Raw genomic sequence first — 121,896 nt, 5'->3', positions numbered from 1 at the left:
TGCTCTGGGCCTAAGGCAGCTGATGGAGCGTTTTCGGCTGCAGCTTGGGAAGGATGACCTTCGGAAGGAGCAATTTCGCTTAAGGCACTCCTGGGCAGCCCAGCGTGTCCCCAGCAAGCCATTAATCACGGCCGAGTGCTGGATTTGCGAGGCTGGGGTTTAATGGTGTTCCGGCATCCCGTCCAAGGCCCGAGTCAGCACTTTTCCCCGCAGTGTCTTCGTGAGGGGCCGTGACTGCCTTTTGCAGCTGAGGCTCCAAAGGGGTGGTAAATCTGGAGAGAGATCAACAAGGGCTCTTGAAGGGCCGCATTTGCACATCCCCAGGAGCACTTGCCATCTTGGGACGGAACCCCCCTCCTGCGTACTAGAAAGAAGAAGAGGAACTAAGTTTTTATACCCCACTTTTTGCCTTTCTCTTTCTCTCCTTGCAAGGTAGGTGGGGGCTGAGAGGGCTCTAAGAGAACTACTTGGACAGAAGAGCTCTCAGAGAACTGTGACTGGCCCAAGGTTACCTAGCTGGCTGGCACGTGAAGGATGAGGAGTGGGGAATCAACCCCGGTTGTCCAGAGTAGAAGAAGGAAAAGAGCTGTGTTTTCATACTGCCCTTTTCAGGAGAAGAAGAGTTGGTTTTTATACCCCGCTTTTCACTCTGTGAAGGAGCCCCAAAGCGGTTTACAAATACTTTCCCCTTTCTCTCCCCCCAAACAGATACCCTGTGAGGCAGGTGGAACTGAGAGAGCTCTAAGAGAACTGCTCTCAGAGAAGTGTGACTGGGCTAAGGTCATCCAGCTGGCTGCATGTTGAAGAGGAGCAGAGAATCCAACCCCATTCCCCAGATTAGAGAAAAATAACCCCTTGTCTACTGACAGGAAGTTCTGACCATAGAATTTCTGATGATTCCTAGAGCTACCCAAAAGTGGCTGGACTGCTCTAGCTGTCACCAGAACCTCTATGGTAAGATTCCCATAGAGTTTCTGGGGATTCCTAGGACTACCCACATTACTTCTGTATGTTAATAATAATAGTGCAGTCTTTATGACAGTCCTGTAAGGGAAACTTTGGTTTCAAATGCAGATTGGATTGAAGCACCAGGCTGCTTAAAACAAAGAGTTTTATGATGAAGAGGAACTTTGCACAGAAAGAGAGAGGAGAGAAACCTAACTAACTGTTCTCACTGTTGTCCGTGGTCATTCCATCTGTTTGTTCTGTTCAGGAGGCAAGCAGGGAGGAAGAGCGCTTGAAAGAGCAGGAAGTCCCCCCTGGAGCCAATCAGGACCCTGGCGGAGAAATCTGAACATTATCAGGCATTTCTTAATTCAACTATGCTAAACCCTCTGCTTTTCCAGTGCCCCCCTGCAGGACACTCCCCATATTCTGTCCGGTCATGCACCGCAGACTGCTTGTGGGAGGCTCCTGAGAGAATTTGTAGCAGGTGGGTGATCCGGATTTCCCAACTGAAGATTAGTTCGCTAATATGACTCCAATTCACGACACCCAATCGATCAGAAGGGTCTCAGGGATTCTGTGGAGGATATTTCAAAGGATTCGTTTCTTGATCCCCCCTTCGTTTCTTGATCTTGTGAAAACCCAAACAGAAGAGAAACAGTCGGTGGGACGCCGCTGTTTCCCACCCGGGGCTTTGCTGTTTTGGAACCTTATCGAGTCCTCCCTTCCCGTATCCTATAAATTACGGTCTCCACGATGTGAGCTCTGTCGGTTTTTGTGGCTTATTTTTAGAAGCAGGCCGTGAAGAGACTGAATTTGCTCCAGGGCCTGTAGCTCTGAGGCATGGGGATGCAGCCGCCCGTGATAGATTTTCATTCCAAATGAAAGCATTTGTTCAATGGGTTTTCCATATCATGCCCTTGGTAGGCTGTGAGCCTCCCGAATCAAATTAACACTCCGGCAGGAAAGGGGGCATGCGAGGCTAAGAACTGGGGAAGATTTGCTTCATTCATGCTCGGTGTTTCTCACCAGCGGAAATCTTCAACGGCTTAGGCTGTCCCCTCCCCTCCATTGATCCTCACAAGAACCCTGCAAGGTAGGTTCGGATGAGAGGGCGTGACTGGGTCCAAGGTCCTCCAGAGAAACGTTGACAGTCCGGCTACCAGATGTAAATCAAAAGGGTGGATTTTGCTTCCATCCAGTTATGTCCAAACACGGCCCGGTTATAGAACTCGTTTTCACGGCAATCTCCTCAGTGACATAACTATAAAACAGAAAGCCAGCCTACCTGTGATAGCTCACAATAGAACTGAACGTGTAACGTACGGTAAGGATTATTATGCAATTAGTTACAACCGTGAGGAAAAGACGGGGGCATCTCCATTCCTTTCTGGGACTTGCTGGGCTTCTCTGTAGCTCCAGAGAGGAGACGGGAGAGGCAGGCTGGGTGAACCTTGCAGTCATGGGCTGAAACGTTTCCCTTTATCGGGGAAGACAACAGAAGGAGCCCCGGGAGGGCCACGTCCACCATGCTAATTGTTTTCCCGCTGAAAAGGAGAGGGGGAAAGTCTCTGTATTGTCCTTGTTCGTTTGGCGGTGCCGGAGAGATTGAAATGGAAGAGCCACTTCAAAGGACAGATAATAAAATGCTCTTGGCAGCTTTCGGGGCCTCTGAACCTTGCCAAGGTTATGAATAAAGATAGCCAGATTTACATATTTATTAGATGCATATTTTTTTTTGTTTTGCATGGATGCAGGCACGCTAGGTATCTAAAATGACTCCGGGCTGGGGAAGGTCATTTGAAAGGGGGGAAGGTGGGGAGTATCGGAATCGCCCTTTCAGATTGGTCCACGGTGTATCTAGTCTTATTTCTCTCCCCCCTCCAGCGTTGTGTCGTGGTTAAAGAGCAGCGGAGTCTAGCTTGGAGAAGCGGGTTTGATTCCCCACTCCTCCATGCATCAGTCACAGTTCTCTTAGGGCTCTTCTCGCAGAGCAGTTCTCTCAGATCCACCTGCCTCGCAGGGTGCCTGTTGTGGGGAGAGGAAGGGAAAGGGGTTTGTAAGCTGCCTTGAGACTCCTTTGGGTAGTGAAAGGCAGAGTATAAAAAAATGAATGCGTCTCTTTTTCTTACAACAAAATACTTTTTGGAGACCAGGGTACCTGGATGGGGACCACCTGAACACACTCAGCAGCCTTCTGCGGAGTCAGACTCTTGGCCTTAGACACACACACACGATATCAACATAACATGTGGTCGTGACCCAGACAAATTAATCCTGCTCCAGAGTGCAGTGTTGCTTGGAAGGTCAAGAATCCTGCAAAGATACCTTCTCAAGAACTTGGCTACATGGTTTCTCCTGATCTTCTGCCTCTTCCTCTTCCCCCTCCTTCTTCTACCACACAATTCCGTGCAGAATTGCCCCCTTTGGCTCCCCTGTGCTCTGTCCATGGTCCTGACACCTTCTTCATGGCCAAATGTGAAGCTGCCTTGAACTGAATTTGACCTTTGGTCTATCAAGACTCCAAAAACCTACAGGGCTGTCATGTTGGCTGTGACTCGACAGGGGGGGACAAAAGGAAAAACAAAAGAATACAAACATATGACGAAAGGGTATAAATCCATGTAGACTGTCTACAGATTCCTCCGAGGGACACACAGATCTCTGAATCTCACCCCCCAGCTATTCTTTTTAGCAGAATTGTTGTTGAAAGAAATCGGAGCTGTAAATTCCGGTGAACATGATGCTCGTGCACACAGACAAGAGAATGATCGATGCCTTTCCCTTTGGGTGGAACAAAACGACCCAGATTAGCTTGGAAAAGAGGCCATTCAGGTAGCATCTCCTTGGCCTGTCAGAGAGACACGGATGACCCTTGAAATGAGCGCTCAGTTCTTCTCGGCAAAACAAGGGTGACGGAGACAGGAAATTTTTGATATTTCTGCCGTTTCATGCTCTTTAAAGACGCGATCGTGGAAATGACAGAATATCGCACTGTCCATAAAAGGGTACTGCTTAGCTAGACTGTCCATACTCAGGCGATTCCAAAATCAAATGCTGGGGCGACGCTCAACAGAATTCGGAGCTAAGACTAACCGACCGTAGCAAATTAGACGAAGGGAGAAAACTGTGCTTCCTTTGCATAAGCTATTTGCTTTATGATGTTTATGGCATTGGTCGAAGAGAGATGCAATGACACGCAGAAGTTACAGGCCCTGGATTATGCACCCATGTGGTTTCTGATGCTCATAGAGTCCGAGAAACATAGAGTTGGAAAGGGACTCCAGGTTCATCTAGTCCAACCCCTGCAGAATGCAGGAAATTCACAACTACCTGCCCACCCACGGTGACCCTAATTCCATGCCTAGATGATACCCCCTCCACTCAAAAAACCCAGAATCCCTGGCCAGTCTGCCCTGGAAGAAATTTGCTTCCTGATCCCTGGGCATGCAAGAAAGGGCCACAAGAGCCAAGCTCAAACACAATCCGTTTTGCCCACAATCTACCTAAATTCACAGACATAGGCCATCTAAAAATCAAAGCCATGCATGTCCTTTCTTATTGGGTTTATGAGCTTTTCAGTGCTCCATCTGGCTGAATGAGGAAGGGAGAAGAAGAGTTATTTTGTCCTCAGCATTTTGACTACCCAAAGGAGTCTACAACCCTCAAAGTGGCAGCCTTACCCGGAAGAGACACAGCCATGGTCTCCGCCTCCATGTCCGGGCTTGGAGGAAATTATTGTAGTGAAAGTGAGTTAATGCATGACATCCATGCGGTATGCATGCGCACACCCTTTTATTGCTACTTAAGTTCATGTTTGGGAGGGGGGAAATGACGAGCAGCAAGCTTAATTAAATTCCGCTTCCCCGCTCTCCGATAATGTACATCCCTCCACAGACTTCAGTTAACAGAAAAAATGATGGCTTATCAGGTTCATAACAGCCATAATTCATCATGAACACATTTCTCCCCAATCCTCTATGTCCTTTTTCTTTTTTCTTTTAGACAAGACGGCAATCTTAAGACCTTGTAATGGAGTGACTCTCCCTAGAATGACTCTAGAAAAGAGCAGCGTCTTAAAAACTAGCAAACATTTTGGTACTCACTCAGCCGTGGCTCCTGAAAGCTCTTCCGTCATCATGAATTTGGTTAGTCTTTTAGGTGCACCTGGACTCCTGCTCTTTTCTAAGGCTACAGACCAACTTTCATGGCTACCTATCTTGATCCATTCGAATGGCCCAGAGAATTATTGACTTCCAGCTGATTTCCAACAAATTTATCTAATTCAAAATTGCCTGCGAAAAATCAGACCGGCTCCTTGAATGTCACTTCCCCGGCTGTGGTTGCTCTGGCTTTCAGAATTTTAGGGTGGGGGTGGGGGGAGGAAACCCAAATAACTTGGTAAACGGGTCCTTAACATTATTCCATAACAATAACTGTATTTGGTAGTAAGAATAAATGTTTTTTGACTTGTCCAAAAGGACTGGTTGGCCAGTATGAGGGACAGGATGTTGGACTGGATGGACCACTGGCTTGATCCAGCAGGGCTCTTCTGATGTTCTTATGAAGGCCTCGGCCTCTCTGCCCTGTTGTTGACTCTCCAGAATAACCATTTGGCCACTGTCTGAGACAGGATGTTGGAATGGATGGACCCTCCATCAAGGCTCTTCTTCTTATGTTCTTATGAAGGCCTCTTCCTCTCTGCCTTCTTGTTGACCATCCAACAGAACTGCTTGGCCACTGTGTGAGGCAGGATGCTGGACTAGATGGACCTTCACTGGTCTGATCCAGTAGGGCTCTTCTGATGTTCTCATGAAGGCCTCAGCCTCTCTGCCCTGGACGAACCCAACAGGGCTTTTCCTGTGTTCTTACATCCTCATGAGTTCCTTGCAGAGGTAAGATTCAAGTTGGCCACATCCTGGTTAGCAGATGACTCTCTGGTCACCTTCCCAGACTGTAACATGCCGAACAAGTGCGGTCCAGAGGGGAGCCATAAATGAAGGCATCTATTTATGCAGAGCGAGGGCTGTTTAATTCACGAGCAAAGAAAGCGGGGAGATATAAAAGGAGTTATTTAAGGGAGTTATTTAATCAGCTGGAATCTCAGACATTGTTTTTGAGGCAGAGGCTATATATAGTGCTAGGCACTCTTAGCTCTATTTAAAAATACCGTTTGAACTTGGAGCTACTGGAGGGAGGGACGGATCCCTGCGCGTCTCATGAAAGAGGCAGACGGGTTTGGTGATTTGAAAAGTAAACTGCTTTGAGTTAGGAGGGGATGTCTTTTTTTTCAGCCCTTGCATAGGTTTGGGGAGCAGGTGGACAGGATCCACTCCCCAGGCCATGAACCGGGGCTACTCCCAAGGAGTCAGGCACTGCTGTAGAGTTCTTAAGCCAGCAGAAGATGCTCGTGATTCAAGTACCTGACAATTACCTTGAAAAGCCCTAGAGGGTCTGGGACCTTTCTACCTGGCAGATCATCTCTTTCAAAATTATCCCCTTCCCCAAAACTTGTGCTCTTCAACCTGCTTGTAGGGCCTGGCCCCCAGGATGTTCTCCCAGGATCTACCAGGACAAGGGCCTTTTTTGTGGTGACCTCATTCTGGTGAAACCAGCTGTCAGACGGTCCACGGGCCCTGCAGCACTAATCCAAATTTTGCAGGGTCTGCAAAGATCTTCCATTTCAATCTTCATTCGTCGGGTCTGATTATACGGGCTGCCTTTCAGTTCTGTTTGTTTCATGGTTCCAATTGATGTCCGATTTCTTTGAGCTGTCGTCCAATGGCTTGAGACCACTGGCTGGCGAGAGGCGGCATATAAATTTAATAATAATAAAGAAGTCCAACCGATATCATTCCATCATCTGAGGCAGGTAACAAGCCAGATGGCTCAGAAAACCACAGGCCAGGGTATTTTTGGTACCCTTTTTTACTACTCAAAGAAGTCTCAAAAGAGGCTTACAATCTCCTTCCCTTCCTTTCCCCCAACAGACACCCTGCAAGGTAGGTGGGGCTGAGAGAGCTCGGAGAGAACTGTGACTGGCCCAAGGTCACCCTGCTGGCTGCAGGTGGAGGAGGAGCGGGGAATCAAACCTGATTCTCCAGAATAGAGGCTGCCACTCTTGACCACAACACTCCTTTCTCCACTCTCCAGTTTTCACACCCGCACATAGTAATGGGGGAGACCACAGCAGGAATGAACTCAGGAATGAACTGGGTGACCAGCAACACATCCTGAAATAACTGGAGAGAGGAGCGGCCTTTAAATACAGCCTGAGAAGGGAGAGTGGGGCTGAGAAGGCCAGGAGGAAGTGAATCAGGGTGTGCGCCTTCCGTATCCTGATCCTGCCTGGAGGTCAGCCCTGAGTGGAACAATACAGAAGTTGTCCCTTCCCCAGAGTGAATTTCCTGCTCTATTTCGCACGGAAAACCGAATCAGCTGCAAGGTGGGCAAAGAAATTTCCCATTGCGTGTTGGTGTTTTGTACAAGGGGCAAATACTGCTTGCTTTTGATTCTCACGCCCGTCTGCTTCCTTTTTAAAACGCTGGCTCTCAGAACGGAAGCCTTGCTATTTCCCAAAATACGTGACGTTTCAAGGAAGGCTTGGAAACAGTCCAGGAATTATAAGTCTTTTTTTCAAGGGAAGAGAACTCGGAAGCAACATCGGTCCCACTTTTAACCACTCCACCGAGAACCCCAGAAGCAGTCGCTTGCAGGGGCTCATGGGAACTGTAGTCCATGGACATCTGGAGGGCCGCAAGCTGACTACCCCTGGTCCAGATTCTAGTCCAGCTTGAACCCCACTGTCCGACTCCATTTCTGGCTCTCGGGACCACGGCAAGTGTGAGCACTCGTAGATGGCCACAAGCCACATACGCAACTTTCGGGTTTGCAAACCGTCTCGGCTTGGCTGGGATTAATTGTGCGTCGGCCTCCAGCGCTTCCTTTCCAGATGTCGAGAGAACGCGAACCAAATATGCTGGCGACGAGGCTCCTGGAGCAATCTCTCCCACCAGCCAAGGCAGGGGGAGGGGAGGGGCCTCCGATCAGCCTGAGACATCCCCAGTCAAGACGGGGAAATTCGAACCATTTGCGGAGGGAATGGGCCAGCGACTCGAGGATGGAGAAAGGAAATTGCCGGAAGCAGCTAGGGCCTGGCCGTGCTTGACAGATGGCCGCTGGGTAGCCTGGGGCCTCGGGATCGGAGCCAAGGGGGAGCATCAGAATTGGCAGGGAGATTCCAGGGACCACCAGTCCATCCACGGAAACATTGGTGCATTGACAACGTACAGCAGAAAGGGACTGTTGAAATTCTTCCAAGGGATTAGTGTCATCTGATTAACTCACTGACTTTTCCACGGGACGGGAGGGGGGGGGGGAGCTCGCCCTCCCTTGTCCGCTTCCATGTCCAGAAATCTGTTTACACGTAACACCAAAGTAATCCAATTTGGCCCGCAACGCAGCTTGCTGTTCCATCTGCAGACTCATCGCCGCATGGCTGGGCCCCGGGTTGGGTTGCCAAGCACCTGGAGATCTCCTGGAATGACAGCTGACCTCCAGGTCAACTATATATGACCGATAAATGTTTAACACATTTTAAAAATATGTTAAAATGTAATTCACCCCCAGCCATTCAGGAAGCCCTTCCAGGGCCGCCAAGAAACCCCAGGGTTTCAGGAAACCTTTGGTGGGAAAGCTTGCTCTAGGGTATTGTACCCCACACAGATTTGGGGACATTCTGTTCAGACCAGAGAGCTTTTGATTTGGGACCATCTTTTCAGAGAGATCTTGAGCTTGCTGATTATTATTGCTATGGGCTAACTGTTATCGGAAGCCACCTTGAATCACAAGAGAAGGGCAGGATATATTAACAAATGCAAACAGACAGACCTCTGTGACCTGCAGTTTTGGGTGTCAGAAGCAGGACATGGCCGCTGCTCAGAACCCTGCAGGGCGGGCCAGAAGCCGGGGAAATGTTTTAATAAATGCATCTAATATCAACCCCTCTGTCGATCCAGGTGTTCTTCGAAGGGTGCGCTCAGAATGAAACTCGGTTGGTCTTCACGGTGCTGACAGACTCCCAAGTTTGTTCTCCCGCTTTTCCTGGCAGGCTTGTCTTTTCCGGTGAGTCTCGTGCAAATGGGGATTTATCGTTCGAAGCGCGTCTCTGTTGTCACCCCCAAACCTCGGGGCCGGTCTGCTTGAGGCTGTCAGGAAGGTCCCCCACCCACACTAAGGTCATTCTGCAGGGGCTGCAAAACAGGAAGCTCCTGGAGGGTATTTTGGGAGGGGATCCGGACCATAATAGAAGTCACAATCCTCCCCAGGGGCGCCTGATATTAGAACAGGACTGAAGATCGACCCAGTGATGAATTCTGCCCTTTAGTTTCCTATTAAGAGGGCAGACGTCTGGCTATGGGGTATTATGTATTTGACATTTTATTGACTGAGTGCATGGCACACGGGGGTCATGTCGCTGGGAGATACCCTCCCTCGTTTCCGCCCCGGCGGAGGCGGGATTCGAACCCGCGTCCTCGGCGCCGCCGCATCGCTCCCTCCGCCCGGCCCCCGAGCGCCGCGCGCCCCGCTTGGCTCCAGGCCCGCCGCGGCAGCAGGAGGCGGAGGCGGGCGGAGGCGGAGGCGGAGGCGGCCGGGGCGGCCGGGAGAGGGAGCGCGCGGGCGGCGCGAGGCGGGCAGGAGGGAGCCGGACGGAGGCCATGGCAGCGCTCGCAGCAGCGGCAGGAGGCGGCGGCGGCGGCCGAGGAGGAGGCGGCGGAGGCGGCCAAGAGCAGCAGCAGCCGCCGCGGAGGAGGAACAGGAGCAGGAGCAGGAGCAGCGCTTGAGAGCGGCCCCGGCCGGGGAGCCGCCGCCGCCGCCGCTGCTGCAGCTCCGGCGGTGGAGGAGGCCGGGCGGGCGGCATGCAGGACAAGAAGCCGGGCGAGCGGGAGGCGGACGAGGCGCCGCCGGGCGTCCCGAAGCGCGGCCGGCGGGGCTCGTGCTTCTCCAGCATCCAGATCTTCCTGGTCTCCGAGTGCGCCCTCATGCTGGCGCAGGGCACCGTGGGCGCCTACCTGGTGAGTCCGCGGTCGGGGGAGCTGCACCGGTGCGATGGGCACTTCGGCCCCTCTGCCTTCACGCCGAGGGGGCGGCCTCTGCGCCCGGGAGGCTCTGCCCGGGCGGCTGCGGGAGGGCCGGTCGAGCAAAAGGGACCCGGGGCCGGACGGAGAAGCGCGGCGCGCCAGTCCCTCTGCAGCGGCTCAACTGGCGGCCACCTGGCGTGTGTGAATGGGGGTGCCTGCGAGAGCTAGGAAGGCCTAGGGGGACGGCCAGCCTCTGGCACAGTCACTCGTGCTTCACCTTCCTCCTCTGGGATGAGTCAGAGAGGCTGGCCCGCCTTGCAGGGGTGTCAGGAAGGAGAGGGGCTTGGGTCAGGAGAAGGTGCCGTCCTCACCCTCCTGGAGTGACCTGCGGCCTTCCCTTGCCACCTTCTCCCCATTTCTTTTGCCCCCGCCCTTCAGATAAGTAGGGTGGCCAACGGGCCCGGACGTCCTCCCCCTTTGGTCCCACGACTTTGAATATCAACTCGACCAGCAGAGAAACCACCAAGGGACGCTTTCCCATCCTGCGTGCCAGTGTGCAGCATCGCCTGGTGAACACCCGCCCGCCAGCTGCTGCGGGAAGAGTAGAGGCCCCGTGGGACGGTCGGCCACCGAATCCCCAGCCCCTCCGAGCCGGCTCCCAAACGTCGAGGACGTGGGTGCCACTCTGGCGGGGCGACTTCCACTTGGGGCGACTTCCGCTCTGGGCTTGGCCCAGCGAAGTGCCCTGAGGCATCATGGGGCATGTGCCCCTTCCGTCCCCTCCGAGCCCTGCAGTCCAGGGGCAGAGGGCCCTGCTTCCTGGGGTCAGCTAAAGGCGTGATGCTGTCAGACGCTCCAAGAGAAGCACAGGCAGGCCCATGCTGAGCCTTGGGGGGGGGGCGCTCTCCTCCTGGCTGGCTGGCTGGCCGGCCTCTCTGGGGACCAACCTCCAGTTTGGGCTGGTGTGACGTGTGTGTCTTAACACCCTTGAAACAGTTGGGAGTGACTCAGCGTTTGTCCCTTTCTTTCCTGGTGCAGAGAGAGGACACCTGGGGGGGGGGGCAGGCCGAGGAGGCTGCCTTCTGGAATTTGGGGGGGGGGGCCTGGCTTGGTGGGCGGTGACCAGAGGCCTTGCTCTGGATCCCGGTGCATGGGCTGGAAGAGGGGAGGGAGGACGGTGTGGCTTTCCCGGAACTTAGTGCCAGCTCTCCAGGCTGAGCGTGCCGTGGAGAAACGCTGTAGAAGCCACCAGTTTGGGCTCGAGAGTGGTGCGTGGGCCGACTTTAGAATCGGGGCCTGCCTTGATTGCGGATCTGGGAAGCCAAGCCGGGCTGGCCCTGGCCTGTGCGTGGAAGGCAGACCTCGAAGGTGGTGACGCGGGGGCAGCTGTGACTAACCACATGTGAAGTTTCTTGCCCCACGGACAATCTTAGGATCTTCTGCTACGCTACACCCCTGGCCGTACGATCTAGAATAACAATCCTTCTTCTCCGGCTGCATCTGGCTCTTGTCCCTCTGCGTCCACCGCTTGGGTCTTTGGCCTTCTTGCAAAAGCCACCATAGGGCTCGGGACGGAGGTGTTCTGGCTCTCTGGCTCCCGGTCAGGGTCAGGGGCAGCAGCTGACCTCGGGCAGCCCTGGCGTGGCCTGGCACATTGTTAGAAGCAGCAGACCGGTCTGCTGGGTGCTGTCAGGCGGATCAAAGCCCCACATCGGAAGGAGTCGGAAATCTCGAAGGAGGTCTTTCCGGCTCCTTCCGATTTGTCGCTGTGATCTGCTCGATGGTGGCTGATGGGTCAGAATGGACATGGTCAAGGGACCCCTGCAGGGGCATGAGGCTTGCTCTGTTCAGACTCAGGGGGATGGAGGCTACTGCTGCTGTGGCCGGGGTCCCCAGGGTGCCATTGGCTCCAGCACACTTATGCAGACCGGTTGAGGAGTCCCCCTCAGTATTAAACTCTCCATTTTCAATCCACTCAGTTGCAGCTGGGGAGAGTACAAAGAGCTCCGTCACATCTCCCCAGAAAGCATGATGCTCATGTTCCGGTGACAGATGGAGGATAGTTTGGCTGGCTGCCCCACAATTGCATCCGGGACCCGGTCTTTGGCCCCGCTTCAACAGCGGGTCTGCACAACTGCCACAGCCTGTTCACATCCTGTTAGCCGTCTCCCATAGTTACATTGCGCGTTGAATCCTGCAGGCCCCTCACTGGCGTTTATCAGGTTATGGGTTTATTAGGTTATGTTAATGAGGTTATGGGTATCGGATGGGACTGAGTCCATCCATGTTTGTGCGGAGTTTCTGTGTGTGCGACTGAATGGCTTCCTGTCCGGTTGTGGGGCCTTGCGAGAGCCGATTTCCCTTGGCCCAGTCCGTCCCTGGCTGGAAGCATGGCACTTGCTCACTCTCTTGGGAAGGGCTGTCTTTTCACCCTGGGTGACAAAAGCATTCCCGACCAGAACGTTTGTTTCCCCTGCTTGATTAATTTGTGCATCTTAAGCCTGAGAGCCAGCGTGTTGTTTTTGATTAAAGAGCATCGGATTCCGATTGTGGAGAACTGGGCTCCATTTCCCACTCTTCCACATGCAGCCGGCTGGGTGGCCTGGGGCTAGCCCCAGTTTTCTCAGAGCTGTTCTCACAGAGCAGTTCTCACAGAGCTCTCCCAGGGTGTCTGTTGCGGGGAGAGGAAAGGAAGTTGGTTGTACGCTGCTTTGAGACTCCTTTGGGTAGTGACAAGCGGGGTATAAAGTGCCCCAGCTCTCTTTCTCTAAAGCGCTGTCAAATTGTTTCCGACTGGCTGTAACCTTAGGGATGAATGAAGAATTGAAGAAATGTATTTATTGAGGATAACTTTAATTCACTTGCCTCTGCTCGGGGTCAAGCAGCATGCGATAAGAGAAGCCCCCCTGGAACAGCAAGCCGTCAAACGCGATGGATTCTCTGCCCACGGCAGATTAACACGGAAGGAGGCAGAACAGATGGTATCAAAAGCTCTTGCCCCACTGGCAACTGACCCTCCCCTGGCATAGCAGATAGTGAGTGGGGGTGCCACCCTCCAGGTAGGGCCAGGAGACCTTCTGGAATGGCAGCTGATCAGTTCTCTTGGAGAAAGCAGCATAGAATCAGGATCAGGAATCCTTGACTGGCAAATCAAAACCAAGGCAATAAAATTAGGATAAAATGAAGGAATGACAGGTGGTCTCGAAATCTTTGCCCCGATGGCAATTGTGGTGGTCTCTAATATGGAGATCTGGGTTTGATTCCCTGCTCTTCCTCCACATGCAGCCAGCTGGGGGACCTTGGGCCAGTCACAGTTCTCTTAGAGCAGTTCTTACAGAGCAGTTCTCTTGGGACTCTCTCAGCACCACCTACCTCACAGGGAGTCTGTCATGGGGAGGGGAAGGGAAAGGGGATTGCTAGCTGTGTTGGGACTCCTTTGAGTAGTGAAAAGCAGGGTATAAAAAAAAAACTAGCTCTTTTCCTTGAGAGATAGTATGGTATCGGAGTTAAAGAGCGGTGCATTCTGATTCGGAGAGCCAGGTTTGATCCTCCCCTCTCCTCCACGTGCAGCCAGCTGGGTGACTTTGGGCCAGTCACAGTTCTCTCAGAGCTCTTCTTACATAGCAGTTCTCTCAGAGCTCTCTCACCCTCACCTACCTCATAGGTGGGGAGGAGTATGTGGAGAGAGGAATGAAAAGGGGTGTGTAAGCCATTATGGGGGGTGAAAAATGGGGCCTAAAAATACCCACTCTTCTTCTAAGAGCCTTGGAGAGCTCCAAGAGAACTACTACTGATTTCCTGACAACAGAGACCCATCCCCCCCAGAAAGGATCTCCTTTAACGAATGACTTGGCAGCATTATGTCCCACTGGGATCCTTCCCTTTCCAAACCCCGCCCTTTCCAGGTTTTGCACCCTTACATCTCCAGGAACATCCCTACCCAGAGTTGGCAATGCTAGGCAGCTGTCATTTGGACTAAGAGCTTGCTTACAAGGCCCGTTTTACTGCTGGCCGTATAATCCCTAATCTGGCCACGTGCCGTGCGATTCTGTCAAAGCCGGGTGTGCAAGAAAAGACCTTTTTTTGCAAAATGGGTTTTCAGGGCAAGCTGCTGCATGCGCCCGCACGTGAGCCTTCGCCCCTGGCTTTCCACACGGATAATTTTTACCCTTTCCCATGTTCCGTAGCTCCTGCAAGCTGCAGAGGAGGAACAGTGCGTAGCAGAGCGACTAGTGCGCACGCATGAGATCCGAGGTTTGATATCTGGCAAGCGTAAATTCTCGGTTTCGGATGGCGACGTTCCCGGGTTTATCCAATCTCTGGCAACATCCCTGGGCCAGGCCTCCACTGCAGGCAGCATGTGCCGTGGGGGTTGCTATAAGCAAAGTTACTCCATCTACCCCATGTCCCTGTGGAGCGAGTTTGCCCGTGCCCACGGAAAATAGCCAATGAGGCAAAGTCGTGGGTGATACAACCAAGTTGTGTGCTGCTTCTTTTATCGTCATGGGCCAGAGTGGAGGAGAGGGGCCATGGCTCAGTGGCAGAGCCTCTGCTTCCCATGCAGAAGGTCCCTGGCTCAATCCCTGGCCACATCTCCAGTTGAAAGGAGGAGAAGGAGAAGAAGAGCTGGTTTTCCATACCCTGGTTCTCATTACCTGAAGGAGTCCCAAAGAGACCGATTAACACCTTTCCCTTCCTCTCCTTTCCTGTGAGGTAGCTAGGGCAGAGAGATATCTGAGAGAACTGCTCTGTAATAACAGTTATAAGAGAGCTGGCCCAAGGTCACCCAGCTGGCTGCATGTGGAGGCGGGAATGACACTCAGTTCTCCGGATTAGGGCCTGCCACTCTTGGGCCACTGTACCACGCTGTGATTGACAGTCTGAGTAGACAACATGGACTTTGATGGTCCAAAATGTCTGATTCAATACTGTCAAGGGCTGTGGCTCAGTGGCAGAAGGTCCCAGGTTCAGTCCCCAGCATCCCGCTAAAACAACCAGGCAGGAGGGGATGGGAAAGAATTGAGACCCGCAAGAGTGTCTCCTAACCTGAGTAGACAATTATTGTAAGTTATATTATTGTTGATTTAGGATACCATATATATTATCTAAAATGTAGAAAGGAATCTCCAGTAGATGTTGGAAGTGTAGAGAAGAAAAAGGAACTTTGTATCACTCCTGGTGGACATGTCAAAAAGCAAAGAGGTTTTGGCAGAAGATGCATGTTGAGATCTGAAATATTTTAAAGATACCATGTTATTTAAATCAGAATCTTTATATTCTGGGTTCTCTAGACAGAGATAAGGATTAGGTATTTGACTACAGCTGCAAAAAATTATTTGGGCAAAAAAAAAAAAAAAAAGGAAATCTACAGAGATACCTATCATTTTCGAATGGCAAAGTATTAGAAACAGCCCAGATGCCAAAACTTGACAAAATACATAAAAGATAAACCCATAGAGGATTTAAAAATTTAACAACAATCATGGTCTAATTATATTAGTAAAAAGTGACTGTAGGTTATTGTATTAATTTATTTATTCATTAATGTAATTTATATACCGCCCCTCACTGTCATGTTTCTGGGCAATGTACATAGAACAGGAGAACACGTAGATTTAGAACATTTATAATGATTAAAGAGAAAAGACTAGCAACGTATCGGTTATCTACGAAAGAGGATATAATAAAAAGAACTAAGGATTCTTCGGTGCAAACAGCCAGAAGTCCTTTTAAGTCGGCTTTTTGGCTTTGCATGGTTAATGCATGAGTTAAAATAATAGTCATTTAAAATTAAAGATCAACAAAAGTTTTATTTGAGGTATGAGGACTTCCTCAGAGATCTGTTCCCACAGAAGCTCGTACCTTAAAAAAATCTCTGCGGGAGAGACAGAGCGATACTCAAACAGACATATTTCCCCTTGTGTTATGTGGGATGCCGTGTTTCTGGCCCTGCTTTCACACTGAGCTGGTTGTATATCACAATGGCGAGGTGAACTCAATATTTCCATACTCATCTTCCAGCTGCACTCCACCCACTTCTCTCCCGTGGAACCTACTAGTAATTACAAACCTGACCTAGCCAGCGTACTCCCCTGGCAACTGCCGAGTTTACGTGGGGAGGGGAGGGGAGGGGGGGGAGAGGGAGGAGATTGTGTTGTGAAGCCGGTCTCTAGCAATCCTCTCTCTTCCTCTGCATCCTTCTCGGATCGCTTTCGGAATGAAATTTGCTACCCACAAATGACGTTTGTGGCAGCGCTCGGCTGATGCATTTAAATTCTGCGGGCGCGCTGTTGATCCCAAAGGGCAAATTTGGTTTTGTGTTGAATAAATAGTCATTATTGTTTTTTTATCGTCTCCTGTTTATGGAGCGGTTGAGCTGTGGGTGGGGGGGAAGGGTTTACAATCCGAGCTTCATACGGCCCCAGGACAGCTCTAAAAAGTTGGTGGCTACATTTCCCCCCCCCCACCCGCACAAGGTGATTTAATTGAGCTGCCTCTGTTTTTTTTCTAAACAGGTTACAGGGCAGTGTTTACATAGGTGACAGATTTGTTTTTGGTTCACTTCTTGCCTGTTGCCAGAATGTCCCTTCTCACTCCCACTAGCTGAGCTTCGGTGCTGTTATGGAATACTCACAAATATTCTAGCTGCTCAGTGGTGGGTGGGGGGATACCTGGAATAAAATGCCCTCTGGCAGGACCACTTCTCTGGATAAAGTAATAGGCCAGTAGCTGGGCAAACGAGTTGACTGTTGGCCAAAGCTAAGACTAGGGCCTAGAGCAGGGGTGGCCAAACTCCCAGCAGGCCTATGGCTGAGGCCAGTAAAATATCAAAATAGCAACGTCTCCCTCCTGTATTGCACCACTACCCTGGGTTATGGTTCATGGGCAAAATTCAAAATTGGCAGTCTTCAAGCAGCGGCTGGACAGATCCTTCTCCTGGGTGCTTGAGGCTGATCCTGCATTGAGCAGGGGGTGAAACTAGATGGCCTTGATGGCCCCGTCCCACTCTAGGATTCTATGGATCTAATTGCTTTAAACTGTGATTTTAATGTGGTGTTGGTTATGTTTTTCCCCATCCTGAGTCTGCTCTAGAGGAGAGGGCAGTTTATAAATCTCAATAAATAGATTCGAGGGGTTAGCTTTTGTACCCACGCACCGTATCTGTTGAATAACATTTGGTATCTGTTGGATAACACTTAAAGGTGCTGTTGGTTCTCCTGCTTCAGACCCACATGACAACCCCCCGGAATCGAGCTTCTAAATCTTGTCTGGCCGTGTGTGTGTGTGTTTGCAGTTAAAGGTATACATTATTTCTGGCTTTGTATCTGTTTGCAATCATAAATGCTGGCCTACCTCGCAGGGAGGATTTGTTCCTTCTTTGCACCTTTTTATCGTCTCCCTTTCTCGCTTGGTCTTGAGGCAGATTTGGCAGAGCGAGTGCGTGCTGTCGACAGATGGGCCGTTCAGTGAACAATGCCGCACGATCAGGGCCTCGCCAGTATGAAATGAACATCTGTGCCACGCTTTAAGCCTTGGAGGGAAAGCGCTACATTTATTTACAAGTATCGACGGCCCGCTTTTCTGGCCGCCCTCAAAGCAAGTTTCCAAAGAGACCGATAAAGCTGCGGACATGAAAATTATTAACAGCTGAAAAATCCGTTTGAGTGCAGAGCCATTTCCAGAGTCGCTTCTAAAGAATCTGACCAGACAAATCTGTAATTTTTACTTCTTCTTTGGTCTGTCAAATGACAAAAGACGCTTTAGTTGATTAACCTGACGGATCGACAAACCCATCAAGTTAATCCCAACTTATTTCCATAGTGCTGTCAAATGCTCCATGTGGATGTTGCCTTGAGACTGTTGATGGAGTCCAGCCATCCAGAAAGCTTTGGAGTGGTGAGATTTTTACTTGAACCCCAGAGAAATGAGACTGAAAATCAGGACGTGTTTCTCCCTCCCTCCCTCCCTCCCTCCCTCCCTTCTTCCTGTGCCTGTTCCTTCCTTCCTTCCTTCCTTCCTCCCTCCCTCCCTCCCTCTCCCTCCCTCCCTCCCTCCCTCCCTCCCTCCCCCCCCTCCTTCCTTCCTTCCTTCCTTCCTTCCTTCCTTCCTTCCTTCCTTCCTTCCTTCCTCCCCTCCCTCCCTCCCTCCCTCCCTCCCTCCCTCCCTCCCTCCCTTCTTCCTTTGCCTGTTCCTTCCTTCCTTCCTCCCTCCCTCCCTCCCTCCCTCCCCTCTCCTTCCTTCCTTCCTTCCTCCCTCCCTCCCCCCCTCCCTCCTTCCTTCCTTCCTTCCTCCCCTCCCTCCCTCCCTCCCTTCTTCCTGTGCCTGTTCCTTCCTTCCTCCCTCCCTCCCTCCCTCCCTCCCTCCCTCCCCCCCCTCCTTCCTTCCTTCCTTCCTTCCTTCCTTCCTTCCTCCCCTCCCTCCCTCCCTCCCTCCCTCCCTCCCTCCCTCCCTCCCCCCTCCCTCCTTCCTTCCTTCCTTCCTCCCCTCCCTCCCTCCCTCCCTCCCTCCCTTCTTCCTGTGCCTGTTCCTTCCTTCCTTCCTCCCTCCCTCCCTCCTCCCCCCTTCCTTCCTTCCTTCCTTCCTTCCTTCCTTCCTTCCTTCCTTCCTTCCTTCCTTCCTTCCTTCCTTCCTTCCTTCCCTCCCTCCCTCCTTCCTTCCTTCCATTTGTTATTAAATTTATAGACCATCCCTCTCTGCAAACAGGCTCGGGGTCGTTTATGATATTGTCAAATTCAAATGCAATCGAAACAAGAAATACACCACAAGGCCCTGTTTTTTCCTTGCTTCATCCCTCCCTCCCAGCTTATCTTGCCCCCAGATGCTTTTCAAGGTGAGAGCCATTCCGATGCAGTTTCTCCTGGCCTGCCTCTGAACAGAGAACCCGGACTTCCTTGGTTGCTCTCGTATCCAAGTCCTCCTCAGCAGGGCCGACCCTGCTGACCTTCCAAGCTCTGAGGAGACCCGACTAGGCCGTGCATTGGGGTCAGGGTGATAAAAGCAGATTTTCCACATGTATTCAACCCCCCCTCCCCCCCTGCCATCAATGGATTTTAGATGTGGTCCTTAAATTTCCCCCAAAACTTCTCACCCCCACGCCGAAACCTCAGTCTTCTTCACAGCTGCAACAACCAGTTGCGCTTGGGTCTGACGGTCTCGCAAGCGAGAAACCCGATTTAATTTTCTCCCCTCGGTCTTTAGACACCGCGAGAGAGGGAGAGCGCTCTAGTCCAGGCTGACCTAGTTGCAAGGAGCCAACATCTGCCGGAGTTGGAGAGGAGGGGGGGGATCAATTCGGATAAAGGCTGTCTGTAAGGGGGAGAGTTCCTCCTTTGCTGTGAGGTGCCAGAGAATGTTTGGACGGAGGGTTCTTGAGAGATTTCTTGCTGTTTGCTGCTGCGACAAGAAGGTGAATGTTCCTCGGTGTAGATTCAAATGAGTAGCCGTGTTGGTCTGAAGGAGTGCAATAAAATCAGAGTCCAGTAGCGCCTTTAAGACCAACAAAGATTTATTCAAGGTGTGAGCTTTCGAGTGCTTGCACTCGAAAGCTCCCACCTTGAATAAATCTTTGTTGGTCTTAAAGGTGCCACTGGAGGCTGATTTTATTGTTCCTAGGTGTGCGTGACCTGGGTGGCCCAGGCTAACCCAATCCAGATCTGGGGAATGAAGCAGGGACTTAGGAGACCTCCAAGGAAGGCCAGGGGGCTAGGCAGGGGCAGCCGATGGCAAGCCACTTGTGGTCATCTGTATTTATTAATTATTATTAGACTTAATGATTGCCACTCCCAAGCCAGCCGGCTCGCGCTGGTTCCCTACAAGATAATAAAACCACAATAATATCACAAAGAATCAGTGAAAACCCGACACTCCCCCCGTTTGGCTCCACCAATTCAGTTGGCTCCACATCTCAAGGTAGGTTTAGATGTTTAAAGAATTTTTGATGTTTAGGATTAGAACATTTGGAGGAAGGGCCGTGTAGATCTTCTTTTCCTAGACGCCTGGCAGATGAGCTTTGTCTTGCAGGCCCTGCGGAAGCGTGGCAGCTCCAGCAGGGCCCTCTGCTCTTCCGGGAGCTTATTCCACCAGGCTGAGAAGGCCCTGGACTTTGTTGAGGCCAGCATATCTCTCCTAGGTTAAGTGACCTGCTTTCTGTGCACTTTATGAAATCCCCAGACGATTATGAGCATTTTGCCAATGTGATCCTACAAATACTACCATGACAGTCTATTGGAAGAGCAACCACTGATGAAGATAAAACAGAAAGCGGGTCACTTAACCTAGGATCCCGTTTTGGTTGACTCTTTATGTTTGATCATATGTTTGACCATTTAGACCAGGGGTAGTCAAACTGCGGCCCTCCAGATGTCCATGGACTACAATTCCCAGGAGCCCCTGCCAGCATTCGCTGGCAGGGGCTCCTGGGAATTGTAGTCCATGGACATCTGGAGGGCCGCAGTTTGACTACCCCTGATTTTGACCTTTTCACTTATAGACATAGAGAAGATTACTGTATCATTGTGCCTCGTTATTTCCTTTTTTCTTCTGAGTCCACATTGAGGAATCAACGGTTCAATACTTGATTGGTGGCTTAATTGTCTTAGCAGCACCCCCTCAGAGGAGACTTTATTTATTTATTTATTTATCCATCCATCCATCCATCCATCCATCCATCCATCCATCCATCCATCCATCCATCCATCCATCCATCCATCCATCCATCCATCCATCCATCCATCCATCCATCCATTTATATACCGCCCTCCCCTTTGGAGAATTCTGGGGCAAACTACAGATCTGAGAATCCCGGTGGTTCTCCGCACTGTATTTGTGGCTTGGCACTTACCCACCTTCCTTATTCAGGCCTCGCACGCAGTGCTCGATCCATCAAGTCATTCCAATCAGGGAGCTCCTGAACATTTCAGAAATGCAGAGCTCGAATCTTCTCGTCTGGTCGTGTTACCTGTGCGAACGTGTTGGAGGGAGATGATTTGTGGCATTTTTTTAACAGGCTGCCAGGTAGAGGTGTGCCTGGGCATGCGAAGGGAGGGGAGCGAGGGAGAGTCACTTGCATAACTCTTTAAGCAAATAAATTTGGCTCCGGGGAGTTTGGATGCCTCGTCCCCAAGGGGGCCGGCGCTCACCCGCACGCAAAAAACAAAGGCGGTCGGAGTGATCTTTTGTTACGTCTGACAATTAAAGCGTCTGGAACACCCAGGGTACAAATTGAAACTCGTTTTATTAGCTTCGCAAATGGAACCTTAATGTGTTTCTGAGATTTATTTTGCAAATTATTCGGTATGCGGGAACTGAAATAAAGCATTCTGGCAGAGTTTCCTTGCCTCTCCCGGTTGCTGTTTCATGGCTGGCAATAACTGACCAAGTAGTCCTTGATTTCTTACTGCATTATTCACTAAAATAAATTTTCTTAGTTGCTTTATGGTTCTTTCTTACCCTAGAGAGGGACTTGAAACGGGGATCAGTGTGCCGCCACTGGCCGAGGGAAGGAACTACAGGTCGACCAGCCAGTCTAGGAATTGGGTCACAGCTGATTGGCCATGGCAAAGCAGGTGGTCCATCCCGCCTCCTTTAAAATGCTTCTGAGTCAGGACGGTTTGGACCCATTGCTTGTTCTTGGCCCCGGGGCATTTTTAAACTGGAAAGAGTCTCTGTTATTTTCTCAGCTGAGGTCTAGGTGGGACCCATCACCTTTGGTTGAATAGCAAGTCAGTTTTGGTTTAGGGGCTTTTCGCACACCTTCAAAATCGCACAATGGTTGCCAATTGAAAACGCTACTGATTTGCCATTATGCACAACGTCGTTGACAATCTGCCACACACCTGAAACCGATCCGCAAAAAGCGCTTCCTTGTAGCGCTTTCAGGGAAATCCCCAAAAGTGGATTCACCCTCCGGAAAGCGCTACACTCCTGCAACCAATCTGCAACACTAGCGGGAAAGTTCTGTGCGTTACCATTGTTGCGGTTTCTACAAAGTCCCTCCCCCTGGCTCTCTCCTCTGATCTTCCGGCGAAGCGATCGCCATTTTTTTTTCTCCGAGCGAGCGAAGTTCAACCCACCAGCAAGCCTGTTTAGAGGCTTCCCCGGCTTCAGTCCCTCCCCAGAGCTGTTTATTCACTAAGCACAAACAACAGACAAGCCCGTTTGCTGATGTATTTTCCCTTTATTTTTTACACTGTTTTCGGCCGAAAATCAGGCCCGTGAGGGGGGGGGTTCACTTGGGGGGAGCGTGGCAACGATGAAACGACAGCTCAAACACACCTGCCAGCTGATGGGTCTCTCCGTTGCAACGAATCAACACATATTCGTTGCAATGGGTGTGTGTGTGTGTTTTTTTTTAAGCCTTTCTTAAAGGGAAAGGGGCTGTTTGGGAGCATGCTCATTGGCTGCTTGACGGCCAGGGGTGGGACGAGCTTGGCAATAGCGCTTCCTGTCTAGCGATTTTTGCTGAGACCGGAAGCTTGTGGGAAACGATAGAAACGCAACTGGATTCCACTACAAAGTCAGGTATGCATAACGACGAATTGCACTATTTTAAATGGCGATTTTTCGTTCAGCAAACAATTTGCTACAAGGATCCCGGTGCGGAAAGCCCCTTAATTTCTGCGAAAGAACACTTGCATAGTTTTATGGCTGGGGGTCACCCCAACACGAGGAACTGTATTGAAGGGTTGCGGCATTAGGAAGGTTGAGGACCACCGGCAGGGATCTTTCGTGACCCTCCGAAAAGACACAAGCACTAATAAAAACGGCTGCAAAGCGAAGGACGGATGCGATCCGAGGAAGATGAGACGGACCTCCTGTGACAGGCACGTTTGTAAAGGGCAGCGCTGAGGGTATTTCTCTAATGATCATAACCGGTGTTGAAGTGGGAAAGTGACGGCGGCTCTAATTGCTGCCACCGTCCCTTCCCACTTGCGATCCTCGGGCGACACATCTAGTTTCTCAAGCCCCGCATCTCGCTCCGTAAATCCCCTTTGGTGACAGGGAGGATATTTGGGGAAGATGCTGCAGTCAGCAGCTTTTCGCCCACCGGGAGGTTTTGGTGGGGGTGTGGAGCGCCGTTGTCTTGTGACACGGGAGGTCAACATTTGTGCTGGTGGCAAGGAGATGCCTAAATGTCTCGGCAGGAACCCTGCTGCCAGAGAGAGCGTGCGCAGCAGGCGTTTGCATCAGAACGATGCTCAGCTTACAAATTAAAGTTTAGAGGAGAGTCCGAGCCGGTCAGATCTCGGAAGCTAATCAGGGCCGACTCTGGCTAGCACTTGGGTGGGAGACCTCTGAGGATTTGGGTGGGAGCTCCTTCAAGGAGAGAGCGTGGCGTAATGTTTAAGAGCGGAGACTTCTGATCTGGCCAGGCAGGTTTGATTCCTTGCTCCTCCACATGTAGCCAGCTGGGTGACCTTGGGCTCATCACAGCCGTGATCGTGCTGTTCTCCCAAGGTCACCCAGCAAGTAAGAAATTAATCAAAAGTCGAGATTACGACTGGATTTTTTTCTTTGTGCAATAGAGAGATGTGGGTTTTGGAACCGAGCAAAGAAGAGATCTCTGGAAGGTTATTGTGCAAGAAGGGAATTTTGATACAGCCTCATTTTTTTGTGTACTGCATCTGTATTTTGTGAGCGTCTGAATGGCCGGGTTTCATGGTAGGACATAAAAAGAAACCCTGGAGACGCTGAAATGAGATCCCTTTACAATTTTTGCCTCCCCTTTATATAGTCTTTCATCTGTAATCTATCTTCCACTCTTCCTCAGTTAGACCTTTATAGGGTCTTTTGGGGGGATGGATGGATGGGGGAATCTCGGGTAAAAGTGTTATTAGCATCCTTGAGCTGCCAAGAAGTGTCTCTGGACAGGTCAGGGCATAGATGGGTTTTTGGGGGGAGGAGAGTAAGTTGAAAGATACCCCTGTGATAAAGTGTTGGGCTACAAGATTGGGGGGCAGGGCTTTGGTATCCCACAAACGGCGACACAGATTTAATGTTCACTATTATTGGAGTCATTAGGAGAAGCTAATGTTTTGGGGAAACTCTTTTTATCTTGTTGGGCACCTGAAAAACAAAGACCCCCTGAGAACAGAGGTTATCCTAAGATCAAACCTCCCCGGGAATTATTGCTAGTTACAGACATTTCAGATATAAGCTCAGAGTACTAATCTCGTCTGGCTCCATCCTGCTAGGAAAAAAGTTGTGAGAATTGCGTTGTCATGGAAAAGGTGCCAGAACTGCATTGCCATGTAAGAGCTGGGAGAATTGCATTGCCATGTAACATGTATGCGAAAGCAACATACATTAATACTCCATTTGTTTGAATTTTTATTTTAAAAAAATGTTTTCAGTTTTTTTATGTCAAATTATTTTGTGCCAAATGATTTAATTTCAAATGGTTTAATGTCAAATTAAAGATCGTGACAAGATGGAACAGTTGGTTTCTAAAGTTTCGAAATCATCTGAAAGATAACAGAGATATCTCGATGCAACGCCGGAGTGCTTAGCCCTATGGAGTAAGCTCACAAGGGTTGTGAACTTCTCATGCCTGGCCTCCTCGATATTTACAGCTCATGTCTTTATGTCCTTTAAATTTCCCGGCCAATGATTATTTCCGTAACAGACTTCCATTGCGTTTTTCATTGCAGATCTCAAAGATTTCCCCCATGGCTGCAGCTTATGATGTTTTCATATCAAAAACCGCAGCAATTCCCAAAGAAAGCAAGCAAGAAACCCATGGGGCTATAAAGAGTAACTTTAAAAGGATTCTAGCCATGGAAGCTAATTCTAGAATAGGGGTCTCTAACATGATGCCCAAGGGTAGACTTTGCCCTGTTGTTCCTGAGGATCCGATAACACTCTGGAAAAATATTTCAGGGGGCTGCAACAGGAAGGGAGGGGGGAGTTCCTGCTCTGTGTGGTTGGCATAGATTTGGATCAGTGCCTTTCCAGTTGTGATGTAGTGCTAGTAATCAAGGCAGTGTAATTTTTGCGTCTTTTGGACAGTCTTGTTTCCTCAGTGTTTTCCCTACAAATGATGTTTTATTCTTTCTGCTGCCCGGTAACCATTTCTGTCCCATCAGCATTTTGATGTAGCCCTGGTGCTACTGGAGACAGACCTTGTCAGGACCTTTTAGAATCTATTTAATATCTCTTGCATTTATGGAGTCACATCAGCCAAGGTTCTGATAACCCCCAGCCCTTGGCTACTTTTATTTTCCTCTTGACGGCTGTCTCTTCCATTGAAGTCTTTATTGTTCCAGTTGTAAAGGGGACTTAATTGAGTATTGATTTCTGTTTAATGACTTGACTGTCCATCCATCCATCCATCCATCCACCCTTCAACACTCCACTTCTCTTTTTGTTTACAACATTATTAATTTAATTTATCCTCATAACAACCCTGTGAGGTAGGTTAGGCCGAGGGAGACAAAGTGACTGGCCTAAGTCACCCTGCAAGCTTCCATAGCAAAACCAGGATTCAAACCTGGATCTTCCAGTTCTAAGACTGACACATTATCTACTGTACCACCCTGATTCCAAATGTTGCAGAGTTCTGATTGTCTGGATCAGGGCCCACCACCTTTTTCCAGCCCTCGGGCATCTTTGGAATTGTGACACAGCATGGTGGGTGCAGGAGCAACATGGCTGCCATAGAAGGCGGGGCCAATCACAAAATGGCGGCCATAGAAGATGGGGTCAGTCACAAAATGGCTGCCACATCTTAACTTCAGTCACACAGTGAAGGGGATTTTATTGTGTTTTAACTATTTATGTTGTAAACCGCCCTGAGACCTATTGGGAGAAGGGCGGTCTAAAAATTAAATAATAATAATAATAATAATAATACTTGTGCTGTGGTGCTGGCTGTCCCCATAGTGATGTTTATACAGTCTGCACTGCCAACCAAAATCCTTGCTAGGCGAGATCTCCACCTGACTCTGTCCATTTTCTAAAAACATTTGGAGGGTACCTGAAAAATTGCCCATGGGCACCTTTTTGGAGACTCCAGCGCTAGAAAATTAATTGAGGAATCATGAAGGTCTCCATGAATTCAGACAGGTTGCCCCAAGGATGTTTCTATTATCGGGAGAGAAGATTCTGTAATGTGATGCGGGTCTGGTTCAGTAACCCGTGTTGGTCTCTTTCCTTGCAGGTGAGCGTCCTGACCACGCTGGAGCGAAGGTTCAACCTCCAGAGCGCTGACGTGGGCGTGATCGCCAGCAGCTTTGAGATCGGGAACTTGGCCCTCATCCTGTTTGTCAGCTACTTTGGTGCTCGGGGACACAGACCGCGCTTGATCGGATGCGGCGGGATCGTCATGGCCCTGGGGGCGCTTCTTTCGGCTCTCCCCGAATTCCTCACCCACCAGTACGAATACGAATCCGGAGAGATTCGGTGGGGGGCCGAAGGGAGGGACGTGTGCGTGGTCAACGGGACGACCAGCGACGAGGGACCAGACCCAGAGCTGATCTGTAGGAACCGGACGGCCACAAACATGATGTACTTGCTTCTGATTGGAGCACAGGTCCTCCTAGGGATTGGTGCTACCCCTGTGCAACCTCTTGGAGTGTCCTACATCGATGACCATGTGAGGAGGAAAGATTCTTCCCTGTACATAGGTAAGTGGTAGGGTTGTCTGTTCAGCGTTGGCAAATAGGGGCAGAGTTTGAGAACTGGGCCCAGGGAGGGTGGTGTTGGGAGAGGATGCAAAGCTAGCCATGGAACTACCTCGAAGGAGGACGATTGGATTAATCCTTCCGGCACGGCTTCCATCTCACTGTAGTGCTTTGGTAAGGGTGGATATGGAATGTAAACATTGGAAAATCCTGCTTCGGTTTCCACATATTGATGTCACCCCACATTTGAATCTGCTTTATATAATTCGGCAGTCCAGCCCACAGAGCCGGACTAGGAATGGACACAATGAATTACAAGCACAAAGCAACTGTTCATGCTCAAGAAAACGCCCAGTTTGTAGCATTGACTTGGGCCGGTTATGCACGCTAGTTGCTTTGTGCTTGTAACCCATTATATTTCTGCAGGCGGTGATAAGTTTTCGGGGAGGAGAAACTCCTCTGTTGTTCTGGTCGTCTCAGAAAAACAATAGGAGGCAGGGAAATTTGATTCCTTCTAAAGCTTCACCTCATGTGCAAGGTTCCCCCCCCCCAGTTCATTTGCTTTGGCTTTGATGTGGTTGAGAAGGACTACTCCCCCCTACTTTGCTGCAGGCAACTGGTGCTTTCATGTCCCTCAGGTCGTTCCCCCTGGCTTTCCTGCAACCTTTTCAAAACCCACAGTGGGGAGGGGTCATGGCTTATTGATAGAGCATCTATTTGGCATGCAGAGGATCACAGGTTCAGTCCCCGGCATCTCCACTTAAAGGGTCCAGGTGGAAGTTGAGGGGATAGATCCTTGTCTGAGATCTGGAGAGTCTGAGTAGTCAGTCTGAGTAGACAATATGGATCTTGATAGCCTCATAGTTGATTCAGTATCAGGGAGTTGCATGAAATTTCAGGTGAAACCCAGGCCCCACCTGGAGGCGGGCAACTCGTCTCTGTTAAAGGCCCATAAATATGTGCAGTGCAGGATCCTCTGTGCCAATTTAATTCTTTAATAGCGTGTTTCCCTTTTTGAAGCTGCGGCTCAAGGGCCGTCCTGTTCTGAAGATGCAGGACGGCCCTTAATCAGAAAAAAAAAAGATTTATTGGACCTTGAGCATTCAAAAGAAAATGCCAAGCATGTTTAATGCCCTCCTGGTCATCTCTTGCCTTCATTCCTGACCAGGAAAACTGATGCTGTCAGATCTCGAGCTAAGCAGGGTCAGCCCCAGTCAGCTCTTGGCAGGGCAGCCTCCGAGGAACGCAAGGGCCGGGTAGTGCAGAGTCCCTCCGATCATCTCTTGCCTGGCAGCCCGACCATCTGAGTCTCTCCTGGCTACATAACACATAAACAGTCTTTCATTCATATGTAGGTGGGAGCATTCCTTGGGCTTATGATCTGGCCGTTTTAATGTAGAAGTCGGATGTGCCACCTGTCCAGAGTCTTGCCAGAGGACGCTCACGTGATTCTCGATCACCAGCTGCTGCAGCCTGTCAGGTGTAAAAACACACCAGCCAGGAAGCAAAAATAAGTCAGTGCTTGAGTGCACGGTTGCAGGTAGCACCAGTGGGTACGCCGTAGAGTCTGAGAGGAAGGGGGCAGCCGTGTGGCTCTGTTCTTGCAGGAAGCCCACCCTTCTTTAACAGGATGTCGGGAGAATCAACCATATCCCCATGCGCCTGACTTTCTCTGCCAATTAATTTTGGGCTCCATCCCTGCCCTCCATTGTACAACAAACCGTTCCCTGTTCATTGGTAGAAAAGTCTACGTGTCACGGCCCATTGTCCCCAAACTAGATTATTTCCCAACAAAGGCCAGCGTGTTTATTACCGAAGAAAAATAGCGTTTTGAAAGGGGCTGGCTCTTACAGATGTCCGTGGCAGAGGAAAGGGAGCGGCACGGGAATGAGAGGGTATTATGGATCGCCCCTTTGTCTCTCTGCCGCTTTGTAATTGGAATGGCAGCGAGGAGATAAGCGTTCTGTTTATTCACGGTGGCTGGCATTCGCGAAAGCTGGCGATCTGTTAATAATCCTTTCGGGCTGACGGCGGTAATGAGGCAGCGGTTAATTAGGGAGATGTTTCCCCCGTCAACGTACGAAGGCTCCGAAATTTTGGCGGTACGGAATGCGGCCGGCCGGCCTCGGTGCATCATGGGGACCCATGCTCTCTGCTGCACATGCCCACCCTTACACGGGGGCTCTCTGATTGTGGGAGCGGAATGGAACGTCTGCAGGGGGGATTTCTCTTCTGGCTTTTTTAGCCTAGGCAGAAACGTGGCACAGATGAGAGGTCTCCTTCCCAAAGCTTGGCTATTTGTATTTGCGGCAGGCGGAGAAGGGTTCTGCTTCTCTGCCAGAAGACGTAGCCCACCAGGAAAGGATGCCTCAATCGGTAGCCCCCCCCCCCAGCCCCTGGTTGCTACGATACCTCTTGTTCCAAAATACCGCCGGCTCAAAGGGTGACTTGGCGATTCTAGTTCCCGACCAGGACTATTTCTGTCCTGAACTTTCTGCTCCATGATCTCATCCCGGGTGGAACAACAGAAGGCCCGAAATAGCCTGGCGGGGTTGGCTGCCTTTTGTAGCTGTCTGAGAGGGGCATGCCATGCTGGTGGATGGGTGCAGATGGGTGCCTTGAACCGATCCCGGCCACGTTGCCAACAGATCTCGCAAGAATGGGGTTTTAAGAGCTGAGCAGCCGACTCCCAATTTGATTCATAGATCCGGGAGAGCGTTGGGGGGGGGGGGCGGGAGAGAGCACGGTGCCCCAGATTTTCCTCCCCCATCTTTAGAACGGCAGCAGTTTCAGGGGCGTGAGAATATATCCCGGGTGCTGAATTTTGCAGGGTTCAGGATGGGGAAAGGGGAGGGTTTCTGGAAGAGCCTCCAGAATGCACGCCCTGTACATGCCTGTTTCTGTCACCATAGCAACCCTTGCTAGGAACAGGAGGAAGAATTTGGGAGGAAAATAAAATCTCAGGGTCCCTGTGTACGCCCAGAGAACGTTCGGAATTCAAGCGTGGCTAAGCGTCCCATCTGCTTCCCTTGCAAACGGAAGGCAATGGATTCTCTGCAGCAGGCGTTCGTGTGAGCTACCTAGGAACATCAGAGGAGCCCTGCTGGATCAGACCAGTGAGGGTCCATCTAGCCCAGCATCCTTCTCACACAGGGGCCAGCCAGTTCCTCTGCAGGGCCAACAACAGGGCAGAGAGGCCGAGGCCTTCATAAGAACATCAGGAGAGCCCTGCTGGGTCAGACCATTGAGGGTCCCTCTAGTCCAGCAACTGAGCCACTAAGGTCTTCCCCATCCCCTCCTGCCTGGTCCTTTTAACTGGAGATGCTCCCAGGGATTGAACTGCATGCCAAGCAGAGGCTCTGCCCCTGAGGTCTTTCCCCTCACCTCCTGCCTGGTCCTTTTAGCTGGCAACGTTGCTGGAGATTGAACCTGGGACCTCCTGCATGCCAGACAGATGCTCTGCCGTTGAGTCACAGACCCTTCTCCCCGATGGAGGTCCCTCAGTAGTTTCTGGTGGAACCCCTCCACACCCACCCAACCCCACAAAATCTATGTCGTCAGGGCAGCTCAGTTGTTGTCCCCCATTCTCCCGATCCATTGTCCAGCCCTTGATGTGGGAGACAGAGACTGTGAAGAAATGCATTCTTGGGGTGTTTGTGTGTGTCGCTCGCTGGATCGCTTGGTTCTCAGCGCAAAGGTGAAAAGGGCACTTGCTCAGTTAGCTGAAGGCAGCTGGATGATCTCTCCAGATGGGCGCTCTGTTCTTCTTCGCTCAGCCAGGGCACCCACCCGGCTCCTCCGGCCAGGGGCTGCTGGAGAAGTCATTGCGGAAGAAGCAGATTGCAAAGGTGGGAATCTAACCCGAAAATCTAGCCCTTTTTCAAACAAGGGCAAAAATGTTTTTCCGAGTTCTCAGAAACTAAGGGATACATTTTTTCGGTAGTAGAAATGAGGGAGACGCGTTGGTCTTATGGACTTTGACATTTTGGGATAACAAAGTTTCCATCCAGGGGCATCTTGAAGACCAACTGAGTTTTATTCAAGGTGTAAGCTTTCATGCGCATGCGCACTTCCTCAGAGACCATGTGCATGCACAAGGAAGCTTCTACTCCATTCCGTGGAGATAGATCACAATGGGTCGCTGCGTTTGGCCGTCCGTAGTGGTAGAAAAGAGTGAGAGTCCAGGAGCACCTGGAAGACCCACAAAAGCTCCCCCGCGGGCCCAAATTTGGGTCATCTTTCAGGTCCTGCTGGACTCTCTTTTCTACAGACAGACAAACATGGCCATCCTTCTTGATCTGTCTCCATGAAATTAGAGTCCAAGAGAGGAGGCAAAAGAGGGTCAGAATAGCAGCCTGGGAACTGATTCTCTTTCAAAGAGCCAGATGATTCCTGCGCAGCATGCAGATGAAGGACGTTCCTTGTGGAATTTATGGTCATATTTAACTCACTGCAGGGGGTGTCACGGCCCCTGGCTCCAATCCCTTTCCTGTGAACATGGTGGGCTGCAGATCCAGCTCCGTGGGGCAGGGCGTTCGACACCCCATCTGCTTCCCGGCCTCCAAAAGCAATTAGCAAAACGTCCTCCAGAGAAGGGACTGCTGGAACACGTCAGCGATGACAATGTGGCACACGGTTTCTTTTTTCCTCTTTTGTATTTAATAAACGCGATAGCTTTAAACGGCCCCCATCTCCTTGCCACACAGCCGGTCCGCGGGGTCCAAGGCCATCACGCCCACCTTGCAAAGTGGCTATTTTCTCCACGGGGACTGACCTCTTTCACCTGGAGGTCACCTGCTATGAGAGGTGATCTGGGAGGTTGAGATCCCTCGTAGAGTTGGTCGTGGAAAGTGGCGTCAACTCAGAGCTGACCTACGCTGAACCGGGGCCCATTCTGCACACAATAGATAATGCACTTTCAATGCCGTTTAGAAGTAGATTTTCCTGTTCGTCAATGGAAAATCCAGCTGCCGAAGCACATTGAAAGCGCATTATCCTACATATGTGTGGAATGGGCCAAGATTTGACCTTGCTTAGCTTCCAAGTGCCAGTGAGATTGGGATAGGCTGGGCTCAAATGATGGGCGGAAAGGGCATCCAATCGCAGCCAACTTATCCTGACCTCAGATATTCAAGAGTTGGCAAGAGTTGAACAGAGGTGGTTGGCCATTGCTGGCCTCTGTAAAGCAACCCCAGACTAAATTGGTGGTTTTCTTGGTACTTGTCCAAATACCAACCAGAGGTGGTCTTGTTTCGCTACCAAGATGAGACAGGGCTAACCTGGTCCATCCAGGGCAGGACCAAAGCCATGCAGAGATGGTTGGCCCTTGCTGGCCTCTGCCGGCCTAAACTTCCTGCGTGGTCTCCCCTCCAAGAGCTCCCCTCCAGGTCCAATTCGGCTTGGCTTTTGAGATCGCCAGCCCAGCAACAGAGTTTCTAGGATGAAAACCCTAACAAAATAACTCAAGCCGGGGTAGAAGCCCTATCCCGTTGGCCGCGTGAATAGGGGAAAAGCTGAGACGACGTTTTTATTGCCTGCAATCAAGGCGTGCTTTGCAGAAATGTTGTTGGCCTTTGATAAAGAGCCTGTTATTGCCACCTTGGCTCATCGCCCTGGCAGCTCATCCTCTGTCCTTTGTTCTCAAACAATAGGCTTGTTGTCCGTTCTTCACGGCCCTCCCACCTGGGAGATCCAAGTCCCTGACTCTTAATAGGGTCATGGCTAAAGTCTCATCCAGCATGGCCTCCTGGCCTCAAGGAAACCACAACAGTTGCTTTTGAAGGCCCTTTTATGGCTTCAGTTTGTGCTGGGCTTTCTCCCCTTCCTTTGTCATGCCTCTCCTCTGTATGGTTATGAACTCAACCTGTCCCATTGATATTTCCCATGCCTTTCCCATGCCTCTCCACAGTCTCAATGTGAGGTCTTTCCCATCATCTCCAACTTGGTCCTTTTAACTGGAGAGGTTGGGGATTGAACCTGGGACCTTCTGCATGCCAAGCAAATGCTCTGCCATTGAGCCATCTCCACTTGAAAGGATCAGGTAGGAGGCAAGGTGGAAGACTTCTGAGGTCATGGGGAGCTGATCTTGATGGACCAGGGGTCTGATTCAGCGGAAGGCAGCTTCATATTTTAATATCTGTGTTCAGTTCTCTGGCATTCACCGCCTCCTTCTCCAGCGTATGCAATCGTGTGGGTGTCCAGCTTTCTGTACCGTATGATTATGATGATTCATGAAGAACCTTTCCAGATAGGCACTTCCCTTCTGTTACGGTATCTTGAGGCAGAACTGGAACAATTTGCTCCTCAGAATGTCCCCGTGTGAATTTCGACATCCAGGGTGGCCCTGGTATGCTCAAATATTTGCCAAGAATTTCCCACGTTGCTCCTTGCAAGAGCTCTCAAGGTGGTGTACCTCTTCAAGAATAAAAAGAGTCATTAAAAATAGAAGCATCATCTATTAACGTATTGCCAAAAAAAATAGTGAAATCTGCCATGGTGGTTAAGACAAAGGAGGTGGTAACAGGATGCTGAACTGGGTGGGTTTCTAAATGTCAGAGCTAGCAATCAGGTTCGCTTTCCCCACACCTCCTCCCCATCAGCCAGCTGGGTGACCTTGGGCCAGTCCCAGTTCTCTCAGAGCTCTCAACGCCGCCTCTCTCACAGCTTCCCTGTTGTGGGGAGAGGAAGGGAAGGCGATTGGAAGCCACTTTGAGTGGGGATGCCAGCCTCCAAGTGGGACCTGCAGATCCTCTGGAATTGCAGCTTTTCTCCAGAATTCAGAGATCAGCTCCCCTGATATCTGATGGGCCCATCTTTCTTTTCATCTTGGACTCCTCGCGTGTCACTTCCAATGTCCTTGACTTAAAAGCATCCGCAAGGCAGCGATAAGGCCCATCCAGCATGGACGTCATACTGATTATTGTGGATTTAAAAAAAAATTATTTAACGGAGAAATTAAATGCAAACAAGCCCGGCCTGCACTAGCAAACATTGCTTGTAATTAGCATGCGCTGCAATTAGCCCGCAATCAAAGACCACCTGTACCTTATTAGCAGTCGGCGAACAGCACATGGCCTTCTTCATGCAATCCGTCCATGCTCAGAAAGAATAATCCAGCTGCTAGAGAACTTGCAGGAGATTTATGAGGCTGTGGCGGTGGGGTAAGCATTGGTTTATTTATTTTTCATATGGAAGAGTTATGTACAGGAAGAACATCATAACAGAGCATATGCAATCAAGTAAGTACAGCAATTGGAGACCAATTGGACATTGAAGTGTGGACTTAGAGTTTATGAATAGTGGTAGCTGCAGAGTGATTCTCTCCAAGCCCTGTCCTCCCAGTTTGTGACCCAGGCACTGATCTTACATCCCTGGGAATTTCCCAAGCTGGATCTGACATCCTATCTCAAAGTCTTGGGGTCACAGGCTGCAGGAATGGGTACCCTCAGTGTCTAAAGGAGGGAAGGTTAAATAGGGCTTGGGAAAAATGGGAGATAGCCCACTCCCCCAAGCTTCTTCTCTGCAGTAGAGGCAGTGGCAGAAAGATTGGTTTGGTAGACGTCAGAGTCTTTTGCTGGTGCTAGTCAGGAAATGCACAACTGGCCTGGCTAGATATAATCTGGGCTTTGAATTAGTCACAGTTCTGTAGGGCCATAGAAACCTCTAAAGAATATGCTCTGAGGATCGGTAGATGCTCAAAAAAATACCTCCTGCAGTTGCTCAGGTGAGCCAGGTGCCATTGAGAGCTTCTGTCCTGACATTTGGATAATGCTGATGAAGAAAGTCCTGAAACAGGCTTTGTTATCCCGGAATCCTGTTCTGCTTGCATTATAGAGCATTTCTCCTTTGGCTTCCAAGAACTGGACCATAAACAGGACTTAGAATTCTATTGATATATTATTGTATATATATCTATGTGCACACAAACTATATTTTTCTTGCTGTTGTCTTCTCAGTATGCTCCTATTGCTTTAGGCTCTTGGTGTGATCCAGCAGGGCTCTTCCGATGTTCTTTTACCACTATCTTAACCTTCTTGCAAGGGGTCAAAAACTAAATGAAGTAAACAAAGGACTATCCTTGTGGCCCTTGCACTGCCAGTCCTTCCTGTGATTTTGCGCAGGATGTGCTCTTACTTGCTGCAGTTCTAGCTTCTGGGACTTTCACATTCCCCCTTTCCTCTCTAAAAAACAGACACGAGCTGACAAAAGGCAGAGCTTTGCTGCTCAGTGTACATTGCAATAGATATTCCCAAGTGTTCCCCTGTGACAGGTCCAAGCTGTGTCTGTAGATTATGAGCCCCATCTCCTGCCAGTCCTTTGAAGGGCCAGAGCTGGTGTGGCAGCTCCCCGGCCAAATCCGCAGGAAACAGAGTGACTTCACTCGGTAACAAGCCGGTGATAAAAATCCATATTGGATTAAATTTTAAGCATTTTTTTTTGTAAAGCAATTATGGAAATCATGAGTCACGGTTATAAAACTGGGACACGTATTAATAGCACCCCTGTCGTCTCTGAAGGGTGGAGAGAAGATGGCACCTCTTTGCTTTCCCTCTCTGCTTTCCCATGTGCCAAGAAGAATGATGTGGGTGTCTTTAAAGGGGCTTTGGTGTATTGCATTTAGAGTGGTGGGAGTGAAAATGAATTCCTGAGCTTGTGCATAGATAGGGGTAAGGCGTTAAGGGTGAGGTGGCTCAAGAGAGTCGCTTCCTTGTCAACGCTGCACTGAGAGCTAGCACAATGCGAATGAAAATTCTGCCTTTAAGACTGACAAAGATTTATTCAAGACCAACAAAGATTTATTCACAGGAAAGCTCAGGCCTTGAATAAATATTTGCTAGTCTTAAAGGTGCCCATTGGACTCAAATTTTGTTGTGCTACTTCAGGCCAACCTGGCTACCCACTTGGTTCTAGTGTAGGAACAGGCAGGATCGGGAAGCAGATAAACCTCAGTCATAATGACCTCTTCAGGACCATGGACAGCTCCAATCAGAAATAAAAATTACTCCAATTAAATCAGGCCAAGTAGTCTCTTAAGGACATTGGACAGCTCCAAGCAGTAACAGGCGTTGTTCCGATGATGTAGCGCTTTCAGATTGTGCCTGCTCCAATGAGGAACAAACAGACTTGGTGATTGGTCCAATTTCCTCTCCTGAATGATCTGTGCTTTTCGTCCAGAGATGGGAGTTTAGTCAGGGAGTCTTCTTTGACCTTGATGGCCAAGGCAGGTCCAAACCTGTCAGGTATCAGAAGCTAAGCAGGGTCGGCACTGTTTAGTATTTGGATGGGGGACCACCAGGGAATTCTAAGGTTACTGTGCAGGGCAGGCAATGGTAAAGCACCGCTGAATGCCTCTTGAAAACCTTGTGGGTCACTTTGGTCTACAGAGCAGAGCTGTGCAGTTGTTGTGTATTGATTCCTTCTGATCCTGGGGCATCTTTTGTTCCTGTGTAAACAGATGGCGTAATTTTATGTGTGTTTACTCAGAGTTTCGCTGCAATTTGATGACACTTTTCACCACCAAAGTGGCCATTCTCTAAGAGGTGCCCGTGGGAATGTTCTCCTCACATTATATGTCAGAGTTGATAAGGTTATCAGTCCTCTGGGTTCAACTCCAGTTCGAAAAACATAGTGGAAGGAATAAAAATGTCAAGATTAGTGACTAATGGCTGATGCATTCCCAGGTGTCGAACAGAGTAATTCAAAGAGACCTGTTACTAACCCCATCCATCTCCACCCAAACATAGAAGAAGAATAAGAGTTAGTTTTTATACCCTGCTTTCACTGCCAGAAGGAGTGTCAAAGCAGCTTACAATCACCTTCCCTTCCTCTCCCCACAACAGACGCCCTGTGAAATCGATGAAGCTGAGAGAGCCCTGATATTACTGAAGAAGAAGAGTTGGTTCTTAGATGCCGCTTTTCTCAGAACAGAACTATCAGGGTTGTAATGAGCCCAAGCTCACCCAGTTGGCTCCATGTGGAGGAGCGGGGAATCAAACCCAGCTCACCAGATTAGAAGCTGCCGCTCTTAACCACGTCACCACGCTGGCTTCCCTGCAAGTGACAGGCCTTTCTGAGTTAGGTCTCCTCTCCTAAGACCTTAGATCCTACTTTTCCATTCTGAATCACATAAACTACTATTCATTATGCTCCATTACAATCCACTTTACCATTCTAGTATCCCAAATGAAATAAAATGAAGAGTAATGTGGGGACTCTTGTCCCAATGTTTCTCTGCCCCTCCGTTCAACTTTCTGTGGATTGTTCACGGCAAGTTGTCAGGCTCCTTCTCTCGTATTTGGCGCATGGTTTGAGCTTGCTGGCATAATGGGATCGTCGCAACCCACTCCGTTTCAGGACACGCCGCCTGATGCTCGCGCCCTGAGGTCCTCATTAAAGTCAATGAGGGACGTGTAACTAAAACTCGGTGTGAGTAATTTGTGTGTGTGTGTGTGTGTGTGTGGGGATGCTCATTGTTAATGCTGCCTCCTTTGAAACCGTTCTTGTGGAAAGAGCTAACCTCCTTGGCATCAGGGTCATTGCTCAGGGCTTGTGTGTGTGGTTCTGGGGTAGATTCAGGTTTGTGGGCATACCTGTGAAGGATGCATATTTAGCAGGCCAACACAAATGGCACAAATTGCGCACAGTGGTTTGTGAGTTTTCTGTGACACGGGGTTAGTTTTGGCAGTCTTTGAGAGCCAGCATAGTGTCATGGTTCAGAATGGTGGATTCGAATCTGGAGGGCTGGCTTTGATTCCTTGCTCCTTTTCCATGTTCCGCCAATCACAGTTGGGCCAATCACAGTTCTCTCAGAGCTCTCTTAGTCCCCCGTCCCTCACCGGGTGCTTGTTGTGGGGAGAGAGAGGGAGGGCGATTGTAAGCTACTTTAAGATTCCTTCAGGTAGTAAAAAGCAGGGTATAAGAAACCTTCCAGTGTGGTGTCGTGGTTAAGGACGGCGGCCTGTAATCTGGAGAACTGGGTTTAATTCCACACTCCTCCACGGGTAGTCAGGTGTCTGGAGGGTGTGGAAAGCTGGCGCCAGCAGACTCGGCTGAAGTTAAATCCTGCTCAGATGGATGGCCTCAAGATGGGCCATGAACCAAGGCTCTGACTGACATCTGCTTCCACGGTCAAGAACCTGCATGAGATGCCTCCTTAGTTATTGAAGACCCAAATCTCCACTGGAAACTCTCCCAGCTTCTCTGGTGACTCTTCAACATCTGTCCAAAAAGACGGGCAACTGAGCAGTTCCTCTTTGCGGCGGCCGTTAAAAATAGAAGCGGGCCACATTCCTCTCAGACGTCAACGGGCTGAAACCGCAGCAGTGCGTGAGACCCAGTCGACGTGCCAATTCGGATCCTTCACGGAGGAGTTCTTGCCTTGACATCCAGACATGCATCGGTAAATGGGAAATTGCCTGCGGATGACAGCTTCAGGGACCTTGTGGGGGGGGGGGTTATTTGCATGGCAATCAGCTCCCTTCCAGTCCCTGGCCAAAAACTCTGCATGGGAAAGGAGAGAATTCAAAAGCCTGAGCGACAGGGACAGTTTGCGACGGCCACCTGAAAGCTTGACTGCCCATTTCCCGCCCAGCCTTACTGTTGAAGGGGCAAACACCTCCAGAGAAATGTTGATAGATTCAGGTGGGTCACCGTGTTGGACTGGAGCAGCAGAACAAAGTTCGAATCCAGGGACCAACCAGTTGTACGTTTTCGTGTGCAGGCATGCTTCTTCAGATACAATGAAATGGTTTTGCTGGGCCATACATATAGCTAGAGGGTGAGCAGTTAAATTAGCATACAGAGTAAAACAAGGTGTTTAATGGATGAGCAGGGGCTCATGGGAATTGTATTCCATGGACATCTGGAGAGCCAGAGTTTGGCCACCCTGGAGCACCCCGTCTCATGCAAGCACTGGCCTACAGTCAGCGGAGATTTGGTGGCATCTCCCACCCCCAGTTTGTCTCTGATGTGTAAAACGATGTGATGGAGAACGAGCACCCAGGAGAGAGAGAGAGAGAAAGAGAGAGGATCAAGGGAAATTAAATCTGACAGTGTGAGTTCTTCCCTGTCAGGCCACCTTTTTTGACAGTTCTGTGGCTCATCTCCTTTTCTTACCCAGTGACCCAGAGCTCCGTAACCAGTGGGGATCACCGACCGTAACTAACCTCGGATTATCAGTTTGATTTAGGTCAGCGATCATCAAATGTTTATCTCTGTACTGTTTTCCCCCACCTGAAGTCCTGTCCTTGCCTATGAATGGCCCTTTCAGGGAGAACAAAGGAAGCTTATCCCCACTTGGTTGGGCATGCAAAAGGTCCCCAGTTCCGTCCCCGGCAGCATCTCCAGTTAAAAGGACCAGGCAGGAAGGGGTGGGGAAGACCTCAGTGGCAGAGCCTCTGCACGCCATGCAGAAGGTGCCAGGTTCAATCCCCGGTATCTCCTACAATAGATGGATAGACCAACGGTGTGATGTTTAAGGCAGCTTCAGGCAGGAGGGGACTGGGAAGACCTCAGTGGCAAAGCATCTGCTTGGCATGCAGAAGGTCCCCAGTTCAATTCCCACCATCTCTAGGGCTGATGCCAGTCTGAGTAGAAAATCCTGACCTTGATGGATGCAAAAGGGTAAATTCAGTATGGCAACTTTGTGTTGTCCAGAAACTTTAGGTAGAATCTGGGGTTTCCAGATCCCCTATACCAGGGGTGGGCAAACTGTGGCCCCCCAGATGTCTATGGACTGCAAGTCCCATGAGCCCCTGCCAGTGAATGCTTGTAGTCCATGGACACTGGGAGGGCCAAAGTTTGCCCACCCATGCCCTATGGAGTTGCCCATCGGTCACTTTTTTGCTGGTAAGCCTATTAAATTATTGGCAGTTTGGTCAACCTTAGCAGTGCATCAGGTAGGAAAAGCCAGTGTAAGATGTAGCTTTCTGTTTAAAAACCACCCAGAGCTGCAAAGAAATGGGTGGTATAGAAATCTAAATAAATAAATAAATAAATAAATAAAATAATAAAACTTTCCAGGGCTACTTACATGATTTCTTGCTCAGTCATGGTCAGTGCACATTGTAAAGACTATGAAGTCCATGTTGCAATGCAAACATATGTGAAATTGTGACTGGATACTATAGGAAATTAAGAGCCTCTTGTGGCGCAGAGTGGTAAGGCAGCCGTCTGAAAGCTTTGCCCATGAGGCTGGGAGTTCAATCCCAGCAGCCAGCTCAAGGTCGACTCAGCCTTCCATCCTTCCGAGGTCGGTAAAATGAGTACCCAGCTTGCTGCTGGGGGGTAAACGGTCATGACTGGGGAAGGCACTGGCAAACCACCCCGTATTGAGTCTGCCATGAAAACGCTGGAGGGCGTCACCCCAAGGGTCAGACATGACTCAGTGCTTGCACAGGGGATACCTTTACCTTTTTTACTATAGGAAATTATAGTAACCTGTGGCAAGGATGCAAAGTTTTTCAGGAACTCGCCAGCCTGCTTAGCTTCTTAGCTCTGACAGGATCTGGCTTGCCCGGGCTATCCATAGATAGGGTAAGCTGCTTTTACTGGAAACACACCAGTCCAAAATCTCTCTGGGGTTTTGAAATTAGTTGTAGAATTTTTTTGAATCTGGGTCAGTCTCTGAAGAACTGGGTCATCGCCTTCAGTTTCCTGGGAGCATCAGTTTATTTGCAGCGAATTCACACCAGGATTTTTATTGCGGGTTTTGAATGAGCCCTGGGCCCGTAACCGACCTCCCGGTCTGTTCTGTCAATAGAAGACAGACTTGAACAAGGGGGGGACCTTTCTGAAACTCTCGCTGGAGAGGAGGATTTAAGCAAATAAATAGTTTGAGAGCCCTTTAGTTGGCCAAGTGTTTGTCACGTCTCGGTGTGGTGGTTACCGCAGCAACCGCAGTGTGCTAATAGCGACTCCCTTGTAGCAATCTCCATCTATTTGAGTGCCTTCGCAACCATTGCTCCGTGACATTTGGAGCTGAAGTTCTAGCAAGCGGCATGTTGTTTTTAAAAGGAAATGGTTAATCATGGGTTTCATGCTCTCCGCCATTCTGTGACCCTCTGACCCTGAGAGCAGTGTTTCTCTCTGACTTTGGATGACTACCTGAAGAGTGGGCATGCATGCATTTTTTCCACCCCGTTTCCATTGTAATCCAGTGACCAGTGTACGATCCACACATGTGTTGGCAGAGTTTAAATATGCAAGAGATGCAAAGCACCAGGATGCTTAAATAGTTTTGTTTATAAGAGAAACAACTTTGTATAGAAAGAGAGGAGAGAGGGAGTCCTAACTAACTGCTGGCAGGGGCTCTTGGGAATTGTAGTCCATGGACATCTGGAGGGCCGCAGTTGGACTACTCATGATTTACCGTTTCCATTGTGACGAAAGAGAGTAGGCCTGTAGAACAACAGAGGGAGTGGGCTACAGTGATGTCTAGTGATGTCAAAGGCCATCCAAACTTCTGGGAAAGGCCGTTGGCCCCCTGGGAAGTTCTCGCATAGCCCCTGTTCTAAGAACATCTATCCCCAATGTATATGGTCTTCATCATAGAGGCAGGGCGAAATCCTAGAGTGTCACCATCAATGCCGTTCCCCTTGTTGTTGTTGTTTTTTCCCTCCAGCTCCTCAGATTACAAAGGGGAGGGGTAACTGAGATTGGGGGTGGTGGGAAATTTCCCACTGCTGGTGAGCAGATGGCAAGCCCAAGTCTCTTGCTGAACGAGAAAGAAAACAGGAATAGGAGAAATGGGACGGCCACTTGAATTTCAGAAGGCATCTACCACCTGCTCAGTGCTCTGTGGAAAAAAATGAGATGGCAGCTTGAGGATTCATCCGAGTTCTCCGATCCTCTTCGCAGTGCACAGCTACCCCCTCTCCTTAAAGGCCGGCTTGTCGGTTTTGTTGCCGCTACTCATTGGATCCTCCTCAGGGGCTGCTCCTTTGCCATTTCGAGTAGGGTCTCCTGGTTTCTAGCGGGCACCAGTAGAGGGTTGCCAAACCCAGATTGAGAAATGCCTAGAGATTCGGGGATCGAACCTGGTGAAGACTGAGACCTCAGTGGAATACTCCTCCCGCATATCAATAATAATGATAATAATGATGATAGTAATAATAAATTTTATTTCTAACTCGCCCTTCCCCGAAGTCTCAGGGTGGGTAGCAACTAATATAAACACACTGATAATATAACAACAATTTGAAATATTCTGCCTACAATTAGTTCAGACTTCCAATGACTCTTGTCTTTGTGTAACTTGTCCACATTTTAGCTTCTGGAGCAGGGGTGGCCAAACGGTGGCTCTCCAGATGTCCATGGACAAGGGCTCATGGGAATTGTAGTCCATGGACATCTGGAGAGCCAGTTTCTGTCGAGATTATTGGGATTCACAGACACTGTAATCTGCCTGATTCAACAGCATATGAAGGATATCCTCCAGGGGGCATCAGAGGAGACGTGTATTTAGCATAGTTAGATCAGTGATTTGTGTTCCAAATATTCTCAGCCAGTGTCCTGATTGGCTTAACTGAAGACTTCCTGCTCCTTTGAGCACACTTCTTCCCTGCTTGACTTCAGATGAAGAAGTCCAGCTGGTCAAGGCCATACAGCCCACCTTCCAAGTGGCCATTTTCTCTGTTGCCTGGAGATGAGTTCTAATTCCGTGTGGTCCCATCTGGAGTCTGGCATCCCTACCTCCGGCCCTGGAGCGATGCCACCCTCTCTTCTCCACTGTCCCCGCAAAGAGGCATGTGCCTCGTTGGGACTGAACATCGGGGGTATGTGTGTGCATGCTTTCTTTCCCCGAGCACTGCCCTGGCACCGTGCCCATGTAATTAAGTCGAAGGGAAGGAGCTGCACGTGCCAGCTTTTGTCTGGGCCATAATGGAGCATCGCAGAATGTGCAGGTTAATTATCATCTTTTCGGAAAGCTAAATAATGGATAACGGCACGCGGGGCGTCGGTGCGCTACTCTGTAATCAGTTTATTAGGAGGCCGATGAAGAAAGCACAGCAGGGTGGCATTATGCCTAACGAAGCCCCCAGAAATTAAATTGTACACCATTTATGCATCATTTGCCAGGCCAACAGTGTCTCCGAAAATCCCGCCTTCTCTTGTTCGTCTCTTCTTCCGTTCCGCCCCCCGCCCCCCCCCTAAAAGCCGCTTACCCAAAGGAAAGCTAATTGGAAAACACTGGCAACCATATATTAAGCTAAAGGGTTCGCTATTAAATCATTGTCACTTCTCAGGCTGGCCTTCATTTCTTTCTTTCGCGGTCTGTCCGTTTGCGTCTTGCTGATTCGGGGGGCCTTGGAGAGAGACGCCAGCAGAAAGAAAACTACCGGATTGGCGGGGGGGGGCATACATGGAGAGCAGGTTGTTAAATCATTCCAGAGATGATGGATTTTTTTAAAAACTGCTTTAGTAATAAACGCAGCCGCAGTGGGACGCGAAAATGAATTTGCTGCCGCCGCGTTGGGCTACGTGGCTTTTTCTTAGCAGCTAAACCAGAACTATCTTTCCTGTTCACCTACGTGGAATGGGGGGGGGGCACCTGTTAATGAGAAGGGGCCACAGCAGAAAAGCCATGCAAGAGGCCTGTCTTTACCAGTCCCATGTGATGTCTGTTTTAACGCTGGCTGCGTTTGCCATGCACACAGGTGCAACTTCCAGTGACCAGAACCGGCCTGTAGTGGCTTCTGACCAATGTCAGTTCTTACAGTTGGATTGTTGCCTGGCTAGTAGGGTTGCCAATCTCCAGGGGGATCCTGGAGTCCACCACCACCCCCAGAATTATGACCGATCTTCGAATGGCAGAGGGTCAGTTCCTCTGGAAGAAACGTCAGCTCTGGAGGGGCGATTCTTCTTCTTCTTCTTCTTCTTCTCCTTCTCCTTCTCCTTCTCCTTCTCCTTCTCCTTCTCCTTCTCCTTCTCCTTCTCCTTCTCCTTCTCCTTCTCCTTCTCCTTCTCCTTCTCCTTCTCCTTCTCCTTCTCCTTCTCCTTCTCCTTCTCCCCAAAGGTGGCTATGATGGACACATGGCCATCCACAGAGACACACATATCTGTACGAGACAATGCCCTTGTACTCCTGCATACACACTATACTGGACAAGGTGGCCATTTGTAATAGGAAAATTACCCTGTCTATTAGCCTTCTGAAGAGCCTCTTGTGGCGCAGAGTGAAAGCTTTGCCCGTGAGGCTAGGAGTTCAATCCCAGCAGCCGGCTCAAGGTTGACTCAGCCTTCCATCCTTCCAAGGTTGGTAAAATGAGTACCCAGCGTGCTGGGGGGTAAACGGTCATGACTGGGGAAGGAAATGGCAAAACCACCCCGTATTGAGTCTGCCATGAAAATGCTAGAGGGCGTCACCCCAAGGGTCAGACATGACTCAGTGCTTGCACAGGGGATACCTTTACCTTTACCTATTAGCCTTCTCTCTCTCTTCTTTCAACTGCAGCCTGAATTTGCACTGGATCTTCTTGCATAAATGCAAGTTTTTACCCTTTCCAAGATACCTCTTGGGAGATTTATTTACTGCAGTCGGTCTCACGCTGCTATGACAAGGCAACACTCCCGTATATTAGCCAAATATCCTGATACCTTGTTCTCAGACACAGTGCAGCACACCTGCGATCTTGTTACGATAAAGTGCCAGGTGCTCAACGGGCCCCTGCAGCATGGCAAACAGGTGCTCTCTGATTTCCTTATTTCCCCCAGACCCCAATCCAGCATTCTAACCTCTTACAACACCTGGCCTTCCCCTTTAAATAGTAGTAGTAGTAGTAGTAGTAGTAGTAGTAGCAGCAGCAGCAGCAGCAGCAGCAGCAGTAGCAGTAGAATGAATAACGTAGACTTTAAAATTCAACTCGACAAAAGGTAAAACAAACAACAGCATCAATCTGAATAAGCCATCTCCTATTCCAACAGGTAGAAAAGGGGGGTGGGGAATGCAATATTCAATGAGGCTTAATTGGGTGGATTCCAGAGGTCTCAGCTGCCTCCTGTTGCTGTTTTCTATTCCAAACAAACTGCAGTGTGGATTCTATAAAGGAAGAAAAATCATGTCATTTTTATGCTATGGTCCATAGTGGAGACTCTGGAGGGACTGATGAGCATTTGGGCAGGTCTATTGAGAATTTTGGGAGGACTGATAAGCATTTGGCCAGGTCTGTTGAGAATTCAGCGTTATCACAGAGAAATAGACACGCACACTCACAGGTCTCCAGACCTTCCTTTGCACTGAATCCTTTTATGCCTGTGTCCTGATGGCCTCAAAACGAGCTACCTTGCCAGGTTGCCTAGAGGCAACTGGCCGGAGGCACCAACCACGTGGTCCTTCATAAACCCAGCATCTGCATGCATACATGTGTGCAGGAGCATGATACCATCCAGCAAATTATTCCTGGCAGCTCAGTGTATTAACAGGCGCTTAATACCACTCTCGGTCACAACTCTTGCTTTCCAGGTGCAATCCCGTTTCAATTATTCATGGGCGCTCTTTCGTGGAAGTGGCCGAAAATTACTATTATCTGGCAGCCTTGGGTTTTTCTGCCTGCCCTCCTCCCCACACCACCAGGGTCCCGTTTGGTACAAGCGCCTGGTTGGGAGCACTTTGATCCCCGCCAGAAGAAAAGCCAAACATTAAAGCCAATCGCCCCGGCCTTGCCTCTCATTAATTAACAGCTGCAGGCCCTTTCAACATCTGTCAGGGTTGCTTTAACATTCCCTTTACTCTGAGAAAGCCGAATAAATCAAAATGAGCCATTGCTATGGCAATACCTGAATTGGAGGAGGGGAGGGGGAAGAGGGGGAAATTTTGTGCATTTTAATAGCAGCCCAACGAAAAACTCTTAAATCAAGGAGGCCGAGCCGCCTCACAGTAAAACGTCCAGAGAGATGATGTATGTTTCTCTGGTTTGGTTTGGCTGGGGAGCAAGAGAAATTGAGCAAACGGGTTTGAAGAGGGAAATCTGCTTTGTCGTGTTCCGTTCTGCATTGCCTGCTCTGCCCGGGATTGCTCATCAGATCTCAGAAGTAAAGTAGGGACAACTGCAGCTAGTATTTGGATGGGAGACCTCCAAGGATTGGGATGGTGCTCCCTCCAGGGAACATGACATGACATGGAGGCAGGGAAGCCACCTGCAAATGTGGCCTGAGTCACATCAGGATCGCCTGACTCCACTCCACACACGCTATATGATAAATAAATAGTCTCTGTGCCCTGTGGTTGTCTCTCCAGAGGAACTGGCTGGCCACTATGGGAGGCAGGATGCTGGATTAGGTGGACCCATGGTTTTCTGGGATGCAGTGATGGGGAAACAGCCTTGCTGGTCAGGTCTGCTCCCAGCAAGAAGGAACAGTGCCCGATGCTTGTAGGCGGCAGGAATCTGTTCCCACCGAAGCCCACCCGCTCTTCTGTGGCACGGCACGGGGGGCATCCCGGTTATACATCTCACTAATCCCTCTGGGCAGGAGACCCACCCCCTGGCCAGATCCACAGTGGCCGGGAGGAAATGTGGGGCAAGCAGGCTTTGGGGATTAAGTGGTGTGGGCGAGGGGTGGCCGTTCCCTCTACCTGGAGGCTGGGTTTTCTGAAAATTGAAGGCTTCTCCCGCTAGGCCTGGGGAGGGGGACATTCTGCGTGTCTGTGCAAAGGGTCGTCAATTTGCAGCTGACTTATGCTGACCCCCTCGTGAGATTTTCAAGGCAAGAGATGTTCAGAGGCTGTTTGCCCTTGCCTGCCTCTGCATAGGAACCCTGGCTTTCCTAGCGGTCTCCCATCTAAGCCCTACCCAGGGCTGGTTGAGATTGAGACCGCCTGGGCCACCTGGGCCAGGGAGGCGTGTCATCTGCCGCTCTTTCTGTTTTCATCTTTAGCCCTGTTCACAAGTTGCCACAAATGCAGGCCTCATCTGCTTCATTCTCACAATTCTCACACTGCAGTCGATACATGTACATCCCAACATGCGATGCAAGCCCCACATTCTTCCGGGGCCTGGGGCCTGGCTTCATTTGTAAAGCGAACACGTGTTGGTGCTTTCTTTTGACAAGACAAATGTGCGCTTGGTTTGGGGAGAGGAAGGACATCAGCTTACCCTCTAAAGCTGGCATTTTCTCTGCCGTCTGGGGGCCGGTGGTAATTCTGGAAGATCTACAGGCCCCACCTGGAGGTTGGCAACGCTATTCCAACAGGCCTAATCCCATCCCCACTCTGGGCTGTTTTTGGCTGGGAAAACAGAGCAGGGCTCCAGCCCCTTCTCCACGCAGGCCGTGGTCCTGCACTTCACGTTGTTACCGTGTCATATTTAGGTGAAGTGGCCTTCCTGCTGTGCAGTAGGTGAGATTTAATATCGACCCACCTCGCTGTGCTGTTGCGAGGATTGCAGCAAAGATGCCTGCCAAGGGCTCTCCGGCGGGGCTGTGTAGTAATTAAATTGCTAAACGCTCCTTCCTCACCGTCAATAAATGTTAATAGTTTTCTTAAGCATCTTTTCAGGTCCTGGCTTTGGCCCCCAGCGCCATCTAGTGGTAAAACTAGAGGCTGAGGTTTCCCCGGTGGACTAGCCCAGTAACCTACAATTTCATCGGTCTGCCTCTGTCTTTATCTATTTATCCTTGCTTGAAATGGCAGCAGTGATGTGACTCTCAGAGGGAATCTCAGAGCAACAGTAAGGGCAAGTAGGGTGGCTGTGTTGATCTGAAGCAGCAGAACAAAGTTTGTGGGCATGGATACCTTGAAGACCAAGTTTTATTCGAGTTTTATTCAAGGTGTAAGCTTTCATGTGAATGGACACTTATGTGGATGGATTCAGGTGGGGCACCGTGTTGGTCTGGAGCAGCAGAATGAAAGCCAAGGGGCACCTTTAAGATCAACGATGTTTTAGTCAAGGTATCTGCTTTTATGTTCATGTACAGTTCTCTTGTATCTGAAGGAGGGTGCATGCACTCAAAAGCTTATACCTTGAATAATACTTCATTGGCCTAAAGGTACCCCTGAAAGAAGAGCCCTGCTGGATCAGACCAGTGATGGTGCATCTAGTCCAGCCTCCCGTCTCACCCAGGGGCCAGCCAGTTGCTCTAGAAGGCCAACAAGAGGCCAAAGAGGCCGAGGCCTTCCTAAGAACATCAGAAGAGCCCTGCTGGGTCAGACCAGGGGTCCAACCAGTCCAGCATCCTGTCTCACACAGGGGCCAACCAGTTCCTCTGGAAGGCCAACAACAGGGCGTGGAGATCGAGGTCTTCATGAGAAGACCCCTGCTGGATCAGACCAGTGGTCTATCCTAGTCCACATCCTGACTCACACTGTGGTCAGATGAAAAACAAAAAGGGAACAAAAACCCAACCCAAAGGCCGAGCAACAAAACAAATTAAAATGAAAATACAAACATTCATTCTAAAGATTAAAAACAACATTCAAACCAACGAATCAGAGTCTCTCCAATACTGCCCATACAGTCTCAATGTTGGCACATGGTTTAGGGCAGGGGCTCATGGGAATTGTAGTCCATGGACATCTGGAGGGCCGCAGTTTGACTACCCCTGGTTTAGGGTCATGCCATGAGCAGCCATTGAAACTGTACGTGTAATATGGCACAGGCTTTGATTATTCGGTTTTAATGTCGTTTTTAGAATAAATATTTGCATCTGTTGGCTACCCAGGGCATTGAGGCCGAGGCCTTCAACAGAACGTAAGAGGAGACCTCCTGGATCCCGACCGGCTTTGCACATCGTAGACTCCAGTTTCAGGATGCGTCCCAGACCTTGAGCTTCTCACTTAACCTCCCTGTCTGCTTCATTTCTCCTTGCAGGGATCTTGTTTACAATGCTGGTGTTTGGGCCTGCCTGTGGCTTCATCTTGGGCTCGTTCTGTACCAAAATCTACGTGGATGCTGTCTTCATCGACACAAGTAAGCCAACTTTTCTCGTGAGTAGCGAGAAGCAGGATCTGGGTGGTCCGGATTGGAGCCAGGAAGGGAGAGAGAAGGGGGGAGGCCCACTGAAGGAAGTTGAACGGGAGGCACAGTTTCCGTTACGTGGCCCAATAATTGTGAGAAAAAAACCCATTAGCAACTTACTACGGAAACAGAGTACGAAATCTGCCTGAAAGGGGCCAAAGATTTCATGTTCCGCTCAAGCATTGATCCTCAAAGTGGTACCCGTGGGGCACCGTGGTTTCCCCTAATACATGTTTCATGGTGCCCTCTTTCTTCCAATGGATCATAGAATCATAGAATCATAGAATTGGAAGGGACCTCCTGGGTCATCTAGTCCAACCCCCTGCTCAACGCAGGACACTCACAACCCTATCGCTCACCCACTGTCACCTGCCGCCCTCTTAAACATTCACAGAATCAACCTCTCCGTCAGATGGCACGAGCCTCTGTTTAAAAATCTCCAGAGATGGAGAACCCACCACCTTCCGAGGAAGCCTGTCCCACTGAGAAACTGCTCTAACTGTCAGGAACTTCTTCCGGATGCTTAGACGGAATTTCTTTTGAATTAATTTCATCCCATTCGTTCTGGTCTGTCCCTCCGGGGCAAGAGAGAACAACTCTGCTCCATCCTCCTTATGGCACCATACTTGAAGATGGTTATCAAATCCCCTCTCAGTCATCTCCTCTCCAGGCTGAACAGACCAAGCTCCCCCAATCATGATGTATTCTGATATAAACATTTTTATGTCGCCTTCCCCCTCTGCCAGGGTCCCCAAGGTGGCACAAATCCAGGTCCTTGAACACTTTGAAACAACATTTTGGTGCCATTATAGAGAGAGGCCTTTCCTGGGTGTGTTCCTTCCCCTCTGTCTACTCCCAGATGATCGGGACCACTGAACCAGGGCCTCTGAGCATGTGGGTGGATTCATACGCTGCTTGTGTCTTCTGGATGCAGTCCAAAGGATCTCGAATGGAACAGGGAGCTTTAGGTGGCTGTGGACCAGCTGCTCGGCTGGCAGCCCCCCCCCCCTCCCCCGAGATCATTCCCAGCAGGTGTGTGACGGCTGCCGGCTCTTGGCTCGGCCATAGACACAGACATACTTATGTTTCCCAGCTTGGCGCTGTTCCCGGCTGCCGTGGAAGGAGGGGAAAGGGCCCTGGGGGGAGGGACCGTGGCTCCGTGCTAGAGCATCTGCTTGGCGTGCCGAAGGTCCCAAGTTCAATCCCTGGTATCTGCTGTTGAAAGGATCAAGGAGGAGTAGGGAATGCGAAAGACCTTTGGCTGAGGCCCTGGAGAGCGGCTGCAAGCCCGAGTCGGCAATACCGCCAGTGGAACGCTCTTCTTTCTTTGACAACTCACACGCAAGCATCTCGTCTCCATCCAATCCCATTTGGAGAGACTGACTTGTAAGGAGGGACGGGCGCAAACCGGAAAATTCGGTTCGGTTCAGGGTGTAACAAGTAAACAGGACTACTCTTAACTGGGGTTCCACATGGCTGCCGTTTGCCTTTTAAAAAGGCGTTTCCTGACCGTGGGGCTCCAGTTTGATTGTGGGGGGACATTATTATGATTATTATCTATCATATGACGTGTGTAATGTAGTGTGTCGTGTAGCCAAGGGGAACAAATAGAACTTGGACTTCTTTGAGGATTCCTTGTGAGGAGCAATCTGTGCTTATTCCTGTAGCCAGCAGGGGGCGGTGAACAGCAACACTTCCTTCCCCCCTAGGCTTCCCCCCCCCCCCCCTACAACCGGAGCTGTTGTGGGACTATTTTTCCTGCAGGGAAAGGGGACAACACGGACATTGTACCCCCCTCTACTCAACCAGACATTTCTCTCTTCTTCTTCTTCTTCTTCTTCTTCTTCTTCTTCTTCTTCTTCTTCTTCTTCTTCTTCTTCTTCTTCTTCTTCTTCTTCTTCTTCTTCTTCTTCTTCTTCTTCTTCTTCTTCTTCTTCTTCTTCTTCTTCTTCTTCTTGTCCTAAGCAATCAGCTAAGGATAAAGAACAACTCGTTTGCCCTCCTTTGTGAGATGTCAGGCTGTCTAAAGCACGGTGTTTTTATAATCGATCGTGAAATGAAATGACACACATTTTTGAGCGAGAGGAGACATTTAACCGTGGAAACGGTGGGGGAAACAGGTTTCCCAAGTAAATAAAGGAACGCTGTCGAAGTGTGACTCTACAAATAAAGCGTTACGATGACGATTGAAAACTGAATTCTGGAGCAACGTGACATTCAGATATAAGGATAATGTACAAAGTCCGAGAGCCAAAATGCACATTATACATGATACTCATTAAAACGGGTGTCGGATTAGGATCCGGCAAGGCCCGGTTCAAATCCACGCCCTGCCACAGAAGCTCACCAGGTATCCTCGGGCCCATCATGCACACTCCCCCTGTCCTACCTCACCGGGTTGTTGTGATGATAAAATGGTGGAGAGGAGAACGGCATAAGTTGCTTTGGGTCACCATCAGGGAAAGGTGAGGTGTGAAGGAAAGAAATGATGAAGTTGTCGCAGAGGACTGGTTTTGAACTAGGACAGGTGTCCTTGGTAGGACGGGTGTATTTTGCTTGAACGCCTTGAAGCTGCCCTGGTAATGAATCAGAGCCCTGTTGGAAACTGAGTCCAGGAGCCTTAGACAGTCCCTTAGTCCAGGGGTAGTCAAACTGCGGCCCTCCAGATGTCCATGGACTACAATTCCCAGGAGCCCCCTGCCAGCGAATGCTGGCAGGGGGCTCCTGGGAATTGTAGTCCATGGACATCTGGAGGGCCGCAGTTTGACTACCCCTGCCTTAGTCTAAGACTCCTGCCTACCCACCTTACAAAACTGTTGTAAGGATGACAATCAGTCAGCGAGCTTTTCGGAGATCCTGGCTGCTTTGGAGCACGGGCCCAGAAATCTCCAGAGGTTTCTCATCCCAGCACAGGTGAGGCCATCGGCTCGATCCAACCTGGCTTCTCTTATGTCTTCCTGTGCTTATGAGGTGAGAGATTGCCCCCTTCCACCCTGGTCAACAGCCTCGTTCTTGTCCTTCACAGGTAAGCTGGACATCACCCCCGACGACCCGCGGTGGATTGGCGCGTGGTGGGCCGGCTTCCTCCTGTGCGGTGCCTTACTCTTCTTCTCCTCCCTCCTGATGTTTGGCTTCCCGCAGTCCCTGACGCACCGGCCGGAGCACCTGGCCGAGGCTGAGGAAGCCATGCTCCCGGACCAGGACTACGAGAGGCCCAAACCGAGCAACGGGGTCCTCCGGCAACACTCCCTGGAAGCCGAAGACGGCAGCTCTTGTTTCCAGCAGCTGAGAGGTGACACACTTTCCCCGAAACTCACATGACTGACAGGTTAATGCCGAGTTAGATCCATCCCCTGACCCCGATTCATGCTCCTCTCGTCTTTCCCTCAGGTCAGCCCTTGAGAGCCAGCGGGAGGTAGTGGTTGAGAGCGGCAGACTCTTACCTGGAGACACGGGTTGGATTCCCCGCTCCTCCACATGCAGCCAGCTGAGTGACTGGCCTAGTCACGGTTCTCTTCGAGCTGTTCCCTCCGAGCAGATCTCAGACCCTCCTACCTCACAGGTTGTCTGTTGTGGGAAGAGGAAGGGAAAGGGGATTGGAAGCCACTTTGAGGCTCCTTTGGGTTGTGAAAAGCGGGGTATAAAAAAACAGGCTGTCTTCTTTCTGGAAAAGGGTGCATGCCCACGTCAGCTTATACACAGAATTTAACTTGTTGGTCTTAAAAGTGTCATGGGACTCCAACTTTGTTTTATTTGGAAACTGTTATATTTTACCAGCTCTGGTGGTTGTATACTGGCCACTGGATTTTTCAGTGTTCATGCACACCTAGGCTGTACTTTCATGCTAAGTAGGCGTGTTGTGACTAATTGCTTAATGTGATGGGTCTCACCTATTGGAAGGATTGGATGTGCACCCAATATTTGGGGTGGTAACATCTAAAGAGGGCTTCAATGGGTTTGACTTACTTCCTTGAGATCGGAGGGCATCAGAGTGGCTTAAGTTGAACAATTCCACAGGTGCGACAATGCGAGCCAAAACAAATTTCCAGGAGCATCTTAATGACTAACAGTGCTTATTCCCGCACTATCAAATCTCACTTCTTCAGATGCAATGGAAAGAAGGACAATCCTTTGCCTCATTTTGATCTGGAAAATTATGGTGGAAATGATTGTCCTTCTTTCTATTGCATCTAAAGAAGTGAGCCCTGTGCTGGAATAAATATTGTTATGACTGAGTCAGGCCATTGGTCTCTCAAGTTCAGTCTTATCTATTCAGACCGGCAGCAGCTCTCCACCGTCTCGGGCAGAGAAAGGTCTTTCCCATCCCCTCCTGCCTGATCTTTTAACTGGAGACACCAGGGATTGAACCCAAGGCCCACCGCATGCCAAGCGGATGCTCTGCCCCTGAGACACATCCCTCCCTGAACTCAAATCCTTCTTGCTGGATCACTACATTCCTGTTCAAAGATAACCATTTCCACATTTAATCCATGCTAGAGTTAGTCATCAGGTAGGAAGCCGCGATGCGTCTGTCCTCACCACAATTAGCATTCTGTCTTGCACCAGCTATCTCCAGAATAATTAAAAATCTTATCCAGGGAGAAGGTGTGAGTCGGAATCATTAGCTTCGAGATTTGTTTTGAGCGCAGGCAATCTCTTCCCCACTCATGCCTTGAAAAAGAAAAGGAGTTCGTTTTGGAGCTGTGCGAATAAAGGGGGAGACCTCGGAAAGGGCTCTCAGCATGTTTCTTTTCCCTCGCGGTGAAACGGTGCCAGGCGCACAATGTGTGGCTTCTGGTTGGCTCGAGCAGGAGTCCAGCATGTCGTTCAGGCCCATGAATGTGTCAGGCATTTCCCAGAAGCAATCGGAGAGCACTGCAGGGCCCTGGAAGCCACGGGGACCATAGCACATGTGACATGAGCCTCAGGGGAGGCGGTATATAAATGTAATAAATAAATAATACGAGGATAAGCCACTTCTGGAGAAATGGTGTGGGTTTTTGCAATTATCTCCCCCTTTTCCTTGGCACCAGCCTGGAGGAGGCTTTGAGAAAGAAAAGCCTGGCTTGGGATCCGATTCACAAAACTCCCGGCATCTTGGAGCATTTGGCCCTGAATTATCGGGGATTTCTGAACCAGCAGCTGAAAGAGCGTACTTGTAGTATGTTAGATTCAAATGAGTAGCCGTGTTGGTCTGAAGTCGCACAACAAAAAACAGAGTCCAGTAGCACCTTTAAGACCAACAAAGATTTATTCAAGGTGTGAGCTTTCGAGTGCAAGCACTCGAAAGCTCACACCTTGAATAAATCTTTGTTGGTCTTAAAGTTGCTACTGGACTCTGATTTTCTTGTAATATGTTGTGTAGCCACGAGATGGCGTATTTTACAACATTCCAATCTTGCTGGGCAGGGGTGTGGGGGGGGGGGAGTGTGCGCATGTGTGTTAATTTTTATGAGCCAGATTCTCTCTGTGGAATATTATTTATGCAGCTCACAAAACCCACTTGGGCTAAAGTGATGCCCAGTGATCAGGATATCGAGCAGCGCCTTGCAAATCCTCATAAACTGATTCAAAAACATCCTCTTTTGGATGCTGGACTTTTGTTAAAATGTTTTCCCTTGGGCCTATGGCCACAAATAAATTTGACAGATCTCTCCAAGCTCTCTCAGCCCCACTCACCTCACAGGGTGTCTGTTGTGGGGAGAGGAAGGGAAAGGTGTTTGTTAACCACTTTAAGACTCTTTTGGGTAGTAAAAAGTGGGGTACAAAAATCCAGCTCTTCTTCTTCTTCTTCTTCTTCTTCTTCTTCTTCTTCTCCTTCTTCTTCTTTCTTCTTCTTCTTCTTCTTCTTCTTCTTCTTCTTCTTCTTCTTCTTCTTCTTCTTCTTCTTCTTCTTCTTCTGGGGGAAGGGCTGAAGGAAGCTGGAGAAAGTTGAAGAGAAGACCCCTCCCCTTGTAGAAAAGACCACCTTTTCTTTTTCTTCCCCCCCTCCCAGTGATCCCTAAAGTCACCAAACACCTGCTCTCCAACCCTGTCTTCACCTGCATCGTCCTGGCGGCCTGCATGGAGATTGCGGTGGTCGCTGGCTTCGCGGCCTTTCTTGGCAAGTACCTGGAGCAGCAGTTCAACCTCACGACGTCCTCAGCGAATCAGTTGCTGGGTGAGTAGCTGGATCAGGCCTTCAGGTTGCTGAGCAGGCATCAAAGCCAAACCTCCTCCTCCTTCCTTTTCTTCTTTTCCATTGTCTCCTCCTACTTCCTCTCCTCCTCCTCCTTTTCCTTCTTTTTCTTCTTTTCCATCGTCTGTCTCTTCCTCCTTCCTCTTCTCCTCCTCTTCTTCCTCCTCTTCCTCCTCTTCCTTCTTCTCTTCCTTCTCCTTCCTCTTCCTCTCCTTCCTCTCCTTCCTCTCCTTCCTCTCCTTCCTCTCCTTCTCCTTCTTCTCCTTCTCTTCCTCTTCCTTCTTTTTCTTCTTCTCTTCCTTCTCCTCCTCCTTCTTCTCCTTCTCCTCTTCCTTCTTTTTCTTCTCCTCTTCCTTCTCCTCCTCCTCCTCTTCCTCCTTCCTTCAGCCCCCCGAAGGAGATTTCGTTTTTCCCAGTTATGTTTTTGCATGTCTTGAGGCATGCTGACTCCCCAAACTGCAGAGGATCTTCTTCGGCTGCTCTTCCGACTTCTAGGCGCTGTCCACATGCTCCTAAGCTTTTCGTAGCATCCTCGAGGGCTGGAAGCCGGGGGTTCTTTTCGTATATCGCTCAAGCGAACTCTGTGCTCCTTTTGCAGGCATGACGGCGATTCCGTGCGCCTGCCTGGGCATCTTCCTGGGGGGGCTCTTGGTGAAGAAGCTGAGCCTCTCTGCCCTCGGAGCCATCCGGATGGCCATGATGGTCAACCTGGTCTCCACAGCATGCTACGTCTCCTTCCTCTTCCTGGGCTGCGACACGGGGCCCGTGGCTGGCGTTACCGTTCCCTATGGAAACAAGTGAGCACAGAGCAGAGCTTTCTAAATATTGCTTGTTGCCATTGTTTGGTACCATAATAAGGTTAGAACAGTCTAGTGCCATGGTGTCCGAGGCTACCTGAATCCCCAGCTTTATATCGTTGCAAAGATATAAGGGGAAGAGTGCAGGCTGTTTTTGTCCAGCTTGCCGGGAACGCTGCAAGAGGATTGGTACAGGGCGGGAAGTTGCCGCTCAGCTGATTATATGGTTGCATTTGCAGAGGTGATGAATGGAACACCTCGCTATATGAATTTCTCATTAATTGTATTTGTCTTTTGTTAATTTTTTCATTTTCCTAATGCACCTCTGGTGTTTTTAAACCCCAGTCAGTCTCCTGTACAACCCATCCCCTGCCCTAAGTAATTGCTTGGAAGGGGAGTGTTGGGGGGAATAGGTCTGCTGTTCTCCTTCCCGAGTGTTGATTCCCTCCTTTCTCTTTCAGCTCTGCACCAGCCTTGGCCTTGGTCCCAAATTCTGCCTGCAATAATGACTGTAAATGCCAAACCGATTCCTTCACTCCAGTCTGTGGGGCAGACGGGATCACCTACTTATCTGCCTGTTTTGCTGGCTGCACTAGCACGGTAATCTGGATTTCATCGCCGATACTCTCTCTAGCCCTTTTCATGAGTTATAGTATGGTGTACACTTGAATGTTTTTTTGTACATTTGTTAGATAACTCTCATGTTAAGTTTTGGGGGGGGGGGACTCTGACGGGATGGGTGTTGCAGTCAAGAATGGCAAGATACTACTTTCAAGAGAAAAAGAAGAAATGATACCAGCCCTCTCTAGGAATCACTGAAAACTCTATGGTATTACCATAGTGTTTCTGATCATTCCTAGAGGGGTTGATGTACTTCCCAGGTTCTTCCTGGAAGTGACATCATGCTGTCTCTGATGTTGATCCCCCCCCACCTTCACATTTGGCCACCTTTGCTAGTTGCAATCAATACATGGACAGCTGAAAGTATGATTGAAATCCCACATTTAATGAGGGATCACCTATTGGCTTTATCTTACAAACAGGTGTATTTACATACACGCAAGCTGTATATTTGTACCTTGCGAACACAGCTTCTGAGTCCTGCCATGTGGTTCTTTTGCCAGAAGGCTTGCTGAGCTGCTCCGGCAATATCGTCGCTCCGTGAGGGTTCTTGGCCGGGTGCCCATCAAGACAAAGGGCCCTTGCTTCTCTTTAGAGACAAACAAAATGGGGGGGGGGCTCCCCTCTTCTTCTTTGTCTTGGGATTTTTCGTTCTAACTTTGCGGCTTCCAAGATCTGGTCGCTTGCTGTTTTGTTTACAGCCTGACTCTGCAGGGAGCAAAAGACACCCTGAGCCGGCCCAACGATTCCCTATAACCAGATCTGACGTACTCCAGACTTTAAATACAGACAGTAAAAATACAATCCTCCCCCTGTGGCAAATCCAAATTCTTTCCCAAGAGAAGCGCAGTTCTGCAACCCAAATAATATGGGGCCGTACACAGTTACTGTTTTGCCATTCCTCTAGCTTTTGCATCCTTCAGTTCACTTCTGTTTTGCTGCTCTGCATTATGTTCTTGAGAGGAACTTAAGCACAGAAATTCACTTTCTACCCATCTGGCCTCGGCAGGTTCCCCACCGTTGTGTCTCTGCATATCTGTGAACTGGAGTGGTGGTCATCCCACATTAAAAGAGACTAGGATCAAGCCAATTCCCTCCTCAAGCTAAAGGAGGCAACTGCAGGATTTGGGTGCCTGTTTAGGGGTCCATATATAACTGTTTTCCTTGTTATCTCTCCTTTCCATCTGCTTCTGTCAACTTACTGAAAAGAAGAGGCAATTGGTAGCTCTAGGAATTTCCGGAAACTCTGTGGTCTTACCACAACGTTTCTGGTGATTCCTAGAGTTACCCTTTGGGACATCCTCTTTTCCAGTAGTGACATAGTTCGGCAAGTGGCACTGAGCTCCCCACGACTCTCCAGCCAGTTGCCAGGCAACAGCAAATAATGTCCCCCCCATGGAAAACAACATGGTGCTGGGGGGGGCGGGGAGGAGGACACAGAAGAGAAACGTCTCCCCACATGCCGCCTGCTGTTCTGATTCAGCGCCCCGTGCAGCCGGGAATTCATTTCCTTGCAGGAAACTCATAAGCACATATCTGACAGATAGCAGACCCAGGGCCGAGCGGTGGAGCTGAAGTACGCGATCGTGCCGTGTTTGTCTCCCCGTGTCTATCTTTTCAATTACTGCCGTTTTCGCAGTTCTAGACAAGGAGGTGAAAATGAGTCCCCCTGGACGGAATTAAAGCCATTCCATCTATCCCGGCATCCTATGGGAGCAGCAGCCCCGACTGCAAGACGTGCCGAAAATGAGCTCCATGTAGTCAAGCTGTTCCGGGGGATGCAAAGGAAGGAAGAGCAGCACGGCGACTCGGCTGCTCAAACACCAAAGATCCTCAGATCCAATTATCCCCCTCCGTCCTCTTCTCTCCTCTTTCAAGCAGCACTGGAAAGTTGTTCTCTCCTCTGGCAGTATCTTCAAAAGCCGGGGACGCTCTCCTCTCCTCTCCTCTCCTCTCCTCTCCTCTCCTCTCCTCTCCTCTCCTCTCCTCTCCTCTCCTCTCCTCTCCTCTCCTCTCCTCTCCTCTCCTCTCCTCTCCTCTCCTCTCCTCTCCTCTCCTCTCCTCTCCTCTCCTCTCCTCCCCTCCTCTCCTCTCCTCTCCTCTCCTCTCCTCTCCTCTCCCCTCCCCTCCCCTCCCCTCCCCTCCCCTCCTCTCCTCTCCTCTCCTCTCCTGCAAGAGCTTGTTATGGTGCCAACAGAAAACCCGGATTCTTCTTAAGACACCCCAGTGAGAATGGCAAAATCGGCAACCGGATCCCTGTTCTTTTGGTATTGCAATGCAAATCACATTTCTGCCATTAGGCCCGGAGGAGAACAGGCCACGGGGTAGGGGACTGTTCCCAGAGGCGGATTACGAGCCACAGAAGCTGCCTCCTTTCCAGGATGATTAAAAAGATGTGGGGGAGCCGGGAAGGGAAGGGGTAGCCCCTCTTCTTCCCAAGGGACGGTCAGCTCACTTACACTGCTCTCCTAAGCAAATAAAGCCTCATTGAAACAGTGCCTTGAGTCTCAATCATGGAGCTGTCTTCTCTGGTGATGCAAGACCAAGCAGGGGTGTGGAAAGAACAGAGAAAGCGGGTGCAGTCAGTCATTTCTAGAGACGGACAGTCCCGGATGGATTCCCAGCTGGGAAAGAAGAGGGGAAGCCAGATGCTTTGCATCCCCTTTCTACTGGGGTGTCAAAACTTTCAAAGCTTCTGAAGAGTCTGCAACAACCGCTAAACAATTAAGCAAAGCGAGAACAGGGCCAATGAAACGGTCGTGACATCATAGAATCATAGAATCATAGAGTTGGAAGGGACCTCCTGGGTCATCTAGTCCAACCCCCTACACTATGCAGGACACTCACAACCCTATCACTCATCTACTGTCACCTGCCGCCCCCTTGAGCCTTCACAGAATCAGCCTCTCTGTCAGATGGCTCTCCAGCCTCTGTTTAAAAATTTCCAAGGATGGAGAAACCACCACCTCCCGAGGAAACCTGTTCCACTGAGGAACCACTCTAACTGTCAGGAACTTCTTCCGGATGTTTAAACGGAATTTCTTTTACATTAATTTCATCCCATTGGTTCTGGTCCGTCCCTCCAGGGCAAGAGAGAACAACTCTGCTCTATCCTCCATATGGCACCCTTGATGCAAAACTATTCTTGACACTTGAGGAGGAAGGAAAACTCGCCTGGAGAAAGGGCCCTGTAGGAGAGGCAGTCCCCATCCTGGGCAGCCATCACCCCTCCGATCCTTCTCCTGGTGGCCATAACAGTCAATCTTCCACTGGTCCAGGAGGAATCTGCAAACGGCAGCCAAAAGCCCTATTTGACCTTCGCTGCTGGCCCGGACAATCTAAGGGAATAGGCTGCAATCCTTCCCTTTCTGGTTGTGGATTGATAATGCTTATCTCCTGTGCCTCGGGCATTCAATCCTGTGCAAATCCCCTCCAAATCTCATGCTTTCTGCTGCCCTTTTGAATAGGCTTGGGGAGCCAGAGAGGAGGGAGATACGCTTCTGTTATCATCGCCATCTCTGCGGTTCTCGACTTTCTGCAAGGGAAGGATTGGGCTTTGCGTGCGGCTCTCTCTCGTTGTCCCTGGGCTTTCAAGTGAGACAGGGGTGTGTGTGTGTGCTTACTGCTTTTAGCACGCTCGGGTGCAATTAGACAGCAAGGAAGGGGCAGGGATAAACCGGGAAGTAATTAGGAGCTTTAATTTGGAAACGTTGCAGCCGAAATGCTGAGTCTTCCTTTTATCCCTGCCTTCACGAGTGGACGGCAGAGCTCTCACTGGTTTGAAAGCCTTGAAAGAGCAGAGGGAATGACACGACACAAGAGCAAAGAATACCCCTGGCCTTATCACAACTGCTTTGCTGCCTCGCGGGTGATGAATGCCTCGTATTGGTTTGGGTTTGAGCTTCAGAGACATGAGCTGGGGCCAGATCAGGACACCAGAAGAGCCCCACAGCGAGCTGTGCCAAGAGGCGCTTACAAGGGGCGTTTGGCTCAGCCGGCTGCCAGAGCCGTTCATTTCAGTGGTCCACCAACTCTTTTCCGAGTATGTTACAGGGCCAGTCCACTCTTGTGAAAGACCAGTGTTGCCATGGTAACATTTCAGCAGAGGCCTCAGGAAATAGGTGGCAAGGTTGCTTTAATACTGACATATTGGCTGAGTGCAGAACACAGGTGCAGAATCTGTTTTCTAGAGAATTTCCCATTCATTCATTCATTCATTCATTCATTCATTCATTCATTCATTCATTCAACCGCCCTCCCTGCAAGCCGGCTCAGAGTGGTGCATAAAATTATATTAAAAACAAATAAAATTGAGTTTTAAAATTAATTTGAATAAATAATTGCCAGTTAAAAACAGCAGTGGTACTTCTGTAGAGCATCTATGGGTGGGCGGGGTCATAAATAGGTAGATAGATCTCTCCTCTCCCTCCCTCCGTCCCTCTCTCTCTCTCTTCCTTTTAAAAAGCAACATGGGGAGACCACCCAGGACGTCCACTGTTGCTATGCAGAGCCAAGCAACAGCCAACCCCCTCTCCTCACCTCTTTCCTTGAAATCCCCCCCCCCCAAAATTGCCAGAAGTTGGTTGCAACTGGATGGCACACTTTCTAGCGTAATCTACCTACCTAAACTTCCGTCACGTGTTGTGTAATTTAAGTCTCACCAGCTCTGCCTTTTCTTCCAGAACCTCACTAGCTGCGCATGCCTCAGTTTGGTCCCGGCCGAGAATGCCACAGTCGTTCCCGGGAAGTGTCCCAGCCCGGGCTGCCAAGAAGCCTTCCTGACATTCCTCTGCGTGATGTGCGTCTGCAGCATGATCGGCGCCATGGCACAGACGCCCTCCGTCATCATTCTCATCAGGTGAGGTTCCGCTAGTGCCCAGCCTTGATCCCTCCTAGGGTGGTGGGACTCATGGGGAGAACAGGACCGAGCATGCACGTGATACACAGGGGGGCTCAAGCCACGATATGTGGATGATCTTGCTGCAATCATCTTCACAGCAACATTGGAAGGGAGAACAGTATTTGTTGCCAATGGGAAAGTTGAGATAATAGTGGAGTCAAAAGGGGGGGGGGGGTGTTTCCTGATTCACAGGTCAGGGGAAGTGTACAAAAATTGTTGTCGTCCCCCCCCCAATAGATCCCTACATGTACATAAAGTTTCCCAATAAATAAATAGGGAATTTTTTTTGTGATAAACAAAATGGCCCACATTTCTGCCTTTCTTCACAGGGAAAATTTTTACTAAGCCCCTCCCTTTACCTCTGCAAATGAAGGTAACACTTCATGTATCAGAGAGTCTTTTCTTGCCCGGCCATTCTCAACAGGTGTCATATGCTCCCCAGGGGGGCCCTGGCACATGTAAGAAGGGGAGCCCAGACGGTTGCAACTGAACCAATGCAAAACCTTTTAGGTCACGAATGATGTTCATAATTGCTAGGAAGTTTGACCCTTGTCAAGAGACAGAACAAGAAAACACGTTATCCTGTTCCTTTGAATTTGAAATAATGCATTTAAGGGAAAAAGAAGGAACGTGCACACTTCTCTTGCTCGAATGTCCTAGAAATCTGTCTTGTGTCCATATAAGATATGGTATACGCCAGTTCACTCTTAGCTTAGGCCTCTTTGAGCCTAGCTCACTGTGCAAGCGGCTGGCCTACTGCAGGGGGCCCAGGAACAGGAAAAGAATTTCTTAAAGGGGCCTGGCCCCCAAAAGGTTACGAATGGCTCTAGCCCATGAAACCTTCTGCTTGCAATCAAAAGTTCGTATGCCACACATTCGGGCTCGAATCTCCTCACTGTAGAAAGGAGCATTTCGGCTAATTTTAAGAGCCGCTTTCAGTTTAATGGTGGAAGGTGCTGGAATACACAGACAGATGCCGGCTCCCCTGCTACCGTACTGCCGAGCTGTTTCGCGGGACATGAAAGGTGACCAGCAGATGCTAATTGGTGCTTCCCGCGAAGGGATCGCCAGCCAGACATCAGAGCAGGGGGGCTGTGATTAACTCCGGCTTTCATCTCCCCCAGCTGGACGCGAGTTCAAAAGCAGATTTCCCTTTCATGAGCAATCCACCTCCGGCCCAGGAAATCCTTTGCCAAATGTGGTGGGCACATAATATTGGAAAATGTTGGTTCAAGGAGGGAGTGCTGACGGCTCGTGTCGCTCTCTTGCAGTCTCTCTGTCCTCCCTGTGATACTTCAGAGGGCTTTCTTGTTTCTTAAATCGCCTATTGACTCTCTAACAGTTTAGTTATGCTCGTTTTTAAAAAAAGAGACAGGCAGCGTACCTCTGAATTCACATTCTTGGGGTGCACCAAAAAGGGAAAGATACAACTGTCCCACCTGCATTTTGTTCATTTGGATACTTATATCCTGCTTTTCTCCCTAAAAGAATGTCTTACAACATTGTTCTAACCAGTATATTTTATGCTCATTACGACGTGGGGTAGGTTAGACTGAGAAAGAGCGAGTGGCCCAAGACCCCCCACCCACCTTCCATGGCAGAGCGGGAATTCAAAACTGGCCTTGTTGTTGGCCATCCAAGGTACTGGCTGCCCACCGTGTGAGACAAGATGCTGGACTAGATGGACCATCGGTCTGATCCAGCTGGGGCTCTTCTGATGTTCTTAGGAGGGACTTGGCCTCTCTGCCTTGTTGTTGGCCCTCGAAGACAACAGTTTGGCCCCTGAGCGAGGCAGGATGCTGGACTAGATGGACCCTCACAGGTCTGATCAAACAGGACTCTTTTGATGTTCTTATGAAGACCTCAGCCTCCCCGCCCTATTGTTGGCCATCCTGAAGAACTGGTTGGTCCCTGTGTGAGATGGGATGATTGAATAGATGGACCACTGGTCTTGATCCAACAAGCACTTTTATATTCCTATGAAGGCCTCGGCCTCTCTTGCCCTGTTGTTAGACCTCCAGAGGAATTGGTTGGCTGCTGCATGAGGCAGGATGCTGGACTCGATGGACTATCGGTCGGATCCAGCAGGGCTCTTCTGATGTTCTTAAATGCTTGTCCGATGCTTTAACCACCATGCCATGCTGGATCTAGGTCTGCATCTGGCTGTCCAGGGATGGAAACCAGTCAGAAACGAACAAATACGCTTTTATTCTGAGCTAAGAAGATTCTTCTTTGGTCTGCCATATAACAGTGTGAATTCCAAAGGAGGTGGTTTTCAGAAGGGTTTTTTAAAAATTAATTTTAGAAGATAAATAACACTGCTAAATGCCTTAACTTATCTAGCGGCTGCAGCTGGAACTGTCTTTCAGACCTCCGGTGGCTGGAATGGGAGGGAAGAAAGCTCATTTAATGTCCCGGCCCCAGTCCCCCGAAGAGATGGCCGTGTCATTTTGGATGACAGCCCAGCAGAGCTGATGGCGGTGGGGGGGGGGGGATGGTGGTTCATTAAAGAAGGTTGGGATTGGAATGATTCTTTTCCTTGGATGTCTTCCTTGAACAGGACAGTGAGCCCAGAGCTGAAGTCGTACGCTTTGGGAGTCCTCTTCCTCCTCCTCCGTCTCTTAGGTAAGTGAGAACCAAAGTCTCCTCTGTCTTTCCTTCCTGCTTCTTCTCGAACACAAAGCCAGATTCACTTTTGTCTGAACTGCATAAGTGGCAGAGGTCCTCCGTTTTTGTCTGGTGAGCTTTTGTCTTCCCCTCTCCGGGAAGCTCGGAGAAGCGTACTGTGGATCTCCCTGACACATTTTGTTCTCACGACAACCCTAATGAGGGAGGTTAGGTGGAGGAAGAGTCGCTGGTCCTGATGCGGTGAGCTCCATGGCGGAGTGGGGACTCGAACTCAGGTCTTTCAGACCACAACACCACGGTAACAAAGAGGTGCAGTCAACTTCTCTAGCAATACAATATGAACTGGGAGCGTTAGTTTGTGACTAAATGGAATAAATATATGGATAAATAAATGACCACTACCGTTTTGTCTTCTTCTTTCCAGTTTTATCTGCTCGTCTTCCCATTTCCTCAGAGCTGATTCCTTAATCCTATCGTTAAAGCTGCTTAAGCCAGACTTTTATTACATTTATTTAATTAGAAAATGTATGTGTCAGCTTTCCAGAGCCCAGTCCCAAAAAAAAACACTTTTGGGAGGGCATAAATCCTCCTATTTTTTCTTTTCCTCCCCTGAAAATGTGGGTCAGCAGGTCTGGAGACCATCGCCCCTATCTGAACCTGGCCCCATTCTTTTGGTCTATTGATCCACTGGGAGCCAAGTTCCGCACTAGAGATATCGTAGAGTTACATTGTGTGCCCTGTGTATATCCCTGCTTTGGTCTGTTCCCTCCAAAACCAGAAAGATCTTTCTAGTAAGATTTCCAAGAAGATAGTACTCAGAGGAAGTTGGCCCACCCACCCTGGGAAAGGGACAGTATCAATTTGCATGAAACTTGCAATGCAAAATATTCCTAGAGATTTCCCTTGCTCTGGATGTTGTTCTAGCAGACCCAGGCCTGTGTAAAAAAAAATATCTTCTACCTTTGCAGGTTTCATCCCACCCCCTCTGATCTTTGGAGTGGGAATTGACTCGACGTGCCTCTTCTGGAGCACCTTCTGCGGGGAGCCAGGGGCGTGCGTGCTTTACGACAACGTTGTCTACCGTTACCTGTATGTGAGCATCGCCATCGCCCTGAAGTCCTTTGCGTTCATCCTGTATACCACCACCTGGCAGTGCTTGAGGAGAAACTATAAGAAATACATCAAGAACCACGAAGGGGGACTCAGCACCAGCGAGTACTTTGCCTCCACTTTGACCCTGGACAACCTCGGGCGGGACTCCCTCGGTCAGAACGCGGCTCACAGGACAAAATTTATCTACAGCCTCGAAGACCACGAGTGGTGCGAGAACATGGAGTCGGTTTTATAGGGACCGCAGGATTGAGCCGATCACCCAAGGATCCTTTTTTAAAGATTTGAAAAAGAGAGAGAGAATATATAATATATAAGAAAAGGGGTGTTTTGGGAAGGCCGAGGAACGTGGCAGCCTGCGTTATATTGTCAACCGTTGCCAGAATTTTCCGAAACACCCTTGTATGTATTACGAGGGCAGAGAGAGACCTCTGCCCTCATCCTGGAAAGCCAACCTCAGCAAGATTCAGGAGAGCCGGGATCCTTCTTCAAATTCCGCCCAAGAAATGAAGAAACCAGGAAGCCGTACTTCAAGATAACGGGGGCATCGGCCGAGAGGGGTGGCACGACGGATGGGGATTTGAGGATTTTCACCGTTTGGTTGGAGAGCTGAGCAGACAGACATAATTTGAAGGAAAATGTCAAACCGCAATCTCATGAAACCCCAGCGAACCAGGAGTGGACGCGAACCTTAGCAGGACACTCAAGTGACCCCCCCCGGAGGGGGGAGTGTCCCCTTTGCAATACAAGCTATAAGTGGGTAGCTAAACTGGGTGCTGGTTCAGTCCCAGAATTCCTTCAGTCCCAGAATTCTCTCTTCCTGTCAGATGTCGACGGAGGAGCTGTGTGGGATTTACCACGTCAATACTCCATGATCACCAGCCGTAATTCAAGCAGGCATGCCCAGGGCGGGGGGTGTCAAAGGATTTGAAGCCTCACCTGTCACCCCCTCAAGTCTCAATCCACCAGCAGCTTTTTGTTAGAATTCTTCAGAGTTCTGGGGCAAGGGGGGGGGGGTTGCCTGACTGTGCCAGCATAGGGAGGGGTAAAAAAAAAAAAGAGTCCGTGCAAGGCAAAACATAAATAAGAAATGTTGCTAATGTCATCCAATTGCTTCTGCTTTCATGCAAACAGAGCATGTTGTCATCTAGGGCAGGGGTAGTTAACCTGTGGTCCTCCAGATGTTCATGGACTGCAATTCCCATGACCCCCTGCCAGCAAACGCTGGCAGGGGCTCATGGGAATTGTAGTCCATGGACATCTGGAGGACCACAGGTTGACTACCCCTGATCTAGGGAATGAATCCTGCTGAAGTCTTAGTTCTCAAACAATTTCCAGTAAATATTGTTTTCATCCAGAGAACTAAAATTTTGTTATGTCCGCCGAGCTGCAGGTTGGCTAATGCTCACAAATGGGCTCAAAAGACGACACATTTTGTTTGTATTAAAGTAGAAGCTATTTGATGACATGATTTAAATTTCTTATTTACATTTTTCACCTTGCACAGACTCATCTTTTTTGTTTAACTTTCCTACTCAGTGGCCACATTTTGGTTATTTAGCAAAGGGAAGGGTGGAAGCAACCTCCAGGTACTCACGACCTTTCCAAAATATGGAGGGGAAAGATTGAGGTCTAACGGGGAAAGGAGATTCTTCTGTTGAGAGAGTCAGAGATGGGTGCCCTGGCAATCCAGCCCAAGCAAAGATAATTTTCTGGGGGGGGAGAGGGGAGGAATATAATTTACAGAAAAGGAAGTCTTGCAAATGTTTATAACATGATTTGCTCAAGGGGTGGAGGCTGTGCCAGGCAATTAGCTATTTTTCTTCTTCTGGGTGGGCCACAGACCAGAAAGTTGACAAATATGTGGTTCTAAATCAGTGTGCCATTTTGCAAACAAAACAGAGGTCTACCCTGCCAGAGGCAGAACTGCAAATGCAGGTCCTTCAGCTGGGAAGCGACTGGCCAGTTTAGTGATTGACTTCCTGCTGATCTGCTCTCTAGATGTCTTTGCAGCAGGGTTGCCAGGCAGAAGCGAGTTGGCAGCAGGTTTGAGGGCGTGGTCGAGAACTCTCCAGCGCACTGACAGCACCCAGAAACAATGTTAGCATGTGGGAGGCAATGCTCTGGCTTTTGGACAAAGCTCTTTGGGACAGCTTTGCCTCCGAACCAGAGCAGGCGCTGTGTCTCACACCCACAACTTGCAGACCTGGCATTTGCGACTCTGCCGCAGACAACACCCACTGCCATGGTGTCTGTCCACTCCTCCCTCACTCCCCAGAAACCTTTGGAGCCAGCAGCTGGCTCAACAAGTTTCAGGTGTCAGGGGGCGGAGCTGGCTCATGGAATGGCAGTGGGTGGAGCCCGAAATGCTGTCTTTGTGAGTTTCGGGAGGGGGAAAGGAAGGTGTGCAGTGGCAGCGGGCAAATCTGCAAATGCTGGCTCCATGAACTTTGGGTGGGGGGATTCCACTGCTTTTATAACCCCTAAAGTGGGGGGTTCCTCTGTCCTCAGCATGAGTCTGACGCCCCTACTTTTCCGGGGCTCGCTTAGTGTCCAGGCTCTGCCTTTTCAGATGTCCTGCGAAAATCCTTCTCCGTTCATGTATCTCAACATTCCCGCCAGTTAAAAAAACAGATGAAACTAAGGTCCTTTCTCACAAGCCGCTTCCTTCTGGCTGTGGGATTTGTGCTTATAAATCTGCAAGTGCAGAGGCCCAGAATGAGTAGCCCTTTGGTGGGGCCTAACATCTAACCACACGTCCAGGGAGAATGCGTTGAGCAGGGGGTTGGACTAGATGGCCTGTATGGCCCCTTCCAACTCTATGATTCTATGAATGCATGACACAGAACCTTCCCACTACCCTGTTGCTGTTTTGTTGGGAATAAGCAACAGGAGACTTTCAATTGTATGCATGGCCAGACACGGCACCCAGAAAGAGCAAATTTGTCCATCTCGGTCCAGGAGAACTCGTAGATAGCCCATAACATGTTGTGTGGCTAGAAGCCCACTAGGGCCGAAGAAGGTGCCATGAATGAGGGGTCTCTCCCTTAGCCTTCTGTCAGCCTTTCTGTTGAACCTTTTAATGATGTAGATGCAGCTTTGTCGTCTACGTTATCATGTGCTAAACAGTGCCATTTCAGTCCATCTTAGCGACCATGTGCAAGTGGATGTTTCCGGCCCACACGGTAAAATCCTGTTGCGAAGTGGATGGGAAGTAGATATCCCGATTCACGTGGGTCACCACGTTGGTCTGAAGCAGCAGAGCAAAGTTTGAGTCCAGGGATATCTTGGGGACCAACCAAGTTTTATTCTGAGAGTAAGCACACTTCATCAGACGATTTATAGAAGTTCCTCCCTCTCCCTCCCTCCCTCTCTCTCTCCATGGCCCCCTTGCTACTTATATCTGTGGTCTTGCAACTCCCATTTCATTGTCTGACAAAGTGTGTTGTGCACACGAAAGCTTACCCATTGAATAAAAGTCCATTGATATCTGGGCAGAGGCTAGCCAAAAGCAGCAGGGATGTGGTCATTTTCAGGAGGGCTATTTGAGTAGAAATATGATCCAGTGTCTTCCCAGTTTGGTGATACGTTCTTCCAGGCATACCTCCCAACGTCTGATCCTTTGGTTAGTGGTGGGTTTTTGAATGATCGTATCCATCTCCCATCATCCCTGCCTCTAGAGCTGTGTGCTCCTTCCGTGGAAGGTATCCAGGTTTCTCCTCACAGCTTGTGAGAGAGGCCAAGTTGACAGAGAGAGAGAGAATTGTGGGCAAGCACTGACAGAGGAATTCACACCCAGGTTCCCCTGTTCAACGTCTAACCATCTGTTCATTTCAGTTTGCAACAAAGTTTAGAATTGGGCTGTCAAATTCTAAGCTCTGGCTTGCTTATGGCCTAGCAGAGTCCCTGTCCCTACCCCACATCATTCATTTTTTCCCCCAAAAAATGGAAAGGTGAAAAGCCCATCTCCTCGTTCTTGGCTGAGGAAACTCCACAGATCTTTAATGCCATGACGAAGTCGCCGTAAGCAATAAAGTTCGTTTCAGGGATAGCCAGTCATTTAAAAGCAAATAATCTACATTCCTTCTCCCGTTTCCAGAAATACACGGTTGCTAAGTTCTTCCCAGCCCCACTGGCAGTTCAAGGCCTTGCAGATATTTTGCATGTGCAAAAAGCTACCTTTGATGCGCCTGATTTGTGCTCCAAGGGGGTTTGCAAGTCTGCAATGGAAAGTGATATCCTGTGACTGAATTTCGCCCAAATCAAGGTGCGGACCTCAGCTTCTGCTGAGTTACGCATCGTCACACTGCTCCTCTTGAACACATAATTTTGGGATTTGCTTTCAAATTCATTTCAAATCTACTGATGCTCATTCCCCCCCACACCCCACCCCTGGTCTTGCATGTAAGAAGCCAATTTGGGAGAGGAAGGTTTGAATAAAATCTGGATAACCACCTCCGTAGTTAAGATGAAAATGTTGACAAATGTGTTTGAATCATTTTGCAGGAAGCAAGTGAGAGCTGGTGGAACACCTTCGTGCCTCCCAGGTGGTCATGTGGTGGGCTTGTAATCCTGAGGGGTGTGGGGAGGCCCATGTGGAATTCTGGAAAACATTTTTTTTTTTGAAAGATAGGTTTCAGCCCACCCCAAATGACTGAATTCCTCTTCCAAAGGGGACTCATTGTATGCCTTCTGCATGCGCATCGGCCCTTCCCAGGTCTGGATTCGATGGATGTGCAGTTCCATGGAAGCACTGAGAAACTGCCAAATGTGGCATTGTCTGCAGGACTCATTTTCCAAGTTTCTAGTCCACATGACTTGCAAAAAAAAAAAAAAAAAAAAAGCTTGAAATTACATGTGCAAATGCTGGCTGAATTTTATTCTCTTTACTTCTGTTCAGCTTTTCTCCCCAATGGGGGACCAAAAGGGCCTCATATCATTTTTTGCTCCTGTTTTATCCTCACAAGAACCCTGCGAGGTAGGCCAGGCTGAGAGGGCGTGACAGGTCTGAGGTTACTCAGAAAGCTTCCATAGCAGAGGGGCGATTTGATCTTAGAGGGTTAGCTGGGTAACGTTTCCAGCGACTGCAAGGGGGCTTGGGTGTCCGACTGTCTCAAAACCAGAATAAATTATGCAAAGATTTTTAAAAATCGAGCCAAGGATGATAGTGCAAAATCAGGTTAAGCCTATATTTGATTTCTCAGTTACATTTCTGAAAATTCCCTATACGTTTCGCCAACAGGTTTAGTCTAACGAATCTGTTCGTCTTGCAACCGTTCTTCAAAAAGAGTGGAAGATCAGTAGGAATTTTTGGGAAATTTCACTGAGTAATCAAATATAGTTCATCCATTTCATTTATTTATGGTCCTTTAGCCAGCAATTTGTTTTTAGCCTGATTTTGCACCATCGGCCTTGGCCTGATATTTTCCCCTCCTGTCCTTGTTGGTGCTGTTCGTTATTTTCTTGTTACTAGCTAATAAATGACGAAACCCACACGCCACAAATTACTCAGGATTACAGCTCACATCTGCATTCTAAAACTGAGTCTCTCTTGGGGTCGAATGCTCATAGGGTGGCCAGGGCCTCTTGAATCCTTGTAGAAAGCAGTTGGGATTTTGTGTCTGACTGGACCTAACAGATCCCCCCCTGAGCTGCGCTAGCCAAGGAAGGAAGGAAGATTTTGTGGTGGTGGGAAATACTGTCAAACACAGTTGACTTAAGTCAGGGGTAGTCAACCTGCGGTCCTCCAGATGTTCATGGACTACAATTCCCATGAGCCCCTGCCAGCATTCATGGGAATTGTAGTCCATGAGCATCTGGAGGACCACAGGTTGACTACCCCTGACTTAAGGTTTTTAAGGCAAGAGACGTTCAGAGTAACGAACCTGAACTTCCTCAGTGAACTCCCGTGGAAATACCAATCAACGCTGGTTCTTCTTCGCTTCTGAGATCTGATGAGTCAGGTCCAAGTGGATTTGTTGTGTGAGGAGCACCGACAAGTCACAGGTGACCCCAAAAAGGGGCTTTCAAGGCAAGTGAGAAGCAGAGGGGGTTGGCCCTACTTTGCCCCTGCAGCGTCTTTCTTGGTGGCTCCCCTCCAAGCGCTGACCCCACTTAGCTTGTCTTGGCCATCCTGTTCCACCCTCCTTTCCTGAGAAATGCAACGTACTGTCGAACCGGCAGCTGTAGGGACCATTCTGGAGCTCCACCAGCCCTCCCTCCCCTTGGTAGCTGAGTGCCATATCATTCTCTGGAGCCCTCATGTAAATACACCTCCAAATTAAAAGATCCCCCTGCCCTTCCCAAGGCTAGTTAGGCGTCAAGTGTCCAGGTATATCTCTCAACTCGCTTCAACAGGTCGAAGATTCATTTCATCCGGCACTTAATTACTCTTCCCCCCCCCACAGTGCCCCATATCTGTTAGACAGCATGCAATGCTTTGGGGTCTGTCGGGCCCAAAAAGGAGGGTTTGTTCCAAAGACTATTAACCACCCTCTTTTGATACTTCCCGCCTGGCTCCAGTTAATTATTAGAGGGCAATTCTAGCAGCACTTCGAAAATGAGTCTGTAAAACCTCATTGGGGTGGGGTGGGGTGGGGTGGGGGGCAGGCAGTTTTTTTTAAGAAAATGGAGAAAAAACAACCTTACCATGTATCTGATCAAAAAGGAGGTGGGCGGGTGGGGAATGAAAATAGAGAGAGAGACACACACAATGAAACGCCGTGCTCGGTATATTTTGAGTACTGCATCCTGTATTTTTGCAAGCTTATATTTTCCAGATGAGCAGTTTAGAGATCTGTGATGATGTGAAATAATGTACTGTAAGTTTGCTGTAAATGATATTAAAAGCACTATTTTCATTCACGGCCTGTGTTGCCTAGAGAATGCTTCCCGCGGGGCGGAATTTGGCTGGCTGCTGAGCTAGAATCCTCGGTGACAAGGTGCATGGATGGGTAGAGGACTTCACGGGATAAATGCATCATCAAGTGGAAGAGGCTTCCTCGGGAGGTGGTGGGTTCTCCATCTTTGGAAATTTTTAAACAGAGGTTGGAGAGCCATCTGACGGAGAGGCTGATTCTGGGAAGGCTCAAGGGGGTGGCAGGTGACAGTGGAGGAGCGAGAGGGTTGTGAGCGTCCTGCCTAGTGCAGGGGGTTGGACTAGATGACCCATGAGGTCCCTTCCAACCCTATTATTCTATGAATCTTTGATTCTAAGTGATGGCCTGTGTGGGTGAACTGACATGGATCCTTGCAGAAAAAAACACCTTAGCTAAAACTCCCACACCTCCCCAAAGAATTTTCAGTAGAAATTGTTCACGGACATCATCGTCAGGGTGACGCTCTGATATTTGGCCAAAAAACTCTGTAGTGGAAGTCAAATTTACTACAGAGTCCATTTCACATCCAGGTTGAAGTCAAAAGAAGAGAAAGAAGCCTATTTGAAAGAGTACTTTCGTTACCACAAACAGCCAGCTTGTCCGTAATCGTGTGTGCGTGGGTGGTGAGACCACAGAAGAGACCTGCAGAGACATGTGCCTCTCCATGGAAGGCCATGTGCAATGTGGGAGAAGACAAAGACGTACGAGGACACTGTCTCTACAGGAGAGACCTGCAGAGATGTGTGTGTCTCCCTGTGGAAGGCCATGTGCAGGGAGGGAGAGGACAAAGAAGTACAAGGGCATTGTCTCTACAGGAGACACCTGCAGAGACATGTGCCTCTCCATGGAAGGCCATGTGCAATGTGGGAGAAGACAAAGAGGTACGAGGACACTGTCTCTACAGGAGAGACCTGCAGAGATGTGTGTGTCTCCCTGTGGAAGGCCATGTGCAGGGAGGGAGAGGACAAAGAAGTACAAGGGCATTGTCTCTACAGGAGACACCTGCAGAGACATGTGCCTCTCCATGGAAGGCCATTTGCAATGTGGGAGAAGATAAAGAGGTACGAGGACATTGTCTCTACAGGAGTGACCTGCAGAGATATGTCTCTCTTTGTGGAAGGCCATGTACAGAGAGGGAGAGGACAAAGGAGTATGAAGACAATGTCTCTGCAGGAGAGGCCTGCAGAGACATGGGTCTCCCTATGGAAGGCCATGTGTAGAGAGGGAGAGGACAAAAGCGAGTTAGGAGGGGTCAGAGGGCAGAACCTAGGTTAAGACAATAGAGCAGGGGTAGTCAAACTGCGGCCCTCCAGATGTCCATGGACTACAATTCCCAGGAGCCCCTGCCAGCATTCGCTGGCAGGGGCTCCTGGGAATTGTAGTCCATGGACATCTGGAGGGCCGCAGTTTGACTACCCCTGCAATAGAGAGACATCCTATTCAAAGGGGCAACACCAACATGCCTTCAGCGTGGTATGGTGCCCCCTTCTGTCCAGGCATGCTGTGTCGCTCACTCCAACAGATTGTGTGTTTGTTTATTTAGGGCTTTATTTAATGCCACCTCTCCAGGGACATCCCCAACGTGGCCTCCGGGGTGCATGAAGCATGCCTACTTCTCCCTCACCCTCGGCTCCCCCCAAGTACCCACATCAGGCTTGCAACCAACCGGCCACATCCCGCCGCCTCTCGAGGGAGCAGCCAAACAATCTCCATAGCGTTCCTCTCCTCTCTGCCGCCCTGGACTGGAGGACAAAACAAAAAAGCCCACAAAGCGGTTGCCGGGTTCGCGGAGACGTTTCTGCCTTTGAAGGCAGCCGTCTCCCCGAAGAGTTTAAACAGCGGCGTCTGGAAGATGCTTTCAAAGTGCTTGGCGTGCTTACATCCTTAAGCATCCCCTAGAGAAGGGGCAGGGATGAGTTTTTCATTGCAAGGGCTTTCATTGAACTCATTGTCTGTTTTCTCTGCTCCTGCGAAGGGACTGCCCTTCCTCACAATTCCCTGGAAACGAAGGGATTCTTATCTGCCTAAGCGGAACCCCAGGGAGCGGGGAAACAATTGTGTGTGTGTGTGTGTGTGTGTGTGTTCGGGGCTGGTGCACAGCTCCCTTCCGCGTTCCTTCATATTGTTTTGAATGAGGAGGGTGAAGTCAACGCTCCGCTGAGGCAGAATTCTTCCACGTACGAGCACATTACCTTCCAGACCAGCAAATGCTTTGGCCTTGATGGGAATGAGATTTCTCTCCCCACCCGCACCACCTCTAGTCAAGGCGTTTGGCCGCCATCTTTTTCCGCCACACCGCTGAAGAGAAATGATCCAGAGGAAGGTTGGGATGTTGGGATGTTGGGGAGGGGGCCAACGTGCAGCCTGCAGCAGTACAGTTCTTCCGGGGGGAACTCAGATGTGAGAGAGGGCAGCTCTAGGAATCGTCTGAGGCTCTATGGTAGAACCATAGAGTTTCTGTTGATTCCTAGAGCTAGCCAGGTCCCACATGGAGGCTGGCATTTCTAGCCTGAGACTCTGTAGAGCCGCTGCTTGTCTAAGAGGAAAGGGAAGGCGATTGGAAGCCATTTTGAGACTCCTTCAGGTAGAGAAACTCTTCTTCTTCTTCTTCTTCTTCTTCTTCTTCTTCTTCTTCTTCTTCTTCTTCTTCTTCTTCTTAGTAAACAACGTCAACCATGATGGACGAAGGCCTGATTCAGTATAAAGCAACTTCTTGTCTTACCCCTGTACCCCAAACGCACCAAGTATGTTTCGTATGACTCTTGCCGTGCAGACCTAGGCCAAGTTACACTTTCCTAAATCCATGAACAACAATGAATTTAGAAGGGAGTAACTCTGTTGAGGATGGACACTTTTGGCAACTTGTGTGTAAGCAAAATAGATCCCTCGTTGCTCCCCCCTCGTGCAGAAAAGGTTAATGCCAGGAGCTTAGCACCTTAATTATAAGTTCTATCTCCAGTTTTGGGCGGGTTTCAAGATAACGGGCAAATTTGAAATGCGGCCTGTTCTCCGACAAATGTACCACCCTGGGCTTATCAGCTTCTAATGGAGGATGACACTGTCTTACCCCCACAGCTAAGAGCTCGTAGCACTGAAGAAGAAGAAGAAGGAGGAGGAGGAGGAGGAGGAGGAAGGAAGAAGGAAGAAGGAAGAAGGAAGAAGGAAGAAGGAAGAAGGAAGAAGGAAGAAGGAAGAAGGAAGAAGGAAGAAGGAAGAAGGAAGAAGGAAGAAGGAAGAAGAGTTGGTTCTTAGATGCCTCCCTACCCGAAGGAGTCTCCAAGCAGCTTACAGTCGCCTTCCCTTTCCTCTCCCCACAACAGACACCCTGTGGGGTGAGTGAGGCTGAGAGAGACCTGATATCACTGCTCAGTCTGAACAGCTGTATCAGTGCCGTGGCGAGCCCAAGTTCACCCAGCTGGCTGCATGTGGGGGAGCGGGGAATCAAATCCATCTCGCCAGATTAGAAGTCCGCGCTCCTGACCGCTACACGAAGTGACACCCATCATTCCCCTCGATCCAACAGTCTCACTCTCATCCCGGCCCCCCTTCCTGCCGCCGCAGACAGGCTTCCCAGCCTAATTAAGCTTAACATTATCACTGTTTGTATCGCATTAAAATCCCGCACGGCTCCGGGCGGCCGCCAGCGCAAAGTCAACAGCGCATCTTTTTAAAGGGAAACAACAGATTTGAGTTCAATTAAAAATTCATTAAAATGCAAATGAGCTCGCGATCTTCCCCTCACCCGCTTCTGGATCCCCTCACTCCGGGTGGCATCCTTGTTCACAGATGGCGACAGGAAGCGGAGAATTCGCGGCACGGGGGAAGGTGTCTTCTCTTTGTTCTGCACCCCCCAGCTCTGGAAAATGAGACCTCATCTTTTTGTTTTGTTTTGCCAGGCATTGCTCCAAGCACAGGGGATCTTGCCGGCTGATTCCCGCAAAGCAAATGGATGTTGAGCCGTTCCACAGGACCTGTAAGGTGGCATTATTCTGCTGGGCTTATGGTCAAGGCCTTAGGGGAATGCCCAATTTCTGCTGATTCCATCTAGTCCAGGGGGAGTCAACCTGTGGTCCTCCAGATGTCCATGGACTACAATTCCCATGAGCCCCTGCCAGCAAACACGTTTGCTGGCAGGGGCTCATGGGAAGTGTAGTCCATGAACATCTGGAGGACCACAGGTTGACGACCCCTGTTCTAGTTAACTTGATTTGGCCCTTTCTGCAAACGCAGCTTGATTCTGATAATCACTGAACTGACGGTGCTATCCCTTTAAGAATTAGAATACCTTTTTTGGCATAAAAACTCAGATAAATAATAGAGATACTAAGTTCAAAGCATTTGGTCCTCTCTGTATCGGGGAATCCTGCCTGGGTATAGATCATTCCCTGCATATTTGGGGATATTAGATGACAATTCTCTCAGAAGAGCATTTCTTTTAGCCCAGCTAAATATCCTCTCCTTCCAATGGATCCAGAGGCCGTCCTGGTAACCCACCTTCGGAGAAGGGCAGGCTAAAAGGTCAACAAACAAACAAATCATAAATAATGACATACGAATAAGCGGGACTTTTCTTCTGGTCGGTCAGTCGTCAACAGTGGACGTTACATCGCAATTCTACAAAAATGTTATGTAACGGCTGGAACGTCATTTGGGGTTTTCCAAATCCGAATGAGGAACCGGTAAATCCGTTCATGTCCTAATGCCTATTTTCATGGCTTCATTGCAGAGCGGCAACTCCTAAAACATGTCAAGGACTGCAGAGTTTCCTAGAGGCCTCTAGGCTCTTGTGCAGTAAAAGGTTTTTGGGTGGCTGCCGAAGCAGCCTTTACCCGGTTCTCCATTTGGACTCTCCAGCGGCATTCCTGCAGCGTCATACCATTGCTGTAGAATTGCTACTTTACGCTGATGCTTTTAAGCACTGGGTAAACCTTTTCTACCTTGTGTAAATCCCGATTTAGGGGTGCTGTCATTACGCGGTGGTTTTTCTTCTTTGGCCCACCTACCAGCTGACCACCCTCTTTGCCAGTCGCTGATAATTGAACGGGAACCAGGTTTACTGGGTGACTTGGCGTACTTGGTGAAAAACTAGCCCAGTCCTAGGAGCGGAAAGAGAATCCCAGGATTCTGAGTAGGTGGGGCAGTTTTTGCCATTGTGCAAAGCAAGAACTTGGAAGAAGAGTGACCATTCTGTACTAGGCACAATGCTCATCCTCCTTACGCACCTTGCGCGGAGCGTTGTTATGTCTGGAACGGCACAGGAAATGGACTCCAGCACTGAGAGAGCCCCAGAGAGGTAACTAAATGTTTCTCATGCCGTGCGTTGATTCCGAGACATTCCGGAGACACCCAAAGAGCCTTTCCCCCATAACTGATCTATGTAAATCCAATCTCTGCCACAAGTTCATTAGGTGTCCTTAATTGCCACAAAGACATGCGGAATGTATGGCAAATGGGGCTTAATTGCAATCTAATTGACTCGCTATAGTGATGTCGTTACATGGCAATTAAACTTTTGGTTTGGGGGGGGGAGGGAGATTAAAGGGGAATAAAAATTTTTATTGGGTCTGCTGTCAACAGGGATAAGTCTTTTGATGCAGTCACCGGGCCTTTGGAGTGAGCTGTCTTTGACAGAGACCTGAGCGGCAAGAAACTCATCCTGCCCCAAGGACCAGGACTGAAGGATTAGTGGTAGGTTGCAAAGGGCTGAAAATTACGTCAGCATCCTGCTGGGAGTCAGATGAGGTGGTCTCCAGAGGACAGCAATCAACTCTCATCTGGAAAATAGTTGTTTTGCAAGGTGGCTTGTAGGACAGGGGTAGTCAACCTGTGATCCTCCAGTTGTTCATGGACTACAATCCCCATGAGCCCCTGCCAGCATTTGCTGGCAGGGGCTCATGGGAATTGTAATCCATGAACATCTGGAGGACCACAGGTTCACTACCTCTGCTGTAGGACACGATTCTCCAGTGAGGTGAATGACCTTGAGAGGCATTTTGGGATGGTGGTGAAGAGCGGCAGATCCTAATCGAGCCGGGTTTCGTTCCCCATTCCTCCACATGCAGCCAGCTGGGTGACCTTGGGCCAGTCACAGTTCTCTTAGAGCTCTTCTCACAGAGCAGTTCTCTCTGCGCTTTCCCTGCCTCACCTACCTCAGAAGGGTGTCTGTGGTGTGGAGAGGAATGGAAAGGTGTTTGTAAACCACTTTGAGATACCTTCTTCTTCTGGTCCCTGAGCTGGCTGCATGTGGAGGAAGAACGGGGAATCAAGCCCCGTTGTCCAGATTAGAAGAAGAGTTGGTTCTTATTAATTTTGCCGCGGCACTGGTCCTTTTGTCGAAAGAAGAAAAGCGAAAACCCTCCTTAACTTTCAAGATCAGCAGCGGATACATTTCTACCCTGGTGGGGAGGGTCCCCCCATCGTCGCAAAATCTCCACTCCCTTGGCAAGGTTCAGGTGTTCTGAGTTATCCACCTGCCCTGCAGAACCCGAGGTGGAAAAGGCATATGTTCATCAAGCAATTCCTCATTCAAGATCTAGTGCAGGGGTAGTCAAACTGTGGCCCTCCAGATGTCCATGAACTACAATTCCCAGGAGCCCCCTGCCAGCATTCGCTGGCAGGGGGCTCCTGGGAATTGTAGTCCATGGACATCTGGAGGGCCACAGTTTGACTACCCCTGATCTAGTGGTTTACTCTGACAGTGGTAAGTGGTACGCGACCAAGCAAGGTGTGCTATTTTGCAACATGCCAGAGGAAGAGGAAACGAAATAATGGCCGATTATCTGTGTTATATGTTTATGCCAAATGACAGTCAAATGGCTGTTTACACAGTCCTTCCTCCAGCTCTCTTTCTCTCCAACAAAAGAGAAAATGGGAGCCGTTCCCCTCTCCAATCATCCGATATAGTTGGTGCTCCTGCTCATTTGCAATTCTCTTCAAGCTGCTCGAAGATGGTTTGATTCCCCGCTGATCGTTATCCCTTTCATGCAATTTAATCTTGTTCAATTTTTTTAAAATGTACCGTAGATGATCTGTCCGTGCTCGGCTTCCTGCTCAAGACGGTGAATGAGAAAAATCAGTCTTCTGGTTTTTAGTTACAGCGGAGACAGAAATGTTTGCATGTTTTCTCGAGATCAGACGTGGACAGGGGATCTTAAGAGGGGCCTGCCTAGGAGATCTATGATGTTCTGCTGTGGTTGTCCTGAAGCAACCGCCAAATATGGAATGGAAGCACCAGCCTTCCCTTGTTAGTTGTGTTCAGCATCTAATACAGATATACTGCCTCTAAATATGGAGATTCCATTAACTCACTGTAACGCCATGAATAAAACTTTTACTGCTTGTAGCCACATGTAAACCTTAATGCACGGAATTCCCTAACTCTGTCACTCGTTCCATGAATCAATTTTGGCTTTCCGGATATTTCTCCTTTTTTTTTTTTTTTAACCCTTCTCCGTTTTTTCTTTCCAGCAAATATTTGAATTGTGTCTCAACACCCTCATTATACCCTGCATCATTACATAAAATATGTTTGTTGTTTGCTTAGGACTCATGGTTGAGATATTTCGTATTGGCATAGGTCATCCCATAGCCCTGACTCATGGATGAATGATGGCATATTGATAGAAGAAGAAGAGGAAGAGGAAGAGGAGGAAGAAGAAGAGTTGGTTCTTATATGCCGCTTTTCTCTACCTGAAGAAGTCTTAAAGTGGCTCACATTCCCCTTCCCTCTCCTCTCCCCACCACAGACACCCTGTGAGGGAGGTGAGGCTGAGAAAGCCCTGAGATTACTGAAGAAGAAGAAGAAGAAGAACCACTACACCAAACTGTCATGCCCTCGCTGAGTTTCCACTAAGCAGATTCGTTGTAAACATGAAATCTCTTTATTGAAGAAAACAGAGAACGGGAGGAAAGGTTTTCCTTGCCGAAACTGACAAAATAAATTACAAGTGTGCTTTTATGCATCCTTCACAATCCTGACCCCAATTCAAATCTTGGCAGACACTACTTTCAGACACTACATGCGTTCCTACTCACTTAGATCAGACTGGCCAGCATGATCTATGCCAGGGGTAGTCAAACTGTGGCCCTCCAGATGCCCATGGACTACAATTCCCATGAGCCCCTGCCAGCATTGGCAGGGGCTCATGGGAATTGTAGTCCATGGACATCTGGAGGGCCACAGTTTGACTACCCCTGGTCTATGTGATAAAATACCTGCCAGGTTGGAATTTGGGGTGGGGAGCATAATACCATAGATTCCACCCTCCAAAGAAGCCATTCTACCCAGAGGAATCTGGGGATCAATTATAATCATTGGACATCTCCGGACTCCACCTGAAGTTGGTTACCCTCCTTGGGATCAACTCATTGCAATGCTAATGAGAAGCTGAAAATGAAGAGAGTGATGTGGAACATTATTGGTAGCAGAGAAGGAATATCTGTCTTTTTAAACTATAATGTACATTAAGGGATACATTAACCATTGATTCTTCGGTGCACAAATGTGCAAAACAGTGCCCGCCTTGGGGTTTAAGGATTAATTTTACGTTGGAGTAGGTCTCCGCAGGCAAACTTCTTAAGGGCTTGCAGAAATTCGTGCCTCCGCAGCGATGGGCTAAAGCCACATTCCTGTCGATAGATGTCTGTCCTTTGTGGAGGCAGATTAGCCGTAAGTCGTGTTATCTCTGAGCTGGCAGGCTGTCGATTCTGGCATTGTCAGGGGTGTGTAGCCACGAGACGAGGCCGAGCAGAGAGGAGGAGGTGGCTCTCTGGGAACTTCCTGCCGGAATCCCTGCACTTATTGAGGGCCTGGATACGTCCTGATCACGTTCAAGGCAAAAGCATTTGGGGGAAATGGAGAGATCTGGACTTTGCCCATTTTAATATTGCTGAATCTATTTATCTATTTGTCTGTTTGTCTGTCTACCCACCTACCCACCCACCCACCCACCTACCTACCTACCTACATTTGAATGATGCAATCTATTAATTGTGGCCAAGCAGGAAGGGCAGGCTATAAAATAAAAATAGACATTAGAAAGAGCCAGCTAGTGGTTAAGAGCAGTGGACTCGAATCTGGAGAACTGGTATGGATTCCTCACTCATCCCCCCCCCCCCTACAGCCAGCTGGGGGAACTTGGGCCAGACCTGGTTCTCTCAGAGCTTTCTCAGCCCTGCCTCCTTCACAGGGTGTGGGGAGAGGAAGGGAAGGGAAGGCTACTTGGAACAATCTCCCCAGTGAGAGGAGATTCCGCCGTCCCTGTTCAGCGCTGGTGCGTCAATTGTTCTGAATCTCTGAACAAACTCATGCTCAGCAGTGCAGTTCACAAGCAGGTTGGCAGAGATGCGCAGGTTGACGTAATTATGGGGCTCTGCAGCTTCAGAGTGGTGGTGGGGAATGTGACATGAACTGTAAAGACATGGATGTTTGTCAGGAAGGTTGTCATTATGAGCATCTTTTCTGTTCAGAGAATTGCTCCTCAGGGCGTCTCCTGCTCAGAAAGACGGCTTTCAAATATACACCATTTCTCTCTTCTTCTTCTTCTTCTTCTTCTTCTTCTTCTTCTTCTTCTTCTTCTTCTTCTTCTTCTTCTTCTTCTTCTTCTTCTTCTTCTTCTTCTTCTTCTTCAGTAATCGCAGGGCTCTCTCAGCCTCACCTCCCTCTGTCTGTGGTGGGGAGAGGAAAGGGAAGGGGAATGTGAGCCACTTTGAGACTTCTTCAGGTAGAGAAAAGCAACATATAAGAACCAACTCTTCTTCTTCTTCTTCTTCTTCTTCTTCTTCTTCTTCTTCTTCTTCTTCTTCTTCTTCTTCTTCTTCTTCTTCTTCTTCTTCTTCTTCTTCTTCTTCTTCTAGGAAGCCGCAGGGTTTCCTGTCTCTGCAAACTCAGAAAGACGGCTTTCAAATATACACCATTTCTCTCTGTCTCCTCCTCCTCCTCCTCCTCCTCTCTGTGCTGTCCTATTTTTTTTCTGGCAAGGTCTCTGACTCTTCAGTAAATCTGCCACAAGGTCTATTTTTACCAAGGGAAGATTTTCCACCGTTGCACCATCAGTTTGAATCAAGGAGGCAATATTTGAAGATGAGGTCATTTCCATTTTAAAGTTGGCAACTGTCCTCTCCGGCTTTGAAATATACCAGGCGGCGTTCATCCTCCGGAAGGGCAGAGAGAACAATGGCACACCGTTCGCCCATCACAGAGCGCCCTGGTTCTGCAGCTTCTGACCCAGACAGGCTTCCGTCAAGTGTAAAGAGACAGAAGTTGGGGAGAGGGGAGAAAGGGAGGGAGGGTCTCAAGGGGGAAGGCTCAGCATGGGAGGCAATAAGACTGGGAAATAGTTGGAGGCTTTGGGGGTGGAGTTGGGATTTGGGGAGCTCAGTGGAGTATAATGCTATGGAGTCCACCCTCCAAAATAGTCTGGAGATGAGCTGTAAAGCCAGGGGGGACAGGCATCCCTAAGTCCCATTCTGCACACATAGGATAATGCACTTTCAATGTGCTTTAGCAGCTGTATTTTACTGTGCGGAACAGGAAAATCTGCTTCTAAAGTGCATCGAAAGTGCATTATCCTATGTGTGCGGAATAGGCCTAAGAGATGACCACACAGCTTGTAGCTGGAATCTGAGTGACATGTCATGGACCCTCTGCAGAAGGGCCGTGGTTTAGGGGTGGAACCTCTGCTGGTGGAACCTTGGCCTCAATAGAGCAATGGCCTTACTCACGATATAGCAGTTTATCCCCAGAAAGTTTGGCCCCAGGTGCCCCCGGACTTGAACTTCTGCTGCTTCAGGTCAACATGGCGACCTACCTGAATCTAAATGAAACAGCAGGCATGCACACAAAACCTTATCCCCAGAATTAAACTTTGTTGTTCTTAAAGGTGTGCCTAAACTTTGCTCCCTCTTCTGTGAAAAAGTCTGACCCCCTTTAAAAGTGCTACTCCCATAAGGACCCCCTTTCCCATATGAATCTACCTACCTTCACTATCATTAAGTTCTGTACTCGGAGTGTATTCTCATGTGCGTCAGAAAAAGCTATTTCATTCATTCATCCATCCATCCATCCATCCATTTGATTTATATACCACCACCTACTGTGAAGTCTTAGGCGGTGTACATAGAATTAATGGTGGGCAGAATGGTCCATTGTAACATTTGATGTGCGTTAAACTGTGGTGGTGCGTTCTCCATTTGTGATGCACCCCCCCCCCCACACACACACACACAAACAAACACACCAAGCTTTTGACAGGTGCACTCCTCAACTGACTGAACCGTGATTGAGTTGCCGGCCTTGTTCTTCCCCTGTGCTTCAGGCACGCGTTCAACCTTTAAAAAATAAAATTACACCCTGTGTGCGAGTTCATCCAACGTAACGCATTCACCCCAGAGCTCGGCCAGCTTCTGCCCCCCGTTTCAGAGAGAGCAACGCACAAGTGTAGGAAAGAAACAAGAAGATATATATTGTGTGTGGCAGAAATGGCTAACACCGATAAACGTCAAATGACAAAACTTGTCACAGTTTTTTTCCCTCAGTGGAAATATTTAATAGCAGAATTTACTCGGAGAAAAAAAAATGCTGAAAACATTTCGATATGTATCTTCCTCAGTTCAGGTCTGGAAATGTATTAATGAACAATCCCACAAATTAGTAACTTATACAAAAGGGTGAATTTCATATATGTATATAAGGATCAGCAAAAAAAATCTCTACTCAGTTTAAACAATTACCAAATTGCAGTGATAACGTTTATCAATTTACCGAATTACCAAATCTATCAGGCAAGCTGGCTGAGTGATTGCAGGCAAATCGCATACAGCTGAACCCACCTCACAGGGTTGTTGTGAGGATCCGACGGAGGTGAGGAGAACGATGTAAGTTGCTTTGGGTATCCACTAGGGGAGAAGGGCAGAGTACGTTACTGAATAAATATACAAACAGGGTGGAGTTTCCATACCTGCATTGCTGTTCTTAGCGAGTGCATTTGGACTGCACCTGAGGAAAAGGGACAGGTGAACACCCCAAAGTTCTGGAATGCTTGGGGGCTGAAATTTTGGAAACTTTGGGGGCAGTTCTTCTGTTTCAGCAAGTTCTTCAAACCCCAACTGTTGCTGGACTTTTTTTTTTTTTTGCTGGTCCATTGTTTGAGCAGCTTGTTTCCGCTGCTCAGCTGTTTCGGTGTACCTGGGTGTGCGGAAAAAAACAGTTTCACATCTCAAAATGTCTGCTCTTTGCAATGTTATGTATCCTTTCCATCGAGCGGTGCAAAATGATTGAACCAATGAATGAACCAATGAACGAATGAATGAATAATCCTCAGCATGGTTAGACTTTGCACACTGCATTCAGTTTCTTATTTATTTATTTGTCTTAGGCGAGTCTTTCTCCCTCCTTCCTGTCTCCGCCATCTGCAACACAGGGCAAGGAGGATCAAAAAACCACAAGGACTGACCAAACAGACACGAAATGTTCCAAACGCTTTCAACACTCGCTGGAGCTCTTTGGCAGCTTGTGTGTTGGTGACGGTAAGTTTTAAAGTTTTCAAACCGTTGAACGAATTTAGATTTCTGCTTTGCATTTTATTTTTCTTGACACTGATCTGTTTTGCCGTGGTCTGCCCTGTGCCTCAGGAGAGAGGCTGGAAAACAAATAGAAACAGAAACGATAACTAAAATTAACAAGTTCTATCAAGTCCTCGAAGACTCATAGCAAGCCGTCAAAAGATTTTGAAGGCAAGAGATGTTCGAAGTTTGTTCGCTGTCATTTTCCTCTGTTTAGGCACCCTTGATCTCCTGGGTAGTCTCCCATCTCCCTTGCTCGACTTTTTTACCATTGAGAAACCTCTGAAACATCCTTCAGGTTTTGAGAAGCCCCAGAATGGGCACAGTCATGCAGAATATGGTTGGAAAGTAGAGCTGTGGACATGCCCACCTGGGGCTCCACCCCTTCCCACCCCCTCCAGGCCCATCATTGGCCATTTGGGGAGGGGGTGGGTCAACATGACCATGTTTTCTGTAAACCGCCCTGAGCCTCAGGGGAGGGCGGTATATAAATATAATAAATAAATAAATATATGGTCATATCACCCGATAAATGTTTAACTTCACCAGTTTGGTGTAGTGGTTAGGAGTGCGGACTTGTAATCTGGCAAGCCAGGTTCGATTCTGCACTCCCCCACATGCAGCCAGCTGGGTGACCTTGGGCTCCCCACAGCACTGATAAAACTGTTCTGACCGAGCAGTGATATCAGGGCTCTCTCAGCCTCACCCACCCCACAGGGTGTCTGTTGTGGGGAGAGGAAAGGGAAGGTGACTGGAAGCCGCTTTGAGACTCCTTTGGGTAGAGAAAAGCGGCATCTAAGAACCAATTCTTCTTCTTCTTCTTCTTCTTCTTTGTCTTCTTCTTCTTCTTCAGTAATCTCAGGGCTCTCTCAGCCTCCCCTCCCTCCCAGGGTGTCTGTTGTGGGGAGAGGAAAGGGAAGGCGACTGTAAGCCACTTTGGGTAGAGAAAAGTGGCATATAAGAACCAACTCTTCTTCTTTTAAAATATATTTTAAATTAATTCACTCCCACCCATTCGGAGAACCCTTGCAGGGCTCTCAAGAAACTCCAAGGTTGAGGACACCTGATCTAAGAGCTAGCCACATACAATAAACTTGACTTGTTTAGCTTTTGACTCCTGATGAAATGGGGCTGCATCTGGCCATTGAGGTGAGGGCTCCAGGAGGTTACAAAAAATCGGGAAGGTACGAGGGCAGATTTCGCAGGCCAGGATCCCCGCAGTTTATTCCTCTCCGTGGATCCCCCCCTCAATCTGAAGTTAGGCTGAGATCGGAACGCACCGCAACAAATCATCCGGCGAAATAGCGGCTGTGATGGTTTTAAAATTTTTATGATTTTATTATTATACCATTTAAATTATAGATCAGTGTCAATGCTATCACGCAGCTGGCTTTATGCCGTATGTTGGAAGCCGCCCCCAGCCAGCGTGCTGGGAAGGCCCGGGATACAAATCGAAACATAAATATAAATAAAACAAACAAGCATCCTTTGTAAGATGCAGCAGGCAATTCAGTTAACTCTCTGGGGAGTTCGATTCCATCGCTGGTGTTGGTTTCTTTGTGCAGAACAGAACCCCCGAAGTCTATCCCATCTCCTGTGCCAGGTTTAAGTCTGACCACGTAAAGAATTAGAGCCACATTTGAATCCAGAGCATTTTTTAAGATCGACAAAGTCAAATTCTGGGTCCTCTTTGTCGGTCTTAAACCCTAGACCCCAGCTAGGTTCAGTTGGTTTGGATCAACCCAGCCACCCCCCCCCCCCTCGGATCTCTCTCTGCGTAAAACATGCATCGAGCTAATGGCCTGGGGAGCTTTGGGCAGCTGACAATAGGAACGGAACAGGATATCAAAATCCCCATTAAAACACTGATAAAAACCCATTCAAAGTCACCCTTGGAAAACCCGGCTTAGGGTCTCCGACTGAAGTGACAGGGGCCAGGTGCACATGCTGGGGGGGGGGGGGTGTTCTGACATTGCGGGGCTGCCACCAAAAAGGCCCTCTCTCCTTTCCCCCCAGACACTCCTCCTGGCTTGGCAGGAGACTGCCCACCTTCCTTCCCGGGCCTGAGCACAGGGGAGGAGACGGTCCTTCGGATGCCCCATGGCTGAGCCAGACAGGGCTAGGAGGGACCAAAGCGGCCGACTCAGGCTTGGGACTGGATCTGTCCTTCTCCGCCGGGGAAGCAGGTAGGGCTGCAGTCTGTGTATATGATCAGAGGGAAAGAGAAGGGGGGGGGGGAGAGAGAGAACTTGGTGAGGGAGGGGAGGGCGAGAGGGAGGGACGGAGCCGGAGAGAGGCAGGCAGGGAGGGGGAGGCTGTTCTGTTTCTCTGCCTCTCCGCCAGCAGTGACAAGGAGCCCGGGAGAGGACCTGCTGTACTCCGGCTCCCTGCCAGGGGGGCAACGCTGGGCTGGCCAGGGGGTGGACGGCAAAGAGGGCGGCAGCAGGGGACCCCCAGGGCAGGGCAAAGCTGAGTGCCTGTGTGTGGGTCAGGAGGGGTCCTCCCGGCTCCTGCAAACTCCCAGCTCGGGACCGGTGAGGGAGGAGGAGGAGGAGGAGGAAGAAGCGCTATCTCCGGCCCCGGCTGGCTGCTGCTGGCCTCCGCCTGCCTGCCTGGCCGGCTCCCGCCCGGGCACCATGCCGCCCCCACTGCCCTGCCGGAGCTGGACGCTGGCGCTGCTGACCCTGCTCGTGGGAATCCTCATCTTCGCGGACATCTCGGAGATCGAGCTGGAGCTGGGGTAACAGACAGGGGGGTCGCTCTGCCTGGGGGGGGGGCGCAGTTGGGGGTCTTTGGAGGGGGGATTCTTGGGAGGGGGCTGAGGAGGGGCAGAGACTTGGGGAGGGGGGTCTAACAGACGGGAGGGGGCGTGCAAAGGACACCGCAGGGGAGGGAGCTGTGCTGACTATAGTAGATGCAAAAGATGAGGAGGGGGAGGCAGAGAAGGGGGCTCGGAGGGGAGGGGAGGGGAGGGGGCGCCGGAGTTTCTTTGTCTGACGCCTGCCTGCTTTCTCGCCTCGGCTGCTGGACTGGGAGAAGCCGGCGGGGCTGGGGGGGGGGGTTTCTCTCCCCTTCCCCCACACCCCACGCGGACAAGGGACAGGGAGGGGGGTCCGGGTGGGCTGGGGGCGACCGGCTGGTTGGAAAAGGCACCGCTGATGGAGAGGGGTGGGGGGTCCGAGGCAATAAAATCGACGGGCTGGCTGAGCTCGGGAGAGGGAGGGGCGTGGGGGGGGCGTGGACCGGCCTTGGTTGAAGGCGGGAGGGGGTTGCAAGGAGCCGGGGCTCCCCGGGGTGAGCCCTGGAGATGGTTCTGTAAGGTGCGGGGCGAAGGGGGGGGGGGTGGTGAGGGGCGGAGGATTTTGGTTCGTTTGCAATCGCGTGCATGCCAAGCTGGAAGTTTCTCAGTCGTTCCCCTCCCCCCTTTAGGCTCTTTTTGGGGATGGAGCTTCCTTTTTTTTTTTGCAGTGAAGCCTCCCCCAGGTGTAACACCCTCCCCACCCACACACACACCCACACACACACCCACACACACACCCGACGCCAGCATCGAGCCCTGTGGGAACTTCACGGGCTTGGCTGGAATTTGTTTCCGACGCCTGGGAAGGAAGAATCAGCAGCCGGGGGGGGGGGGGGCAACCCCTGGCTGGGAAACCCCTGGAGATTTGGGGATGGCCAAGCTGAGGGCAGGGACTTTGGTGGGGCACAATGCCTCGGGTCATTCATTTCCCCCAGGGGGTGTGATCTGGAGAGGAGCCGTAATTCCGGGGGATCCCCAGGTCCCGCCTGGAGATTGGCACCCCTAGCCGGTGCTGGTGTTCCTGAGCAGGTGCAGGGTGCCATCCCCTGGCCGCCCAGTAATCAGTGCAGCCGTCTCCCCCAAACCAGGAACCCGTTCGGACCACTGGTTTATTGATTTGTCAAGAAGGGGGGATTCATCTAGGTGTGGGTTGGAGGGGGGTGTAACTAGAGTCCTTGGTAGCCTCTCAAGCTACCAAGTGGTGGGAGAGGAGGAGAGATCAGGCAGAAGCCAGGACAGGCAGAAGCCAGGACCCAAAATCTTGGACCAGGCTGTAAGGGGAGCAGCCAAGCAACTGACCGTCCCCCTGGGCTGGAAGTCCGGAAATGCCGGTCTAAACTTGGAAGCAAAAGATCCCGGCCGAATCCATTGGCACTCACGAACCTGTGACATTGCCTTCTGCCGAACGGGAACCTCGATCCCTCAAAGTCAGAGTCACTTACTCAGACTGGCAGCAGCTCTCCAGAGGTCTCTGGCCAAAGGCCTTCCCCTCTCCGACCGCCTGACCTTTTAACTGGAGAGGCCGGGGATCGAACCCGGGCCCTTCTGCATGTCGCTGAGCCACAGAACCTGGAAGTGGTGCAGAAAAGTGATGCCAGGTTGCAGGTGACTGACGACCACCCCGGAAGAGTCTCTGAGGCAAGCGGCAAACGGAGGTGGTTGGGGGGTCTTTCTTGGGGGGTCTTGGTGCTCACCCATCCAGGGGCTAACGAGGACTGACCCTGCTTAGCGCCTGAGAGCTGGACGAGGCAGGGCTTAAAGGAAAGCAAGAAGCCCAAGAAACTCTGGCCACCCTCCCGTAGAAGAAAAGCGGGGTTTTTTTACCTTGATTTTTACTACTTGACATCCTATGAGGTAGGTAGGGCTGAGAGAGCTCTGGGAGAACTGTGACTGGCCCAAGGCCACCCAGCTGGCTGCAGGTGAGGAGGAGGAGTGGAGAATCGAACGCGGAGCTCCAGATTAGAGGCTGCCACTCTGAACCTCTACAGCAGGCTGGCTGTCAGGAAGAAGAGCTGGTTCTTGTACCCTGCTTTTCACTCTGTGAAGGAGTCTCCGAGCGGCTTCCAATCGCCTTCCCTTCCTCTCCCTACAGCACACACCCCGTGGGAATGAGAGAGCCCTGAGAGAACTGTGACTGGCCCAATATCACCCAGCTGGTTGGCCTCAGGGAAATTGAGTAATTTTCCGATTCAATGCAAGTTGTGAAGAAGATCCGAGATTTCTTGACTGACCCGGAAGGGATTCCCAAATGGGCAGGAGTTAATTCATTTTCAATATATTTTTTAAATTTGGAAAGCATTTATTGGGTGACATGACCATGGACGGTCATGTCACCTGCCCTCCCTCCCCACATGCCCAATGATGGGCTTGGAGGGGGAGGGAAGTGGAGGGCCCCCAGGTGGATACATACACAGCTCTCCTTCCCAACAATATTCTGCTCGATTGTGCCTCTTCTGGGGCTTGTCAAACCTTGAAGGATGTTTCAGGAGTTTCTCAACAGTGAAAAAGCTGAGGAAGGCTGCATTAGCTCCACAAGGATTAGGGAGCCCCCAGCCAGTGGCAGCATGGACTCTTAGCATGGACTTTTCACATGGGTTGTGGCTGTTCTCCAAAGGCCACGTGGCTTGGGGTGAACCAGGGCCCGACCATAATGGGTGTCTTTATCCCAGTCCACCAATTCCCCGTGGTCCTACCTTGCAGGGTGGGCTGGTGACAACCCCACAGAGCATGGCAAGTGTGTTGCCAGCCGCCTGGGTCCGAGCCAGTTCTGCAGGGGCTGCTTTCCTTGTCTTGCTCCTGGGATGTCTTAAAGGGCTCCGTGGCAGAGCATTCCCTCAGCCTGCAGAAGGTCCCCGGTTCAATCCCCGGCATCTCAGAGCCAAAGGATCTCGGGGATCGTGGAAAAATCCCCCACCTGAAACCCTGGAGACCCAGCTTCCAGCCTGAGCAGATAATGCCGACCTTGATGGGCCAAGGAAGGTTGCCAGCCTCCAGATGTGGCCTGGAGCTCTCCCTCTATCACCATTGATCTCCAGGGAAGTGGGGTTAGTTCCCAGGACAGCTTCAGAGGGAGGACTCTATAGCAGAAGTAGTCAACCTGTGGTCCTCCAGATATTCATGGACTACAATTCCCATGTGCCCCTGCCAGCATTTGCTGGCAGGGGCTCATGGGAATTGTAGTCCATGAACATCTGGAGGACCACAGGTTGACTACCCCTGCTCTATAGCATTATACCCTGAAGAAGCCCCTCCCTGCCTCAAACCCCTCCAGCCCCTGGAAGCTCCAGGTATTTCTCCCCCCCCCCCCAGAGTTGGCAACCCTTGAGGCAAGGGTTTGATGCTGCATCATGTATTCATGTATTCGTGTTCTCAGTCTCCCAGACTCTCTGGGGATACCATTAGAGGCTTCCCCGAGCATTCAGCCGTCCTCCTCAAGGAGCGAGCCTCATGGCCCTTTCAGCTGTGAAACAGAAGGAAAATAAAAGAACGCGGGGAATATTTCTTGCTTAGAATAAAACTCTTCTAGCTTTCCGATACTCTGGAAAGACATCGGGATAACAAATGGCCGGGAAAGGGGCCCGGGGCGAATTAAAGGCGGACAGATTTATTGCTCTTACAGACGGGAATCTGGTTCTCCAAGAGAACTTTAGCCACAGTCAGTCTGTTCGAAGGCAGATTCCAGGGCTCCGATCCGCAAACATGCCACTCTGAAATCAATCCTGCACGAGGCCCATGTTTTGAAACATGGCAATATTTCAGTGAGACGGCCGGTGCGGCGGAGTGATTCGAGGGGTGGACTAGGCTCTGGGAGGGCTGAATTCGAATCCTCACTCTGCTGCGGGGAACTCGAGTGGGTCATGCAGTCTCAGCCGAACCAACCGTACAGGGCTGTTGTGTGGATCAAAGACAGGGAGGAGAAGGACGTTGGCAGCTTTGTGTCCCTAGGGTTTAAATGAAGTCAAGACGTAACTAGGACACCCCAAGATAACTTTAAATACAATAGCGACATGTGATTTGGTTCCAGCTGTGTTCTGTGTTTATGTGCTGTCTCAAGGTGCACCCGACTTATGGCAGTTCTATGAATTAATGTGCACGCAACGCCTTCCGATCGATCCAGGTGGGTTGCCATGTTGGTCTGAAGCAGCAGGACATAGTCGGAGCCCGGGGGCATCTTGAAGACCTGCAAAGTTTAATTCAAATTGGCAAGCTTTTGTATGCATGCAGAGTTTGTCAGGTATCTGAAGATGTGTGCCTGCGCGTGAAAGCTCATCCCTTGAATAAAACTTTGTAGGTTTTAAAGGTGTCCCTGTACCCAAACTTTATTGGTACAGTGTAAGTCCAGGTGCAGAGACGGACCATGAGAGAGCAGTTGGCGGCATACTAATGGGGGAAAACAAGAAATTTAAAAAGTCTCACGGACCATTGCATCTCTGCATGAGTCCCTGTTCTGTCCTTGCTTCTGTCCAACTAGTTCGCCACTGTGAACTTTGTGGGAACTGGAAGCTGTTCTGAAGCCTAATTTCCCCAGGGCTTCTCTTAGGCCCCCTAGAGAGAGTTGCCTTTCCATCCCTTCCAGATTATTATGGAGCAAATCAGTAAATAAGAGGCCCGTTTGCCTCCTGATCGATGCACTTAACAAGGGCGCCTGCAAACGCCTTCGGCCCCCTTCCAAGCGGAGGCTGAGCGAAGATTCCTTTAAAAAGGGATTCGTCATCTTCCTCCAGGCGTTACAGCGTGAAGTGATTATATTCATCTCCCTTCGAATCAACCAGGACCCAGTGCTGGCAGAGCCCCAGCACGGAGTGGGAGGGTCGCCTCCTGTAACAGACCCCTGCCCGTTCTGGTCCAGCTGCTCCACTATAATGATAAGGCTGTTGAGATGTATTTATTCCTGCAGGGCCTGTCCTATCTCCCCCCCCCTCAAGTACTTTTGCTCACTTTCCCTCCCCCCGTCTTGTTCATCTTGCCTCTGATTCTCCGGCTCTTTAAACTCCACTTTCCCGAAAACTCATTTGATTTCCTTCTTGATGGAGGGTTTTCTCACATGGGTTCGTTTAACCTTCTCTAGGAAGCGTTTCTCGTAATTCTCTCCTCGCCGCCTGCCACCCGGCCTTCCTATAAACACAGCTCTGTGCATTTGCAAGGGGTGGGGGGGAGAAATATCTCATCCCTATGCAGGATCCTTCGGCCCCAGTCTGTGCCGGTGGAGATTGTCTCTGTGCGGAATTCTACATCCTTGCGTGCATCAGAAGGTACCTGGGCTGAATGCAAGTGGTACCTGGGAGGTACCTGGGATGAGTGCAAGTAGTATTCCTCACCCCACCCCACCCCACTTCCCCGATCCCCTTCACCTCTGGCAGCAAGCTGGATTTGCTAAACCCTTCCCTCTCACCCATCATGAAGGGAGACAAAGAGAGATGAAAGATGGAGAAAATTGTAGTACAGTATTTGCTTCCACAGGGGGAAGATTCTCAGTACTTGCTTTTATTGCTGCTTGATTACTTTTTTGCTCTTGTTTCCTTTTATTGCTGGCTGTTTGCTTGCTTTTATTACTGCTTGCTTGCTTTTATTGCTGGCTTGCTTGCTTTTATTGCTTGTTTACTTGCTTTTGTGGCTGGTTTGCTTGCTTTTACTGCTCGCTTACTTGCTTTTATGGCTGGTTTGCTTGCTTTTATTGCTCGCTTACTTGGTTTTATTGCTGGCTTGCTTGCTTTTATTGCTTGTTTACTTGCTTTTATGGCTGGTTTGCTTGCTTTTATTGCTCACTTACTTGCTTTTACGGCTGGCTTGCTTGCTTTTATCGCTGCTTGCTTGCTTTCATTGCTGCTTGCTTCCTTGCTTGCTTTTATTGCTGCTTCTTTGACTTCCCCAAAACCTTTCCCAAAACCTTTCTTTAGCCCTCTTTCTCCCTGATGGAGTTCCAGGCAGCTTACAGTAAACATGAAACACATAAAAGAGAATACATTAAAAAATATAAAATATATTTTAAAACTATGGGGGGGGGGGGTGAATGTGAAATCACAATTTAGGAAAATTTTAATCAAATACAGTCCTAAACAGAACCAGTGGCCTCCTAAAGATCGAGAGTGAAGGGGCCAGATACGCATCCCTGGGGAGGTTATCCTGTGATCCTGGGGGCTGCTCCTGAAAAGACCCTCCCCCCTGCACCTGCCAGTTGAGCTTCTTTGACTGATAGCATGGTCAAAGGAGCCTGATCTTAATTCTCAGGCAGGAATATCGGTGAGAAGATGGTCCTTCAGATACTGCAGCCCCCAGCCAGGTAGGACTTTAAAGGTCAAAAGCAACACCTTAAATAGAACTTGGGAGTGGCTCCTTTGCCATTGGACTTAGTATCGGGATCCCATGCTGGGTGGGGCCTGACTGGTAGTCTCCTGCAGCATTCTGCCTTGTCTGCAGCTCTTCAAGGGTAGTCCCTCTTGGCAGTGTTTAAATATGCAAAGAGGGGCAAAGCACCAAGCTGCTGAAAAGAATAAACTAATCTTATTGTGAAGAGAAACAGCTTTGTAAAGAAAGACAGGAGAGAGAGAGAGAGAGAGAGAGAGAGAGAGAGAGAGAGAGCTAAGAATCCTAACTGACTAACTGTTGTTTGACGTTCATTCGGCAAGCATACAGGAAGTGGGCTCCAAGGAGCAGGAAGTCTCCAAATGAGTCAATCAGGACACTGTTGAGGATAATTTGAAAAATAACGGGGAGTTCCTGTTCTAACTATGCCACCCCCCTCCTCCCCAAAGTGCCCCAGTTTATTTCACTTACACCTCACTTTTGTCCTCAAGGAAAACATGAGCGTTCCTGGATCAGATCTTCAGTGATCATCCATTTCCTTTGGGTTGCCAGCAACAGGGCAGAGAGGCCAAGGCCTTCCCCTAATGTTGCCTCCTGGCTCTGGGATTCAGAGGATGACTGCCCCTGAACATGGAGGTTTTCCTCAGCCATGGCTCATAGCCACTCATAGACCTTTCCTTCCCAATTCCATCAAACCCCCTTTTAAAGCAGTCTATTCCTGTGGCCATCACTCCATCCTCTGGCCATGAATTCCACATTTTAAGCCCTCTTGGTCCTTCACTGTCCCAAATCCCACTTCACACCCCAAATCTCCAGGTATTTCCCTACCTGGAGTTGGCAACTCTATCACCTAGAAATAGGTGTTAACATTTTAAGACCACAGGCTGTTCTCAGCCTACGCCCTCCCCAATTAACCAGCTCCCCCAGAATGGCAAGATTTCTGCTGCTGGGAAGAGAAAAGGAAATTCCTTGACATTATCGGCAGAGACGCCGTCACCGGAATTCACGGCCAAGCCTTTGAAAAGGAATTTAACTCCCCCGAAATGACACCTGCGACTTAAGGGGAAAAGCTTTTAGGAGCCCAGATTGCCACGGCGTGACAGCGCAAATGGATGAGATTTTTGAACATCTCTGCGTGAGATCTCAAAAGGTCTCCAGGAGCCGGGAATCAAGACCCCCGCATCCCTGATACATTTCTCTGGCCTCCTTTGAAATGTATCACCCCAGGGGAGTTTGCTTTGTCCCTCCCTCTTTCGAGCAGGTGCCAACGGCCTCAAAGGCTTGCTGCTCGAATGTTGACACGGGGGGAAATAGCCGGCGCACCCAGCCACCCCAGGGCGAGGGCCAAAGCCGGCGTAGGAAATATCAAATGTCAGTCAACCATTTTTCTCCAGACGTCAGAGAGAAACGCTCCCCAAGCTGACCTTGAGAGCAGGCGAGAAAACGTTTGAAAGCCAGGTGTTCGTTTCAAAGGCTTCAACGTAGCTTCTGCTTGAAAGGTTAAGGAGTCCAGGGGACCCTTGAAGATGAACCAAGTCCTATTCTGGGGATAAGCTTTTGGGTGCAGATGGATTCGGGTGGGTCCCCGTGTTGATCTGAAGCAGCAGGACCAAGTTTGAGTCCAGGGGCTCCTGGAAGACCAACCAAGTTCTGTTCTGCGCGTGAGCGTTCAGGGGCACACAAGACGTCCTCAGATGGATTCAGGTGTGGGCGTTCGGAGGTGGTTTGCTTGCCTCCGTATCGGGATCCCTCGTGTTCTTTGGATCTATGACCCTTAGTGTACTGGTGTGGTGGTTAGGACTGCGGATCTCTAATAGAAGTTGGATTGACCCGGCCCTCTTCATCCTTTCCCATTGGATATCATAGAATCATCGAATCATAGAGTTGGAAGGGGCCACACAGGCCATCTAGTCCAACCCCCTGCTCAACGCAGGATCAGCCCTAAGCATCCTAAAGCATCCAAGAAAAGTGTGTATCCAACCTTTGCTTGAAGACTGCCAGTGAGAGGGAGCTCACCACCTCCTTAGGCAGCCTATTCCACTGCTGAACTACTCTGACTGTGAACATTTTTTTCCTGATATCTAGCCTAATATCGATCCGGGGTGAACGTCGCCCTGCAGAGAAATATATCAGCGACACTCTCCAGCATCAGAGAGGTCGTGGAGGCTCGGAAGGGCAGGAAAACAAGAGAATATTCCCCCAAAGCAAAGGGCCCGAGGGACACCCCGCCGCAGCAGGCATTTCGGTCCAAAGTTCTGCAACCTGCAGCCGGGAACGTTGAGCACAACGTCGCAAAGAGGGCCCTGGATGCTAAATAATGCATTTCCTTTGTCTTGTAGGAATTCCGGAGGCCGAGGGGCTACCCGATCAGTGGGGAGCGGAATACCTAGCAAATCGAATAGGTTGGTCAACGGGGTTTTGTGTCCATTTGTTTCGGGCTTTCAAGCGGCTATTAATCTGCTCTGCTCTTTCCCCCTCTCTCTCTTTGTGGGATGGCGCTCTTTCCACTTAGCTCCTCCATCTGTTTCTCTCCTCCTCGGCTTGGGGTTTCCTTAATCATCCTTCTCCCCCTCCTGTCTCATTCGCCGGTGACAGACGAGCTGTACCTTGCGGCAGCGGAGGCGAGAACCACGGAATAAAAACGCCTGTTTTTACTTACTACGCACCATGGCGTATTGTGAGGAACAAAGGGATTAAGTAATCGAAGGGTCCTAAGAGCGGCACCCCACCTGTCTTCACAGGAGGCTACCTCGTGGGTCACTGTATGAGTAAAGGTCCTGGCCTGGCCCCCCTCAAATCAGCCACCGTGGGGAGGCCAGTCCTTTCCCCTTTCTAAGTCATATGTAATTACAGAAAGGCAGAGGGACTGTATAATCGCAAAGGGGGCTGCCTTCTGTATCTCTGCATGAGTCGATGTCCTGAGCTTGGTTGACAGACTCCATGGACTTCCAGACTTTAGCATGCAGTCTACCACAGGGCAAATAATGCTGCCAGGAGCCATTCTAGGTTGGCAAATGGACCCAGGGGAGGAGGAGGATAAAGAAGAGCTGTTTTTTTATACTCTGCTTTTCACTATCCGAAGGCATCCCAAAACTGAGAGCCAGCTTGGTACCGTGGTTAAGAACAGTGGTCTCTAATCTAGAGAACTGGGTTTGATTCCTAACTCCTCCACAGGCAGCCATCTGGGTGACCTTGGTCCAGTCACAGTTCTTTCAGAGCTCTCTCAGCCCCGCCTGCCTCACAGGGTGTCTGTGTGGGGAGAGGAAGACAATTGTAGGCCACTCTGAGACTCAGGTAGAGAACAGCAGAGTTCCAAAAAACCCAGCTCTTCTTTTTCTTCTTTATTATTATTTATTTATTATATTTATTTATTTATTTATTTATTTATTTATTTATTTATTTATTTATTTATTTATTTATTTATTTAGATTTATATACCGCCTTCCCCAGAGGCTCAGGGCAGTTTACATGAAACATAGAAAACAATACAAGAAACAAGCCTCTTTCCCTTCCTCTCCCCACAACAGCTACCCTGTGAGGTAGGAGGGGCTGAGAGAGCTCTATGAGAACTGTGACTGACCCAAGGTCACCAGGCTGCCTGCATGTGGGTGAGGAGTGGGGGAATCGAACCCAGCTCTCCAAATTAGAGCTCACTGCCCTTTACCCACTACACCTTGCTGGCTCTCAAGTCTGCTCTTCTTTGCAGTACAAACCTCATCCATATCTAGCTTCTGCAGTGCTTGGGGAATACGTTTCCTGCAGTTGCCGTCTGAGTGCTGGGAATGACAATTGGGTTGGGGGAGCCTGGACTTGTTAAAAGAAAACAGTGCCTATCTTGTGCCTTCACTGCCTTTTAATTGGGGTCTCGGCAGCCAGCTTGCTCTTCCAGGGGAGACGGCCGACCCACCATCCTCGAAGGCAGATCTGCCTCTGATTGATCCCCACCCACCCACCCCCGCCGTCTCTCTCTTTCCCCTCTCCAGAGCTGAAGTGGGAATCAGCGGCGCTTCCTCTCCTACGGCCGGTGACAGAAGCAACGGAAGCGTTAAGCACCTTGTTCGGCTGGGCCTGGCCAACTGGAAGCACAACCAGACGCTCTCTTTGAAGATCAGGTACTGGGCCAATTAACTCAGGAGAAGCCGGCAGATTGTCTCTTTCTGCATCCTCTGAAAATAGTCCAGGAAGCAATAAGCCCCTGGCCCCCCTCGCCAAGCCTGGATTGAGATCAGTAAAGGATGGTTCAGAAGCGAATTCCGAGCTCCAGTATGCCCTTGAATAAATAGGAAGCAAACAAATAAAGAAGGGGAAGAGGTCCAGGAGGGACCTGGGAAGGTTGCAATGGGTACCGGGCAAGTTTTCAGAACTTACTATTAAATAGTCTTATGCTTTTATTTATATCCTGTTTTTCTCCCCAGTTGGGGTCCAAAGCGGCTCATGACGTTGTTCATCTCTCCTTGGAGGGCAGCAATGGGAGGGTTTCTGCAGTTCTGGCCCCACTGGTGGACCTCCTGGGGCTTGGCCACTGTGTGACCTAGAGTGCTGGACCAGATGGGCCATTGACCCAATCCAACATGGCTTCTCTTATGCTCTCATATGGAGCAGAGGTCCATGAGTGGCTGTTAGCCACATGGTATAGGGCAGGGGTAGTCAACCTGTGGTCCCTCAGCTGTTCATGGACTACAATTACCATGAGCCCCTGCCAGCATTTGTAGTCCATTGTAGTCCATGAACAGCTGGAGGACCACAGGTTGACTACCCCTGGTATAGAGGGAAAACCGTGTCTGTCTGGTGCAGCGGTGCTCTGTTGTCTTGGTGCTTGGGAGGCAGCAGTGGGGGGGCTTCTGGAGTTCTGGCCTTGCTGGTGGACCTAGCTGTAGGAGAAGAAATATCTTGGTCTGGCCCCTGTCTCAAAGAAACACAGAGCTACCTGGGGTTCAGAATTAACCTGTGCTTCAGAGCTGGGTCACCATATTGGGCCCATTTTGCAGTAGCGCACATTGACCCCCAAGGAGTCAGAGGGCCACATCAACCAGGACTTGTATCTATGTCCTTCCTCTTCAGAAAACACATCTTGAAGTTTCTGGATGCCGAGAAAGACATTTCGGTGCTGAAAGGGACTCTGAAGCCTGGAGACATCATCCACTACGTCTTCGACAGGGACAGCACCATGAATGTTTCCCAAAACCTCTATGCGCTCCTACCCAGGACCTCGCCGCTGAAGGGCAAGCACTTCCGGACCTGCGCGATCGTGGGCAACTCGGGCATTCTCCTGAACAGCGCCTGCGGGGAGGAAATCGATGCGCATAACTTTGTGATAAGGTTATTTATTTATCGTACGGCATGTGACGGGTAGCCAGGAGATTGTCTGGCAGCTAGGCAAGGGACGTTTCGGAGATGGTTGGCCATTACGTGCCTCTGTGCCATGACCCTTCGTGTTCCTCTGAGGAAATACCATCTGAATCCTTGAAGATCTCCAATCCAAATCCTAGTTAGGGTTTGCTGTGCTTAGCTTCTGAGCTTTGGCAGGATTGGGCTGGAAGGAGACAGAGGTCAGAGTTTCAGGTCCTCCTGACAATTGCCAGCTGCTGACTTTTCACCTGAGGGATGCAGGAGGCCTCAAAGGCAAGCTGAAAGATGAGCATTTTGGAGATTCTTTGTGTGAGGGATGTATGCTGGCAGCATTGTTGGTATTTTAGCGGCGTTGATTATTTTTTTAAGTTGTTTGTATCTTGATCCATTGGGCTCTTAGGAGGAGGGAAGGCAGGGTTAAAAGTGTCTCAAAATGAAATAACATGGTACAAGTCAAAGTTTCCTCTTGGAGCTTGCAAATCATTCTTTGTTAGGCACCGATGTGTCTCCGATTGTGCCTGCTGTTCTCACAGGTCAAAGCAAACAGACACTATGATTAATAATGGCTCCTGTGTTTTATAATAATTGCAATGACGTTATATACGGTCCATTCACATGAATTAGACAAACGATAAAGCTATCACAACAATAATTCAGAGATGTGGCGTGTGTGTTTTTAAGTTGCAATGATCCTGGCTGATTCTAGAATGGTAACTCCGGAGGAAGATCTAATAAGAATCACGTCTGAGGAAGATCAACTACGAAACTTGCGTCTAGTTGCTCATCGTCTGCTCTTCTACAGTTGTCGGCTCGTCTACAATTTATCAGTCTCCTTGTCCATGGGATCATTAAGCTAGAATGTTTGTCTGCTTATTCCCAGCTCCTTCTATAATCTGTCCTACAGAATCTTAAGGCGAGGACTTTCTTAAATTTATGTTACAGGATCACATGGTCTGTTGCGGTAGCCTTCTCATTTGTCTAATTCCTGCGTAGGGATCATATCTAATGTAATTGCAATTATTATAAAACACCAGAGCCGTTAATCCCAATAATGGTTTGTTTGCTTGTTTGTTTCCGGTTCTTTACCCTGTGGTCCCATGTGGTGCTCACAAGTAGGCCTGCCAAGCTCTCAGCTGGGGTGGGAGATTCCTCACCCAGAGCGTCTACTGCTGGCTGCTGCACCAAATGGCAGTGCGGAATTATTTTTTAGCTCACTGGTGTCACGAGTGTGTCACTGGTGTCACTGGTGTGTCACTGGTGTCACGAGACACCATGATGTCACTTCCAGGATGTAGGGTAGCTCTAGGAATTGCCAGGAAGTCTTATCCTTACCCCCCAGAAGTGATGTCATCATGGTCATGATGTTGGCCCTTTAGGGTTGCCAAGGCTACTGGTCTGGGAGGTTGGTCCCCACCGTCTGGACACACCTACCCATAAAAACATCATTTTTGAATGTGACATGTTGACATAACCCCAGCATGACCTGTCCTTTCCCCTTCCAGGTGCAACCTTGCTCCGGTGCAGGAGTACACCCAGGATGTCGGGATGAAGACAGACCTGGTGACCATGAACCCTTCAGTCATCCAACGGGCCTTCGAGGACCTGGTGAATGACACCTGGCGGGAGAAGCTACTGCAGCGGCTGCACAGCCTCAATGGAAGCATCCTTTGGATCCCGGCCTTCATGGCCAAAGGGGGCAAGGAGCGAGTGGAGTGGGTCAACGAGCTGATCCTCAGGCATCACATCAACGTCCGTACCGCCTACCCCTCTCTGCGCCTCCTGCACGCTGTACGCGGGTGAGTCATTCTGGTCAACTGCGTCTGGATAGAACCTCATGGGGTACCCAAAGGAAAGGGGAAAGAAAAACTGAAAGGCTGATGCATTTATGCACGCTCTGCTGGGATGGCCCTGGTAAGAAAGAACTATTGAAACGGCCTTGCTTGATGGTGTGTGCTTAGGAGGTTAAGAGAAGCCTCATAGGAGAAGAAGAAGAAGAGCTGGAGGTTTTTGTCCCCTGCTTTTCACTAACCAAAGAAGTTCCAAAGTGGCTTATGAACATCCTTCCCTGCCATTCCCCACAAGAGGCACTGGGAGGTTGTTGGGACTGGCAGAGCTCTAAGAGAGAAGGGGTGCCATCTCAGGAGCTGTTAGGTCTGCCCACTGCAGGTTGGGCCTTCATGCTATAAAATAAACTCTTGCTTGCCAGAGGCAGTAGCACTAATAATTGGAAGAAGGAGGAAGTGCTGTCTCAGGAGTGTTGGCTCCGCCATCTGCTGATAGCATCTTTGTGCTATGTGATGCCTGAGTGAGGAAGTGAGATCACAAACCCCAGCCAATCACACATGGTCAGGAAGTGATATCAGCCAATCAACACTGAGTCAGGAAGTGAGATCCAAGCCACAGCCAATCAACACAGAGACAGGAAGAGAGATCACAAACCCCAGCCAATCACACAGAGTCAGGAAGTAAGATCACAAGATCCATCCAATCAGCCCAGAGTCAGGAAGTGAGGTCAGCCAATCAACACAGAGTCAGGAAGTGAGATCACAAATCCCAGCCAATCAACACTGAGTCAGGAAGTGAGATCACAAGCCCCAGCCAATAAACTTTGTGACAGGAAGTGAGATCACAAACCCCTGCCAATCACACACAGTCAGGAAGTTAGAACACAAAGCCCACCCAATCACACACAGTCAGGAAGTGATATCAGCCAATCAACATTGAGACAGGAAGTGAGACCACAAACCCCAGCCAATCAACACAGAGTCAGGAAGTGAAATCACTAGCCCAAGCCAATCACACACAGTCAGGAAGTTAGAACACAAACCCCAGCCAATCAACACTGTCAGGTAGAGATATCAGCCAATCAACATTGAGACAGGAAGTGAAATCACAAACCCCAGCCAATCAACATTGAGACAGGAAGTGAAATCACAAACCCCAGCCAATCCACACTGAGACAGGTTATCAGCCTAGATAAATTGAATTTTTGGCCTTGTTGTGTGGGTTCAAGGCCTATAAGGAAGAAATATCCAAATGCATCGTGTTGAATAGATTCAAGACATTCCAGTTCAAATGTTCCCTACTTCATGCTCAGAATGGGCCAATGTTGTTTTTTCATGAACAGTTTCAGTGCAGCTTGTATTAAATACATTTTCATTTAATCAGTTTCTGTTTAAAAAAATTATTTCACCCAATGTTTGGCTGCTCAGCTTTGTTACTCTTTAAGGCTGGGTTCTTCTCCCTTCTGTTGTGGTTTGTTGGATTGAATGTCTCCCATAATGAGCTACTTTTTTATTTCGCTGTACGGTATTTTTGCCACTCCGGAAGCTTTAGAAACATTCTGGAGCCAATGCTTTCCCAAAGGGTAGGAATGACAATGCAGATGGACTAGGTCTTTCTGTACTAGGCGTACTTTATTTATTTATCTATCCATTTATAATTTATCCATAACTGGATCTCTATGACTGCCTCTCCCAAGGCTGGCTCGCGGCGGTACTTCTATCCTTTTCAGAGTTGCAGGTATACAATTCAAGGGTGAACCCTTCTCCCAGGATAGTTCCTCTTTTGGATTTCTGCCTATCACACCTGACTGGGGGGCTATACCAGGCTGCAAAGTGAGCAGCAGCACAAGATGGGTTACCTCCATCCAATTTTCATAGAATCATAGAATCAAAGAGTTGGAAGGGGCCCTACAGGCCATCTAGTCCAACCCCCTGCTCAACGCAGGATTAGCCCTAAGCATCCTAAAGCATCCAAGAAAAGTGTGTATCCAAACTTTGCTTTTGGGGTCTCCAGAACCAGCTAAGGAGGGCAAACGCTCAGAATAAATAGTCTTTTGTAGCCCTACAGAGTGGAAGGGTTTTTTGTTTTGTTTTGGGTTTGTTTGTTTTTTTGCTATGGGGCTGATTTGCTCAACCAAAGGGAGGGGGTTCCAGGTGGGCAGGTGATGCTCACACGGAATTAGCAGAGGGTCCCTTCTGTTTGGAAGTCCAGGGTTGCGAAACGGGAGCGAGGAGATGGAGAAAGTCAGCAGCTGGTGGCGCGCAGCGTGGTTTCAATTATCGCTCCGAGCCGCAGAGAGGCTCCAGCTTTTCCGGCCGAGAAAGCCTGCAGGCTGACCAGCCAGATGGCTCACGCTGCGCCTCGCTCTTCTCCCAGAGGGGACAGTCAGGAATTAGCACGGATGGTTCATTGATGAGAGAGGAATGCTGCTCTTTTGCGACCAAGGTGCTGAGATGCCTTCAGCCTGAGGAATCTGAAACCAGGAAAGGACAGGACAGGACAGCATTCGAGGTAGAAAGGTCCAGGAGACCTTCCACTGCTCAGGCAGCTGCGTTGGGCAGGAGGGTAAGGATGCCAACCTCCAGCTCATTCCCAGACAACTGAGGTCCGTTCCCCTGGAGAAAATGGCTGCTCAGAAGAGGGGCTGTATGATATTGAACTCCAGACCTTCCCTCTGTAGGCCCCAGAAGAATTAGAAGAAGAGTTGGTTCTTATATGCCGCTTTTCCCTACCCAAAGGAGGCTCAAAGTGGCTTACAGTCGCCTTCCCATTCCTCTCCCCACAACAGACACCCTGTGGGGTGGGTGAGGCTGAGAGAGCCCTGATATCACTGCTTGGTCACAACAATTTTATCAGTGCCGTGGCGAGCCCAAGGTCACCCAGCTGGCTGCATGTGGGGGAGCACAGAGTCGAACCCGGCATGCCAGATTAGAAGTCCGCACTCCTAACCACTATACCAAACTGGCCCTCCCCCAAAGCCTCAGGTTTTTCCACCCCAGAGCTGGCAACCCTACAGGAGAGGCCTGGCCTCTGTGCACCAGACCAAGCTGTAGTGGAGTCAGATTTACTGCCCAAACTGTGGGTTTTGCTAGCCCGAAACTGGAAAAAGGGAAATTGTTGCTAGAAACACCAGCCCCCTGGCAGATTAATTAAATTATAAGTTAAATTTAGGACTTAAACACATTTCCAAAGCCGCCTCCTATTATAGGTTAAAACCTTGCTGAGAGGGCTGGTCAGCTCTTGGAGAGATTAGTTAGCAGGTGGATGTTCAGGGTGGAGAGGTTGGTATCTCCTGGATGTCCTTTCTGGGCCTCAGCCATAGGCCTGGCAGAACAGTCCATCTTACAGGCTGAAGATCCCATCAGACCTCAATTTAATTTGATAGAGGGCTCAACCCAGCCGGGGCTAGCGCCAAAAAAGCCAGTTTTACTTCTTTGGAGACGAGGACCCTGAGCAGATTTTGATTGCTCTGCCTCTGTGCTCTCTGGGGAGGGGAGGCATAGTCCATATAGTATCAGGATAGTTCCCACCTGTTCATTGTGTTCTCCTGCTTTGTACAAAAGCTCCAGCAAGCTCTTGGTTATATCACTGCCTGAAATTTCCTTTTCCCGAGTGCGATTTCGTGGGCTTCGGAAGAAGGCCTGGGCCACAATTCTGACTCTCTGCAGAGAGCCCCGAATACCACGCTTGTCTGTTTGCTCTTCACGCCTGCCTGAGCCCATACAAATCGTCCCCTTAACAGTGATGCCAGTCGGTGTCTCCAATTGGGCGGTGGAGGGGGGGAAGCCATAATTACGGCTTTTCTCGCCGGAAAACCCGCCTCCTAATTAAAAAACCGTGCCTCGCGCACTCTAGGTGTGCTGCTAACGCGGCATCTCTCCTGCGCTCAATGCAACCTCATTTCAGCTTGCGGAATGAATCAGATGCGGCTACGGCTCCCCGGCTGGCTTGCAGGACGGCAGTGCGCCCGGGTGAGAGGCAGGGAAGACGCTGGCACCATTGACGCCCGCATGAAGTGAGCAATCTTGTGACGGCTCATGTCCTCTTTCCAAGAGCAGCTCGAATCCGATGTATGTCTTGAATTGCCGGTCGAGAGTCTCTCTGCCTGCTCAGTATCATCTCCGATAATTTTGGTCCTACCCATTAGATGGATGCCGTATCTTGCAGGGACCAGGCTAACCTGACCTTGGAAGCTAAGCAGGTCAGCCTTGGGTTAATAGTTAGTCTGGGAGACCATAGAGAATGTCCAGGGTGCTACACAAAGGCAGCCAAGGGCAACCAACCTCTGAAAACCCTATGGCAGGGGTGGGCAAACTGTGGCCCTCCAGATGTCCATGGACTACAATTCCCATGAGCCCCTGGCAGGGGCTCATGGGAATTGTAGTCCATGGACATCTGGAGGGCCACAGTTTGCCCACCCCTGCCCTATGGGGTTGCCACCAAGAACCCTATGGCGCTGCCAACACACATGCAGAGGGGGTTTTCGAAACGAGCTCCTTTTCACTGGACATGCTGAAAGAGGCCAGCATTTTGGCAATCCCGGACAACCATGGAGACATATCTAGGACTACCGCTGCTGTGCGGAGGACACAGAGCCCACAGGACTGTATTCCCCCTGATATTGTGTTTGCTGTCCCCTCGCAGGTATTGGCTGACTAACAAAGTGTACATTAAACGCCCGACCACCGGACTGCTGATGTACACCCTGGCGACGCGCTTCTGTAACCGGATCCATCTGTACGGCTTCTGGCCTTTCCCCCGGGACCAGGACCAAAACCCGGTCAAGTACCACTACTACGACAGTCTGAAATACGGCTACACGTCCCAAGCCAGCCCGCACACCATGCCCTTGGAGTTCAAAGCTCTGAAGGCCCTGCACCAACAGGGCGCCTTGAAACTCACGGTGGGGGAGTGCGAGGGGGCCACGTAGATATGGGGTCCCGAGGGGCTCGCTTTTCGTGGCAGGAAGTCTGGGGAGGGGAGCCCCGGAGGAGCAGCGATGGGCGGAAATGGTTTCCTTGACACGCAGAAGGGGGGACCCGCGTCTATAGACGAGGTACCATTGTACGTCTTTGGGGTTCGTAAAGGGGAGAGCCAGGGGGCTGCTGGGAGATGCGGTCCGGGAGAGGGGAGGCGGTTTGGTGCAGGAGAAGAGTTCGGTTCCTGCGGCCTTCCCCCGAAGCTCGGGGAGTCGATGTGGTCTGTATGGGTACTTTTAGCGTGACGAGTTAATGTTAGGCCCGTGTTGTGAGTGGTCTAGAATTGGTAGCTAGGATCCGTTTGGCCGGCAAGCCGGGCTTCCGGCTCGTGTTGTGTTCTCACTTAGTGGCAGTGAGAGGGACCTGGGGGTGGGGGTGGATTCTGCCATCTGGCGAAAGGGCAAAGAGGGACCGGACTCCATGAGAAAGCGGGTGGGGACTGTTCTCTGGGGGAGTTTGCGTCCGAATCAAACAACTGAGACATTCCCCAGACGGTCGGGGACGAATCTTCCCGAAACTGGTTCCCAGTTTTTCAGCCGGGAGAGGCAACTGAAAATTCGATACGAAGGGTTCGTTGTGTTTTTTCTTTCTTTCAATATATACAATGAGAGGAAACATCGTGACCTAAAGCAAACACTGACTTTTAAGAAAAAAGGTTTAAAGGACTTCAGACCCTGTAGCTTGACTTTTGGATTTTTCCCTTGTTAAGAAGTGTTCATGGGGCAGGAAGGACCGGGAATGTCCTTACGATGATAGGAAGCTGGAGGCTACCAGCCAAAGCTGTTGGTGTTGTGGATTCTGGCTTCTAAGGTTCTCCTGATACCACTCAGAAGCTGAACCAAACCTCAAAGGTAAAAAACAGCGAATTTTTTTTCATTCGACAACCAACTGGATTCATTGTGGTTCAACTGGTTTCTTAATAAACCAGGTAGCTTTCATTGAGCGTTCTGTTTTTATTTTGCCGTCAGATTCCCACCAACGGACAAGCAGGTGGCTGGTCTGGAGCTGGATCGGGCCCCTTCCAGTTGCCAGTGTGACCCCCACCCTAAATGCATGCCAAATTATCCTGTGTAGTTTGCGCCTTTATGTGAGAACAGTCCAGGGGGGGGGGGGAGGGGACACCTGGAAGATCAAAGCTGCAGTGAGAGACATCAGCAGAGGGGTCAAAGAAGCAAGAATTGGTTTTTCCTGCTCATAAACTGGGGAGGAGATCTGACCTGGAGGCCTACACATGACAGAGGTCAGCTCCACTGAAGACAGTGGAGAGGGGTCTTGAGGGCAATCTACCTTGCTGAGGTCTCTCCCCTTGGGCGCCATATTGGCTGCACTCAGAAATGAATGTCTCCAGCACACATGGACGGAGAAGACACAGGGGAAAAACAGGGCTTTCTCTGCCAGTTCCAGCTCAGCCGACACCCAGGCAAAGGTTGCAGGTGTGGATAGCTTACACCCAAGTCTCCCTTCCCTGCATACAGAAAAATAGCATGTCAAGGAGAACAGTAGGCCACACCATCCCTCTCTGCCTCACTTGTCACCTGGATGATTCTTTAGAGGGAGGAATTGCTAAAATGCACAACTAGGGGCTGCCAACTGTAAATCAGAAATGCCTGGACGTTTGGGAGTGGATCCTGGGGAGGGCAAGATTTGGGATGGGGAGGTTCTGCAGGGAGGGTACAATGCCACATTGTCCCACCCTGCTATAGCAGCCATTTTTCCAGGGGAACGGATCTCTGCAGTCTGGAGAAGCATCTCAGAGGGTAGCCATGTCAGTGTGCAATAGCCCAGTAGCAACTCCGAGAGAAACAAGATTTCCAGGGTGTAAGCTTTCAAGGGTTTGACTACAGGACTCGAATCTAACTGGCAACCTTCAGCAATGCCCACATGCCTGCAGCAGTTGAGGCCAGACAAAAACTTATATCATTGCTTTGTTGACTGAACAAACTTTCCACTCCGGAGAGTTTACGGTAACCTTGAGGCTTCCCAGCTGGGGCATGATGGATTGTGTGTTTGCAAAAGGAAGGAGGGACATCCGTGCAAATGAACCTATGGCCACCAGACCCCCTTTCCATGTAACGATCCGGGAGTGTGTGGAATTAATGATTTCATTAGCTGGCCTTCCATGAGCAGACTTCTTGGGGAATTCTTGCGTGACAGGAGGAGGGGGCGGCTAGGGGGTCAAGGTGACCCCCTCCAGCAGAAGCTGACTTTTCAAATCTTTCCTTCTTCTTTGGGCTCCGGGAGGGTGACTGGAGCTGGTGGACATTTGACTAACAAAATCAAATGAAAGGGTAATTTAAAAAATAGCAAAGCCAACGGGAATCGAGACAGGATGTGCAAACCCGGAAATTTTCTTTCTTGTCGGCAACCTGTTCTTTAGCTTCTGATAAACAGAGCTGAGATGAGTCAGTTGTGTTTTCTGTCTGCAAATAAAGATGGGTGTGACCCACGTGCGGATTGGAGTGTTTTTGAAACAGAAAGGATTTGGGACACAAATGACTCTGAGCATGAACGAAGCGCATTTCCCTCTCCCCTGAATGGACCTTATTTGGGTGGGGAGGTGGCATGCAAACATTTTAAGTAACCTTTCAAGTAATTTCCTTAAGGGGATAAAGAGAAAGAACCTGAAGTGCTTTTGGCATTTGACCAAGTGATACAGCCGCAATCATGACCCTCTTTCCCCTTGTTTTTATTGCAATGTTCTTGTCCATTCCTTTCCTCCCTCCCCCTTACTACTTATTCTGTGAGCTTATTCCAGCGTCCCCCATTTCCCGAGGACTCTTCCATTCCTCCCACAGTGTGGTTTCACTGGAGAGAGTGGGCTTCCACGATCTTTGCCTTCACAAGCCTCTCCCAGTCCAGGGTGGTGTGGGTGATCGGCAGCTGCCTCCGGAAAGATTTCACATACGTGTCGTTCATTTTCCGGTATTCTTCCATCAGTCCGCTCTGGACTTGGTTCTCTGCTTTCTCCACCAGCTTCACAAAATCCCGGGCTGTCTGAGCTTCGTCGGTGACCAGAAGGGTCTCCTCCACGTCCCGAGTGACGGTCAGGTGGACGTTGCCTTCCTCGAAGTAATGCGCCTGAACCGTGATCGTCCCGCTGACCTCCGTGGAAGGGGAAGCCGGGGCCAAGGCGAAAGTCCATTCTGACTTCCACAAGCCGTTCCAGAAGGCCGAGGGCTTGTGCCGGTGGCTCTCGATGCAGGCCACAAAGATCTTCCGGACTGCCGTGTCCTTGGTGAAGACGCTGCAGAGCCCCCTGGGGTAGTGGTTGTTGACGTAGGCCTTCAAAGACTCCTGGAGCTCTTTCCTCCACTGCTCACCTTTCTCGTCTTCCTCCGGGTGCGCCTGGAAATCGGTCATCTTCCCCTCCAGGTGGTCGTACTTGAAGGAGACTTGGCCCTGAGGGTCCAGGAAGCGGTTCTCCTCAAGTTCATTATGGCGTGTCAGCAGCACCACGCCGCCTTCTGTGTGGATGGGGGCGAAGTGGTCCTTGTTGTGGGCGGCGCAAAACCCGGAGGCCTCCTCACACATCAAGCCGTCATCACCCACGAGTACACGCAAGTCTCTGAAGGCCTCGTTGAACTCTCCTGGTGGGACTTGCTTCAGGAGCCGGCTCATGATCTGCGCTGTCTCTTGCCTGTCCAGGGTTGAGGGGTGCTCGCTGGAGTCCTGCTCCGTCGACATGGTGGGCTTTCTTGGAACACCAGACGTGGCTGGCCTGCAGAGGACAAGAACCCCAAGAGCTGCCCTGAAGGACATGAGAACGACCGCTGTCAAACTTCACCATGAGGACCATTGGTGGGGAAATGACAACAAACAAACAGTGGGGTTGCAGGCATGGTGATGTCACTTCCGGGAAAACCAGGAAGAGTCGGCTGGTAGCTCTAGGAATCACTTTTTACCATAGAATTCCTGGCTATTCCTAGAGCTTCTGGTTTTTCCCTGGAATTGACATCACCGCAACTGTGGTGACACTCCCCCCATGTTTCCCCCCATTGTCCCTATGGTTGTTCAGCCTGGCCATTCTAGGAGGAGGAGGAGGAGATGAAGAAGAGGAGGAGGAGATAAGGACTCTTTGTGATAACTAGTTATCAGGAGGGACCAATGAACCAGCCCACATAAGACCCCTTAAGTATCTGACAACCAGAGTAGTGTAGTGGATTAGAGGGCTGAATTAAGGTCTGGAAAGCTCAAGGTTCAAATCCCCTGCTCTGGAAGCTTGCCCAGTGACCTTAGGCCAGTCACAGACTCCCAGCCTAACCTACCTCCCAGGGTTGTTGTGAGGAGGGGAAGCCTACATTGCCAGTTGCTTTAGGTCTCCATTCAGGAGAATGGTAGGATATGAATATCTAAATGAATAGATAATCTACCAGGCCAGTCAAGAAAGCCCAGAGAAGCACAGCCAACACTGCTTTCCACCGCAAAGTTGTACAGTTCAGATATCTCAAATTTAATAGGAAGTCTTCCAAGTGGATTATGAGACTTCAGATTTGACCTATCTAGTTGCTTTCTTTTTTTTCTAGCAAAGTCTTTAGCAAAATGAAGACTTAATGAGCCCTTTAATGAGCCGCTTGGCTTAATTAGCTAAGCGGGAGACGTCAAGATAAGAATTTACAAACAGAGTAGAACAGGTTTCAATCTGTGCTTCGGCACATAATGGCGTCGCTTCTATCTTTAAACAGGCTGGGTTTCCGCACAGCTTGCAGGAAATGAAAATATTATGGATGTCCTAAAACATTCCAATGTTTCTCCTCTTTCATCGGGAGAGCCTGTTTAAAAAATCATTATAGTGTTATAACGCTACATTGATCTGTCTCTCACGCTCTCTACCCCCTTTTTATCATACCTTTCCCGACTTCATCTCTTCTTTTTTTTCCCCCTTTTACAAAATATCTACACCAACAGGACATAGTTTAACAGCCGGTTCTGTAGTTCCCATGCATGAATATCTCCTTGCCTGGTCCCCAAAATGTTCATAATAGAGTAAATTTATCTCCCTCCCCTCACCCTTATTTCTTTCAATTCTGCCCCGTATCAGCGGTCCCAGTCTCTGGACCAGGGGTAGTCAAACTGCGGCCCTCCAGATGTCCATGGACTACAATTCCCAGGAGCCCCTGCCAGCATTCGCTGGCAGGGGCTCCTGGGAATTGTAGTCCATGGACATCTGGAGGGCCGCAGTTTGACTACCCCTGCTCTGGACCATGAGCAAAGGTCTCTGGGGATTTACCTAGCCTGACTTCTCTGGAACAGCCCGGCTCAACATCTCCAACTGGTGAATTCTATGTCTCCATAGCAACTGGGAAATAACCTTGCTGCCTTTTGTGTGCGAGGCAGGTTGGCACCTCTCACAAGTCACACACTTGCCTTGCAGAGATTACGGCAAGATCTACACATAGCTGAAGGGTGCCGGGTTCCAATCCTTTGTGTTTGGCTGGGCAGAGGCCTTTGGCTGCAGGTTTTGCCCACTGAGACTTCTGATTGGACATCGACGATTTGATTGGCTGTGCATGAACGGTAGCGGCCATTTTGTGATGCCCACCACAGTGTCAGAATTACAAAAGGGGCCCGCAGGCTCAAAAAATGAGGAAAACCTCCTGGCCTGGGTGTCAGATTAGGATGTGGAGCGCCCAGGTTCGAATCCCCACTTTGCCATGAAAGCGTGGTGGGCGACTTTAGCTAGCCTTGCCGCTAGCCTACCTCACAGGGTGGTTGTCATGATACAAGGAAGGAGAGGAGATCGATGCTAGTTGCTTTGGGACCTCACTGGGGAGCAAGGCAGAGTATAAATGAAATAAATAAATAGATGGGAACGTACTCTCTGGGTTGTGAATGCCAATAGCGAGCAATCTTTACTACACCGCTCTAAACCATGACACCCCTCTTGGGAGTGAAATGGGCTGAGAAAAACGACAATTTGTGAGGATCCATTTTCAGGCCTGGAGGGACCAGCAGAGATGCATCGCCATGACCAATAGGCCAGCGCTATAAGTCAAAAATGTCTGCCATTTATTCGGGAGCCCGTCATTTTGGCGAATGGAGCAATTTGAAACAAAGAGTCATTAGTGCCGGGAAGGGAGAAAGGTGTTGCGAGGGGGAAAAAATGACATTAACGCCAGGGATCTCTCATTATCCTCCGTCTGTATGAGGCCGAGGAGATAATTATGGAGGGGATGGGGGGGGGGTGGAAAGTCCTTTAATTGATGCGTTTTTAATGTGAAACAGATCACAGAAAGGCTGGCTCCTTTCCAGCGTTCGTTCTTCCTTTTTTCCTTCCCTTTTTAATGGCTCGCTTGAGACACCCATTAAAAGACGAGGTTCCGAAAAATCTCCAAATAGTTCTGAACTAAACTCTTGCACGTTCCTTCACACCAGCGTAGCAAAGCATGGCCGCCTCCCTCGTTTTGAGGTGCTTCTCTTCGACGGAGAACAAAATGCATTCCCAGGGAGCCTCTGAGCTCAACATACCGAGCAGAGTAGTAAAGAAGAAAAGAAAGAAATGTACAGGGGCACGCGATTCTCACGCCCAGAACCCTTGGGGTGGTAACCACGCTGATACTAGAAATAATATTTGCAGGGTATAGAGTGAGTTCAAAATCAAATCGAGCCTGAATTTCTCCCTTGAAGCTCAAATGACATTATGAGAAGACAAGAGTCACAGGAGGAGGAGGAGGAGGAGGAGGAGGAGGGGGAGGAGGAGGAGGAGGAGGAGGAGGAGGAGGAGGAGGAGGAGGAGGAGGAGGAGGAGGAGAAGGAGAAGAAGAAGAAGAAGAAGAAGAAGAAGAAGAAGAAGAAGAAGAAGAAGAAGAAGAAGAAGAAGAAGAAGAAGAAGAAGAAGAAGAAGAAGAAGAAGAAGAAGAAGAAGAAGAAGAGCTGGGTTTTTTGTACCCCGCTTTTCACTACTCAAAGGAGTCTCAAAGCAGCTTGCAATTGCTTTCCCTTCCTCTCCCCACAACAAACACCCGGGGAGGTAGCTGAGGCTGAGAGAGCTCTGAGAGAACTACATCAGGCCCAAGGTCACCCAGCTGGCTGCATGTGGAGGAAGAGTGGGGAATCAAACCAAGTTCTCTGGATGAGAAGTCACCACTCTGAACCACGACACCATGCTGGCTCTCAATGCTAAGAAAAATGGAAGGCAGGAGGAAAAGAGGAAGAGCAAACAGGAAATGGTTTGAGGAAGCCAAAGGCTTCAGTTTGCAAGATCTGGCCGAGGCTGTGAAGGACAGCGCAAGATGGAAGACATGAATTCATAGGGTTGCTAGAAGTCGCCAGTGGCCTGCAGGCCCTTAATACACACACAAAGAATAGAAAGTTTGACAATTCCCTGTACAGTTGATGATGGGATAGAGCTGCAAACCCAGAATCAAATATCAGCAGCTCCAACAACTAAAGCTGCAAGAGTGCCGTGAAGCAAGTCCAAAGTGCATTTCTCCAACAAGCAGGTAACTAACCCTTGTTCACTGCCCCATTTCTGCAACCTGAGGACCACCAGGTGTAGCATCAAAGCGTAAAGGTGGGCTTCAAGCGGCAGAAATGCGGCAGCAAATGATTATGGCCCTCTTAGAAATCAACCAGCATGTATTTTTCCCCCTTTCTGCTCTGCCTCAACATGTAAAGCTCAGAAGAAGATGTGAGTTCTGGTATTTCTGTGACATTTTCATGCTTCTTGAGGGGGGACCAGAATCGACCTGATTATTTCTGCCGTTCCCCCGCCATCATGCTCTCAAAAGGAACTCCAGCGCTCTCAAGAAAAGACACAGGCAGCTCACCAAGCCAACGCCTGGCTTCAAAAGAACCTGGCCACAAATATCGAACGGGAATTGCTGCGGGGAAACTCTCAGGGAGGAGATGATTGCCCGACGGATGGGGGGCCAAGCGTCAAGCGGAGCGGGATTCGCAGTCCAATTAGGGCTCCTGACAAATCGTCGGTCCATTTTTGACATTTGATAGTTGAAGATGGAGAGCCATATTTTAAAAAAGCAAAAGAAACCCCCACATTTGGAGGTAGATTGACAAGCAAAAAGGGGAGTTTGAAAAGAATGCACATGTTTCTTTGCTTTCTAAAGCCCTCTCTCTCTCCACAATTTTCTGCCTTTATTGTGGTTCTGTTTATATCTCGTGACCTTCAGTTTTCAAACTCTGCTCCCCTGGGTCTGCAAATGTCCATCAGACCACTTCTTCCTCTCCTGGCTCCTTTTCTGTCTCACCCTAGCAAGCCTCTAATTGAGATATGACCCCCATTTTTTAGGAGGGTCAGATCTGACATAATGTCACATTGTCTGGCAGGGCCAGGTGCGCCGTAAAACGTAACACCAGGGACCGGAGAGGTACACTTTATAACTGACACAGGCAAGCTCAATTAACAATATTCTTTCCCCTTCGAACTCTGAACAAAAGCCGTTGATTCCTAGGGGCGAAAGCCGTTGACTTACTGGGAAATCCGCAGAAGCCCCAATAAATGTATTTAAACATTTGCAAGACTAGTTGTTTCCCAACCCAAGAAAAGGGGGAGGGGGAATTTGCATATCCATACAAATTAAGTTTCCTTGTGGATCTATCACACGCCATTCTCCTTGCAAGTGAACAAGGTCTTTCCAGCACCACCCTGTCCTATATCTGAGAATCTTGAGGAGGCATGCCAGACTTCCCCCTTCCCCACCCCAGCGCCACTACCAACAACGACCCTGCAAGGTGAGCGACCCAATTCCTGGCTAAGACAGAGTGGGGAGTCAGACCCCAGTTGCCAGCCTGAGTAACTACACCGACCCGGATGGACCAAGAGTTAGATTTGGAATAAGGCAGTTGCAGGTGTGTCCATGCGCTAAGCAGGAAGCGCATTGATTTCTTCTGTGATCCTCTTTGCCCTCATGCAACTCCCCTGAGATGAATTTCAACCCCCCCCCCAACAGCTTCACCTCCTTTGGCCTGCATTTGACAACCTGCTGCAGGTGAAGAAGGCCTCCGTTGGGAGAGGAGCCGAGCATGGAATTTGGGCTGGATGAGTGGGGGGGAGCAGCCTTTGACTTCCGATCGCTATGGCAACTGTTCTTCCAAGGTGCCTCGAACCTGGTCCCTGACAGCCAGAATGGGGGAAAAGGTCACCCCTGCGGGGGAAGATGGACATTGATGAGGCCTTTTAAGCAAGTCCCCGACAGAGCTGACATTTGAAAAAAGCTTCGCTTCTGGAAGGGGGGGAATGCAGAGCCGGTGTTCAAGCAGCCCCTGCAAGGAAGCCAATGTGGGGAACATGCTCTTTCAGCTGCGTAGGACATCCCACCCACCCTCACCCAAACTGAAAGCGTGTCCTTGAGAGGCAGTGAGGCTCAGTGGTTAGAGCTGCAGCCCCAGGTCTGTGAGAGCCAGGTTCGAATCCCCGCTGAGTGACCTTGGTCCAGCTGCAAACTCTCAACCTAATTTCCTTCATAGGGCATTGAGGGGATAAACTGGAGAAGGGGAGAATGTTGTAAGCCACTTGGGCCCCCCTTGGGGAGAAAGCAGAGTATAGATCTAATCGTAACAAGAAGGTGGCTTAAATTAACTTAATTTTAAAAGCGAATCTTAATAATTTTATTATATATTGTAGTAATTATTGAATTGGATGTTTTTAATTTTGATGTTGCCACGATGAGTTGATAAAGAAAGGGTGGGCTATAAGAATATTACTGTTGTGGTTGTTATTAAATAAATAAATTGATGGCTTTCATTCCACTTATCATGCCCTTTATTATCAACCTGTTGTAACAAAATGATCCATCTGGCGTGCATCAGCAGCAAGGTGGTGTCTGTATTTAGCTGGGGGGGAAGAACAGAATCACAAGCCACTAGTTAAAAAAAAGCCGTTTACGCTGTTTTAAGTAAGACATCCCCAAAGAAAGATCTTAAGCTACAGACAGTGCAAAAGAGTACCAAACAAACAGGGATGGTCACTAGATCACTATATTAGCATCTGTCATTTTTCCTCACAGGTGCAATGCATCATGGAGCATGTAGTCTTGAAGCTGCAGGTCTAAGAACAGTATTCGATCTTGATTGGGAGGCCTGCAGGAGGTTCAAACAGTTGTCCCCTTGCCACTGGGGTTCTTCATGGCCAAGTCTGAGAAGGCTAGAAATTCTGTGAATAAAGAATTCACGGCAACTGGACCAGGCCACTCCACTTACGTAATCATTCTCTGGTTCCCCTCCAGAAACCAGAACAAAATAAACCATTTGCTTCAAAGACACAAAAGGGCCAGACAGACCCTTCCTTTTGCATAACGCCAACTGTGTCTCTGCAGGGTCTCTCATCTGAACTAATGATTGGGAGGTGGGGGGGGGGCGGGTGACACTTGCCAGTTCACGGAAAAGTTTGTCAGTTGGCAAGCGTGTGAACTAGACTGGGAAGTCATAATTAGAAGGTCCCCCGAAAGCAAAAGGGTTGTCTCTATGCACTTGGTGTGCTTCTGAGAGACAGTCATGGCTTTGATTTGTGGGACAAATATACCGAACATAAAGTGTCCTTATAAGCCTAAGGAATGCAAGCAAGAGTAATTTGCTAGCAAAATGCAGTCTTACTGATAGGCTCCAGAGATAAAAGCCATTTCTCTCTGTGTGATATAGAATCCTAGAGTGGGAAGGGGCCACGCAGACCATCTAGCCCCACCTCCTGCTCAGTGCAGGATCTGCCTCAAGCATCCAGGAGAAGGATCTATCCAGCCGCTGCTTGAAGACTGCCAGTGAGGGGGAGCTCACCACCTCCTTAGGCAGCTCTTTCCACTGCTGAACTACTCTGTGAAAAATATTTTCCTGATATCTAGCTGGTACTGTTCTGTGTGTAGTTTAAAGCCATTCCTGCAGGTCCTCTCCTCTGCCTGCAACAGGAACCTTTCCCTGCCCTCCTCCAAGTGACAACCGTCCAGATACTTCAAGAGAGCCATCCTGTCCCCTCTCAACCTCCTCTTCTCCAGGCTGAACATGCCCAAGTCCTCACAGGTAAGCCCAAATAACTAGAACGGAGTAGGATTTAGAGTAGACCAGTTTAGTTTTACTTTCTGATAACACAGTTTGTAAAGGAAGCAAGTGACCACTTTGGGACCGGTTCACTTCTGCCAACGGCACAGAAAACTAAGCAGCGCTTGCCAAGGGCAAGGTGCCCTTTCGGAATCGCTCCCTTTTGAAAGGTCTCCTCGGAGATTCTCCTTTTTCCAGTCCGCCGAAGGCTTCATGTGCTAATGAGCTATTTGCGCTGGAAACCTTTGCCGAGGTTCATTCTAACTTCAGTAAAGCCTCTGCTCCCCCTCCCCCCAGCTGAAGGTCTCAGGCTAATAAAATTGCCGTCTTTTATGAGGCCGTCTTAACAAGTAATGCCGTAGTTATAAATAAAATAGATAAGTGCCCAGTTGCACAGAGTCCAAGCACAGGATCATTAAAAAAAGAGCAAAAAGCAGAGCCCAAAATAAATATGGACTTTGCGTAGCTCACTGAAATATCTACCCCTGATTTTGGTTATATTAAAAAGAAAATGGTCTGTTTTGCCATTATTATTACTGGATTTTTAGACTGCCTCTCTCCCATAATGGCCTCTCATTCATTCATTCATTCATTCATTCATTCATTCATTCATTCATTCATTCATTCATTCTTAAATTTGTTGACTACTGCTCCCAGTCCAGCTGGGAAAGAAATACCTCTCTTCCCACACTGTTCACAATCTGAGAAAGCGCCTCTCCCACCCCCAAAATGACAATTTCATCACACGGCAGGCCCTCCAACACTGGCTCAGTTGTTTGCTCTGCCCTTTGTCTCCTTCCAAAAGCCAAACCCAGAGCACAAATCTTTGCAGCCTGAGTGATAAATAGAGATGAGGACGCAGAAGGGTAGGGGGGAAATTCTCCTCCAAAAGCAGCCAGCGTACAGCTATTGTGGCTCCGGCAGGAAGTTAACAAAGCAAAAGGCGATTTATTTCAGGGTGGAGGGACAGAGGCAGCAGAGAAGAAAAATACCCTGGGCCGGGAGAGATGCGGAAAGGTCGCAGGGGGAAGCGAGCTGGTGACGGCCTCTTCCCGCTGTCAAAGAGAGTTGCTGTTGGAGGAAAGGGGTCGCGAGCAGACTCAAGTCTTTACCCTCCAATTTGAAAAGGAAGCTGTTCTATTCATAGCCCTCGTGGATGTGGGGAACCAATGCCACTCCATTTCTTTCGCCCCCTAAATGACACTTGCGTCCGACTCTTATGTCAACTTTTCAGAAGAAGGAGGAGAAGGAGGAGGAGAAGAGGAAGAGGGAGAAGGAGAAGGAGAAGGAGAAGGAGAAGGAGAAGGAGAAGGAGAGGGAGAAGGGAGAAGGGAGAAGGGAGAAGGGAGAAGGGAGAAGGGAGAAGGGAGAAGGGAGAAGGGAGAAGGGAGAAGGGAGAAGGGAGAAGGGAGAAGGGAGAAGGGAGAAGGGAGAAGGGGAAGGAGAAGATCTCTCAAGCCCCCATCCCTGACAGGAAAGAAATCTGGACACATGCCAATGTACTCACTCCCAATTTCCTATTTTTCTTTCTCTCCCTCCCACTGGAGAGGAGGCACCTAAATGAGTGTCCACAAAAGCTCATACTCCAGAATTATTCGCTGGTCTTTGTGCAACTAGACCCGAACTTTGAAAGAAATGTCAGTTCGCTTTCACGGTACTCCGTGAACGGATTGTCATTTTGCGACCACAGAATAACCCGCATCACCGTGGCCTACAAGCTAACCTGCAGCCTACACTACCCTGGTTTGGCAACGGAGCCTTCTGGCCAATCTTGCCAGTCCCTTCGCCGTTCGACAGCCAAAGAAAGAAGCGGGGTTGACGTTCACCGGCTTGGCAAAGAAAGCCGTCCCTGGCTGGCTACAGCTTGGTGGTACTTTGATGGGTTCATGTGGAGCCAGAATGCTTAAATTCACAGCCCGGCAGGCGGGAAGGAGGTAATTTAAGTACCAGCAGTTAGACAGCAGCTGCCCTCTGTCTCCCGTACAAAATGACTTTCTTCTAAGTCTGATTTGTTAGGCGGGGAGAGATGAAGATGTCAGGGCTGGGATCAGCGTGGGGCCGGGAGGGAGGCAGCGTAGCTATGCGGGCAGCCAAATTGCGGGGCCAAAGGGTGCCATAGCTCCTCAGCCGGCAGACAGCCTTTGTTCTCTTGCCGGCTGGAAGAAATTTACAACTGCTCCCAGCGACCAGACTTAATTCAGAGAAACGCCGGCTCCAGCAAAGGGCCTCGATGCCGTAATGGAAGGACAAAAAGGTCAGCGACAGCTACGTCGTCATCCTCCGAGTGCAGAAAAAACAGTTTCCATCATTGGCTTTCCAGAGAGAAACTCTGTGCCTGAGCCAGCGTGGTGCAATGGTAAAAGTGCCGTGTAATCTGAAGAGCCAGGCTTGATTTCCCACGCCTCCTCCACATGCAGCCATCTGGGCAACCTTGAGCTAGTCAGTCTTCTTAGAGCTGTTCTCACACATCAGTTCTCATAGAGATCTCTCAGCCCCACCCACCTACCTGTTGTGGGGAGAGGAAGGGAAAGGTGTTTGTAAACCGCTTGGGGATTCCCTTGGGTAGTGAAAAGCAGGGTATAAAAAAAAGCTCTTCTTCAAGCCAGCAAAAGTTCTTCCTTTTTTACCTTTACATTTTCCTCCCTATTACCCAGCTTCATGACGGTTTGCATCTGATTTTCACCTTTCTTTCATTTCATAGGGCAATGAAATCCCCCTCTCCATCTGCCCAGGCTTCACAGACCAAGTTAGTGTCCTTTATCTAAAGAGAGTGTTGACCGGATCAGATGTCACAGAATCCACCCTCCAAAACTGCCACTTCCTCCAGGGGAACTGAGCTCTGCAGTCTCAAGATCTGCCGTAATGCTTGCTTGTAAGTTCCTGTTTCTTCAGTAGTGGGGACTGTTCTGCATCTATTTTCCGCCCTCTGGTGGTCCATTTGATATTACACCAGTTTATGTGCAGCATATCTCTCTGAAGCTTTTTACGCTGAATATAAACTGGTGTAATATCAAATCAACCACAAGAGGGAGAGGTAGCAAAATACATGAGGAATGTGGAGGAATAAAACAACGGAAGAAACAAGAACAAGCCAGGAAAATGAGAACCTAGAAAAGCCCTAGAAAACAGGGTTGCTGCCTGTAACTATTGTTCATCAAGTATCTTCTGTGCAGGAACACAGACCCTCCCTCCGACCCTGCTGCATGTCTTAATGGTTTCAACATTGTTAGATGTACTGAGGGTGATGGCAGTACAGCATGGGAGCATGCGCTCTGAGGGAAGAGCCAAGAGCTTGGTTAACGCACAGTGCCCTCTAGAGGCTTAGTTATGAAAGAACCTCTCTGAAGAAGGCCTGTTTCTTGTGCAGTCCCTGTAAGTGAACTGCACAGAAGATTAATGATGACACCTGGCTTCCTTTGGTGGCAGAAAAAAGGTGGATGAGATCCAAAAATAAGAACTTTCACTTGTCCCAGGAGGTGGTTGTTTCCTCCACCCTGCTCCCTAAAAGTCTTCACCCTCCAGGAAGACTTTGGGGAGGGGGAAATTTTCCCTGAAACCAAACAAATAAAGTAGGAAACTTTATTGCAGAATAGGGTTTTAGTGCAACCGTTCTCAGTAGCAAGACTCACAGTTGTCTACATCGCACCCACAAACACACACACATACACACACACAAACACATCAGGAGACATCATCGGCCATTTCAGTAGAGTATGCACGAGTCCCAAGCTGACACTAAACATGTTTGGCTGCTCCTAGAATCGCACAATCCCTGATGGGTTTAGATGCAGCAGAGATAACCTATCCAGGTACGTTTAGCATCCAGAACAGAAAGAACATTTGTGTCTTTGAAGATAAGTTTGGGCCATAAATGGTTGTGGTTCAGAGCTGGCCTACAACAGTGGATCCAATCCAAACAAGAGTTAGAATTGTGGTATGTCATCAGAAGGTCTCTTCCAGTTCTTTTGGTTTGGTCACTGGAACTGTAACAATAAGGTTTATCACTCTGAATGTTCATATCCAGTATAAAAGATCTTGAAGTGTTTTCTTGGGGCCCTCTTTGATGCTGAGATTCTTGCAAGATGTCAGGCGGCAAACTCAGATCCTGCGGGGCCTTGGAGAACAGTCTCACCTAGAAGGAGCAATAGGGCAGAATTAGAATGACCAGAGGAGCACATAGGGTTAAATGACATTTTAAAAGGAAAAAATAAAATGGAAAGCACACAGCTAGAAGAGTGGGAAAATAAACTTGCTGAGTATGCAGTGTCAGCAAAGCATACCATTTATTCGAGAAACAGATCAATTACGAAATTCAAGGAGAGATGCAGCGTATATTACATGCAGGGAAGCAGGAGACAAATCTACGATGAGAAGCAACCTAAAATACTGTATATAGGTGTACTGCCATGTAGTCCAAGAAGTAGTTTTAAACCTCGTATTTTTCCATTTCAGGTGTAATGAGCCCGAAAAAATCAGTATTTCCTGGTATTCCCAAATTCCATTACTGGTATGGTACTGGGATTTCAAAATAATCAGAAATGCCAAACCTTTTCGGCTCCATGGGTCCAAGGCCTTTAAAGGGACTGAGATCCCTTTAACTTCCTCAGTGGAGCGGGGAATTCAACTAAACTACTCACCATGTTTTTCCCTAATGATTTTTCTCTGTGATGCTTTTGTAAGGATTATTCATCTGACTAAATGCCTCCATCTGCTGGTTTAAAATTAACTTTGCTGTGAGTGGACAGCCATTTTTAGCAGATTCTGATCCAGTCTAAGTTAGGCCAAAGGGGATTCGAACCCAGGGCCTCATGGATCCTCATCAGAGATGCAAACCACTAAGTTCACATCCCTCTGATAGTCCAGAGAAGTTATGAAACACTCTCTGTTTTGTAAAGTCACCTATTGAACTTCCACAGCAGAGAATTCATGAGAATTGTAGTCCATGAACATCTGGAGGACCACAGGTTGACTACCCCTGCTCCAGAGGACCAAATTTGATTCTGGCAGAGAAAATGACCCCTAAAGCTCTGTGACACCATGTCTCCGCCGAGCTCTCGTCTCTTCTCTCCCCGAACCCCACCATCCTCAGGCTCCGCCCCAAATCTTGAATTCCCTAACCCAGATCACCTGTATTTGATATCGAACACCGTGGAATCTTCCTCTTCCTCGTCATCTTCGTTTAGCGGCGCCATTTCAACCCGTTCTGCCGGAGTGGTGATGATGTCATACTTGCGGGTTTTCTTCTTCTTCCGGCCAGACCTTTAAATAAAGAGACAGATTTTTAAAAAAGAAAAACAGGGAAGTTTGGTGGTGTAGTGGTTAAGAGCAGTGGGTTGAGACGGTTAGGAGTGGCAACCTCTAATCTGGTGAGTCGGGTTTGATTCCCCGCTCCTCTACATGCAGCTGACCGGGTGACCGTGGGCCAGTCGC

General features: G+C 49.6%; 3 protein-coding genes and 1 pseudogene across 6 annotated transcripts in view; 2 read left to right on the top strand and 2 right to left on the bottom strand.

The window, feature by feature from the left end:
- The first annotated feature begins 9,589 nt into the window (after positions 1–9,589).
- On the top strand, positions 9,590–71,692 carry SLCO3A1 (solute carrier organic anion transporter family member 3A1). Of its 2 annotated transcripts, XR_013227395.1 has the most exons (11): positions 9,590–10,019; positions 26,182–26,647; positions 48,448–48,546; positions 51,620–51,886; positions 54,590–54,754; positions 55,371–55,569; positions 56,031–56,169; positions 60,873–61,048; positions 63,651–63,715; positions 64,687–70,538; positions 70,659–71,692. XR_013227395.1 is itself a non-coding variant. In XM_077317575.1 (10 exons), exons 1-10 carry the CDS (start codon positions 9,864–9,866, stop codon positions 65,064–65,066), a joined length of 2,112 nt encoding a protein of 703 aa, XP_077173690.1. In that variant the 5' UTR covers positions 9,590–9,863; the 3' UTR covers positions 65,067–71,692. The 2 variants fall into 2 exon arrangements, 1 of the variants encoding a protein (XP_077173690.1); XM_077317575.1 differs by having other exon boundaries at positions 64,687–71,692.
- Positions 71,693–86,340: 14,648 nt separating this feature from the next.
- On the top strand, positions 86,341–106,421 carry ST8SIA2 (ST8 alpha-N-acetyl-neuraminide alpha-2,8-sialyltransferase 2). 2 transcript variants are annotated; one of them, XM_077317544.1, is made up of 6 exons: positions 86,341–86,453; positions 95,710–95,772; positions 97,354–97,482; positions 98,432–98,689; positions 100,222–100,515; positions 105,149–106,421. In XM_077317544.1, exons 1-6 carry the CDS (start codon positions 86,368–86,370, stop codon positions 105,432–105,434), a joined length of 1,116 nt encoding a protein of 371 aa, XP_077173659.1. In that variant the 5' UTR covers positions 86,341–86,367; the 3' UTR covers positions 105,435–106,421. The 2 variants fall into 2 exon arrangements, with proteins under 2 accessions (XP_077173659.1, XP_077173658.1); XM_077317543.1 differs by lacking the exon at positions 86,341–86,453 and adding an exon at positions 86,580–87,007.
- A 1,733-nt stretch (positions 106,422–108,154) lies between these two features.
- LOC143827712 (F-actin-capping protein subunit alpha-2 pseudogene) lies at positions 108,155–111,290 on the bottom strand (annotated as a pseudogene). The gene is made up of 2 exons (XR_013227391.1): positions 110,711–111,290; positions 108,155–109,201 (listed from the first exon to the last, which is right to left on the bottom strand). The product of XR_013227391.1 is annotated as an F-actin-capping protein subunit alpha-2 pseudogene (transcript).
- A 10,299-nt stretch (positions 111,291–121,589) lies between these two features.
- The window catches only part of FAM174B (family with sequence similarity 174 member B), a 6,141-nt gene continuing 5,834 nt past the window's right edge, over positions 121,590–121,896 (bottom strand). Inside the window, exon 2 of the mRNA XM_077317681.1 lies at positions 121,590–121,725. Within this exon, the coding sequence (XP_077173796.1) occupies positions 121,590–121,725 (136 nt within the window). The remainder of the gene's footprint in view (positions 121,726–121,896) is intronic.

The sequence above is a fragment of the Paroedura picta genome, chromosome 18 (assembly GCF_049243985.1).
Source record: "Paroedura picta isolate Pp20150507F chromosome 18, Ppicta_v3.0, whole genome shotgun sequence".
Lineage (NCBI taxonomy): Eukaryota > Metazoa > Chordata > Lepidosauria > Squamata > Gekkonidae > Paroedura > Paroedura picta.
Note: the sequence above shows the minus strand (reverse complement) of the source record. Positions and strands in the feature narration are given on the sequence as shown.

Coding starts and splice junctions, on each gene's coding strand:
- SLCO3A1 (XM_077317575.1), top strand. CDS start 9,864: ATGCAGGACAAGAAGCCGGGCGAGCGGGAGGCGGACGAGGCGCCGCCG. Junction 26,648..48,447: donor AGATTCTTCCCTGTACATAG/GTAAGTGGTAGG, acceptor TTCTCCTTGCAG/GGATCTTGTTTACAATGCTG. Junction 54,755..55,370: donor CTCAGCGAATCAGTTGCTGG/GTGAGTAGCTGG, acceptor CTCCTTTTGCAG/GCATGACGGCGATTCCGTGC.
- ST8SIA2 (XM_077317543.1), top strand. CDS start 86,904: ATGCCGCCCCCACTGCCCTGCCGGAGCTGGACGCTGGCGCTGCTGACC. Junction 87,008..95,709: donor GAGATCGAGCTGGAGCTGGG/GTAACAGACAGG, acceptor TTTGTCTTGTAG/GAATTCCGGAGGCCGAGGGG. Junction 97,483..98,431: donor ACGCTCTCTTTGAAGATCAG/GTACTGGGCCAA, acceptor CTTCCTCTTCAG/AAAACACATCTTGAAGTTTC.